Here is a 137,844-nt window from a genome sequence, read left to right on the forward strand (position 1 = left end):
AGCTGGAGATGTCTCTGCCTTGGTCCTTTCACTATTGGCTGCTACTTCCCGGCGGATGTCAGGTGGTGCAATACCGGCTAAGCAGTGTAATTTCTCCAGTGGTGTGGGGCGCAGACACCCTGTGATATTGCGGCATTAAATGACACCATTAAAAAATGCCGGAGAGCAAGGAGGAAATACTACGATCAAAAAGGCTCGATGTCATAATGGACGAAGCGACAGCTCCCCTTCTGGCCGAATTGAGCAACCTCCAGGAAGACCTGCTGAATGGCCTCTCTCTGTCTGTATGGCTTGTATGTCAAAAACAGCATTGAATGTTTGTCGTGTATATGCACATTGTGATCCGCCCCGAGTCCCCTTCAGGGTGAGAAGGGGGGAATATAAATGCTCAAGCAAAACAAAGATGGACTCTACCAGGCCCATAGTCAGGATTTTTATTCGGGGGGGGGGGGGGGGCTGAGTTTGATTCTTGGGGTGGCTGGGTGGGTCAGGATCTACACTAGCAAACTTTTTGTATCATTACCCCCAATACCCCCATGCATATGGGATATATTGAGCATGGTGATCAGATCATGATATGAATAAACATAACAGTTTAAATAATGTACCAGTAAGGCCTTCTCGTGGACCACCTGAGAATTTGAGGGGCAGGGATGAAACCCCTCAAGCCCCCCCCCCCCCCCAAGCTACAGGCCTGAACTCTACCTATTTGGCCAATTATATAAATTTCTGTGGTCTAAACAGTAAATGTCCCAAAGGCCCAGGGATAGAAGACTGTCAAGGAATAGACATGTGAGCGGCTACTTAGAACATCCTTGTAGAACGTTCCTTGTTTCTATATGTTCTATAATGTTTGTACCCAAATTAACTGAATATGGAAAACCACAACAAACCCTGTAGAATAAATTAACACAGAGAGACATATGCTGTTCAAACATCTTTATAATAGTATTCAGATACATAAGTATAACAATCTAACTGGCCAGGCATATAAGCAAGTGAACCCACCATCTAATGTCCTTCCGCACAGCTAATCACGAAGATAACTGGTTTTCTGAAACTTGTTCCATAACATTTGCCAAGCAGTCTTGCCTCATTCTTTAGCCCTTCTCTCACTCCTACAGACCCACTTCCTCCAGACTGACTCTAATATGGATGGCATCCCCCTTTGGACCTCAATTGGCATCTCCACATCTGAAATCTACTGTCTTGTGTCCCCTACTCCTTGTGGGAATGGTAAATCTGGGTGTGGGAGACAGGAAACACCACAAATGGTGGGGTGGAGGAGTCAGGGACATTCACAGAATGGAGATGGGAAAACATTGAACTGAAAAGCCTTTCTGAGACCCAAAGGGAGTATGCAAAATGAATTTCCTTCACTTTCTCTTTTCCCTCCCCCTCTCTTTAACAAATGAGTTGCTTTGTTGTTACTGTAACACACAGGAGCATTTTACGAAGGGAAAAGAGAGCATAAGTTAATATTTTCCTTTGTATATCCTGGATGGACTGTTTACATTTCCTTGGGGTTCCTTGATGTAGCAAATAACAGGCAAGCAACACCGGCAACAACAACAATAACAACAGTAGCTTGACATATACAGAACTGAAATTAATGGCACTTGGTGGCTCACAAAGGAGCAAGAGATGGCCTGGTCACCTCAGAAGTCTGGGCGGTCCTTCTTCAGGGCTTTGTAGTCCGTAGAGACGGCCATGAACTATGGAAGAAAGAGATGCTGATGAATGACCACAACCAGTCCTCCACATTCACTGTGGCTAGGGGCTCAGGATACCCATGAAAGTGGAAAATCTTCAATAAGGAAACACTATGGTTTATCTGAGAAAAAAGCTCTCAAAGAATGTAAAGATCCTCCAGAACTGTGGTTCTCAACCTGTGGGTCCCCAGGTGTTTTGGCCTACAACTCCCAGAAATCCCAGCCAGTTTACCAGCTGTCAGGATTTATGGGAGTTGAAGGCCAAAACATCTGGGGACCCACAGGTTGAGAACCACTGCTCCAAAACAACCCTGGGCCCTTCTACACTGCCATATAAAATCCAGATTATCTCCTTTGAACTGGATTTTATGGTAGTGTAGTTTCATATAATCTACTTCAAAGTAGATAATGTGGTTTCTCTGCTTTGATAATCTAGATTATATGGCAGTGTAGAAGGGGCTTCAGTGGTCACCTTCCACCATAAGTTGACCACAGAATTTCCTTGCAAGACCTAAAAACGTCTAAAAAAGTGCTTCCTCTAGCTATTTTTTAAATTATCCAACACAACACCATGGCAGAAGTTAACTATGGAGTCATGCTCGAGGATCTATAGAGATTCCTAGAGTGAGCATATCAATCAAATCAATGAATAATTAAATCCACAAAGGTCTACAGTTCTTGCTTTTTTTTTTGACCTGGCACAGGTTTTGCCCATAAAGAAGAAATGAGGAACCTGCCAGAGATTGCAGCTTTTCATGATCAGAAGCAGACAGAGTTCTGCGTGTCCCTTCACACAGTCTCCTGCCTTGACATGCTGTGGAGTAGATGCTGTACCATCATCAGTATTAAAGACAAATCACTATCTGGTTAGCCTTTTTATATGACTATAGAGATGCCATGTCGCCCTTTGTCTCAGAGAGCAAAATGTTTTGGGGCAACCATTGTCAATCTGCTGAAATTACTCTGAATTGAGCAATTTTTGTCGTTCTTTCAAACACCATCTATTAAACCCTCCAGATATGTGACCACCCTTTCTTTTCATGTGTTTTAGGGGGGTGCAGGCAGAATTGGGAACCCATGGAAGTCCATGCCTTTGTGAGCTCACACTTCCACCCTCGAGTCTAAAGCATTCTTAGTTTGGATCTGCACTGCCATATCATTTAGATTAACACAGGTAATTCACATTATCTGCTTTGAATTGGATTAGATGAGCCTTCACTGACAAATAATCTAATTCAAATAAGATAATCTGGATTTTTCATGGCAGTGTAGATCCATCCTGATTTGGCAACTCTTCCCTACTTTTCATTGTCTACTTAGCATCCCTCTCCAAATGTGAAAGCAAGGATGAGTGTGAGGAGATGACAGGATGGCCTGTTCTTCCTTCTGGACAATTGGATGGATTTGACCAAGAAGTAGGGGACAAGTAAGTTGGTACCACAAGCAGCAACCATTCTGGCTGTATATGAAGCTTGCAATTGAATCTTGGGTATTTATCTGTTTTCTCTTGTTTTTGAGTGGGAATGGTACAATCCGCTGATGGGGAGATATTGGAAAAATAGATATTTATTTATGCATATATTGTATGTACATTACAAGCACTGAAATGTATAGAAAAATCAGGTGCTCTCTCTGTATTAGAAAGAATGCTGAAGGAGATCTGTGTCCAAGGCACAGTCAGGAGGGGAATGAACATTCAAGGAAGGGGGGAGATAAGCCCGTCCTAGCACCAACAGAGATAAGTAAGAGGTAAGGAGCCTATCCCGCTCCCTCCTGACAGGTCAAAGTAGGCCTCATAATGGATTGGTGTAAGCTGTAAGCTGCTCTTTAGAAATACAGAGACATGCCTCTTGCATGTTGGAAGATAGAATTTGATATTTCTATGATGTTAAAGTGATGCAGTGAATGATGTCAATGTATGTAGAAGCATGTTTCTTTGTTTGCCTGCATTTGTAGAGGTATAAAAGGCACAGCCAACGCCTTTATCAGCACTCTGGTTGCTTTTGGACACAGCTCCACTCCAGGGTCCCAGCTGGAAATAAATGCCGTACTTTTCTTTCTCCAGAAAGGATCTCTCTTGGTATTATCTCTCCTATCATGCTGCTACACCGCAACCCTTCACGTACCTTGTACTGGTCATTGGGACTCAGTTTATTCCATGGTTCAGGATTGTTCTTCCTATCCCAGCTGGAAGTGAGGGAAAAGAACATTATTTCTACCATCCCAATTATATTTTAATTCATGTTTTTTTCTTACATCTTATTATTTTTTCAAAAACCTGTAGCACTTTTCAAGGGAAGCTTTGATTGTGTTTTTCCTGCTGGATGGTCCTTGTGATCCCTTCTAACTCTATGATAGTTCTGAATTTGCAACCTTAATCCCTTGCCTTGATTCAAATGTGGAGACTCTTTCCCCAGCAATGAAGAAACAGCAGTGCCTCCCTTTCCTGCTTCAACCCTATTGGGATCTTTGCAGCTCAGTAGCTGCTGACTGGCTCTTTGGCAAGTATTGCATGTGCTGTGAACATGATGATGGTTGTAAGCCACAAACTGCCAGGTCGTGTTAACAACCCTCTTCTGTCGGCTGTACTAACCTCATAATCAATGCTGGTTTTGCTGTTGTTGGTTTCTTTTTAAAAAAATCAAAATTGGCTTGCAAACTGTAAAAGTATTAACACTGAACAAGAAACAATTTGAAATACTCCAGCAGTACAAGGGATGGGACTAGAAGGATCTCTCAGATCAGTGGCAATTAAAACCTGACCTTTCTGATATCAATGACCAGGTAATTTGGAAGTTTAATCTTATTCATAGGGATGCTTACATATAAATATAGATTTAGGTAGAAACAGCTGCTTCAACTAGTTTTACACTGTAGAATGAATGTAGTTTGTCACCACTTTAATTGCCATGGCTCAGTGTTATGGAACCCTGGGAGTCTTTTGCTGTCTTTGCCAAATTGCTGGAGCCTCCCAAAGTACAACTCTCCCAGGATTTTATAGCATTGAGCCAAACAGTGGTATCAGACCATATTAATTCTACAGTGTAGCTACTGGGCTGTGCGATCAATGAAAAAAAAAGTTTCAAAACTAATTACAAATTAAGGGGCACCAACATTTTATTTCTAAAGTTCCTTTAGTGAAAGTCTTGTTACTATAACAAGAGTAACAGAATTTTGTTACTCTTTCATTATAGCAATTGCGCAAGTGGGGAAACTTCAAGGGGTCCTTTCTCCGTCATTTTACAGCTATTGGGATGAAACAGGTTGCAATGGTAGAACACATTTACCATTGTTAGCCCATGAAGTTTCAGAACATTTTACGTATCCACTGATTTCTGGGGAATTTTCAAAGTTTTTATAAACAACAACTTAAAAAAAACCTGCATGAGCTATCCTCTTAAATTTTCTAACCAACAACACAAGATAACAGGGGATCATTCCTCCCTCAACTTTCAGAAATATTCATACATCTACTGATTCATACATCTACCGGTGGCGCAGTGGGTTAAAGCACTGTGCTGGCAGGACTGAAGACTGACAGATCGCAGGTTCGAATCCGGGGAGAGGCGGATGAGCTCCCTCTATTAGTTCCAGCTCCTCATGCGGGGACATGAGAGAAGCCTCCCACAAGGATGATAAAACATCAAAAATCATCCAGGCGTCCCCTGGGCAACGTCCTTGCAGACGGCCAATTCTCTCACAACAGGAGCAGTTGCTCCTGACAGGACAACATTTTTTTTTACTGATTTTAGGGATTTTAAAAAAGTTTTGACAAAAATGTTTCCTTTAAAGCCACAACAGTTATCTCATTGAATGTCTCTCATATTAATCAATAGAACTTCCATTTAGGGATTTATTTTCAGCTCAGCACAGATATTTACCAGTCACTACTCCTCTTTGCAAATTCAACAATTTATTTGAACTCTGGCTGGCTGCTGCTATGGAAAGAAACATCTCTCCTCTCTCCTGAATGGGGCTTTCTGATGCTGAGCAGAATTCTGGGAAATGTAGTTTAGGGCAAGGCCTTTCAAATTCTCTGGCATAGGGCTCCTTGCCTTCCCGAACTACATTTCCCAGAATTATGTGCTTTCTCAGTCTCTTTCCCAGCAAACCCTGCTTTCTCCCTGCTGCTTCCCTCTACTAATGGTGAGAGGCCACTAATTTAAATAGGAATAGCAGCCTTTCTGGTTTTGCTTTGCTTGCTTGCATTGAAAATGAAACTGACTTTGGGAGGCTTCTGAGGTTTACAAAATTTAAACGAAAAAGTATTGGGTAAGTTTGGATTCCAAGTTTTTTGCATCGGTCACGCCCACACATCAGATATCATGTTGTAAGTATGAATTTAATGAATTTGATCCGACTTACGATGACTAGCAAAATTTTTGCACAGCCCTAGTAGCTAGACCTAGAGAGAACCAGGGAAACGTTACATTTTGTCCTTCTGATTCTCATCAGCACTAGCCAAGTTTAGTCCCATCTACACTGCCACATAATGCAGATTGAAACTGCATTACATGGTCAGAGTATTTATTTCATTTATTTCGGTTGCTTCTACCCCGCCCTTCTCACCCCGGGGGGGGGGGGGGGGGGGACTCAGGGCGGCTTACAAAAGCAAGGCACAATTCGATGCCCGTATCACATACAGCAAAGGACAATAACATCATTTACAACAACAATTCTATCAATAACAGCAATTACCATAAGACAATAATTATAATAGGTAAAAACAACCATAAAACCAATAAAAGCAATAAAAAAATCCATACAAACCTCCTTGACGGTCAGCGTTTCACAGACTCATAGTTTAAATTCCAGTTCCATAATTGTCAGTCCTTTTAGTCCTATTCATCTGGTTTCCATATCTAATTGTCAGGTTGCCCAAAGGCCTGGTCCCACAACCACGTCTTTACCTTCCTCCTGAAGGTGAGGAGGGATGTTGACGCCCTAATTTCCCCCGGGAGTGAGTTCCACAAGTGAGGGGCCACCACCGAGAAGGCCCTGCTCCTCGTCCCTACCAGCCTCACTAGTGATAGCGGTGGGGTCAAGAGCAGGGCCTCCCCGGATGATCTCAAGTTCTGGGGTGGGACGTAGAGGGAGATACGTTCGGACAAATACACTGGACCGGAACCGTAAAGGGTTTTGTAGGTCAAAACCAGCACCTTGAATTGTGCTCGGAATTGAACCGGCAGCCAGTGGAGCTGACACAGCAGGGGGGTGGTATGTTCCCTGTATGTCGCCTCGGTGAGCAGTCTGGCTGCCGCTCGCTGGACCAATTGAAGTTTCCAAACAGTCTCTAAGGGCAACCCCACATAGATTCAGCCTTTCTGTTCTGCCTTTCCTCCAAAAAGGTCTCTCAAAGACAGGCATTTTACATGTATTCTCACAGTTGTGAAGAGGAGAAAGCCGCTGAAAGTGTGTGTCTTATTGAAAGAAAGGCAGAATAGAAAGACAATATACAACGAAGAAGCTAACCCACAATAAGTGAGCTATTGACCAGATTGGCTAGTGCTGATGGGAATCAGAAGAGGAACATCTGTGTCGGGTTATTGGTTCCCTGGAGTCTAGCTCCAGGGAAAGGGGTGAAATGAGGCCATTCCTTCTCCCATAAGAACCTTGTCCCCAATTGAAAGTCACCATCAGTTTCCAGATTTACAGCATAGCAGACAATGAGAAATTGAATTTAATTCACACTGAGAATGTGTATATGTTCTGTGTTCAGCTTCCTCTGATAACTTTGCCTGTGCTTTGGTTGACTATTTCTAATTGTTTCACTAAACACAGTAATACTAGAAAGTTGAAGACTGAAAGGAATCTTCATTAGAAGGACAGAAGTTTTATTTGAGAGAGACAATGCCCTGTTTCCTCCACTGTTAGCTATACCCGCTCTTCTCATGCACACCTTTGGGCTAAGAATATCCCTATATGCTTATATAAAGGAAATAAGGCAGCGGACTATGAAATAAACTATTAGGTCTGCAATCCTGAAAAGCTGTTGTTGCTAGGCACTTCTGAGTTGTCTCTTATCTGTCCACCATCACAGCTGTTATAACATGTACAATGTTATTATTCACCTGTTCCACCATTGAAATCCTGGGTTCATGCTTGGCCTGTTTCCTCCTCTATGACTTTGAGAGACTGCTGCCATGAGAGACTCTGCTGAATGTACATGACTCCCTCACAGATTCTTTGGAACACATAAGCTCCTCATCATGAAAAGGTGACAACCCAGTCATTGGATCATATCTTCTTTCTGTGACGACTGTGTGTTGATCACTGTGCATCAATCTCCACACATAAAACAAATTTGTACATGGGCATCTTTCTAGGACCACTTCACACGGACTGAAATTCGGCAATTGGTTTTTTTGCACTTTTGCCATGGAGCCTACTGACTCCCACCACACACAGTAAAAGTACTTCCAGGGTGGCTCTGTGGTGAAAGTTGACTCCAAGGAAGAAGGATAAGGTGTATAAGGGACACACAAGCCCTTCAAGAGCTTTCTAAATGAGCTCTTCTCCAAACAACACTCAAAGATCATCTACCCTGAAAATGTTGAGGAGCACCCGAATAAACTGAAGATCAATATAATTACAGCCTGTGAATACCAAACAAAGAAGAATAGAATCATAGAGTTGGAAGAAATCACATTAGTCATCTAGTTACCCCCTGACAGATAGCCATCCAGTCGTTGTTTAAAAGCCTCCAAGGATGGAGTTTCCACCACACTGCGAGGCAGAGAATTCCACTATTGAACAGCTCTCACAGTCAGGAAATTCTTCCTAATGCTCACAGGGAATCTCCTTTTCTGTAATTTGAACCCATTGCTTCAGGTCCTAGTTTCTAGGGAAGCCAAAAACAAGACTGCTCCCTCTTCCTTATGTTATCTTTTTAAATATTTAAACATAGCAACCAGGTCTCCTCTCAATATTCTCTGAGGTCAGGCTAAACATGCCTAGCTCTTTAAGATGCTCCTCAAAGGGATTCATGGTCTCCAGAACTTTGAACTTTTGTTTCCTCATCCCAAATCACTAGATCAGACCCCCTCCCTGGGGTCTCAGCTGTACTGTGCCAACACTCTGGACACTCCTTTGTCTACTTGGCTGGCACCCATTGTCCTGCCAGCAACATAACCATTCCAACCCATTATCTCTCACCCAGTTGCATTCCTTTCCACCTGAACCCTTCTTCTGGGCAGATCCATAAACAGACACAAGCCTTCAAATAAGCCAATGACAGCTTATTGCATTTCCCACCATGGCTGAGAAACAATCAGAAATGGCAGCTGATGTTGCATCTTCTGCAATCAGATGACAGATCCTAACCAGCATCCACCAACGCTTATTAGAGACCAGTGTGGCAAAGTTTCTTTGTCTTGAATAGCTGTCAAAGTGCTATAGATGAATCTGTATGTTTGCAATTTTACGTATGTCAGTTTTTGGAGTACAAACTCTGCTGACATCCTCTTTTGGCCAAAGAAGAGTAAAGTGTCTGATATTTGCCTTTATCTCATCAGTTTCTAATTCGATCCTTTGGGCGCTTGACACGCCAGGCTCCGAACCCGCGGTCCTTGCGGTAGCTGAAATCACATAACAAATTTGAGGGAATGATTTCTGAAAATGTTAGATTGGATGAGTCAGTAGAGAATACACTGTCGAGAAGAATTGCACAATAAGTCAGACAGGGGAGCTAAATGAAGCCCAGGAGGAGATTTCTAGCATAGTTGGGAGAATTTACCTACTGCACTGAAAAAGTTAATGAAAACCAAGATGCTGAGTTATTTCTTGCCCAATATACAAGGAAATGGCTTATTTTCTCCTCATAATACAAGAGCACACTTCTTTTTGATAAATTTCCACTCAATCTCTTGTATGATTTTATTAACTTTTTATGGTGGAAATCCCAGATGGAATGCTAAATATCTGCTCAACTTCAAGGCTGCAATAGCACCAGAATAGAAAGATGTTTATGGATGACACTAATGATTTCTTTATCCCAGTTTGCCATCTCTGGGACTGACCAAAATCAGATGCCTAATGGAGAATATGGAAGAAGACACGGGAAAAATAAAGAGTAATTCATCCTCTGTTGGTTCCTCTCTTGCTCTGCCATTCCCATAGATTGTCTGAAATGTAAGATTGATGCTTTCATCTTCCATGAATCTGTTCAGTCCTCTTTTTAAAAATGCAAGTACCATTCTGCTATTGGCGCCTTTTTTTATCCCTTCCTCCGTGTCTTCTCACGACCTCCTTTCTGAACGTTGTGAGTCACCTTTTGAGTCTTAGAAGAAAGGTGGAGGAGGTACATTAAATAGTCCATACTTTTAACTTTTCCTTGTGTGGTACTATGATGATTTCACTTCAGAAATGGGGTTTATTATCCACCTTATCCAGAAATGGGTTTATTATCCAGTCTTTGCAACTCTTTCAGCTAGATTCAAAATAACAAGCCAAACAGAATTGATTGGGACTGAACTGAGGATCTCTGGATAGGGATAGATTGCTCCACTTCAGTTCCAGAAAAGAATGGCACTGCCTAAAGCCCTTCAAAAAGATTCAGACTAAAATGAGAAGGAAAAAGTCAGGCTGTGTTTCCAACATAATCACATAAGCTTTTCATTATATGGCAAATGCCATATAATGCAGAAGACGAAGAAGAGAACCTGGCTTTGCTTACTGATAGCACTGCTGTATTGAGGGAAAAAACCAGTATGAAATGGTCAAAAATGCTAGTAGTCAACAACAACTTTTATGAGCATTAAAAAAACAAACAAACTTTGAAGCTGCCTAGTGCAAAACCTGTTGAGTTATCTTTCCCAAATTGGGCTGTTTAACCCCATTTAGTATATCTCATGTTACTAATGATAATAATAATAATAATATCCTTGATGTAGCTTGGAGAGTTGATGATACATGGTGTGAGAATTGAGTCTATATATCTAGATATGAAAGCAGTGAGGGTTCTAAAGTTTGAGACAATGAAAATTCCTAGATTGCCATGTTTCTGTACTTTGGCTAACAACTGCAATTTGCTCAGTTTGGGCTCCTGGTGTGTGTCCATTTGAATTTGGTTCTGTAGATTGGTGGACTGGCTGTGTGGTTTTTTCACATATTCATCACTAAGGTCTTTGGAGAAAATTCTGTAAAACGTCATGTCGGACAATTGCATCTTTTTGGATACTATAACTCCTGCAACTTTGTTAACATCCTTTATAACAGTGGTTCCCAATCTTGTTTTGACCAGTTGACCAGGAATTACTTTGATGAGGGACCACTCTCCAACAATTCTGGGCACCACAATTCAAGAGAGATATTGACAAGCTGGAATGTGTCCAGAGGAGAGCGACTAAAATGATAAAGGGCCTGGAGAACAAGCCCTATGAGGAGCGGCTTAAGGAGCTGGGCATGTTTAGCCTGAAGAAGAGAAGGCTGAGAGGGGATATGATAGCCATGTATAAATATGTGAGAGGAAGCCACAAGAAGGAGGGAGCAAGCTTGTTTTCTGCTTCCTTGGAGACTAGGACGCGGAACAATGGCTTCAAACTACAGAAGAGGAGATTCCATCTGAACATGAGAACTTCCTGACTGTGAGAGCCATTCAGTAGTGGAACTCTCTGCCCCGGAGTGTGGTGGAGGCTCCTTCTTTGGAAGCTTTTAAACAGAGGCTGGATGGCCATCTGTCAGGGGTGATTTGAATGCAATATTCCTGCTTCTTGGCAGGGGGTTGGACTGGATGGCCCATGAGGTCTCTTCCAACTCTTTAATTCTATGATTAGTACCAAAAGAGTTACGAATCAGTTTTTGGTCAACTTTAGATTCGGTTTGGTTATTTGGGGTACTGATTCAGAAAACTGCATTGGATAGACCTCATCAGCTTTAGTTTCTGATACAGAACATATGCTATCCAGTAATCCCCATCTGCCTGCCCACATGAAACAATATTTAATAAGCCTTGGCACTGTAAGAGGGTTTTGCAAGCCCAATCACTCTCATTGTAATGGTGTAGTAATGGTGAGGCTGTGGACCATATTTTAGTTCTTGCGGACCACTGGTGGTCCACAGACCACAGGCTGGGAACCACTGTTTTATAACCTGAGGTCTGGATATCACTCTTCATGGCTTATGAAGGAGTAGCTTTCTATCCATGAAAGCTCATGCAAAACCAGCAGTTTGCTTTTGCCTCCACCTTCTGGGATAGGTAACACACTGATCCTACTCTCCCCTCTTGCTGAGTTAATTGAATGCAAACTTGTTTTCCAGGTATTAAAATAAGCTGAAAACAAAGTGAAAAATTAGGATAACAGAGAAACTAGGACAAGTGGAATGTCAATTGGTAAACCATATGCATCCCAAATTGGGACAATTGGAGGGAATGATGTATTTGCAAAATGAGGTGTAGGAGAGGGACACCAAAATATTTCTAGATCTCAGTTTCTCATTCACATAGTAGGAACAAGGGTTTTATTTCTTTTTCAGAGGGGGTATTTATATCCACAAGAGTAAATAAGGTTAATACATTTTTAAGGTGCTCAGATATTGTGGAAAATGGCTGTTTTAAGCAGGGTGAGGGATAGACGCAAAGAATGGCATTTTAATGCATATTTACCTGTCAGGCAATGGCCACAGATCGTGGTGAGGTGCCTGGGGGAAATAAACTGCATCTTTCCATTTAAATGAATATCCAGGACAACGGCTGACATGATATGGAGGCCTGACAGCGGATGGAAAGCTGCCTGTCAGCTGCAGGTTTGTCCTTTTGTAATGTGGCTGTGTTATGTTAATTCTTCTGAGGTCAATTCTGCACCAATACTTCATTTAAAATATAAAATGCTGCAAGATCCAACATTGTCCACATCGATGGCTAAGACAGTGATATCTTTGCTTCCTGATGGTTCTGTGTGTTACATACAAAAATATTTAAAATATTGTGCATAAAATTACCTTGAGGAAATGTGTATTCAATATATAGGAAAAAAGATATGAATGTTGTGTTCAGATTTGGATTCCCATATACAAGCATCTCCGTATGTATATGTGAATATTAGGAAATCCAAAAGACTATTGCTCCCAAGCATTTCGGACAGGGAAGACTCAACCCATACAATAATAAAAACCATGCAATGCAGGGCATTACTGTCTGGAGCTACAGTGGGTGTAGTGTTCCCAGCTACAGAAGAATCTGGGGCAGAAAACTATTTTAGAAGGAGATTTTAGGTCCAGAACCTAGACTTTTAAAATATTCAGACATTGCTGTCAGCAGTCATCCCCCCTCCCTTATTTTTCAAGGAGGTAAAATAAAAGTGAGTTTTATTAGTTGTGGGATTTAGTTATTTAAGGACAAAATTTTCTAAGTGCTTTTCTGAGATTAAACAACAACAATGATCACAATAGAGCAGATGTTGTACAAAAGGAAATAGGCATAGTGAGGGAAGATGAAAGACAAGGGATCTGTCCCATGCACTTGTTCCTTTATGCTCATAGTTGGAATCAAACATCCCTCTAGATCAGTGGTTCCCAAGTTGTGGTCCGTGGACAACCAGTGGTCTGCAAGAACAAAAATATGGTCCGCGGCTTTACAACACTGTTGCCTCAGAACCCATTTGGCAACGAGAGTGACTGGTCTCGCAAAACTCTCTTGTAGTGCCGAGGCAATGGGGATGTCGGGAGAAGCTGATTACTACTACCACATCAGCTCTAGATTATTAAATATGGTTTTCTGTGGGCGAGCAGATGGTAACTACTGGATGGTGTATATTCTGTATCAGAAACTAGAGCAGTGTTTCTCAACCTGGGGGTCGGGACCCCTGAGGGGGTCATGAGGGGGTGTCAGATGGGTCTCCAAAGACCATCAGAAAACACAGTGTTTTCTGTTGGTCAATAGGGTTCTGTGTGGGAAGATTGGTTCAATTCTATCGTTGGTGGGGTTCAGAATGCTCTTTGATTGTAGGTGAACTATACATCCCAGCAACTACAACTCCCAAATGTCAAGGTCTATTTTCTCCAAACTCCACCAGTGTTCACATTTGGGCATATTAAGTATTCCTGCCAAGTTTGGTCCAGATCCATCATTGTTTGAGTCCACAGTGCTCTCTGGATGTAGGTGAACTACAACTCCCAAACTCAAGGTCAATGCCCACCAGACCCTTCCAGTATTTTCTGGTCATGGGAGTTCTGTGTGCCAACTTTGGTTCAGTTCAATTGTTGGTGGAGTTCAGAATGCTCTTTGATTGTAGGTGAAATATAAATCCCAGCAACTACAACTCCCAAATGACAAAATCACCCCCAACCCCACCAGTATTCCAATGTGGGCGTATCGGGTATTTGTGCCAAATTTGGTCCAGTGAATGAAAATACATCCTGCATATCAGATATTTACATGACAATTCATAACAATAGCAAAATTACAGTTATGAAGCAGCAATGAAAATAATGTTATGGTTGGGGTTCACCACAACAGGAGGAACTGTATTAAAGGGTTGCAGCATTAAGACGGTTGAGAACCACTGAACAAGAGCTTATGTGGTCCATCCAATGCAATTTCCTGAATCAGCACCCCAAATAACCAAACTGAATCTAACGTTGATCAAAAACTGATTCATAACTTTTTTGGTACTAATGTTGGAGAGTGGTCCCTGGTCAAGTGGTCCCTGGTCAAAAAAGGTTGGGAACCACTACTCTAGATGGTGTTTAACCGAATCTTCCCGCCTTCCTCAACACTGACTTTGCTGGCTATGGCTGGTGGAAGATGCAGCATTAAAAGGGTTACAGGATTCCCATTTCCAACCCTATGCCAAGACCAACACTTTGCCCTCTTCCTGATTTTCTATGTCCCTGAAGTATCCTGCTAACAACTTGATTTCCATTTCTTCTTTTTTGGATTGCAGTGGTGAACCACTCTTTTTTCCCATACACATTTAGTTGTATGCCTGCAATTTGGTCCAAGATGTTCAGCGGAGGGTATTCCCTCATGTGCATTCAACGAATCCTCTTTGGAGAGGATTCGTGCAGAGACTCGTGCAAGTTGTCTGAATAAATCAAGACAGATTTAATCTAATCTAATCTATCTATCATTCAATTTATGGCCTGCCTTTTCTCCCAAGAGTGGGACTCGAGGCAGTTTACAGAACAAAAAGAGATCTGAGTAAAACCACATCTAGCTATAAACATACAAAGCATTAAGATGAGGAGGATTTTAAACTGTCTGTAGAATTAAAACCATGCAAAATGTTAATTTAACAGTGAATATTAAAACCAGTAGAATACTAAAACAGAAGGTCTATTATGTAAAACAATCAAATGACTGCTGGAATAGAAAAGTCTTCTCTTGATTTCGTTATTTATTTACACTATTTCTCTCCTGCTTTTCTCACCTTGTAGGGGTCTCAGAGTGGCGTACATAATGGCAATATTCAATGCCACGTAATCAATAACATAAAATACAATACATCCATGCAATAAGTAATTAAAACACATAAATATAATAAAACTATTAAAACATAATACTCAGTCCTAAGGATGTCATTTGCATGCTTCATTGTGCTGTTTCTATATTTTTCACTACCCAAATGCCTGATTGCAAAGCCAGTTCTTCACTTTTTCCTGAATGCCAGGAGGGAGGGGGACAGTCTGATATCCCTGGGGAGGGAATTTCACAACCAAGGGGCCACCACTGAGAAGGCCTTGTCTCTCGTCTCCACCAGTTGTGCTTGTGATGGCGATGGGACCAAGAGCAGGGCCTGCCCTGCAGATCTTAACTCTCTAACAGGTTTATAGGGAGAGATATGTTCAGGCAGGTAAGTTTGACTGGAGCCATTTAGAGCTCTATAGGCCAAAGCTTCTACTATTTCAGTTTTGTTGACCATGCAATTCTGTTATCATTTTAGTTTTTTGTGTTTATTTTATTGCATTATTGTGCTATTGTTGCATTTTATTTGATGTTATTTTTTGTTTGTATATTTTATTTCACTTTATTGTAATTCCTAGGCTTGGTCTCATGTTAGCTGCCCCGAGTCTCCTTGGGGAGATGGTGGGGTGTAAATAAAGATTATTATTATTATTATTATTATTATTATTATTATTATTATTATTATTTGGAACACAACAAGATGAGTCCACAGCAGAGACTCTGCTGGCTGTTGTATTGAATCACACGTCGGACACTTCCCAAGTGTCTAGGACTGTGTGATATATCGGTGAATAATGCGTGCAGATCCCAGTAAAGTGGCCTTCTGCAGCTGGCAGGTGGTAATTTTGTAAGCGCCAATTGTGTTTAAGTGCAGGCCAAGGTCTTTAGGCATTGCACCCAGTGTGCCGATCACCACTGGGACCACCTTTACTGGTTTGTGCCAGAGTCTTTGCAGTTCGATTTTTAAATCCTCGTATCGTGTCAGCTTTTCCAGTTGTTCCTCTGCAATCCTGCTGTCTCCTGGGATTGCGGCATTGATGATTCATACTTTGTTTTTTTACACGATTGTGAGGTCAGGAGTATTATGCTCCAAAACTCTGTCTGTCTGAATCCGGAAGTCCCAGAGGAGTTTGGCGTGTTCATTCTCTGTAACTTTTTCCGGCTTGTGATCCCACCAGTTGTTGTTGTTGTTGGTATTATTATTATTATTATTATTATTATTAGTAGTAGTAGTAGTAGTAGTAGTATTATTATATGAGAGTTGTGCAGTCATTTTCAACCTTTGGCTTTCTAAAGGCACAAAGGAAAGACCAAGGAATAGAAGATGGGGAAATGAGTTAAATGGCAGCATAAAAAATCATACAACTTGGATGAAGCTCAAAGTGTGGGCAGGAATAGCAGCCTCCCAAGACTTGAATGCCTGAGACAAAGGCCAAGTGGTACCTTTCTCCATTATGACAAAGTGACCGAGGCCTCATTTGCACTGCCATATATAATCCAGATTATCTGCTTTGAACTAGATCATATGGCAGTGTAGACTCATAAAATTCAGCACAAATCAAATAAAATGTTGAGCATGGCATATTAGCCACCAAGGAGAATGTTCTTGCCCCAAATTCCTGAAACACTTCCTAGAGGCCATTGGAGCTATTTCCAGCAAGATTTTAGGTCCACGACAGATTGCTTTTTTTAACAACAGGAAGTGCGTGGAAGTAAACGTCCAGATTTAAGACTGCTTCTATTAGGCTTAAATTAGCTGGTAGGGAAAAGTGGTAAAAAAGGATTCCATGCCTATTAGAAGGCATTCGTAGACTTTGTATTGTCGAAGGCTTTCATGGCCAGAATCACTGGATTGGTGATGGTTTTCCGGGGTGTATGGCCAGGTTCTAGAACCATAGATGCAGGCGAAACGTCAGGAGGAAATGCTTCTAGAACCTGGCCATACAGCCTCAAAAATCTACAACAACTCACTTTTTCTTTTGCATTTTTGACTCCTGCTCCTGGGATCCTGGGGACTAGAAAAATAGTTCTTTGAATTCCAGTGTGCCACATTTTTCCCACCAATGCTTCAGAGCAATTTTGTTATGTCCCCCTAGGCTATTTTACAGCCTGGAGATGCCTTTTTCAAACAGAAATGCAAACTTTTTTTGGTACCTTCCCAATAGCTAGAGCTGATGGAGCCTATGTTTGAAATTTGGGCTCATTTTGAATCGCACTGCTCTTATGTCAAAAGTGACATTTCAAATAAGTCTTTCAAATTCTGAATATGAATCTTTAAATCTCATAATGTTACTACTCAGTTTGTTGGCATTTCTTGGCTGCTTTGATTTTGGCAGGTGTCAAATATGAAACCTCATTGAGCTGTTCACTGTCAGATTCTAACACTACCACATATAGTCTATCAATCGCTAGCAAACATCCCTAAGATTTTATGTCCGCTATAATAAGAAAAAGGCCAACTATCAATCGAAATTAAACAATGGGGTGGGGCCAACGGTGGAATTACTTCTTTCAGTGGAATGGGAATGGTGTGAATTCTCTTCTTCCTACAGTTTCTCGTGCCCTTCTCAAAACCAGTTCTGGAAAGCACAAGGGACCCTCTGAATTGAATTTTCAATTGGTATGGATGGGGGAAGGAGAGAAGGAAGGGGGAAAAAACCTTTCATTGTGCTAGGTGACATTATACATCCTCCAACTGTACCAATTTTCAGGGGACAACCCATATTAATATATTGTCAAAGGCTTTCAACATCACTAGGTTGCTGTGAGTTTTTTAGGCTGTATGGCCATGTTCCAGTAGTATTCTCTCCTGACATTTCACCTGCATCTGTGTCTGGCATTCTCATAGGAGAATAATTTAATAATCTCCAGAGGTTAATCATTATTATATTAATATTTTGTCATCCCACTTTCATCTGCTTTTAAAATGGCCCGGTTTTGCTCTCTTTCTTCCACCTTTCCATCTTTTGCCCAGCTATATTCAGTTGCAAACTAAGTTCAAAATAAGAATAAATAATTTGCATTCACTTTCCCCAGTAGAAAGGAGAGGAAAAAATAGTCTTCCCAGTTGGTTTAGGCAAAATCAAATTGTTGCAGTCTTTCCTCCCTTATGTACATTTTCACATAATAATAATAATAATAATAATAATAATAATAATAATACTTTATGTATACCCCTCCACCATCTCCCCAAGGGACTCGGAGCAGCTTACATGAGGCCAAGCCCAACAACACATCAATAAAAACAAAAAGCAATAAACAAAATCAATAAATACAATACAATTAATATAATTCACATATAAACAATAACCAATAAACAGTAGTATACAAGGATTTAAAAACCTAAATTACCTCTGCCATCTTCACCATAGTAAAGGTAAAGGTTTCAGCTTGACATTGAGTCTAGTTGAGTCCAACTCTTTGGAGTGGTGCTCATCTCAATTGCTAAGTTGAAGAGCCTGCGTTGTCCATAGACACTTCTAAGGTCATGTGGCCGGCATGACTGCATGGAGCATCGTTACCTTCTCGCCTGAGCGGTACTTATTTATCTACTCAAATTTGCATGTTTTTAAACTTCTAGGTTGGAAGAAGCTGAGCCTAACAGCGGGAGTTCACCCCATCCCATGGATTCGAACCACTGATCTTCCAATCAACAAGTTCAACAGTTCAGTGGTTTAACCTGCTGTGCCACCACGGCCTCCATCTTCACCATACTTGGATGCTAATTGGCTGCATATGTCCCAATGTTCACCTGTGAACACTAGTTGACGTTGGACATATGCTAGTATTCTTTGTGCATGTATTTATAATATTTTAAAAATCGTGACCAGAAAGAGATCTTGGTGATATATAGGTGTCACAAAAACAGCATAAAAAGATCAGCCTCCTGAGCTGGAACAAGATGGTCTTCAGAGAAGATGAGAAGAGATTGATTGAACATGGTTGGAGTTGTTGTTATTAACTTTATTTATACCCCGCCTTTCTCCCCATAGGAACTAAAGGTGGCTAACCATCTCACACTAGACAAGTTTTAAAAATGCTGTATAAAAGTTTAAAAAGAGAATTAAATAGTAAGAGTGCAGTAAAAACCAATACAAATGCAAAAATAACATTGTACACTATCTCTCTCAAACCCTCCAGTTTAAATAATCAAATACTAATATGTAAGAAATTGATCTGTCTAGCACAGATATCAAATAGTCTGTGAAAATCATGGGTACATTTGGATATCCAGGGAACGTCTTAGTACTTTTCTTTATAGAGCGGGGGTTAACAGGAGATACTTCCGAGAAAATTAATTACAGTTTCTAGTATTTGTCATTCTCTTCATTTTGTCTGCTTCCCTTTATTCTGTGACTGGTTTGCAGTTGCCTCACACACAGTGCAAGTGAATGAGGACAAGATCTCCATGCGAGAAGCTGAAGGCAAGGAATTAAGCCTTCAAAATTAACAATTTAAAGAACCAGAGAGACACTTGTGAACTCCTGTATCTATGACAACTGGCTTCTGGGGAGACTGCGAGGCACGGTGCCATATTAGATCTCCAACTACTTGTAGCAGTCGATCCAAGCAGGGAACAATGAATTAAGGTGTGGGTATCATGGAGAAGTCCCATTTACTCCCTGACACATGTGGCACATTGACCTTGTTACTAGTTATTCACTTCTTTGTGGATTGCTCTTTGCACATATGTATAGTCTTGTCAGTTTTATGTTTCCAGATCTCACCACCTGACAAGGCCTTTCCATTTATGTATTGTCGAAGGCTTTCATGGCCAGAGTCACTGGGTTGTTGTAGGTTTTTTTTGGGCTGTATGGCCATATTCTAGAGCAGGGGTCCACAAACTATGCCCGGGGGGGACAGATACGGCCCTCCAAGGTCCTTTACCCGGCCCTCGCTCAGGGTCAACCTGAAACGACTTGAAAGCACACAACAACAACAATCCTATCTCATCAGCCAAAAGCAGGCCCACACTTCCCACTGAAATACTAATAAGTTTATATTTGTTAAAATTGTTCTTCATTTCAATTATTGTATTGTTTTTAAGTGTTTTTAACTACAAATAAGATATATGCCGTGTTCATAGGAATTCATTCATGTTTTTTTCCCTTCAAATTATAATCTGGCCCTCCAACAGTTTGAGGGACTGTGACCTGGCCCCCTGTTTAAAACGTTTGAGGACCCCTGTTCTAGAGGTATTATCTCCTGACGTTTCTCATGCATCGATGGCAGGCACCTTCACAACCTCTGAGGATGCTTGTTTGCTATAGATGCAGGTGAAACATCAGGAGAGAATACTTCTAGAACATGGCCATATATCCCAAAAAACCTACAACATCCCAGTGAGGAGGGTTATTGGATTGAGATAACTCAGCCTTGAAAAATGCATACCTTCAACATTTCACGGATGAAAAACAGAACATGTATGCTCATCATGGCAAACATTATTAATGAGGAAGAACACACAAGATGTTTCAGCTATGTATTTGCTATCCCTACAACAGATGACACCAGTGTTGTCAGTTTGTAAACAATCAGATACAGCTTGTAACAGTGGTGAAAATGTTTTACCTCCCATGCTATTAAAAAGTGTACTTTCGCACTTCTACATTAAGCAAGTTGTAGTGGAAATCAGAGAATCTTGTAGTTCCCTATGCCTCTAGAAAACATGATCAGTACTCTGGTTTATATTCCTAACCATGTGCTCTTGGCATTATTATTTTGACAAGTAGGTTATAGGTATATTATGCTCCCCATCTACTTTGCCCCTGCTGATGGGGAGGGGTGAGGGTGCCTGTCTATAATGTCTGTGGTCTTGTGAGGTACATATTATGGCAGATCCTGAGGCAAGAACATCGGTTTCTTGGGCTGGCCCCAGGCTCTGCAACCGCCTGCTTTTTCCTGGAGTGGTTGACTGGGCAAAGTCAGAGGAACTAGGTCAGCGTCTACATACTACTTCTGTACTGATAGAGAAATGTAACATTTATAATACAACATGTCCCTCCATCAGTACCTACTTAGGAACCACAGATCTTTTTCTCTCCCTTAACCATTTACTCCAGTGGTTCTCAACCTTCCTAATGCCGTGACCCCTTAATACAGTTCCTCATGTTGTTGTGACCCCCAACCATAACATTATTTTCATTGCTATTTTATGACTTAAATGTTGCTACTGTTATGAATTGCAATGTAAATATCTGATATGCAGGATGTATTTTCATTCACTGGACCAAATTTAGCACAAATACCCAATACGCCCAAATCTGAATACTGGTGGGATTGAGGGGGATTGATTTTGTCATTTGGGAGTTGTAGTTGCTTGGATTTATAGTTCACCTACAATCAAAGAGCATTCTGAACTCCACCAACAATGGAATTGAACTGAACTTGGCACACAGAACTCCCATGACCAACAGAAAATACTGAAAGGGTTTGGTGGGCACTGACCTTGAGTTTTGGAGTTGTAAATCACTTACATCCACAGGGCACTGTGGCCTCAAACAATGATCGATCTGGACCAAACTTGGCACAAATTCTCAATATGCCCAAATGTGAATACTGGTTTATATGGGGGAAAATGGATCTTGACATTTGGGAGTTGTAGTTGCTGAGATTTATAGTTCACCTACAATCAAAGAGCATTCTGAACCCCACCAATGATAGAATTGAGTAAATAGGTCACAAAGCTACAAAACTCAAAACTCCATAGTATGGGACCATGGCAGTTAATGTGGCACCAGGCATGTAGCCCGGGGGGGGGGGGGGGGGCTTGAGGGGCTTCAGCCCCCCCCCCCCCCCCGAAATTCTCAAGGCCTTATTGGTGCATTATTTAAATGGTTATGTTTATTCATATCATGATCTGATTACCATACTCAATATATCCCATATGCATGGGGGTATTGTGGTAATGATACAAAAGGTTTGCTAGGGTGGACCCTCTTTCACTCAGATTCAGCCCCCCGAATCACACTCAGCCCCCCCCCCCCCCGATTCAAAATCCTGGCTACGGGCCTGTGTGGCGCTAAACTGCTATAATTCTACAGTGTATATAGAGCACCTCTCATCTCTCATTTTTCTGTCTGTATCAGGACATGGATGTCATTGGGCTGCACCTCTCAGTATTCCTCACCCTTCTCTATGATGCCCTTTCTAAATCCTTCCTATTAGTGGATTTAAATTTAAATATTGAACTTTCTAAACTGTGTGTTATGACACATTAATACAGAAGAGTCAAATTCATTTTCACCGAGGGCCACATCAGCCTTATGGATGCCTTCAAAGAGCCGTTTGTAATTGTAAGACTATATAACTGTAACTTTTTTGCTCTGGCATTGAAAGCCTCATGGGCCACATACAATGACGTGACAGGTTGGATTCGACCTGCAGGCCTTGTGTTTGACATTTGTGTGCTAGTGTGTCAGCTGCAGTGTGTAGCTGTGTCACACAGAGATAATGAGAAATGAGAAAAAATGGAAATGAATGTTAGTGTCTTATAAATAATATATATTTAAAAACATATAAATGAAAGGTTTTCATGAGATATGTTGTGTCCCCATATATTTTGTTATTACAATTTATGTATGTGTCCATATCTCTGAAGGGGTTGGTTTAAACTCCTGTTTGTTAGAAAAATTGAATTACTATGCCACAAAATGATGTACCCACATGATATATTAGGAAAGCCCTGCCTTAGAGGATGTTGAGTGGCATTTGAGAACAAAAAAGTGGGTGTTTTTTGCAGTGGATGTTTGGGATGTGGCCCATTATGATTTTCTAGGGGTCTGATGTATCCCCTCCCTCTGAAGTTCTATGTGATCCCGATTTAGGGTTTAGGGTTATTTTTCCCATCTGTATTTTCTCTCACTGAGCTGGGATTGGGAGCTGGCGTTGGTTTGAGGATTTATAACAAAATTACTCAGCATCCTTCTGAACCGTGATCCCCTGGCCTCTTTGTGCAAAGCCAGGTCAACTGAAACTGGCATAAGATGGTATAAGTTTGAATTTCAAATATACTTATAAGAAGCAAATTAAAGAAAAGACCACGTGAACCCAGAAGACATAAACTAGATAACTTGAATCAGTGGCCCAGTGCATGGAATCCTTTAAAACGGCGGTTCTCAACCTGGGGGTCGTGACCCCTCGGGGGGTCGTTTGGCCATTTTCTGGGGGTCGTGAAGCCACATTGGCTGGCCACGCCCCCTCCAAAATGGAAGCTGACCCCCTGAGCCACTGGCACTCCCGTGCGTGAAGCCACTCGCTCGTCCCTCGCCTCCTTCTGCCATCAGAAGGAGGCGAGGGATGGGCGAGTGGCTTCGTGGGTGGCTAGGCTGCATGCGGAGCCATCCACCCGTCCCTCGCCTTCTTCTGATGGCAGAAGGAGCCAAGGGACAGACGAGTGGCTCTGTGGATGCCCCTTGCCTGCATTGTTCTCCCGCCGGCAGGCAGGGGTGCGGAGCAGGCAAGGGCCCTTTGGCACAAGGCCTTGCGCCAGGCGCCCCTTGCCCATATTGCTTTCCCGCCGGCAGGCAGGGGTGCGGAGCAGGCGAGGGCTCTTCGTTGCAGGTGAACTATAAATCTCAGCAACTGCATCTCCCAACTGTCAAGGTCTATTTTCCCCAAACTCCACCAGTGTTCATGTTGGGGCATATTGAATATCCATGCCAAGTTTGGTCCAGATCCATCATTGTTTGAGTCTGCAATGCTCTCTGGATGCAGGTGAACTACAACTCCAAAACTCAAGGTCAGTGCTCACCAAACCCTTCCAGTATTTTTCGTTGGTTGTGGGAGTTCTGTGTGCCAAGTTTGGTCCAATTCCATCATTGGTGGAGTTCAAAATGCTCTTTAATTGTAGGTGAACTATAAATCCCAGCAACTACAACTCCCAAATGACATAATCAATTTTCCCTCCAACCCCACCAGTATTCAAATTTGGGCATATTGGGTAACGTAAGGTAAAAGTTTTCCCCTTACATTACGTCCAGTCATGTCCAACTCTGGGAGTTGTTGCTCAATTTCTAGGCCAAAGAGCTGGTGTTGTCCATAGACAATTCCAAGTCATGTGGCTGACATGGTGGCATGGAGTGCTGTTGTTGGGTATTTGTGCCAAATTTGGTCCAGTGAATGAAAATACATTCTGCATTTCAGATTTTTACATTATGATTTATAACAGTAACACAACTACAATTAGGAAGTAGCAATAATAATAATTTTATGGTTGGGGGTCACCACAACGAGAGGCACTGTATTAAGGGGTTGCTGCATTAGGAAGGTTGAGAACCACTGCTTTAAAATGTGGAGTGGGCTCTAGTTGATTTTTGGTCTTGTTGTGGAAACATTATGCATGTGAGAACATTTTGTGCTTTCTTTCTTTTGCTTGGAGGTGTCATTGAGCAAACGGCCTCTTACGTGTGCAGGAATAGGATGTGGGGAGGTCAAGTCAGGAAAATAGTGCTGGGGATCAAGGCTGGGGAAAGTTCCCACGAGAAACTCTTTCTCACACACCCAGGGGCTTTTTCCTGCTCTGCTAACACTTTGGCCCTAGACAGGAAGCAAGAGACCAAACTTTCCATGTGGGAATCAGGCTCTGATAAATGAAGATGCTGGATTTGGCAGAGAAAAAGAGCTTCAGTATCCTTATCCAGTTCCAATCTACCCCTTGGTCTAATTTCTCTAAAAGCTTCAGCCATTGGCCATTCCAGCTTGGGTGACCTTGAAAGTATCCAAGTGGTAGAAATATAGAAGTTCAAGACCACCTAAACTATCCTAACTCCATCCTATGGAATTCAGGATGTGTAGTTTGTTGGGACCCAGAACTCTCTGACAGAGCAGGATAAATGTGCATTGTTGAAGGCTTTCATGGCTGGAATCATGGGGTTGCTGTGAGTTTTTCAGGATGTAAACGTTCAGGTGAAACGTTCAGGATGTAACGTTTCACCTGCAGCTGTGGCTGGCATCCTCAGATTTTCTGTTTGCAACTAAGCAAGTGGAGTGTATATATGCCTGTGGAATGTCCAGGTTGAATGTTGCAGTTAACAACCTTGAATTAGCATTTGAGTAGCCATGAAATTTGCAAAGTCAATCAGTGAGGGTATCCAAGCAACAAAGGCCAGGCTACCCGTATGCAGATACCCTCACTGATTGACTTTGCAAACTTCATAGCTACTCAAATGCTAATTCAAGGTTGCTAAGTGCAACATTCACACTTCCTTAAACAGACAAGGTTTTTTTTTTCCCTCCCATCCTGGACATTCCACAGACACACTGTCATTTATTATGTTCTGCAGTTGATGGTGGTTGGTGGTGATGGGCCTAGCAGTTGGTGATGGGTTCATGTAAGTCTTAGTTCTAAATGGTTGAGTAATCTGTAAGTAAGAGTTCATGGGTGAAAGCAATTAAGGGTGGAAGTATGTAAGACATAGTTTGCAGCTGGGTGTTTCTGTATATAATGAGCTAGCCTTGGGACTGATCTTCAGGAGAAAAATATTTGTCTTATTTTGGTGGTAAATGCTGCTGGTTTTCCCCCAGGTTTGTGGATTTTCGGTATCCTGACCTGTCTCCTGTACTCTTGGAACCCCGGAACCTTGAATCTGTGGACTGGCTTCTGACTACACTATAGACTCTTGGTCCCTGGATTTGATCACTGAACTCTCAAAATTTGACAGTTTGCCTGGACCTTTTGACTATGGTATTATCGTGAATCTGCAACATTTATATTCTGTGGCTGAATGCTATCTTCTTGTTTTGTTTTGGACTATTAAAACAGCCAGAAAGTAAGTGCTGTTTTAATTAAATTGTTTAGCACAAACTGGGAGTTTGTTTGGTTCATCTCTACCTGAATATAGCAGAGCCCTGGCATCGTGACACACACACACAAACACACTCTACTTGCCTCACTGCCAACAGAATCTCTGAAGATACCAGTCACAGATACAGGTGAAACGTTAAGAGAGAATGCTGCTGGAACATGGCCATGCAGCTTGAAAAACTCACAGCAACCCAAGGATAGATGTCTCACAACACTATATATCCCAGAATTCCATAGCATTGGAAAATGGTAGTTAATGTGACATCAAATTGCTATAATTTTGTGGTGTAGATCTAGCCCATGTGTCTGACAGAAGGTTGTCTGTAATTTGAAGGGCTATTTTTAGGATGATCTTCAGTGTTGGCTATCCCTAACCTTGAGTCCTAAGTTACAATTGGACAAGAACTTTTAATATCTCAGCAGATATAGTCAATAGTCAAGGATTGTGGGAATTATAGTCTAAGATTCAGAATCCTTGTGATTTTCAGGGAATCTTTGCTCTATTTGAAAAAGAAAATCTCATATTTTAGGATGAAAAAAATATTTTAGGCCCCTTTCACACTGCCCCTATATCACAGGATCTGATACCAGATGATAACCTTATCCCAGATTATCTGGCATTGGAGACTCATATAATCCAGTGTATAGCAGATAATCTGGTATCGGATCCTGAGGTATAGGGCAGTGGGGAAGGGGCCTTAGTTTAGACCTTTATTGCAGTTCTTACAATTTGTCACCCTTTGTTATGCTGGCTGTGACTGCTGGGATTTGTAGTCCAGCAAGATCTAGAGGACTATGGATTTCCCCAGATTTGAAGAGATGCCCAGTCCAAGCCTGTTTAAAGATAGCAGCCAAAAGCATGGAAGAATGTTTGTATCGGAGAGAGAAAAAAGATAAAAGTTGTTGTCCTTCAGTACTTAGCACTTAGTGAGCCACTGCAAACAGTCCTCCCTATGGCAAAATGTAGAACAAGGTAGTTGAATAGCGATGTGTATTGTATCTGACATTGATCGATTGTAGTGTATTTTTATTAGATTTTTAATAATGGTGTACACTATTTTATATTGATACCATCCTGAGATAGTTTTATGGTGAAGGATGGGATATATTTTTTTTGACGAATACTTTTATATATAAGGCAATTTATCTATAAATTAAAGCAAGTTTTTCTAAACCTGTCTTTATAAATATAAATTAAGCTACATACATTTTATGCAAAGCAGTATCCCTTTTTTTGGCTCTCTGTTTCAATAGAGCATTAATAGTAAAGGTAAAGGTTTCCCCTTGACATTAAGTCTTGTCGTGGTGCTCATCTTCATTTCTAAGCCGAAGAGCTGGTGTTGTCTGTAAACACCTCCAAAGTCATGTGGTCAGCATGACTGCATGGAGCACCACTACCTTTCTGCCAAAGCGGTACCAATTCAAGGTGCAGGTTCTTACCTACAAAGCCCTGAACGGTTTGGGACCTGCCTACCTGCGTGACTGCATTTCTGTGTACGAACCCACATGATCTCTTTGATCATCTGGAGAGGCCCTACTCTCGCTCCCACCTGCATTGCAGATGTGATTGGTGGGGACGAGAGAGAGGGCCTTTCGGTGGTGGCCCCTCGACTCTGGAACTCACTCCCTAAGGACATTAGGCATGCCCCATCTCTGGCAGTCTTTAGGAGGAGCTTGAAAACGTGGTTGTTCCAGTGTGCCTTCCCAGAATAATGAACCCTTAGCATTATGTCCTCCAAAGCACTTTATACCAATTTAGGACTGCTTGTATGTCTCCATTAATGCCCCATCTTCATTACCTTGTTCATGCCTAGCATTATTTTTTAAACTTCAATTACATTTGGCCCAGCCCAGGCCCGTAGCCAGGATTTTGTTTCGGGGGGAGCTGAGTTCGATTCGGGAGGGGGGGGGGCTGAGTCTGAGTGAAAGAGGGTCTAACCTAGCAAACCTTTTGTATCGTTACCCTAATACCCCCATGCATATGGGATATATTGAGCATGGTGATCAGATCATGATATGAATAAACATAACAGTTTAAATAATGTACCAGTAAGCCCTTCTCACAGACCACCATGATGATTTCGGGGGGGGGGGGGGCTGAAGCCCCCCAAGCCCCCCCCCCCCAGCTACATGCCTGGCCCAGCCATAGATTTTAAATGTGCACTGTACTTTGTTTAATGTGTATGCTATTTGTGTATGAGATTTATTTTAATTGCCTTGTATTGTGTCTGTTATTACTTGTATTTATGTATTGTGGGCTCGGCCTGATGTAAGCCGCACCGAGTCCCATGGGGAGATGGTAGCGGGGTATAAATAAAGTTTATTATTATTATTATTATTATTATTATTATTGATCTACTAACATTTACATGTTTTCCAACTGCTAGGTTGGCAGAAGCTGGGGCTAACGGTGGAAGCTCATCCTTTTCCCCAGATTCCAACCACCAACCTATTGATCATCAAGTTCAGCAGCTCAGTGGTTTAACCCGCTGCACCACTGGGGGCTCCTTGGACCATTAGGCAGCCAATTTAATTTCTAGGCTTTGTAGGAAGCTTCTATAAGAGGGATTCAAATGGCATAATAGTCTTGGAAAAAAAGTAAATCCTGGAAATTCTTTATTCTCAGTGTCTGTTGTTCTGAGATGACTACAGAGCAGTAGAGAAAAACACTTTGTGTAGTACCTATACCCGAGGATGCAGGAGAAACTGGAGGGTCCGTAGTTAGCTTCTGTGCTATTCACAGGACCCTAAAAAGAAAAAGAAAGCTCCGATACTGGTCCTGCTGTTTCTTGTTGGTAGGAGGCTGTTACACATCTCCGGACCTTGGTTCCAGCGCTGTGTTCAGCTCACTCAGAGGCAGAGGGGCTCCTGAGCTGATAATTGCTGTGCTAAGTCCCCTGGGCAGCTGGTGTCAAATTGAATCAATGATCTCTTTAGCAGGAGCAAACAGATATTATAAAAACATTAGCCGCCTTCAAAGGGTGACTCATGGCGTACCTGCCAGAGGCACCCTAGATTGATGCTTGGCAGGCAGGCTTGGGCAACTGAAAGAGGGGGATGAGTAGCCAATCTTTTTGCTCTTCCTTACTCTCTTTAATCCACATTTTATGTTTACAAAAGTGAACATTAACTCTGGAGCAAACATTTCCTGATCACCATCTCTTCCAAGTCCTATTACCCTCCCTGTGGAGTCCTATGATCAGGCCTTGGAACTCCCTGGCCCTGCTTATTGCTTTAGGGACATCTTCATTTGCCTCCTCTAAGTACACAAGGAGGATCTGGAGAGAGTTTCCATAACATCTTCTGGTCCCAGGAGGGTCGAGGGAAAGGGCAACGGAGTAAGCAGCACGCATTTCTACATTTTAGAATGAAAACTGGGAGAGGTGTGGTCAGGTAAATCTGAGTGTAGAAAAAAGTAGTTTAGTTAGAATATATTTTTATGGATTTTAACTGAATTTTAAAAATGTCAAGGATATTTAATTCTGTTCTAATGTTTGTATATTTGTAGATTTTAAATTGTATTGAAATGCTTTTAATATTACCTGCTTTTTCTTCTTGTGGAGAGAAAAAGTGGAGTGTAAATAAACATAATAATAATAATAATAATAATAATAATAATAATAAATGTACAAATTAGGAGATTGTTGTGTACTGGATGAGGACAAACATTAATAATAATAATAATAATAATAATAATAATAATTATTATTATAAGCACACAAATTAGGAGACTGTTGTGGACTGGATGAGGACATACATTAATAGTAATAATAATAATAATAATAATAATAATAATAAATGTACAAATTAGGAGATTGTTGTGTACTGGATGAGGACAAACATTAATAATAATAATAATAATAATAATAATAATTATTATTATTATTATTATAAGCACACAAATTAGGAGACTGTTGTGGACTGGATGAGGACAAACATTATTATTATTATTATTATTATTATTATTATTATTATTAATAAGTCTTTATTTCTATCCCTCCTTGCTCCCTAAATGGGTCCCAAAGTGGTTCACTACATTTTAAAAACCATATAAATCAACCATACATATAACAATAATCTATAAAACCAACTTTACAATAAGGCATAAATAAATATGTTTAAAAACATTTAAGAAATACAGTTATTGCGGGAAAATTAAAACAGCACCAGGTCCAAATCCCAAATCCAAATCAGAGTCCAGAGTTCCAGTCCAAAGTCTATCCATTGTTAGTAATCATAGTTGCTGGGATTTATAGTTCACCTACAATCAAAGAGCATTCACCAATGATGGAATTGAACGGAACATGGCATACAGAACTTGCATGACCGACAGAAAATACTGGAAGGGTTTGGAGGGCATTGACGAGTTTTGGAGTTGTAGTTCACCTACATACAGAGAGCACTGTGGACTCAAACAATGATCGATCTGGACCAAACTTAGCACAAATACCCAACATGCCCTAATGTGAACACTGGTGGAGTTTGGAGAAAATAGACCTTGACATTTGGGAGTTGTAGCTGAAGAATTTATAGCTTGCCTACAATCAAAGAGCATTCTGAACCCTAGCAACGATAGAATTAGACCAAGCTTCCCACACAGAACCCCCTGACCACCAGAAAATACTGTGTTTTCTGATGGTCTTAGGTGACCCCTATGACCAGGGGCGGCTCATCCATTACGCGAAGTAAGCGGTCGCAAAACACTTTTTTTTGCCAGGGGCACAGAGGCGCCTCTGTAAATGCCCCTCGACCGCCACTTAAGGAGCGCCCCCTCAGCTCACAACAGCCCTAGCAGTCCGGGTGGAGCCTCGGCTTTCTTGCCTCGCTGCCGGCCGATCCTCTTCCCAAAGTGGCCGGGCCCTTGAGTCTCGCCTAGCCCCTCTTGTTCCTGCTCCACCCGGCCACCGGGTGTGCGAGCAGAGCCGGTGCTCAATCATTCTCCGCATTCGATCCCTTTCCCATGACCGGCTCCCTTTCCTGATCCCCCAGCGCTCCACCCACCGCCTCTCCTCTCCCCAATCCGCGGATGGGCCAAGGGGTGGAGCCGCCGTGCCTGGCCCACTTCGGGTCCGGAGGCGTGTCTGAAGACCTCAGCATGTGCACCAAAAGTCGCCTCTTCTCCTGACTTTCTCTTCAGCCATTGGGACCAAGAGAGAGAGAGAGAGAGAGAGAGCCCCTCCAGCTGGAGGTATCTCCCACCTCCGCTCCCTCCTTTGTTTTTGCGCCTACCTTCAGGAAAGGTGGGCATCTCCACCTCTGTCTCTCTCAGAGAGCCAAAGCGGGTCAGGCAAGGGAGAAAGTGCGGCAAGTGTAGTTACTGGGATGTATTGTTCACCTACAATCAAAGAGCATTCTGAACTCCACCAATGATGGAATTGAACCAAATATGGCACACAGAACTCCCACGACGAACAGAAAATATATATCAATGATTGGTTGGACGGGGGGCGCCAAAATACTGTTTGCTTACCGTTGACAATTACCTAGGGCCGCCTCTGCCTATGACACCCCCTTGTGACACCCCCAGGGGTCCCGACCCCCAGGTTGAGACGCACTGATTTAAACCAATGCTTATACTCTGTAGATGTATTTAGAGAACAACTGTCATTATCCAATTTCCCATGCTGATGGGAATAATGGAGGCTGCTGTGCAAAGTTAGTTAATGTTGTGATTAAGTCGGTGAATTCTTCAATACTGGATTGGGATCAAAGGATGGATCTGCCACAAACATATCGGACTGACTGTCCCCTGGGAACGTACCTCACATCGGGACTGTAGATGGCCAACCTCAAAAGGTAGAGGGCGGCACTGCCCAGTCCGAGTCCAATGAAGCCAATGAGGGGGATAAGCTGCAGAAAGAGAAAGACAGAGATGAAAAATGCTTAAACAAAATGAATATTTATCAAAGGGACTGGAGAGTGAAAGTGAGGCCTGACACATTGGAAGATTTACAGGGAAAATATGGCACAGCAGTCATGTAGCCTAGCTCAAGTACATAGTGCAGCTGTCAGTATGAGTGACCGAATTAAGAGGGGGAGAAAAACAGCCACGTCTTGGGGAGGAATTGGATCTGGGGGAAAGAAATTGCTTGCTAATCCCTCCCCCCTCCACATCTCATAGGTTATGTATGGGGTGCAGGGAGACAGTGGGTCCTTTTGACATTTCATATTGGAGTTTGGGTGAGTGAGTGGGAAGGTGTAAGGGTGGCAGAAAGCAACATGGCATTTCTCCCTTTGCCTTTCTCCCTTTGCCTGCTGAGCCTATAGAAAAATGGCAATGGGGAGGCATTTTGTCAACAGCACTGTTTAAATGATGTTGCAGTGGGTACTACTCGAGGTAGATTTGGAAGATGAGGTTATGAGCACCTTTCTTTGGTAAATTAAAGCCATTATTTATCTCAAGGCATTTAACTACCTTTCCTGCACCTTCTCCATCCTCCCCAGATGGATTTTTCTCCATCCACTTACCTACTCTTGACCCCTCTTTGTTCACCCTGTGTTCTCCTCCACCCCCATAATTCTATATCTCTGCTTTTGACACTTCTCTGCTTCCTTGGGTGAAACCCTCAATGTAATTTACTCCTTAGCTAGTTTATAGCCAAACTAAGTTGAGTGCGTTGTGATGGTGGATTGAAAGAATGCTATTGCTGAAATGCAGAAATTCTCCTTCCTAGGCCATTCAGTGAGGCTTCCTTCCTGAGAGAAGGCACTCTCTGAATCCCATCACACCATCACCATCTGAATGTGCCCATTGTAAGTATGGAGATGGGCCCTCTCAGAGCTTGGAGAAATGGTTCACTCTTTTGTTTGGACTACAACTTTCAGAATCCACCAGCTATTATAGTCAAGTAGACACCTCCTCTTTAGAGAACTTCCAATGCCAATTTTATTATTTGAGCAAGCTAAATTAGTCATCAGCTGATTTTTAATTTTTTAAAGTGCCATTTATCTATTGTGGCTTCTTTTTTGAATTTAACATTGTCCTGTTACCGAGAACTCTTTTTTTTGGGGGGGGGGGGGAGGAGGAATTAATGATATTAGGTACACAGAGTGGTTTTCTTCATGTGGAAAACATAACATAGCACAATAAACAATAATAAAAACGACCAGCCCTCAACCTTTGCTAGTGTTAGGGGTCCAGGACTCTTGCAAAAGTGGGGGGAAAACATGCAAAAAATGTTATTTTTAGATCCATCAGTGCCATTCTATTCTCCAGGAGACAGGAACAGAATTCAAAACGATGTTAACAGATTAGAGGGAGGGGCTAAAACTAAAACTAACAAAATGAAGTTCAACAGGGACAAATGCTAGATACTCCACTTAGACCAAACAAATGAAATTGAAAGATACAGAATGGGGGATGCCTGGCTCGACAGCAGTATGTGTGAAAAAGATCTGGGAGTCCTTGTGGTCAACAAGTTAAAAATGAGCCAGATGGTACAGAACTCCTGCACAACTTTCACGCTTTGTACCAGGGATAAAGGATAGGTGTTGGCATGGCTGTGAACAAAGAGGGGTGTTTAATCATATGATATGGGAATGTGATCAAGTGCAAGAATATTGGAAAAGGATTGAAGGGGAAATCAATAGAATGTTAAACTTACAAATAGTAATAATTAATAGAAATATACTACATGCACGAATAGCAGGAGTGAAGAATATACAAAAGGAAAAAAATGGTTGACAAATTAATCGCTTGTGCACAAATTGTTTTAGTGAGGGGTTGGAAAGACAAAACAAAATGGACGCTGATTAATTGGTATAACTATATAGTGAATATGTTAAATGTGGAAATAACAAATTGCAAATGGAATAATATAGATAAAATTGAAAAGGTTACAATAACTAAGAGGATGTGGGAACCAGTTCGGAATTATTTAGAGAATGTGTTAGGATGTGGAGCAGAAAAATTAAGACTGAGACTGATATTTCAAATGTAACTTCTGTAGTTTGATGTATAAATGGCATGTACAAGGAGGGGAGGGTGGGAGTGGGAAAAACCAATAAAACAATAAAAAAAAACAAAAATGAGCCAACAATGTCATGCAGCAGCTAAAAAAGCCAATGGGATGATGGCCTGCATAAATAGGAGTCTAGTGTCCCCTTCGGGGTGAGAAGAGTGGCATATAAATGTCGTAAATGAATGAATGGATGAATAAATAGTGTCTAGATCAATGGTTCTCAACCTGGGGTCCCCAGATGTTTTTGGCCTACAACTTCCAGAAATCCCAGCCAGTTTACAAGCTGTTAGGATTTCTGGGAGTTGAAGGCCAAAAACATCTGGGGACCCCAGGCTGAGAACCACTGGTCTAGATCCAGGGAAGTAATGCTTCCCCTCTATTCAGTCTTGGTCAGACTGCACCTGGAATGCTGTGTCCAATTCTGGGCACCACAATTGAAGAGATATATTGACAAGCTGGAATGTGTCCAGAGGAGGGCAACTAAAATGATCAACGGTCTGGAGAACAAGCCCTATGAGGAGCGGCTTAAAGAGCTGGCCATGTTTAGCCTGCAGAAGAGAAGTCTGAGAGGAGACATGATGATGGCCATGCATAACTATGTGAGGGGAAGTCATAGGAAGGAGAGAAGAAGCTTGTTTTCTGCTGCCCTGGAGAGTAGGTTGCGGAACAATGGCTTCAAACTACAGGAAAGGAGATTCCAACTCAACATGAGGAAGAACTTCCTGACTGTGAGAGCTGTTCAGCAGTAAAACTCTCTGCCCCAGAGTGTGGTGGAGGCTCCTTCTTTGGAGGCTTTTAAACAGAGGCTGGCTGGCTGGCCATCTGTCAGGGATGCTTTGAATACAATTTTCCTGCTTCTTGGCAAGGGGTTGGACTGGATAGCCCACAAGGTTTGTCCCAACTTTATGATTCTAGGATTCAAGATCTGCTAGATGTTTGACAGTAGTGTTGCATTGGAGAACCTAGAGATTCCTAAAGTGATCATGTTAATCAAACCGGTGAATAACCATAATTAGAAAAGTTTAATCCACAAATGTGGAAGGCTGACTGTAATGCTAACACCTCTGTGGGGATTGTGAGCCTGGAACTAGATTTTTGGCAGATTACTTGATACAGTTTATGGGGATGCGTTCATGGACATGTGGAATTTTCCCCCTTCTTTATTATTCAAAGTTTTGCATATTCTGCAGTTGTCCTTAGAATTGACTACAGGAATCAAGAATCATCATTCTGGCTATTACAACTTGCATATTTTTGAAAGTTTATGGCCTTATTGTTGCAAAAGTTAGAATGAGAGTATGTTTCCAACATATAATGAAATCAAGATTCTGATACGGAGGACTTCATTTTGAATGATTACCAGTAGTCAAGAGCTACATAATTTTGTCTCTTTTCCAAATATGTAGGCTGAAGAAATGCTTTGTCTGATGTCTTCTGAAACTACTGATAAGCAATTTAATTGTGGGATTCCAAGTTTTAGCATGGGGAATATGGGAACACCCCCCCCCCCCCATCCCACTCTCTACGTCCCTATTCAAAGATAAGCTCAGATGATTGTGAGATATCTGCTGATCTTCTTGATCAGGCTATCTAGATGTTTTTTCTACAGTTCCCTTGTCCCACAATCAGATTTTTCCTTTGCAGGTATGGTCAAAGTCCTAAATTTTAAACTGCTATGAGTCGCCTAAGGGCTGAGAAGAGTGGCATACAAATATAGTAAATAAACAAACAAATAAATAATAGTAAATAAATAATTATGCCAGGACAGACCATTTTGATGAGATTGTGTGTTATTTATTTATTTACTGCTTAGTTATATTGTTGTTGTTCATTCGTTCAGTCGTCTCCGACTCTTCGTGACCTCATGGACCAGCCCACGCCAGAGCTCCCTGTCAGCTGTTACCACCCCCAGCTCCCTCAAGGTCAGTCCAGTCACTTCAAGGATGCCATCCATCCATCTTGACCTTGGTCGGCCCCTCTTCCTTTTGCCTTCCACTTTCCCCAGCATAATTGTCTTCTCTAGGCTTTCCTGTCTCCTCATGATGTGGCCAAAGTACTTCAACTTTGTCTCCAGTATCTTTCCCTCCAGTGAGCAGTCGGGCTTTATTTCCTGGAGGATGGACTGGTTGGATCTTCTCGCAGTCCAAGGCACTCTCAGAACTTTCCTCCAGCACCACAGCTCAAAAGCATCGATCTTCCTTCGCTCAGCCTTCCCTAAGGTCCAGCTCTCACATCCGTAGGTGACTACAGGGAATACCATGGCTTTGACTAGGCGGATCTTTGTTGCCAGTCTGATGTCTCTACTCTTCACTATTTTATCGAGACTGGACATTGCTTTCCTCCCAAGAAGTAAGCGTCTTCTGATTTCCTGGCTACAGTCTGCATCTGCAGTAATCTTTGCACCTAGAAATACAAAGTCTGTCACGGCTTCCACGGTTTCTCCCTCTATTTTCCAGTTGTCAATCATTCTTGTTGCCATAATCTTGGTTTTTTTGACGTTTAGCTGCAACCCGGCTTTTGCGCTTTCTTTTTTCACCTTGATTAGAAGGCTCCTCAGCTCCTCCTCGCTTTCGGCCATCAGAGTGGTGTCATCTGCATATCTGCTTAGTTATATTACCATCCCTCTTTTTCACCAGTGAACTAGGAGGAGCCCCTGGTGACACAGTGGGTTAAACCCCTGTGCCGCCAGGACTGAAGACCGACAGGTCACAGGTTCGAATCTGGGGAGAGCGCAGATGAGCTCCCTCTATCAGCTCCAGCTCCCCATGGGGGGACATGAGAGAAGCCTCCCACAAGGATATTAAAACATCAAAACATCCGGGCGTCTCCTGGGCAACATCCTTGTAGACGTCCAATTCTCTCACACCAGAAGCGACTTGCAGTTTCTCAAGTCACTCCTGACATGACAAAAACAAACAAACAAACAAACAAACCAATGAACTCAAGGGAGAATGCCATTCTTTTGCCTGCTTTATCTGTTCAACAACTGAGTGAGGTACGTAAGTTAGACAGTGCTGACCTGAACCTGGTTTTCTCAATACACTAATCATGTATAGCAGTTTTTACAAGACACTAATAATAATACCATATAACTTTTGATGACTTGGATAAGGGTCCTGTCTGACCCTTGGATGGGATAGCTCTAGTGTTATGGAAGGTTTATGGACATCCCAACTTGGAAAGATTATCTTTTTGGACTACAGCTACTAGGATCCTCCAAACCAAGAGCCATGCTGGGCCATTATGAAACTTACAATAAAAAATTACTTTTTGATGCTGTGACCAAACGTTAGAAGCATCCCCAACTAATTTGATGGTGAGGATACTGTTGGTGCTGTTGTGAGTCTGGAAGGGGATTCAGTTTACTAGGGGACCTTTTCAAATTGTTAAAAATGACATGGAAGAAGAAAGAGAACGGCTTATGAAGTTCACTGTTTCCCAAAGTATCCTCTAGGTAAACAGCTCTTGCAGATTTAGATAGTACAGATAGCCCCAAAATTACGAACAAGATAAGTTCTGTAGGTTTCTTCTGAAGTTGAATTTGAATGTAAGTCAGAATAGGTCCAGTTTAAAAGTGGAACTCCAGCCTATATATCTATATCTATATCTATATCTATATCTATATCTATATCTATTTCCATTCATTGTTTGGATACAACAGAGAAGGTTAGCATCTCTGTTGTGCTTGTTTTATTGCCTGTGCCCCTGTTCAGGAAATTTCATCTCGCTTTCTGTCCCTGTGAGAATTGGATTCTGAAAAAATTGGCTTGTTGTGGAAACAAGGCTTGGTGATAAAGCTTCATTTGAGACACCTTTTCTCCATGATAAACTCTTTCAGGAGTCGATTTCCCTTCCAAAAGGTAGATTTCTCTCACTTCCTGTTGTTTCATTCCTGTTCTTAACTATGAGTGTTTGTAAGTTGGTTTTTGTAACTCATGGACTGCCTTTACTTCCAAAACCTCCAGTGACTCATCCGATGAGATGCTAAAATAGAAGAGCAACAAAAACAAGCAGTTTCTTGTGAATCATACAAGACTGACCAAAGGCATGTTACTGTCTAAAGCAAAGAACAAAATCACACTCCTCCACCCAGGCCCGTAGCCAGGATTTCATTTCGGGGGGGGGGGGGATTTTTGGGGGGGGGGTTTGGGGGGGCTGAGTTTTTTTGGGGGAGGGGGCTGAGTCTGAATGAAAGAGGGTCTAGCCTAGCAAACCTTTTGTATCATTACCCCAATACCCCCATGCATATGGGATATATTGAGTATGGTGATCAGATCATGATATGAATAAACATAACAGTTTAAATAATGCACCAGTAAGCCCTTTTCGCGAACCACCATGAGAATTTCGGGGGAGGGGCTGAAGCCCCTCGAGCCCCCCCCCCCCCCCCGGCTACTTGCCTGCCTCCACCCCATTCTATGTACAAAAGCTGACTATACTGTTAACTGGATCTCTTTAAACATGGCAATGGGAGACAATAGTCCTCTGCATCTGAAAGCAACATGCACATCTCTACTAACCTAGGAAGTATAAAAGGGCTAAATACCCTAAAGGCACCAGCCCTTGGAAGCTAAGCAGGGTCAGTCTTGGTTGGTGCCTGGAAGGGAGATCACCAACCAATATCAGATGCTGTAGGCTATAGTTTGGATGAAAGACTTTGCAAAACCATCTCTAAACAGTCCTTGCCTATAAGTAAACTCTTTGGAAACCCTTGAGGTCTCCATAAACTGATAAACTTGAAGGTAAATGCACACATTGACAGAAGATCTGTGAGACAGAACTCTTTCCTTCAGCTGTCTTGCTGCTGCATTCTAGAGGTTGCTTGCAGACACCATTGCTGCTTACTTGCCTGCTGGCCCTGTAACTGTTCTCTAGCCAGCACATTTCAAACTTGAACATGGCTGTCCATGTCTGTTTAGTAGATTTTGAACTGGAGGTTGTTTCTGACAGTATCTCTTCTTCTCCTCGGCTCCCTCCTACACACACACGCACACACACACAAACATGTATGTGGATGTGCCAGTGCACACATTCAATCAGAACACTCCTGTTTGCTTGGCTCTTGGGCTTGAGCTACCACCAGTCCTATTTAACGAGGCTGCCCTAAGCGCCCGTGGCTTTTGTATCCAATTCAAGGTAATTTCCTTCCCAGCCTGCTCTACGAATCCCAGGAGGCCGAAGGTGCAAAGCCTCAATCCAAACAGATACAGCAGCTGCTTGACCTTTCCCAAATTGCAATGGCCCCTCATGCCCAGGTAGGTGTTTGCAGCATAATGAACCTTCCTGTACCACTACCCTGCCCCCACCGCCTTTGGGCAACCAAATAGTCCGGTACTTATATTCCTAACCTCAAAATCAAAGCAAAATGTTTTAATGTCCTGAAACAAAGAGCAGAAGAGGGGCAAGTGGAGCTCATCTACATAAACATGGGGCTGTTGTCAAGAACAGACTGTTATGGGTGGTGAAATTTGCTGTATGGAATATCACAGGGCTAGAAGCTTGATCATAAAAAATATTTTCCTATTGGGTTCCCCAGTCAGGAAATCGGACTCCTGGAGGCAACAAGATAAAAGAGAGGGACTGAATTATCCCTCTTTGGGCAGAGTCAATGATTTAAAGTTGTCTCCATTGTATTTAACACTGGAACTTAGTATCCACTGGAGTTTGATTCTAGGACCGTGGATACCAAAATTCATGGATGCTCAAATATCACTACATACAATAGAAAACAACAAAATACAACTATGCTTTTGGGATTAAACAAATATTTTCAAGATGTGGATGGTTTAATTCATGGATGCAGAGATGCAGAGATCCAACTATATCCCCCATATTTTGGAGGGGTGAATTCTAGCAAGGCCCATTCTGCAAATCTGTAGGAGATTTGTAGAATGGTTGAAATTGTTCATGATTTCACCAAAAGACATGCCTTCCCACGCCGTGGCAGGGCTTTGAACACAATCTCACTGCCTGAATCTGCAGCCTACTTGTTGTTTCTTTTTGCAGAATAGATGCAGAATTTTATGTAGCACTGATGTTGTTGGGGTTTGTTTTGGAAAGTTGGTTTGGCTCCTTTAAAATAAATTTATATAAACATGGTGACTGAATGAATAATCATAGAATCATAGAATCAAAGAGTTGGAAGAGACCTCATGGGCCATCCAGTCCAACCCCCTGCCAAGAAGCAGGAATATTGCATTCAAATCACCCCTGACAAATGGCCATCCAGCCTCTGTTTAAAAGCTTCCAAAGAAGGAGCCTCCACCACACTCCGGGGCAGAGAGTTCCACTGCTGAACGGCTCTCACAGTCAGGAAGTTCTTCCTAATGTTCAGATGGAATCTCCTCTCTTGTAGTTTGAAGCCATTGTTCCGCGTCCTAGTCTCCAAGGAAGCAGAAAACAAGCTTGCTCCCTCCTCCCTGTGGCTTCCTCTCACATATTTATACATGGCTATCATATCTCCTCTCAGCCTTCTCTTCTTCTAAGTACGGGCAATAATTAAAATCATGACAGGCAATCATGGGAAGCAGGGGACACATGACTTTTTGTTTATTTTGCAAGTTTTGTTAATTATACTGGGGAAAATGAGACTAAATATTGGCCTCACCCTATGACTGAAAGGGATGAAGTTAGTTCTCTGGACTGACTGAAAGAAGTCAGATTGTGTTCTCAGTAGAAAATGGCGACTGATTTAAGGGCAGAAGACACTGAGTGACTAAAGGCCCTTCATAGGTTGTTAAACTGGAATACCATACTGGATAGGGCTGGTGGCAGCAGCAGTAGCTGGTGGCTCCCATGTCAGAATACAGTCCGCATTTTCATCTTAGCTTTAATTGAGCTCTCCAAGGTCCTGAATCTATTTCAAGGATATGGTTCAACACTTTGGATAGCTCCTTTAGAGTTAAGGCTAAGACCTGGAACTTGGTCTACTGCTCCCCAGGCATGGAAGTACCAAGACCCACAACAATCTGACATCAAGACCAACTACAATATTATCTGTTCAATGGATATTAAGGTTAACACCCATCAGAGTCTGGAGGTCTGGTGCTACAGTACAAGCAGCTGACTGTGTGAGACAAATGTACATGCAAAATCCTGTTCCATTCATGCTTCACACAATTGGATATAGATAATTTAAGCACATACACATAAAATTCTGATTGTTGAAGTGGGCTTGACAAAGTAGTGATCTGCAAGATGGCAGGAGAAAGTAGGCAGAAAAAAAGGAAATTTGAGACCTTGGTCAAAAAGTGAATTTTTTTGAGAAGAAGAAGTGACCTAAAGACTTTCCCCAAAAAGAGTGTTGAGAATTTTATACACTTAATTTAAAAAGGTGTTGATACACCTGAACCTTCCAGGCACCTTCAAAACATAAGCTTCGCAGAATTTCTAAATCTGCAGCAAGAATAATTGAAAAAAAAAGATTAAAAGTTACATTATGACTGGAAAGTTCAGGGTTCCACTATAAGAATATGATAAATTTGTTGACAATCAGGAAGATGCTATTAACGAGTTATGTTGTATCTAAATCCCTAACTGAAAATACAGGTTTCAGTTAACTTTGCCATGTGTTTCTTTCTACATTAGTCCTCCACATTTCAGGTTTAACTTTTATGGATCTGATTACTCATGGATTTGATTAATATGTGGTCCTTAGGAATCTCTAGATTCTTCAGTGTGACCCTACAGGAGGGTGAGCATAGAGTTTCACTGGAGGACTTACAGATTCCTAGAGAAGTGTTCTCTTAGATTTTAAAAAAAATTGTGAGCAGGGGAGATCCTGCATTCCTAACCCTAGAAACTATGGCGGGCTGAATGTATTGTTAACTTTTATGAATTATATGAAGACTCATATTCAGAAATATGGGATTTTTCATTACCTTATTCAGTATAAAAGCTTTCTGACCCTCAAATACGTTACTCCCCAGTCCATTTTTTATGTCAGGAGCAACTTGAGAAACTGCATGTAACTTCTGGTGTGAGAGAACTGGCCATTTGCAGGACATTGCTCAGGGGATGAGCAAGAATGTTAACCATCTTAGTGGGAGGCTTCTCTCATGTCCTCACATTGGGAGCTGAAGCTGACAGATGGAGCTCTACCTGCTCTCCCCAGATTCAAACCACGGACCTATTGGTCAGCAGTCCTGCCAGCACAAGGGTTTAACCCATTGCACCACTGGGGGCTCCTTCCCAGTCCAATAAGGGGCATGCTTTCAGGATCTAAAACAAGGCTGCTATAATAAGAGGAACCTGGCAATCCTACTTTGACACAAAGTTTGTTAGATGACCATAGACCAGTTGATGCTAGGTCCAAAATGGGCAAGAGTACCATGTATGCTGCCTTAAGCTCTTTGGACGAAAGGTAGGATATAAATGTAAACGACAATAGTAACATATACTTTAAGAGAGACTTGGGGAAGCAATTTCATATGCAAGGTTCAACAGAACAGAACAGAATAGAAAACATAGAACTACTAACGTATTAAGATGTAGACAAAGAAACAAGAAGATAAGGCAGTGCAAAGCAGCATGAGGTCTGTTAAGAAAAGATAAGGAGAGAGGATAAATATTATACAGGAGACAGAAAAATGTAATCACCATAAGGCCAGGGTGGAAATTGTATAGCTCTCCAAATGTTGGAATGCCAACCCAGCATTATTATTTTTTACCATTGGCTATTTTCATGAAGACAACTGGGACCTGAAGTCTATCAATATATGGAAAGCTGCACAATTCTCTTTCATAAGAATTGAACAGGAATTAGGGGGAAATTGTCTAAAGATGTTCTGGATGTCAACCTCCATGATTCTTTATCACTGATCAGGTTATATGGGGCTTCTTTAGGGTCAAATGCCCTGCATCTAGAGCTGAAATGGAAGAGAGGCAGGAATCCAGTGAAGATATGGAAGGAAAGGGTGACAGAAGTGAGAGGAAAAAGTAAGCTTAGGAGTCATGATTCATTCTCACTATTCCCATCTGAGCTTTGGTCTAGACTCCTGACAATGGAAGATGGAACTAGAGAATCCAGAACACCTCAGATGAGTTGGTCTGGATCAAATGTCTTTGTAACTAGCACCATCTCACTCCCTTGAGCTCATATTGTAGCATCTCAGTCAGCGCAGGATCAGGCACAAACTCCTTTCTCCTGCTGCAATTTTCACTTCCTTTGCTGAATGCCATGTTTCAGGCAGTGAAGGCCTGTTGTGATACTGAAGGTTAGACTTGTTGGGAAATAATGATTTTCTTCTTTGTGCAATGTGCTTGCCATGTGCTGGCTGTCTTCCAGGTAGACCTGGCAGTCACTGTTATCTGAAATGCACCGGGTAATCAAAAATGATGCTACAGTCCCAGGGACTGTTGGCTTCTCTTTGGAGAATCAGAGATTACAGACGTATTTCACCATCTGCTGCTGGGTTATTAATACTGAGAAAACATCTGAGGATGGGCAAGTCACTTGGGATAAACATACAAATTTGGCTGTTACCTTGGAGGAGGTTGCAATGGTTGCCTGGCAGGAAGGTAGATGCCTTGCTCTCTCTGTAGGAACCATACAGAGTATAGAAGAACACAGTACTGGCATGTCTCCCAAGCAGCTTTCTGATATTTCTGGGAACATATGTTTGCTCTATTCAGAGCTTAGAGAAGTTGCATTTTTGACTGCAAGTCCCAGAATGCCCCAGAATGGAGTTGCAGTCCAAAACCATTTTCCAAGTTCTAGTTCTTCAGACTCATTTTTACATGACCTGGAAGTGAGTGGGAATCCTTTCTCTAAAATGGAAAGACAAGCCAACCCTACCAACATGACAAGATAAGCAAGAGGACGAAGGTATAAATGGGAGTAGTCAGATAAATCACCAGAGCAGCATACATGGAGTATACCACCCCCTGTTATGTCAGCTCCAAATGACTGCTGGTCCAGTTCCAAGCACAATTCAAAGTGCTGGTCTTGGCCTATAAAGCCCTATATGGTTCTGGCCCAGCTTACTTGTCCGAACATATCTCCACCTCAGAGGTCTATGATTATCTGGGAAGGCCCTGCTCTCAATCCCGCCTCCTTCACAAGTGCAATTGGTGGGGATGAGAGACAGGGCCTTCTCATTGGTGGCCCCCTCTCTGTGGAACACATTTCCCAGAAAAATTAGATCAGCTCCGTCTATCCTTTCCTTTAGGAGGAAGCTCAAATCATGGTTCTGGGACCAAGCATTTGGGTAGCAGGCCAACAAGTAATCGCAATGATTCATGAGAACTGATAAGAGACAGGCTATGGATTGGAACTATGGATACTGAACTGGACTTGGATGTGATTACATTGCAATTAGAAATGTTTTAAATTGGATATTTTATAACTTATTGTTTTAATTAATATCAAATTTGTGTGATATTGTTTTGTTGTGTGGGTTGGCATCAAATTGCTGCCGTATGTAAGCCCCCTCGGGCTTACATTTTTGAAATAAATAAATGTTTATTTATGTTTGAAATAAATAAATAAATAAATAAATAATATCTTAACCCTTGTTAGTGGCAGATCACATAATGTTTTGCAAGTAAAAACTCATATCTTTGATCCATTGCATTTCCAGGCAGGAAAAGAGGCTTGTTATGTAGCTTCTCAGCTTGATGGACCAGTGGTTTGGTGTGAAATAAGATAATTTCCTATGCTCTTATTCTGCTAAGTTTACCTTCAACACCTGGGTGCCTTCTAGGTGTGTTTGACTACAAACCCCATCTCCTACGATCAGAGTTGGTCAAGTCAGAGGCAGTTGCACTCAGTAGGCTAGAGAGTAGACAGTGTGGTTGTGCATAGATTCGTTTTTCAAAACGGGCTCCAGTTGATTCAGCTCTTTTGGCTCTTTCAATCAGCTGTAATGGCACGGGTGCCACCACCATTTTCTTCAACTGCAACAGATTGTTTGGCTGCCAGCCATGGCTACTTTGGTTTCATTTGGCTACGTGTGGAGCGCGGATTGTCACAGGGGTTTCCCTGTGAGCCCTGCCTGTTGGGCTACTCAGAACACAAGAAAGCCATGACGTGTCTTTTAACTAAGCTGGGCCTCCATTTTTCTGTTGCGAGAAGGCTTCTGAGAGACAAATCTAAACTCTCACTGCAGCTCAATAAATAAATGTGTTTCTACACACTTAAGAAACTGCCACTGATGGTACATGATGCAAGCTTCAAATGCGAGTTAGAGGTATCTTGCTATTTCTAAAGCTGCCATAAAATGAGGAGGTAATTTATAACAATGGCTAATAATACTCCTTCAGGTGGTGTGGCTACCACTGAAATAAGTGTTTAAAAACTCAGTTTCATTGAAAGAGTGTTGAGGGCAAATGATCCCAGAAAAAGTGATTTTTTAAGTCTGATGCCTTAACCCAGGTCTTATTGAAGGATATCAGGGGAGACAATTCAAGAAAATATGTTTTTTTAAGTCTGATGCCTTAACCCAGGTCTTATTGGAGAATATCAGGAGAAACGATCCTAGAAAAAGTGGTTTCTTAAAACCGGTGCCCTAAAAATGACAGAAAGGGGAGCCTCAGAAGTTTCCTCATTGCCGCCAATGGCCTGGATCTTCCTGGAGCAAACAAACAAACAAACAAACAAACAACTTTTGGCTGCCAGACTGAAAAATGGAATTTTGCCCACCCAAATTTGGGAGGCTCCTGAAAAATGGACCGGGGCGGGACACCAAAATCCAGACACTGAAAACACCATTGGGTTTTCAGCCTTATTCTATGAGGTCCTCTAGAGTACAGGGTGTAGGCTGTTAGATGTTTCTGCTGCTATCTTGACAGTTTCTCAAACTTCACAACCACTAAGCTAGGTTGTTGTTTCTACTACTATGTATTACTACTACTACAACCCACACTATTATTATTTCTAGGCTCTGCCTTGTTAACACAGCTTGTTTTTGCTCCAGCAGCGTTGTGGGAGTTGTGAGCCATTTCAGACTCAGCTGGCCATAGATGTGGAGTTAGCATTAATCACAGGCTGAGGCAGTTGGGCATCCTGGGAAGTGCAACCTCACAGCAGCAGGAGAAGCTGTTGCAAGGTGAAAATGCTGATCTACATGGATTATGTGAACAACAGCTGATTGTTGATAATGGATGGCGTGTCAGGAATCTCCTTAGCAGCCTGGGCTCCACCAGTCGCTCTTCCTCTCCCCCTAATATCTTTCAGAAATATGTGGCCTGGTCCTCACGGTTAACCATTTGTGTACCTTCTAATCAGCAGTTTCCAGAAAGAGTCCCTCGTTTTCTGACATATGTCTCACTGTCTCTCCCACAGATTTTGGAGGTAGACATTCGGATTTAAAATAAACATGTTGGTGATGAGGGCAGATGTGTAGTAGAGTTCATTGCCAGCTCCCTTCTCTTCTCTTCATAACTGACTGTTCAATTAGTCAGTCTTGATGAGTATTTGCATTATTGCAGCTCTAAATGAGAGTGATGTAGAATGTGAAAATCTATATAAATAAAAATGTAATGTTCATTTGTGGGATTAACAGAACTCAAAACCCGCTGGACAAATTGATACCAAATTTGACCACAAGACACCTACTAACCTAAGGAGTGACCATCACTCAAAAAAAATGATTTTGTCATTTGGGAGTTGTAGTTGCTGGGATTTATAGTTCACCTACAACCAAAGAGCATTCTGAACTCCATTAATGGTGGAATTGGACCAAACGTGGCACACAGGACTCCTATGACCAACAAAAAACACTAGAAGGGTTTGGTGGACATTGACCTTGAGTTTGGGAGTTGTAGTTCACCTACATCCAGAGAGCACTGTGGACTCAAACAATGATGGATCAGGATCAAAATTGGCACAAATATTCCATATGCCCAAATATGTACACAAGTGGAGTTTGGCAGAAATAGACTTTGACATTTGGGAGTTGTAGTTATTTATTTATTTATTTACAGTTTTTCTATACCGCTTTTCTCACCTCCAGGAGACTCAAAGCAGACATTTGGGAGTTGTAGTTACTGGGATTTATAGTTCACCTACAATCAAGGAGCATGCTGAACTCCACGAACTACAGAATTGGGGCAAACTTCCCACACAGAATCCCCATGACCGACCAACAGAAAATACTTAAGGCTATCTAGTCCATAGATATATATGATTCACAGACACACATATATATGGATATGACAGATAGATAGATAGATAGATAGATAGATAGATAGATAGATAGATAAGAGTCACACGCACACACATAATATGATAGATGTGAAAGAGACCCCTAAACAAGGACAATTATATGTTTTATGTTCCAGAGTAGGCCAACCAGACAATCTCTACATCAACACAAGCATAAAGAAATTACATATATTAGAAACCAACACTTTCCAATTACTTTATTTTCCAGATCACCAGACTGGGCCACAGCAATGTATGGCAGGGGATGGCTAGTTTATATAAATAGAAATGAAATGTTCGTTTGTGGCATTAACATAACTCAAAAACCACTGGATGAATTGACACCAAATTTGGACACAATACACCTATTAAGACAAGGAGTGACCATCACTCATAAAAACACTGAAAAATACAGCAAAAGGGACTTAAAAAGCAAAAAAATAAAATAAAAAATACATCACAATGCATGTGCAAAACCACATACACACACATATACACAAATACACACACACACATATACACACAGAGACTGGGCCACAGCAGTGTGTGACTGGGGACTGCTAGTAGCTTATAGAATCTTAGAACGCTTCATGGGGAACATCTAGAAATGCATAGTTAGAGCATTCCCAAAAGATGTCAATTCAACCTCTTTAATAGATTTCCAAGGAAGTACAGTACCACTCTCCAAAGCAGTCTATTCCATTGGCAAAGAGATATTGCAATAAAGAACCCTTCTCTAATGTTTAAATGGAATCTCTTTGCTTGTAACTTGAATCCATTTGTTCTAATCTCAGCAGAAAATAAGCTTGCTTCCACACAAAGTTCTCAACTGATGATCCTTTGCTTGAAACTGAGGGGGAATATATGATGGGGATGATATTAGAATGGGGTAGGAGGCAATTTGAGGGAAGAATTCTTACACAGATTTGAATGAATGGTGGTCAGGCTTGTTCACCCCCTGCCTTGTTTCCAAATACAAAGAGGTGCTCTTTCCTCGCTGGTGAGTTTAATGTTCCTGGGAGTGTGCTATTAAAATAGCTGTCCAAGGTGCTGAACACATAATGTAGAATGGAACCAGTACTTTGGATAATTCCTTTAAAGCTAATGGTTAAGTTCCAGAGTGGAGTAACTGCCCGTGCCAACACTGTTGACACCTGCTGCTACAGCTACTTGTGGAAAGAGGTGAGTTTAGTATTTTCTTTTATTGATTGATTGATTGATTGATTTACAGTATTTATATTCTGCCCTTCTCACCCCGTAGGGGACTCAGGGCGGATTACAATGTACATATACATGGCAAACATTCAATGCCATAGACACACGACATATATAGACAGACACTCAGAGGCTATCAACTTTCCAGCTTCTGGCCACCAGGGGAGCTGTCGCTCCCTCATTCTTTGCATATTTGCACACTTCCTGGAGATTTTTTATGGCCTCGTAAATCAGTTAATTTAGCCTCCCCACAAAGTGGTACCTAATTTTCCTACTTAACTGTTGTAACTGTCTTTCGGGTTGCAAAGGTCTACAACAAGCTACACAATTTTGGTCGGGAGCTCACTCCGACCCAGGCTGGCTTCAAACTCATGACCTTTCGGTCAGTAGTGATCTTAATGCAGCTGTTTCCCAGCCAGCTGCGCCACAGTCCTGGTGCTTTTGATGTGCTTTCTAAATTATGATTAATTTATTTTTCCATTTATTTACTTATGTGATTTATTTATACTCAGTTTATCCATGCCTGAGTTTGACAGTTGTGTTTGGCTGTTGCCTGTGAGTCCCATTCATGGCAGAAAGGTGGGATATAATTAAGTAAATAAATAAAATTACTAAAGGTTTTCTCAGCAGCTTAGTCTCCTGTTCTTCCAAACCTAGAAGCCATTTTGGATCAGTCTGGGAAAGAATTAAGTGATATCTATGGATGTAGACACCCTATCACCAAGAGGGATTTAAGGACCTTCACAATAGTGCTAATTCAGACTGGGAAACAACTTGAGTATCTTGAATAGCAACTCCTTTTTCACCCAGTGTTTTTCAGATTATCTGATATCAAAGATGGAAGTTTTCCCTCCCCACAACATACCAGGGATTGATATCATATTGACTATAACTGTTTCTTTTTTACATGGAAACTAGAATGGTTCAGGGACTGGCTCTGCTCTAGGGAAAACCAACTTGAGTAGCACTGCTCTAGAACCACACCACCAATGATGGGACATGTCAAGATAATATGTGGAGGGGTACATTTTTCTCATCTGTTTTAGGAAAGTGGGGAACACTACCACTACTGTTCTGAATTCATAGATACTGCATTCACAGATTAAGCCATCCACAGCTTGAAATTTTTTTCCCTGCCCAAATTTTCCAAAGCAAATCTTGATATTTTATATAAGGGACACCATTTTACTTTTTTAAAAATGTGTCAGAAGCAGCTTGAGAAACTCCAAGGTGCTTCTGGTGTGAGAGAATTGGCCATCTGCAGAGACATTGCCCAGGGGACGCCTGGATGTGTTTCCATCCTGTGGGAGGCTTCTCTCAGGTCCCCACGTGGGAAGCTGGAGCTGACAGACAGGAGCTCACCCCATCTCAGGGATTCAAACTGCCAACTTTCAGGTAAGCAGTTCAGCCAGCACAAGGGTTTAACCCATTGTAGCACCGCAGCTCCTACTGGCACCACTTTCCTGTGCCCGTGTATATAATGGGACTTCTATGGATTTTGATATCCAGTGGGTGTCTTGGAACCAAACTCCAGTGAACACCAAGGGCCCACTGTATCCTGCTTCCCAAACCTTTAGAAGAATTTTGTTCCTATCACTTAAAGAAGAGCCTAAATGCCCAATTGAACAGGGATACAATTTTTGGCTCAGCCGAAATCACAAGAAGATCAAACACTTTATTTAATTTGCTGAAGCTTCGCTCCATAAAAGGAAGCTCTTATGGACAATTTGCGACTAATACAACTGTCTCAGAAGCTGATGTAGTGTAGGCTATTGCAGAATAAACAAACACAGTATTGGATAGGTTAAGCAAAATATATGATAATAACATATTGAAGAGTACAGGCTGAGAAGAGTATAATAGCAAGAGTGGGGGAACGGAGTGGGCGCACACTCCGTCAGTAATCTTTGATGTGAGACGAATAGGGGTGTTTGAAGTACAAACCCCTCCAGATGTGTCAGAAGTACATTATTTGTGACTGTGAAATGCTGGAGGGTGAATATTTGGATCATACACCCTATAGAAGATGCACCCACTTAACCTTCTACGGCAGAAGAATGTGACCTCACCAGGGTTGCTGTAAATTGGTGGAGAATGGCAATTCTTTGCTTTAATGGCCATGGGGATGGTGGTGGTGTTAAGATTGTTCCGGTGGTAAAGGATGAAGCCTTGTTAAGCACTCTTGCCTGGACTGATGTGTAGCTACACAATACTATATGTGTTCCCTAAGGTTAACGGGAAAAACAAATTATACCAAATCCAAATCCTGTATAAAGCAAGACCTGAATTCTGCAATAGATAACTTACTCAAAGGAAGCATTCATATCTATATTCCCTTATTTTGCATAATTCGGCCTGATCTGGATAATCATAGAAACAAGCGAAAAAATGATGTGGGGAAACAAGGTCCTGTCATCTTGGATTCATTGTATTGATATATAACTGTTTCTAGTTGCATGTTTGCCGGTTTATCATTGGGTAATACATGTATGTTTGTGTGACTCTTTCTCTCTCCCACTCCCTCTCTCTATCTGTATGTGAGAGGATATGTATCTCCCATTGTGTTAGATTACAATGCCCCTAGTCATCATGGCCAATAGTGAGAGATGAAGATGATTATCATTACCATTATTATATAGCACCATCATGGTACTTTACAAATAAAAACAACAACAACCAGTTATCTGCTCTCAGGTTTACATATTAATCTTGGTTACCAGTTCATCCAGGAGTGATCATATCACACCAACATTAAAATCTTAACTATTGTTATTAAATAAAACATCAATTATTGGTATAAAAATCATTTTACTGACTGTCAATAGGTTTCTGGGCAAGGTACAAAGCTTTGGCTGTTATCTTTAAATCTCACATGGTTTAGGTCCAGGTTATCTATAAGATTGCCTCCTCCCATATAATCCACTCAAGGGCACCGGTATTGTGGTGCAGCTGGCTGGGAATCAGCTGCATTAAGATCACTACTGACTGAAAGGTCATGAGTTCAAAGCCAGTCCGGGTCAGAGTGAACTCCTGACCAAAATTGTGTAGCTTGTTGTTGACCTTTGCAACCTGAAAGACAGTTGCATCTGTCAAGTAGGAAATCTAGGTACCACTTACGTGGGGAGGCAAATTTAACTAATTTACAAGGCCAGAAAAAAAATCTCCAGGAAGTATGCAAAGAATGAGGAAAGTACTTCATCAGTGTCACAAACGGACAGTGAAGCGACAGCTCCACTGGAATGTTAAATAGCCTCTGAGTGACTGTCTGTATATGCTGTGTGTCTATGGCATTGAATGTTTGCCATGTATATGTACATTGTAATCCACCCTGAGTCCCCTGCAGGGTGAGAAGGGTGGAAAATAAATACTGTAAATAAATAAATATGCACAGGTTCTCTAAACCTCACTTGCCTAGTTTCCAACAGACCTCACTGTCTCTGAGGATGCCTGCCATAGATGTGAAATGTCAGGAGAGAATGCTTTAGGAATATGGCCATACAGCCTGGAAAACTCACAGCAACCCAGTGATTCTGGCCATGAAAGCTTTCAACAGCTCTCCAAGGGATGCTTACTCTAGTCATGTTCTGAGTTCTAACTGGATTTATGTCTTTTTAATTGATGTTATGTGTGGTATTTTAATATGTTGTTGTTTCTCAGTTTGATCCATGGGAGAGATGGATGATGATTATAACAACAACACACCCTAATAATATTATGGAGATATCCAATATGTGGTTCCCTGTTCTAACATCTGACAGAGTTATATCTCAAGAAGACTTTCACTCAATACATATACTAAGTTGTAGGGTGCTCAATTCTGAGAGTTATGGTACAGACATGTACCACATAATAATAATAATAATAATAATAATAATAATAATCTTTATTTATACCCCGCTACCATCTCCACAAGGAACTCGGTGCGGCTTACATGAGGCCAAGCCCAAAGTACATTAAACAAAACATCAATAAACACAACATCAATAAACAATCAATAAAATACAAATCATATAAATCACATAAACAAAAAACAATCAATAGTGACATAAACAATTTTTAAAATGGCCAGGCCAAATGTAATAGATTAAAATTGAAAATGTGCTGACGTGAACAAGGTAAAATATGGTTGGTTCTGAGGCTTCCAAATGGATCACATGGCTCATGGTAACATCTGAATGAAACTGGCTCTTGGACTCTGGATTCCTGAACCAGCAAGGGGTTGACTCTCTTCCAACAATTTTGTAATTATATAAAATTCTATAGAATTATGTATCTCTACCTATCTATCTATCTATCTATCTATCTATCTATCTATCTATCTATCTAGGAGGGATGGGGATTTCATACTTCACTATATCCTACTCCTCTCTAGACCCTTTTTTTTATCATGTCAGAAGCAACTTGAGAAACTGCAAATCGCTTCTGGTGTGAGAGAATTGGCAGTCTGCAGAGATGTTGTCCATGGGATGCCCAGATGTGGTACTATCCTGTGGGAGGCTTCTCTCATGTCCCTGCATGAGAAGCTGGAGCTGACAGATGGGAGCTCGCTCCATCATCATGGATTCGAACTTCAGCTCAGCAGTTCAAACAGCACAAGGATTTAACCCATTGCACCACTGCAGATCCAGTAGAATGAATGGGATTTATTTCTGTTGACTCCCACATGTTGAATTGTGAATTCAAGGGTCCACTTGTATGTGTGTATCTGCCTTCAAGTTACTTGATGACTTATGGCAACTGTGAATTTTATGAGGTTTTATTGTGCAAGGAAAATAAAAAGATTTTTTTAAACCAGTTCTTTCTGCTGAAATATAGGCTTTACTCCTGGTATTTGTTGGCAAAATCCCATCCAAGTACTGACCAAGGCTGACTCAGTTTCCAAGATCAGAAGGGTTTTGGTTCCCTTAGGTTATTTAGTCACTTAAGATGGGTCAAATGAACAGGACCCTAGCCACCTTTGACGATGCTGGCAAGGGCTGATAGGAGTTGCAGAACATCTGGATGGCTACATGTATCTCATCTGTGATCTATGTGTAGTAAAGAAAAAAAAACAATCCTGTGGCTGTGGGAAGGAACATTGTCCCTATATATAATGAAAATGTATTTCTCTGTGTGTGCGCGCGGCACACGCTTAGCCAACTCAAATAAGGCCATCTCCCTCTCCCCTTCTTGAGCCTGTGAGAGGGGAAATTGTATTTATATCAAAGCCTCGCGGGCATATATAATTTATCTGGGTTTATTCATATTTGTAAACAAAATCCCTGTCATGAATTTTTGATAGAAGGCAAGACAATGGCTTTGGGAGATGGGATGAAGAGGCGGGTGGGTTGTAGGCTTGCTGTTCTGTCACTGAAATTCTGAAGTGTGTGTGTGTGTTTAGGAGCTGGTAGAAGTCAGATCACAGAGGACACAGGAAAAAGAAAACGCGCACACCTTAAGCTGGCTTTGGAAATTGGGAGGTTTGTAAGCATATGAGGGAGGGCTAAAACCCGCTCCGTGTTGATTTATGCCTGGAGTGTAGAAAAAACCCCTTAGAGGCATCGGATATAGCAAGGTAAATAACAACACATCAAATCTCCTCTCTTGCCAACTATGTGTATGCCAGCCATGGCCATCGAGGGTTAGTGAACAAATTACCCAGCATTAAAAGAAGGCACAGGCTTGCATCTGTGCAGATGGAGAGAACGGCGCCCAAGTTTGGGCCATGAAATGAGTTTGAGAGAAAGAGAATGAAAGAGGGCAAAACAGCAAGGGCCTTTTAAATCCCACTAAATAGGAGAAGATGTGATTGCTCTTTTCCCAAGGGGGAAAGCAGGACGGGAATTCCAGTAGCAACAGAAGGAGGAATGTTGTAGAGTCCAACTAAAAATCTTTCTGGAAACATCCCAGTAAAAACATCCCATTTGAACAACTTAATGCTCATTGAGCTGAGTGGCCTTTTGAAAAACATATTAACATCAAAGGAAGGGAAGGGAAGCATCTCTTGCATATTCCTGTCCTTTCATTCCTTGAGTTTATGGGGTGGGAGAGATGACAGGGGGAGAAGACTGCTACTCTTTGAAAACTGTAGAAAAGTTCCCATTTGGATTACGGTCTTAGCAGGCCCGTAGCCAGGATTTCGTTTCGGGGGGGGGGGCTGATTTTTTTTCAGGGGGGGTTTCGGGGGGGCTGAGTTTCCGGGGGGGGGGGGGCTGAGTCTGAGTGAAAGAAGGGCTAGCCTAGCAAATCTTTTGTATCGTTACCCCAATACCCCCATGCATATGGGATATATTGAGTATGGTGATCAGATCATGATATGAATAAACATAACAGTTTAAATAATGCACCATTAAGGCCTTTTCGCGAACCACCAAACCACCATGAAAATTTCGGGGGGGGGGGGCTGAAGCCCCCCGACCCCCCCCCCCCCCCCCCCCCCCCGGCTACATGCCTGGGTCTTAGAAAAGGAGAATCAAGTGAGAAAAGAGAGTGTTGAGAATTGGGAGTGATCCCTTCTTGGATAAGGTTGTCTTCCCGACATGGATTCCATTTCCTGTCAGCCTCTATTGTATGGTCAAAGACCAGAGATTGTGGAAGATGCAATCTAGGAACATCTGGGAGTAAGAAGTTCCCCAGTTTTCTCACCCAAAAAAACAGGGAAGTGATGAAAGTCAGGATTCAATCCTGGATCAGAGGCACCCCTAGGTAATTTTCAATGGTAAGCAAACAGTATTTTGCCTCCCCCCCCCCCCCCCAACGCAACCAATCATTGATAAATATTTTCTGTTCGTCATGGGGGTTCTGTGTGCCATATTTGGTTCAATTCCATCATTGGTGGAGTTCAGAATGCTCTTTGATTTTAGGTGAACTATACATCCCAGTAACTACAACTCTCATATGTCAAGGTCTATTTTCCCCCAAGAGCGCCTCAAGAGTGCCCCTGGGCAAAATCAACTACACTGCAAATGCTTACTTTGCGTAATGGTATATCTGTGTGGTTTAGGCAATATCACAGCTATTCCTCAGAAGAATATGTACACATCATGTTATATTATAAAGGAGCTGTGGTGGTACAATGGGTTAAATCCTTGTGCTGCTGAACTGCTGACCTAAAGGTTGACTGACATGCTGGACTAAAGGTTGGCAGTTCAAATCTGCAAGATGGGGTGAGCTCCCATCTGTCAGCTCTAGCTCCTGCCAATTTAGCAATTCAAAAACATGCAAGTGTGAATAGATAAATAGGTACCACTTTGGCAGGAAAAGTCAAAGAGCAATATTGTCGGCCACACAACCAGGAGGTGACAACACAGGCTCCTCAGCTTGAAAATAGAGAAAGCACCTCCCAGAAATGAGCCGGAAATGAAAGGAGAAGCCTCTGCCTTTGTTTGTGTTTGTGTGTCTCATTGTATGTGATTGCGAAGGCATTGAATGTTTGTGGAATATAAATAAAATGTATTATTATTATTATTATTATTATTATTATTATTACTGTTTCTCTGCACGGAGTGGCTGTAATCCAACATTTCCTTAATGTAGTATAAATATCTGCATACGGAGATATATAATATGCCAATAATATGCAATACCCATACAGAATACATGTCAATTCCTGGGTCCTATTGTGAAATGTGTGATGAACAATATGCAATCTATGACTGTAAAGCACAGTGCTGTTATATGCACAACATCACTTCCATTAATGTCAGCCAAATATGGTCGACGTCTTGGTAGGAACAAATCTATACAGCTGTTTCCCTTATGCTTGTGTTAGTCCTTTTGGGGGCATTGAAGAAGTGCAGAAGTTCTCAGTGCAGCACCCCAACTCCCACCCTTCTTTCTGAAAAGCCTCTCAAGTCCCCTCTCCAATCATTCCATAATTTGTGGGGAGCAGACAGGATTGCAGAATAGTCTGATTATTTCCCTACAGCTAAAGGTAAAGGTTTCCCTTGACATTAAGTCTAGCCATGTCCGACTCTGGGGGTGGTGCTTATCTCAATTTCTAAGCTGAAGAGTCGGTGTTGTCCATAGACACCTACAAGGTCATGTGGCTAGCATGACTACATGGAGTGCCATTACCTTCCCACAGAAGCAGTATCTATTGATCTACTCACAATTGCATGTTTTCAAACTGTTAGGTTGGCAGAAACTGGGTCTAACAGCAGGAGCTCACCCTGCTTCCCGGATTCGAACCGCCAACCTTTCGGTCAGCAGGTTCAGCAGCTCTGTGGTTTAATTCCTGGGCATAGATTTCATATCTACAGCTAGATATGAAATAATAGCATCATTGCTGAGATCCACCAGGGTTCTCTGGTGGTCTTAGTGCTGCTGTAATAATTTTGTGTATGACTACAGAGGTATAGCCAGACACTGCTGCAATCCTGCTACTGGCTGTGGATCACCAAATGGCTGTGTATGAGTGTCTTCAGATGTTATTTAGTATGTCTGGGTGGTGATGGGGCCTCAGCTATATACATGATGTGGTATATCGCTGAGGCCCCTTCTCCATTCCATATAAAATCCAGATTATCTGTTTTGAACTAGATTATATAGCAGTGAAGATTCATATAACTCAGTTCAAAGCAGGTAATGTAGATTATCTGATATGATAATCTGGACTATGGTATATGGCAGTTTAGAAGGGGTCTCAGTGTTCTCTTCTCCATCCTAAGCATCCAGAATTCCCTAAACTGTATCACATAAGGCATAGTTTACAGACCTTTTAAAAAATCCCATAGACTTGCTATGACATGACAGAAGGAAGACACTAAACAAAATAATCTTTAAATGTGTGCAGACACTTGAGGATAACTTGCCAGGAAAAAAAGGTATGGTGTGGATCTTGAATTCCAGACTCTTCTTGTTTTAGAGTAAGGTATTTATGATACAATGCCTGAAAATTGCAACTTTGGGATCAGTCCAAGAATACAAACATTTACAAGTTGCTGAGCTTGCAGCCACTCATGCTTTTCAGAGATGACACTTAAATTTGGCTTTTGCTTTCTGGTGTTTGCAATACTCTTGAATAATGTGTACAGTTTACCTCTGTTAGCTTTGCATATTTGCCGTTTAAGATTTCTTTCTCTCATACTACCAACATTCAAAAGTATAGTAAGAAAGTCCCCAAAAGGCTCTAGTTCCTTTCCTGCCAAGCGGTTCGAAACAACATAATTCCTAACTATGGCAATTTGGCAAGGGCAGCCTCAGTTAATCCTTGTGCATCCCACCTTTCCTGCTGTTTTTCAAATGTCTCCTTTCCCTCTTTATTTCCCTCTTTGTCTTCAGTTTACAGCAACTGCCGCAAATTGAGTTCAACGTACAGAAGGAATTTGGACTCTACTGACTAAGGGAGAATAAAGGCAGAAGTTTCCCTTCCTTGTAGATTTAGACAAGGGGAAATTGCGGCACTTTTGTGTTTCCTTCATAACTTTTGCTATGTTGACTACACTCAGATGTTGCTTGACCCGATGTGTCCCAGCTTTGAAGTTCAGGGAAAAACTTCTAAAGAGACACCCAGAGAAGAAAAGAGATGGGTGGGGATAGATGAACATAGAGACTACAGGGGCCATCTTGGTCCAACCCTTTCCATGTAGGATTTATTTATTTACTATATTTATACCCCACCCTTCTCACCCTGAAGGGGACTCAGAGCAGCTTACAATAGGCAAGAATTCGATGCCACATAAACAGACATAATAGAATTAAAAGCATCTAAACATTAAGGGTCCACACCTTAGTTACCTCTAGATTGGACTATTGCAATGCTCTCTACATGAGGCTCCCCTTGAAGATGGCCCAGAAATTCCAATTGGTCCAACAGGCGGCAGCCAGATTTTTAACTGGGGCGAATTACAGAGAGCAGTCAACCCTCCTGTTTAAGGAGCTCCACTGGCTACAGTTTATTTTCCGGGCCCAATTCAAGGTGCAGGTCTTGACCTACAAAGCCCTGAACGGTTTGGGACCCACCTACCTGCGTGACCATATCTCCATCTACAAACCCATATGATCTCTTCGATCTTCCGGAGAGGCTCTTCTCTCACTCCCGCCCACATCTCAGGTGCGACTTGCAGGGACGAGAGAGAGGGCCTTCTCTGTGGTGGCCCCCCGGCTCTGGAACTCACTCGCCAGAGATATTAGGCAAGCCCCCATGCTAGCAATCTTCAGGAGGAACCTGAAAACCTGGCTATTCCAATGTGCCTTCAGTGATTGAATGTAAGAAACTCCCTGTCCAAACTTTGCACTAAACCTCTTTAGAAGCACTTTATTTACAGTTCATGCAATTGAATCCTCCCTCATTCTCGGATCCTCATCCTGATGATCTGCATCGTCCTATCTCCCAGAGTTTTTAAAACTTTAGCCTTGAATGTGGCCCTGCCCAGTGAAATCCTCTGTTTTTAATTGCATGTTTTATATTGCCTGTGTCGTTTATTATATTTCTTTGCATTTTATATATTTTATTTTCTGATTATTGTTATGTTTTTGTATTACAATGTATGTACTGCACTGACGGGCTTGGCCTCATGTAAGCCGTACCGAGTCCCCCTGGGGGAAATGGAGCGGGGTATAAATAAAGTTTTATTATTATTTATTATTATTAAAACCACACAATCCAAAATTGTAGTCCAGGAGCCATTCCAGTTGTAATTGTACCTATTCCGTATCCACTTATTGCACTAAATTACTTGATCCCATAGTCACGTTTTTACTTTTTTTAAAAAAGGCCAGGAGGGAGGGTGCTGATCTGATATCACTGGAGAGGGAGTTCCACAGCTGAGGGTCACCACTGAGAAGGTCCTGTCTCTCAACCCCACCAACTGCACCTGCAAAGGAGGTGGAACCGAGAGCAGGGCCTCTCTAGAAGATCTTAACCTCCATGATGGTTCATAGAGGGAGATACATTCAGACAGGTAAGCTGGGCCAGAACTGTTTAGGGCTTTGTAGGCTAAAGCCAGCACTTTGAATTGTGCTCAGTAGCAGACTGGCAGCCAGTGGAGCTGATGTAACATGTGGGTTGTATGCTCCCTGTACACCACTCCAGTGAGGAATCTGGCTGCCACTCATTGGACCACTCGCTTCTGAACAGTCTTCAAAGGCAGCCCTACATAGAGTGTGTTGCAGTAGTCTATTCGGGATGTAACAAGAGCATGGACCACCATGACCAAGTCTGGCTTCTCAAGGTATGGGCACAACTTGCACACAAGTTTTAATTGTGCAAAAGCTCCCCTAGCCATCTCTGAAAACTGGGGTTCCAGGCTCAGGTATGAGTCCAGGATCACTCCCAAGCTGTAAACCTGTGTCTTCTGGAGCAGTGTAACCCTATCCAGCACAGGCTGTAACCCTATACCCTGTTCAGACTTTTGACTGACCAGGATACTTCTGTCTTGGATGAATTTAATTTTAGTTGTTTCACCCTCATCCAGATTGTCACAGCTGCCAAGCACTAGTTCAGAACATGAACAGTCTTCTTAGTAGTAGGTAGAAAAGAAAGATAGAGTTGGACATCATGTGCATACAGAATCAAAGCTGTCTTGACAGATGGCCATCTGCTTAAAAACTTCTGAAGATGTATGCTGTAAAAGACTTATCAATGAGCCAAGTGGGTCCCTCTGATGCTTTTAGGGTCCTCCCACACAGCCATATAACCCAGAATATCAAGGCAGATAATCTATATAAATAAAAATGTAATGTTCGTTTGTGGGATTAACATAATTCAAAAACCACTGGACGAATTGCCACCAAATTTGGACACAAGACACCTACTAACCCAAGGAGTGACTATAACTCAAAAAAATTGATTTTGTCATTTGGGAGTTGTAGTTGCTAGGATTTATAGTTCACATACAATCAAAGAGCATTCTGAACACCAATGATGGAATTGAACCAAACTTGGGCACAGAACTTCCATGACCAACAGAAAATACTGTGTTTTCTGGTGGTCTTTGGCAACCCTTCCGACACCCTCTTGTGACCTCCCCAGGGGTCCCCACCTCCAGGTTGAGAAATGCTGCCTTAAAGCCACCCAGTCCAACTCCCTTCACCAGGGCAAGAAAACATAATCAAAGCCCTCCTGACAAGAGCCATTCAGCCATAGATAGATAGATAGATAGATAGATAGATAGATAGATAGATAGATAGATAGATAGGTGGATGGATGGATGGATGGACGGACGGACGGACGGACGGACGGACGGACAGACAGATAGATAGATAGATAGATAGATGGATAGAGATGATTCACACACACACACACACACACACACACACACACACACATGTATATGACAGATATAGTGTCATAGATTTGAAAGGGACCCCAAAAGAAGGACAATTATATGCTATATGTTTCAGAGTAGGCAAACCAAACAATCTCTACATCAACACTAACAACAATAAATACTGTTTACCCACAAGCATAAAGAAATAACATATATTAGAAACGCTTTCTCGTTATTTTATTTTCCAGATCATCAAACTGGGTCACAGCAATGCGTGGCAGGGGGTGGCTAGCCCACAATATCCACTTTGAATTGGATTATCTGAGTCTACTCTGCCATATAATCCAGTTCAGTGTAGGTTTTATATAGCTGTGTCGAAGGGGCCTTAGACCACACCTTGGAAAAAATATGGTTCTTTGAAGTCTCCCAGCTAGCTGGTGGATTCTGGGGGATGTAGTTAAGAAAGGTAACATTTACACCTTTAAAAAGAAGCAAGGATGAGTTCATTATGGAGTGAGGCAAATGCAGCCAAAGAAAATTTTGCCAAACAAGATACCATAATGTCTCCTGCCCCCCCCCCCCCCCAATTCTGCATTTCCATATAAGAAATCCTCTGAGAAATCAATCTTCCTTTGCGGATTGTATAGGACTATCTTTCCCTTTCATCAATTAAAAAAAGTAATGAACTTGCATAGCAGGCACAAAGCAGGTTGCCTGGAATACTTAGTCCTCTGCTCCATCAGAGAAAAAATTGGCAGCGGCTGCTTTAACCACTGTTTATGTGTGTGTCTATGTGCCTTCAGGCCACCACATGTATTTCAGAGAGTTTCCTTAGGTGAGGAATATTCAGAGATGACTGTCCCTTCCTCTGAAACATAGAAGACAGCCCCTGGGATTCACTGCCACACTCTCACTCCAGTGCTGACCCTGCTCAGCATCAATTAGACCATGAAACAAAATTTGAAAGTGATATTTCCTGTTTAATTATACGGCACTTACTTTGAAAAGAGTTGTTCTACTCCAGAAACTTTGTTTCTGTGGCTGCCACAAAATATGTCAAATCAGTTGAGAGTCTGTGAGGTATTTATTGAAAAACTATGTGCTGCAGGTTGTCCTGCAAAAACAAATTCTGGGCAGCTTGAAAAACTTTCCCCATGTTTTTTTAATGATAGAACCAACTAGGAAATGACATTCATAACCCAGGAACAAAAATTGACTTACAATATGACCTCACTACCTCTGAGGATGCCTGCCTTAGATACAGGCGAAACATCAGGAGAGAATGCTTCTAGAACATGGACATACAGCCCAAAAAACCCTACAACCCAGACTTACATAGTGTTATCAAACCAGATGGGGTGCCTTTTAAAAGCATATTTAGGCCACTCTCCCTCCTTTTGCTCCCTGTAGGGACTTCACCTCACTCCGCACAGAAAGGATGAGTGTTGAAGGATAAGGATGGAATTTGGGGGGGGGGGGGGGGGAATGGGATCTAAACAGATTCCTAACTAGGAGAGTCTGGGAAAGTAGTAGGGCTTCCCCACTTCTTAGTAATCTTGGAGCCCCCAGTAGCACAATGGGTTAAACCCCTGTGCCAGCACGACTGCTGACCAAAAGGTTGGAAATTTGAATCAGGGAGCAGGGTGAGCTCCTGTCTGTCAGCTCCAGCTTCTCATGCGGGGGCATAAGAGAAGCTTCCCACAGGATGGTAAAACATCCGAGCATCCCCTGGGCAACATCCTTGCAAACGGCCAATTCTCTCACACCAGAAGCGACTTGCAGTTTCTCAAGTCTCTCCTGACACACATACACACACAAAACTTCTTAGTAGGGAAGGGAGTGTGGTTGGTTGGCACTTTTCCTCTAGTTATGTGACATCCTCCTCCTTGTCTCCCAAAGCAATGGATCTTCCCTCCATTCCCAAAGAGAGGAGAGGAAAGCTGTGCCTCCTTACTAAGAGAAAGAGCACCTGTTGAGTATCTGAAGCCCTTCAGGAATGAGGACAGAAAGGAGTGGGAGAGAAAAAGGGGAGAAAGGGGTAACTGGGGATTAGTTCTTAGGAAGGGAAGAAAGGAAGCTCCATTTATTGTCAAAGGCTTGCATGGCCGGAATCACTGGATTGTTGTATGTTTTTTGAGCTATGGGCCATGTTCTAGAAGCACTCTCTCCTGACGTTTCGCCTGCATCTATGGCAGGCATCCTCAGAGGTTGTGGGGTCCATTTATTCCCTTCCCTCCCCAGACTCCAAGGAGCATCACCAGTGGCCATGCTGCCAGGCAGAAGAGGCAGAGTGTGAGTGATGCTGGCTGGAAGATTCACAGGGTAGAATGAAGGCAGTTAGTTTGACACCACTGCTGAATGCTATGGAGTCTTGAGAGTTGGAGTTTAGTGAGTCCCGTCCGCTTGGGCAGAGAAGGCGAGACTTTGCCAAACTTCAGCTCTTGATGACTCCATTGAAGCAGGGCAGTTCAAGTAGGGTCCAACTGCATTCATTCCAGATGCCCCCCTAGTCAAGTTTGGAGGAAAGTCTTCCTTAAAGGGAACGCGGATAAGGAGGGAAAGGACTCACTCCGGGGTGCCGCTTGAGTTGCCGGGACAAGAGGGCCCGGAGGGAGGCGCCTCGGGGGGGCTGCGGGGCAGCGCGGGCTCCGTCGGCTCCCATCGGCTCGGCTTGGCTTGGGCGGCGGATGGAAGGACCTCTCACTCCAAGTACCTCCTGCTCGGACAGCTCCCCGCCTCTGGGCCAGAGCAGGAGCAAGAGGAGGAAGAGCAAGAGGAGGAGGAGGAGGAAGAGGAGGAGGAGGCGGAGAACTCCCCATCTCCTGGAGGGAGGACCAGGAAGAGAGGCGCAGCCGGGAGGGCCAAGGACGGAGAACTATTCGGGGCAAAGGGGCAAGAGGCGCACTGGAGTCCAAGGGGAAAAGCAGGTGGCAGTGGCTTGGAAAAGGAAGGAAGGAAGGAAGGAAGGAAGGAAGGAAAGAAGGAAAGAAGGAAAGAAGGAAAGAAGGAAAGAAGGAAAGAAGGAAAGAAGGAAAGAAGGAAGGGGAAGAGGAGTCCTGCCTTGAAACCAGAAAACAGGAAGAGAGAAATCAGACTTAGAATCATAGACTCCTAGAGTTGGAAGAGACCTCATGGGCCATCCAGTCCAACCCCCTGCCAAGAAGCAGGGATATAGCATTCAAAGCACCACTGCAGACACTCTGCTGGCTGTTGAATTGCATCACACACAATGCGGATGACACACAACTCTACTACTCCTTTCCACCTAATTCCAAGGAGGCCTCTCGGGTGCTGGATGAGTGCCTGGCCGCTGTATCGATCTGGATGAGGAGGAACAAGCTGAAGATCAATCCTGACAAGACAGAGGTCCTCCTGGTCGATCATAAACCGGATCGGGGTATAGGGTGGCTACCTGTGTTGGACGGGGTTACACTCCCCCTGAAGCCACAGGTCCGCAGTTTGGGTGTCCTCCTGGATTCTTCGCTCACACTTGAGGCTCAGGTGTCGGCGGTATCCAGGAGGGCCTTTGCACAACTGAGACTTGTGCGCCAGCTGCGACCGTACCTCGCGAAGGCTGATCTGGCCGGGGTGGTCCATGCCTTGGTCACCTCTAGAATGGATTACTGCAATGCGCTCTACGTGGGGCTGCCCTTGAAGACAGCTCGGAAACTTCAATTGGTCCAGTGGGCAGCAGCCAGGATGTTAACCGGGGCTCATTATCAAGAGAGGTCTACCCCTCTGTTTAAGGAGCTCAATTTTCCGAGCCCAATTCAAGGTACAGGTGCTCACCTACAAAGCCCTGAATGGTTTGGGACCACCCTACCTGCGTGACCGCATCTCCATCTACGAACCCACACGCTCGCTCCAGTCATCTGGGGAGGCCCTGCTCGTGATCCCACCCACGTCGCAAGCGTGCTTGGTGGGGACACGGGACAGGGCCTTCTCTGTGGCGGCCCCCCGACTCTGGAATGCCCTTCCCCTACTTTAGCAGTTTTCAGAAAGAACCTGAAAACTTGGCTGTTTCGATGTGCCTTCTCAGATTAGGATTCCCCCATCCCAAGTCCTAGAAGCACTTTAGTATAATCAATATTGCTGCACACCGCACTATTTTAATCCGATGTTCCTCCTGCCACTTCAGCACTTTTAACCCTGTACCCCAGCGCGCCGGCCGGCCCAGTTTTAAAGTGTCTTGTTGCATTGTCACTGTTGTTGTTATTTCGCTTAATTATTTGATTTGCTTTGTTTATGGTGTGTTATGTTTCTACTGTATTGTGTTCTGAGGCTTCGGCCTGTGTAAGCCGCATCGAGTCCTTCGGGAGATGCTAGCGGGGTACAAATAAAGTTAATAATAATAATAATAATAATAATCACATGTCCGACACTTCCCAAGTGTCTAGGACTGTGTGATGTATCGGCAAATAATGCATGCAGATCCCAGTAAGGTGGCCTTCTGCAGCTGGCAGATGGTAATATCGTCAGCGCCGATTGTGTTTAAGTGCAGGCCAAGGTGCCGATCACCACTGAGACCACCTTTACTGGCTTATGCCAAAGACTTTGCAGTTCAATCTTCAAATCCTCATATCGTGTCAGCTTTTCCTGTTGTTTCTCTGCAATCCTGCTGTCACCTGGGATTGCAACATCGATGATCCATACTTTGTTTTTTAACACGGTTGTGAGGTCAGAGGAGTTTGGCATGTTCATTCTCTTTGTAACTTTTTTCTGGGTTGTGATCCCACCAGTTCTTTGTTGCAGGCAGATGGTATTTGTGGCACAAGTTCCAACGAATAATCTGAGCAATGGTGTTGTGTCTCTGCTTGTAGTCTATCTGCGCAATCTTCTTGCAGCAGCTGAGGATATGATCTATTGTTTCAGCTGCTTCCTGGCAGAGCCTACACTTGGGATCTGTCGTCAACTTTTCAATTCTGGCTTTGACGGCATTTGTTCTAATGGCTTGTTCTTGGGTTGCCAGAATCAGGCCCTCCGTCTCCTTTTTCAGAGTTCCATTTGTGAGCCACAGCCATGTTTTTTCTTTGTCAATTTGGCTCTCAATTTTTGCCAGAGAGAGCCTTCTTTTGCCAATGTTCTCTTCTGCTCTGGATTGTGTTTTTATGGTATTCCCTCTTTGTGTTTTGCAGTTGAAGCAGACTTCCCTCAATGTTGGTTCTTGACTGCCTTTCATATAATCTGCCAATGCGTGTTTCTCTTCTTCTACCATTTGTTTCACTTGCAGAAGCCCTCTGCCTCCTGATTTTCTGAGCAGGTAAAGTCAGTCGACATCACTACGCGGGTATAATGCGTAGTGGATTGTCATCAATTTTCTTGTTTTTCTATCCAGATCATCCAGCTCTGCTTGTGTCCAGTTCACAATCCTACCAGTGTATCTAATGACAGGGATGGCCCAGGTGTTGATAGCCTTGATTGTATTATTATTATTATTGACACAAAAGCACAGTATGTCACAGCAAACGAGATCTATATGCTGGATTTCGTATCACAAAATCACAAGTCGAACACTTCCCAAGAGTCTAGGACTGTGTGATGTATTTTTGAATGATGCGCACAGATCCAAGTAAGGTGGCCTTTTGCAGTATACAGGTCATGATTTTGTCAATGTTTATTGTTTAAAAATGCCGGCTGAGATCTTTTGGCACGGCACCCAGTGTGCCGATGAGCACTGGGACCACCTGTACTGGTTTATGCCAGAGCCTTTGCAGTTCGATTTTGAGATAGCGGCTGAGTTTTTCCTGTTGTTTTTCCTCAATGCGACTGTCACCTGGTATGGCGACATCAATAATCCAGATTTTTTTCTTTTCCAAAATCATGATGTCTGGCATGTTGTGTTCCAAAACTTTGTCAGTCTGGATTCAAAAGTCCCACGGTATTTTTGCATGTTCATTTTCCATGACCTTTTCGGGTTTATGATCCCACCAATTTTTTTTGCTGCTGGCAGGTAGAACTTGTGACATAAGTTCCAGTGAATCATTTGGGTCACAGAGTTGTGTCTTTGCTTGTAGTCCGTCTGTGCGATTTTCTAGCAACAGCTGAGCTTGCAACAGCTTGCATCTGTGAATGGTGAGAACATATCTGATACAGGAGGGAGGCTTCTCTCATGTCCCCGCATGAGGAGCTGGACCTGACAGAAGGAGCTCATCCGCGCTTTCCCTGGATTCGAACCTCCGACCTATCGGTCTTCAGTCCTGCTGTCACATTGCGTCACTAGGGGCTCCTGTGACAAGGAGCTTGGGAAGGCAGAATAAAAAAAAATTCAGCCTTAAGCAACGACAGAGTCAGGCCTAATGCCAGATATGCAGCCATGTTAGGCAGAGCATTGGCCATGGTGGCTGGGGCCTCTGGATCTTGATGGCCAGCACTTATCAGGGGATCCAAGTTTGTGAAGACTTCAGAGCCGTCACTGCTGTACTTTCTTATGTGAAGTTTAGTTTTTAAAAGATGCTTGGCAAATGAACAATACTGTGTGGTGTTCAAATGAAAAGAGAGAGGCTGGGCAAGGTACGTGCATGTCCAGAATAAAGACTGCTGTGAATGTTTTCTTTTGGAACTAAAATGCATTCACACCTCTTTCCAACATAATCAAAACTCCTAAATCCCTCTGGGCCGCTGCAGCTGTCCCGTCTGCATTAGGACTGCCAACTGACCAAGAACAAACAGCTTGGCCTACTGCTGCGCCAAATGCAAAAATCACTGTTGTGGAAATGAGCATTATCACGGGCCGATACCTGCAGCTCTAGCTTTGGTTAAGGCACAGGGGAAAGTGCTGGTAATTAATTGGCAACCCTAACAAGCGCAGGGCATATGTTTAGCAGACCAACAGAAGCATCCAACTCCAGAAGAAAAGAAAGCCAGAAACTTTCAGGAGCTGTTTTGTCGAAGGCTTTCATGTCCGGAATCACTGGGTTGTTGTAGGTTTTTCAGGCTGTATGGCCATGTTCTAGAAGCATTCTCTCCTGACGTTTCACCTGCATCTATGGCAGGCATCCTCAGAGGTTGTGAGGTCTGTTGGAAACTAGGAAAATTGGGTTTATATATCTGTGGAAAGTCCAGGGTGGGAGAAAGAACTCTTGTCTTTTGGAGATAGGTGTGAATCTTTCAATTGGCCACATTGATTAGCATTTGATGGCCTGATAGTTTTTAGGTGTGCCCTATTACTGCCTGGGGGAGTAACATGTGGACAAGTCTACAATATGTGGACAAGTCTACATAGGGATCACCAAACCCAGCGCCAAACACAAATCAAGGAACATGAAAGACACTGCAGACTACTTCAACCAGAGGTGTCAGCCATTGCAGAGCACTTGGTGAACCAACCTGGATACAGCATATTATTTGAGAACACAGAAATGCCGGACCACTCTAACAACTACCATGTCAGGCTACACAGAGAAGCCACTGAAATCCACAAGCAATTTCATCAGACAGGAAGAAACCATGAAAATGAACAAAATCTTGCTACTAGTACTAAAAAAACTCTGAAATTATAACAGTAAATAAAAAACAAAACTCAAACACAGGGGAACTCTAGACAAAAAACAAACAGGAACAGTTAATCACCTCTCAACAAAGAATTCCTCCAGGCAATAACAGGGCGAACCTAAAAACTCTCAAGCCGTCAAATGCTAATCAAGTTGGCCAATTGAAACATTCACACCTGCCTCCAACAGACAAAAGTTCTTTCTCCCACCATGGATTTTCCACAGAGATATAAACCCAATTTTCCTAGTTTCCAATAGACCTCACAATCTCCGCGGATGCCTGCCATAGATTTAGGCAAAACGACAGGAGAGAATGCTTCTAGAACATGGCCATACAGCCTGAAAAACTTACAACAATCCCATTTCAGGAGCTGGTTTTTGCCATTATTTTGGAGGTAGAATTCCTTATGAGCAATTCTGAGAAACCCCCAAAAGATGGGAATCCTGTAGAGCAAAAGGAAATTCAGAATTGGATAGAAGCAGCAAATTAGATCCAAAGTTGGACTATAAGACAAAATATGTATAGACGGAGGGAGAGAATTAGGAAACAGGACAGTCCATTTGAGAAGGATGCTTGGCTTGCCATAGATGCAGGCGAAACGTCAGGAGAGAATGTCTCTAGAACATGTCAATATAGCCCGAAAAAACCTTCAACAACCAAGTGATTCCGGCCATGAAAGCCTTCTACAATATATTGATTAGGAAATGTCTGAGAGAGGAGAAAAAAAGTGGCAGGAGACTTGTACAAACAAATCATAATGGTAAAAGAAGAAATAATAGAGGAAATATTTCAAATGTGGAGAATGATATGGAAATTAAGAGGGAAGACATTCAAAGGGAAATAAGTAATATAGTAAAGGAAAAATATAATATACTAAGGGAAGCAAGGAGGAAAATGTTACAAAAATGGTATAGGACCCCTGCACAACATTCAAGTTTTTTACCAGAGGTAAAGAACAGGTATTGGCATGGTTGTAAACAAAGAGGGAATGTAATAGAGTACAGGTGTACTGGAGAATGATTGAAGGAAAAATTAATAGAATGTTAAATCTTCAAATAACAATAGCCAATAGAAATGTATTACATGCAAGATAGGGTTTTTTTTTTGTCATGTCAGGAGCGACTTGAGAAACTGCAAGTCGCTTCTGGTGTGAGAGAATGGACTGTCTGCAAGGACGTTGCCCAGGGGATGCCTGGATGATTTGATGTTTTTATCATCCTTGTGGGAGGCTTCTCTCATGTACCCACATGAGTAGCTGAAGTTGATAGAGGGAGCTCATCTGCCTCTCCCTGGATTTGAACCTGCGACCTGACCTGTCGTTCTTCAGTCCTGCCGGCACAGGGGTTTAACTCACTGCCCCTCCGGGGGCTCCTACTTGCAAGATAGGTAAAGGTTAGGTAAAGGTTTTCCCCTGATGTTAAGTCCAGTTGTGTCTGACTCTGGGGGTTGGTGCTCATCTCCATTTCTAAGCCAAAGAGCCAGCATTGTCCGTAGACACCTCCAAGGTCATGTGGCCAGCATGACTGAATAGAGCATTGTTACCTTCCCGCCAGAGCATGCAAGCATACCAGGAATGTATAATGTGCAAAAGGAAAGAGTGGTTGACAAATTAATAGCATGTGCGCAAATTGTTTTAGTGAGTGGTTGGAAAGATAAAACAAAGTGGATTCTGACAAATTGGTATGATTATATATAAATATGCTAAATGTTGAAATAATTGTAAATGGAACAATATAGACAAAATAGAAAATGTTACAATAATTAAGAGTACGTGAGATCCAGTTAGCAATTACTTAAAGATGTGGAGTGGAAAAATTGAGATTGACTGATATTTCAAACGTATTTTCTGTAGTTTGCTGTATAAATTGTATGTCCAGAGGGAGAGGTGAAGGGTGGAAGTGGGATAAAATATTAAAATGTTTTTTTTAAAAAAAGAGAAACCCCCAATCCTATTAGGCCATATATTTTGGGAAACTTTTAGCCCTTTTATGGTGTAGAGAAGCAGTTTGGTAAGATGTTTGAGCGTTGGATTATGACACTGGAGACCAGGGTTCGATTCTCTGCCCTGCCATGAAAATGCACTGGATGACTATCACAACCCTGTGATAGGTTTGCTTTAGGGTTGTAATGTCAGAAATGACCTGAAGGTACATAATGTTCCTGTGTTGTTTTGCCCCTCCGTTCCCAGCCAAAAGACCCAATTTTGCAGGAGTTGTGATTCCTCCCCTTATGCTTTCTCCGCTTATGCTTGGGTTATGTATTCTCAGCTCAAGGAAGCCTCTAGCATTAGTCTGAACAGGATTATATGGCAGTGTGAACTTGGATAATCCAGTTAAAAGCAGATATTGTGGATTATCCGCCTTGATATTCTGGGTTATATGGCTGTGTGGAAGGGCCCTGGGAAGAAAGGCAGCAACATTGAAGATCCTATGGACTACTCAGGCACAAAGCTGTGTACGAGGGGTATTTTTTAAGTAAGGTCCGTTTGAACATAAGTACACAACGAAAGTTTATTTCAAAAAAGTAAATTTATTTTCAGAAAGTACATACTTCACTCTATTTTTGCCAAGTTTGTTCAAACACTTATCATACCTCTGAACCAATTTTAAAATACCCTCTTCATAAAAACTTGCCGCCTGCTCCGATAACCAAGAGTTCACTGTAATCAAAGAAAGGCGACCGGAGCGGTCCTCATCATGGACGTTGTCACGGCCATCTTTGAATTGTCGTACCCACTTACGCACTTTGCTTTCACTCATAACAGTATCACCGTACACTTCACAAATCTGTCGATGAATTTTCTGTAGTTTGCTGCAGCAGGCAGGTTCCTTGCTGACAAAAACTGTATCACTGAGCGAACCTCACATGCGGCAGGTGAGTTGATAGTCTTAAACATGTTTAAAGCACAGAACAAAACCGTACAGGTTAGCTACAGAGCGGAAACTGAGCACAGTTGTTCCCGAGGGATGCCGGTACACGACGCACGCGCTCGTTGCGGTATGCGCGCGAACTACTAGTGTCTACAACAAAATGGACCTTACTTAAAAAGTACCCCTCGTATATTGTTTATATGCTTATATGTTTTATATTTTAATGCTATGCTGTTTATTTTATTGCAATTTGTATCTTATTTTATTGTATTTTGTTGTTCGGGCTTGGCCTCATGTAAGCCACCCTGAGTCCCCGTTGGGAGAGATGGCGGCGGGGTATAAATAAAGATGATGATTATGATTATTATTATAAAGCTCATCTTTTACCAAAAACACACAGTCCTCCAGATGTGACTGACAGCATTCTTCAATGCTGGTTAATTTGCTGGGATTTGCAGTTTACAAAGGCAACAAGACTCCTAGAGCCCTTCCACACAGCCATATAGTCCAGGATATCAAGGCAGGAAATCCCACAATATTTGCTTTGAACTGGGTTATCTGAATCCACACTCAGATAATGTGGGATTTTCTGCCTCGATATTCTGGGATATAGGGCTGTGTGGAAGAGCCCCTAGTCTTAAAGCTTAGCATGTGGCTTGGTCCTTAGTAGAAACCAAACTGTTCCCACACTTCTTGAAGATCCTATGACTGTATGAGCTTCAAGTTGTAAATGCTGTTTTTTTTTAATGGCTGCCTTGCAATTTATTTTGTGATTTGTGTTTCCTAAGGGGGAGGGGAAAAAGTCACGAAAAGCACTTTCCTCTGTAAACATCTTTCTGATGCACACATTACTTTCCCTGTGAGTAAGATGACGCACCGCTTGGATCCTTGCCTTGACTTCCTAGCGCTGGAGAAGTCTGTTGTGAAGACCATTCCTCATGCCAGCCTTCACACATCTTCCATTTTTATAATCACTTCCGCCTACCCCTCGCAGGGCTGAGCTGGGGTTATTTGCCAAGACCGATGAAATGCACGTCTCCCCACCATATGCCAGCCTGCAATCAATTTATTTTTCATACAAACAAAACGCAGGTATGTTTGCTGCTGGGTCCCTACATTTCACACTAGGCGGGAGTGACATTTATAACTGATGGGGCCATCAACCTGCCTTGCTTATATATGTAATCTGTGATTTGTGCGTGTGTGTGTGTTTTCTGTCTTCTACTTCACTGCGTGGATAGAAATAAACCTTTTCTTAGTTGTAGTTAACAACAGCTTTGTGGTTGCTGATGGAGACTGCAGAATCCAGTAAAGGGAGAATAGTGAAACTCTGGTAGGTTGGTTTTCCAAGCTCAGAAAGGTAGGTCCCTTCTACACTGTCATATAATCCAGATTATCAAAACAGATCATCCACATTATCTGCTCTGGATTCTATGAGTCTACATTGCCATATAATCCAATTCAAAGCAGATAATCTGGAATTTGTATGGCAGTATCGAAGGGTATAGTATAGAGGCACGAATGGAGGGCGAAAGATGAAATGTGCCAAGAGGAAGGCGCATCAAGCCAACCCCGACCGGAACTGCCTTCCCCTTGGAAACCAATGCCCTCACTGCGGGAGAAGATGCAGTTCAAGAATAGGGCTCCACAGTCACCTATGGACCCACCGCACACTGCACTCTGACCCTGGAGGACCATCCTACTCCAACAACGAGGGATTGCCTAAGTATAGAAGGAGCTGCAGAGTGAAGCACCAAGCAACATTGGATTCTCAGGCCCATTATACACAGCTGTATAAAATCCACATTATCTGCTTTGAACTGGATTATATGGAAGTGTAGACTGAGGTAATACAGTTCAAATCAGATAAAGTGGATTTTCTGCTTTGATAACCTGCATTATCTGGCAATATAGAAAGGGCCCCAGGCTGAATCTACAGTGCCATATAATCCAGATTATCAATTCATATAATCCACATTATCTGCTTTGAACTGGATTATATGAGTCGACACTGGCCTCATCTACACTGCCAAATAAAATCCAGATTATCTGCTTTAAACTGGATTATATGGCAGTGTAGATTCATACAATCCAGATCAAAGCAGATAATGTGGACTATCTGCTTTGACAATCTGGATTATTTGGCAGCGTAGAAGGGGCCACTGCCATATAATCTAGTTCAAAGCAGATAAACTGGGTTTCATATGGCAGTGTAGATGGGGCCTTATTTTCTTCCCTTTCCTTGCTTATACAGAAGCTTAATGTGTAATTTTATTTTAGAAATTTAGTGGTCTAAGAGAAAGAAGGAGCAAAGACATACTTATTAACCAGTTTCCTCAGTTTGTATACTGGGAAAAATCTTTCTTGGTACTTGCTGTCTCTCCAGGTGATCCGGATCCTCCTTTTGGGTCTGGCCAGTCTCTGCTTAAGCAGGGCTTCCCAAATTCGTGTTTGACGTCACATTTCTAAGTCAAAGAGCGGGTGTTGTCCGTGAACTGGCATCCCTTTTATCAAATGGCAAGATCAAAGTTTATATATAAAACTTTGATCTTGTCATTTGATAAAAGGGATGCCAGTTTACCACCCCATTGTATATATATAAAATGGGACTTCAGCATCCATGAATTTTTGTTTTCACTGGAAGGGTCCTGGAATCCAACCTTGGTACAGAAATGAGAGTTTCCAGTATGTCTTCATTCAGTTCAGGTTTGGCTAAACACATGAGGGCTATTCAGGTGTTGCTCATTTTGCTTTCATCCCCCTTCATTGTTATTTTTCTCAAATGGAAAGCATCGGAAAGAAAGGTTGCTCTTCATGGGAAGGGTTTCCACATAAACAAAAGCCCTGATTTCCATAGTTCTTGCCTACATGATGTCCATCCATACGAACAGCCATCGCTGCCCTCCAGACAAGTCAATTTTTAAGAGGTGAACACTACGGTGATGTAGTGGAAGGGTTAGGATTGCTCTCATCTATATTTTTTTATAAAGTTGGGCGAATAATGCCCTGGTAGAATTTCTCCTGTCACTGCAAAGCAGTGCCTCCAAGTCCCATTCCTGCAAGGATTCCCAGAAGAATACTGTGGTCTACAGTATCAAAGGCTGCTGAGAGGTCCAAGAGAACCAACAGAGACACACTCTCCCTGTCAAGTTATCTGTGTAGAACATGCACTAAGGAGACCAAGGGTGTCTCAGTTCCATGACCCGGCCTAAAGCCAGACTGTGACAGATCCAGATATTCAGTATCTTCCAAGATTACTTGAAGTTTCTAGGCCACCACACATTCCAAGACTTTGCCCAAAAAGGGGAGATTGGAAACTGGCAGATAGTTGACCAATTGAGTGAGGCCCAGTGATGGTTTATTCAACAGCGGTTTGATCATGGCCTCCTTTAGGCCTGCTGGAATCTTGCCTTCTTGTAAGGTGCATTGACCACCACCTTCACCCACTCTGCCAAACCACCTCTGGCTTGCTTTATCAGCCAGGATGGACAGGGGTCCAGGATGCATGTAGTTGGCCTTGCCTCTCCAAGGATCTTGTCCACATCCTTGGGTTGCACCAATTGAAATAAAGTTATTGTGCAATTTAATGTTCATTGCTTCAGTCATGCAGTGTGTGAACTCATCTCTGAATTTGCCTCTCTGCTTTCTCCAGTTCGTTACATTGGTTGCCCACAGTAGGCATGCTTCTGGTATTGCAAAGTGGGAGGGAGTTACACAGGAACAACTGCCCCCCTCTTTCTCTGGACTTTGGGGTGTTTTTCTTCTCTGTTTTGTTTCATCAACATTTGATCTCTTTTCTTCTTCCCTCCCAACCCGCCTCTTTTTTGATAAATGACATAATACACAAATTACATTTAGCCTTGCAAATTTTCCTGGCAGTAACAGATGTTGCTGTGCATATGGAAAACAGCTATTTGTATCCATTTACTCTTAACAAAAGATTTGTAGATTGACAGAATGTGTGCCTGAAAGGAGGGCTGTTAAACTATTATATGAGCAAGGAACAGAGGCTCGGTTTGGCTTTAAATGGAGCTCTAATTAGTTTTTTTTAATATTCTACATAGCTATCGGATAATATCTCCTAATGGGTATTTACAATGGGATGAGGGAAACGGGGGTAGGAGGCACAGATAAGGTAGCGGTAGCAAGAGCATGTGCTATGCCTGTTCCTGTCACTGGGGTACACCGAGGATCATCTGTTAATATGCACATCACAGGTGGACATGTGCCAACTAGGGACAGAGCCAGGCACTGTGCCAAGAAAGGTCACCATGGTTGATTCGTGCTTAAATTCTGACTGGCAGCTTGTGCTCATCCCCAGGTGTGGATTGCTCTCTCCCCCATTTCTCAACATATATCTTAAAAAACAATGTTTCCTGCCCTCTTCTCTCTAGCCTGGTGCCTTACAGTTGGGTGGAGGTGATCCTCTTCAGAAGCTAGACAAGGTTACCTGGACTGAGTTGGTGCCAATGTAACAAACCAGTGTCTGGGCTGTGCTACCTGTGGCTGTGTGTGCGCTCATATGTATTCATTGCATGTGTATCTATGCACATGTATATATTCTAAACACATAGACAACCAGGCAGATGTTAGTTATGGTGTACACTTGCCTCCCTTTCCCATTGACATTTAGTTTCTCACACAGAACAGGGTTGGGTAACGTAATGGAGCAGGAATATTATTGACCCCATCTTTACTCCCTTGGTGGGCCTCTACTGTTGTGTTCTTTCCAACTTATGGTGACTCTAAGGCAGTGGTTCTCAACCTGGGATCCCCAGATGTTTTTGGCCTTCAATTCCCAGAAATCCTAACAGCTGGTAAACTGGCTGGGATTTCTGTGAGTTGTAGGCCAGAAACATCTGGGGACCCCAGGTTGAGAACCACTGCCTAAGGCAAGCATGGGCAAACTTCGGGCCTCTGGGTGTTTTGGAAGTCCCCCAAAGGGGGACTCAGGGCGGCCTAACAAAAGCATCACACGGTGCTAGCATCATAAAAACAATCACAGTACAATCAAAATATTAAAAATTAAAACAATTAAAACAATTAATTAAGACACATCCATTAAAATCAAAATCCAAAAACCAGTCCGGGTCAATTCATTGCCGTAAGTTGTGTGATCTTCCACTTGCTGCTTGGTCCCATAACCAGGTCTTGATTTTCCTTCTAAAAGACAAGAGGGAGGTGGGCAATCTGTTATCTCTAGAGAGGGCATTCCATAGGCGGGGGCCACTGATGAGAAGGCCCTGTCTCTCGTCCCCATCAACCATGTTTGCATGTGGGGGGGGGGGGATGTTTAAGGAAAAGCTGAGTAAATACCCAGACTACCTGTCCGAATGTATCTCCTGCCACTAATCATCATGAAGTTTAAGACCTTCAGGATAGGCCCTGCTCTCGATTCCACCACTATGGCAAACATGGTTGATGGGGACGAGAGACAGGGCCTTCTCATCAGTGGCCCCCAATTGAGAACCACTGTTCTAAGGCTAAGACCTGGTCAATCTGGTTCAAACTGAACACTGCCCATGGTACTTCCATGCCCAGTTATTCTATCCCCTGAAACTTGGCGCACTTTTATATGCTTGCTGGATTTGGTTGCTGGTAGGCAATGGGATCTGCAATGTACAATATTCCAGGTGTGGTCTAATCAAGGCAAAATAGAGGGGTAACATGACTTCCCTGGAACTAGACACTATACTCCTATTGATTCAGGTCAAAACCCCTTTGGCTTTTTTTGCCACCACATCACATTGTTGGCTCATGTTTAACTTGTTGTCTACGAAGACTCCAAGATCTTTTTCACACATACTGCTCTTGAGCCAGGCGTCCCCCATTCTGTATGTCTTCTTGAATGTCAATTCCCAGCAGCCAAAGCCAACACAGTCACTGGTAATAGATGATGGGAGCTTCAGGATAGATCTAGACTGTCCTATAACCCAGGATCTGATTCCAGATTATATACTTTGAACAGGATTATACGAATCTACACTGCCAGATAATCTGGGATAAACAGCTAATCTGGGCTCTGATTAGGGCAGACCAAGGTCAAGATGGATGGCTGGGATCCTTGAAGTGACTGGCTTGACTTTGAAGGAGTTGGGGGTGGCCATGGCTGACAGGGAGCTCTGGCGTGGGCTGGTCTATGAGGTCACAAAGAGTCTGAAGTGACTGAATGAATAAACAACTGGGATCAGATCCTGGGATATAGTGTAGATCAAACCTCAGTTTAGCACTATCAGGAGGACCACAAGCTATCAAATCCTGCACTGAATGGTACTGACAGTTAAATGTGTGAACTCTCTCCATTGAAAAGGTCATAGATCTCTACTTCATGGGGTTTGATGGGTCATTCACACATGGAAACCATGGATCGCAGTTGTAATCTCTGCATAATAAATATGCATGGGCAAATGTGCTCAGTGACCCTTCAGTCTCAGCCCTTTCCCCATTCCTGCTGTTCCTAAAATCTTCCCTGCTTCCTTACTCTACTCATATTTCACCCCATCTGTATTTACAGCCCCCAGCTTTTCTTCTCCTCCATCTCCCCCCATCCGCACTCAACACCCCCGCATGGGCTATTATGTTGATGCACCTCAAACCTGACCTCATTTCTTCCAGCCAGGCTTTGAAAAGTACAAAGGGGGGGGGGGGCACATCTTGGATGAGCACAGGAAAATATAAACAAAAACTTGAATCCCAGCCAGCAGCACCATGTAGGGGCCTTTGTTGATATAATTAGAGTTTTGAAATAGAATTGATCAAGTGCCACTCCCCAAGACAAATTGCATCCTTTCTTCCCCCGGCGCGACTCTGGATGCTGCAGAGACTGGGGCTTTGCAATCATTGGCGAGCAGAACAATCTTTCCTTTTACTTGAGCAAATATGATGGGCAACAGCAGGAGGGGCAAGGATGAGGTGCATAGATCTTTGCTCTGGCAGGCGCACTTGGCTACTGCAGGGGTTCAACTAGCTCCTTCTTGAGGCTCTTCCTAAATTATGGGTAAACTTGTTTTGTAGGGGTTGGTGGAGGAAATGGTGCCATGTGTGGGAGTGGGGAAAATTCTTATTTCTTTAATTAAAACATTTATATTCCACCCTTCTTACCCCAAAGGGGACTCAGGGCAGAGCACAACATATATACGGCATACATTCAATACCAAAACATAAAATAAACTATTGTATTGTCGAAGGCTTTCATGGCCGGAATCACTGGGTTGTTGTAGGGCTTTTCGGGCTATATGGCCATGGTCTAGAGGCATTCTCTCCTGATGTTTCGCCTGCATCTATGGCAAGCATCCTCAGAGGTAGTGAGGTCTGTTGGAACTAGGAAAAAGGCTTTATATATCTGTGGGCGAAACAAAGGACTCTTGTCTGCTGGAGCTAGGTGTGAATGTTGTGTAGGGAAGCTGATGAGAAAACACAACATACAAACTATCTACAGATCCACTAAGAAAATCCAACAAACGGCAAAGGACAAGAGGGATCCTCTCACTTCTGCAGGAGTCTACTGTATACCATGCAGCTGTGGACAAGTCTACATAGGGACCACCAAACGCAGCATTGCCCAATCAAGAATCAAGGAACATGAAAGGCACTGCAGACTACTTCAACCTGAGAAGTCAGCCATAGCAGAGCACCTGATGAACCAACCTGGACACAGCATTTTATTTGAGAACACAGAAATGCTGGACCACTCTCACAACCACCATGTCAGACTACACAGAGAAGCCATTGAAATCCACAAGCATGTGGACAATTTCAACAGAAAGGAGGAAACCATGAAAATGAACAAATTCTGGCTACCAGTATTAAAAAAAACCCTCTAAAATTACAACAGCACAACAACAGAGAGGAAACAAACAAGGACATCTAATCACCTCTCAGCAAAAGTTTGCTCAAGGCACTGTCAGGCCATTATATGCTAATCAAGGTGGTCAGTTGAAACATTCACACCAAGCTCCAGCAGACAAGAGTCCTTTATCTCACCCTAGTCATTCCACAGATATATAAACCCCTTTTTTCCTAGGTCCAACAGACCTCACTACCTCCGAGGATGCTTGCCATAGATGCAGGCGAACGTCAGGAGAGAATGCTTGTAGACCATGGCCATATAGCCCGAAAAACCCTACAACAACCCAAAATAAACTATTGTCCGTTGTTTGAAATCAGAAGACCTTTCCTTCTTGGAAGGAGAGCAATGACCAATCTCGATAAAATAGTAGAGACATCACACTGGCAACAAAGATCTGCATACTTAAAGTAATGTTATTCCCTGTAGTAATCTATGGATGTGAGAGCTGGACCATAAAGAAGGCTGAGCGAAGGAAGATAGATGCTTTTGAACTGTAATGCTCGAGGAAAATTCTGAGAGTGCCTTGGACTGCGAGAAGATCCAACCAGTCCATACTCTAGGGAATAATGCCCGGCTGCTCACTGGAGGGAAGGATATTAGAGGCAAAGATGAAGTCCTTTGGTGACATCATGAGAAGACAGGAAAGCTTAGAGAAGATAATGACGCTGGGGAAAATGGAAGGAAATTTATATAAATAAAAATGTAATGTTCGTTTGTGGGATTAACATAACTCAAAAACCACTGGACAAATTGACATGAAATTTGGACACAATACACCTATCAGGCCAACAAGTAACCATCACTCATAAAAACACTGAAAAACACAGCAGAAGGTATTTTAAAAGCCCAAAAAGCAAAAAAAAAAATGCTACAGTGCATGTGCAAAATGACTCCCCCGGCAAACAAAACACACAATAGCATACCTCCCTTCACGACTACAGTTCCCAGCATCCCCTAGACCAGGCCCTTTAAGAGAGGAGGATGATCCAAATGCACTGCTTCCAAGCTGCAAGCTTTCTTCTTCTTGGATTTCTTTGAGAGCATCCCAATCCCTGCATATTTCCAATTTCCTATCCCTTTGACTCAGAGGCAGCCCTAGGTAATTTTCAATGGTAAGCAAACAGTATTTTGCCCCCCCCCCCCAACCAATCACTGATATATATTTTCTGTTCGTCGTGGGAGTTCTGTGTGCCATATTTGGTTCAGTTCCATCATTGGTGGAGTTCAAAATGCTCTTTGATTGTAGGTGAACTATACATCCCAGTAACTACAACTCGCATATGTCAAGGTCTATTTCCCCCCCAAGAGCGCATCAAGAGCGCCCCTGGGCAAAATAAACTATACTGCAAATGCTTACTTTGCGTAATGGGTAGAGCCCCTGCCTGGACTGCAACTCCCAGCAACCCTCCAGATAGATTAGATAGAGATAGATAGGTAGGTAGGTAGTTAGACTGATCAGGAGGACTGCTGGGAGTTGCAGTCCAAGAATAGGTAGAGAAGGAAGAAAGGGGAGAAAGAGGACGGGAAAGAAAAGAAAAAGGGGAGGAAGGAAAGAGGAAGAAAAGGAAGGAAGGAGAGAATGAAAGAAAAAAAAAGGAAGGAAGGATAGAAAGAAAGGAGGAGAGAAAGGGGAAGATTGGCCACAGCAACGCGTGGCGGGTACAGCTAGTAAACTATGAACATACACAGACACTAAAATCAGTTATCTCCACTTTAAAATCAATTGTTTAAAACTATCTGAGATGGTATCCACACACTCCTTGTTTGTGTGAAAGAGGACACAAGGCTGCCCAACCTCATGTTGAGTTGATTCATTTCCAGAAAAAAATCAATTTCTTGTCTCACTACTTCATCACACTAGAGAATGAATCCACTTTAAATCCAGTTTCTGCCTCCTGCAGAATTCTGGGGTTTGTAGTTTAGTGAGGCTATTAAAGGCTCCCCTCTAAACTACAAACCCCAGAATTCTGCAGGAGACAGCAACCGGTTTTAAAGTGGATTTATTCTCTATTGTGATAAGGTAATCAGATGTACAATATTGAGCCTTTGCCTTATTCAGCAATCATGGGGAGTGCTCAGCCCTCCAGATGTTTTGGATGACAGCTCCCATGATTCCTCAGCATTGTCCATGCTGACTGGAGCTGGTGCAGGACGAAGTCCAAAACATCTGGAGCATTTCCTCATTCCTGCTCTCAAAGTCAGGATGATGTATGAGTCCATGTCCCAACTGGGTCAATTTTTCATGCATTCCCCCCTTTGTCTGTTCTGCCTATCCTTGCATTAATCTTTTTTTTTTTTTAATCCCAAGCAATATGTATGTAAATTTACATTTCTAAACTTCTTTTCTCTCAAAATGTGCAGTTCCAAACTGAATGTTAATACTTCCTTTATCAAAGCAGGAAATTAGGCGCCAGAATATTGGGACGCCGTGAACGGAAGCAGGTAACTATATTCTTATTTGTGTATCAGGAGAAGGGGATCAGATTTGTTTGTACTAAAGTTCACAAAGGTCACAGGCTTCACATCACTCTATAAGGCTCTAACTCTCTCTGTTCAGCATCTCTTTCTTCCCATTTTTCTTGGGCACATTTGTACTCTGAAAGCTAAACTCCTGATCAGGTTGTTGCCTGGCTGGATAGTAATAGGATTCTGCTGAAAGTATTTCTCAGCAGCGCCATCTGGGGGCCACTGTTGGATTTGCACGGGTTTTGCACTCATGAGGGTTTACTCTTTAACCCAAGAGATTCTCTGAACTTGATGCTATTTTTTATTGGGAAGCATTTGTGAGTGCATTTACACTGTAGAATTATTGCAACTTGACATCACTTTAACTGCCATGGCCCCGTACTATGGAATTCTGAGAGTGGTAATTTAATGAGGCACCCATACTCTTTGGGAGAGAAGGCTGAAGACCCTGAAAGACTACAGCTCCCATGATTCCATGACATCGAAACATAGCAATTAAAGTAGTGTCAAACTGTGTTAATTCTACAGTGTAGATCAGTGGTTCTCAACCTGTGGGTCCTCAGGTGTTTTGGCCTACGGCTCCCAAAAATCCCAGCCAGTTTACCAACTGTTAATATTTCTGGGAGTTGAAGGCCAAAACATCTGGGGACCCACAGGTTGAGAACCACTGGTAGATGGACTCTGATCTGGGGAATGCCTGGCTCAACAGCAGTACATGGGAAAAAGATCTTGGTGTCCTTGTGGACAAGTTAAACATGAGCCAACAATGTCACGTGGCAGCAAAAAAAGCCAATGGGATTTTGGCCTGCATCAATAGGAGTATAGTGTCTAGATCAGTGGTTCTCAACCCGTGGGTCTTCAGATGTTTTGGCCTTCAACTCCCAGAAATCCTAACAGCTGGTAAACTGGCTGAGATTTCTGGGAATTGTAGGCCAAAACACCTGGGGACCCACAGGTTGAGAACCACTGGTATAGATCCAGGGAAAACATGCTACCTCTCTATTCTGCCTTGGTCAGACCACACCTGGAATATGGTTTCCAATTCTGGGAACTGTAATTGAAGGGATATGTTGATAAGCTGGAAGGTGTCCAGAGGAGGGTGACTAAAAGGATCAAGGGTCTGGAGAACAAGCCCTATGAGGGACTGGGCATGTTTAGCCTGCTGAAGAAAAGCCTGAAAGGAGTCATGATGAGGACCATGTATAAACATGTGAGGGGAATTCATAGGGAGCCGGGAGCAGGCTTGCTTTCTGATGCCCTGGAGACTAGGACGTGGAACAATGGCTTCAAACTACAGGAAAGGAAATTCCACCTGAACATAAGGAAGAACTTCCTCATTATGAGAGATGTTCAGCAGTGGAACTTTCTGCCTCAGAGTGTGGTTGAGTTTCCTTCTTTGATGCTTTTAAACAGAGGCCGGATGGCCATCGGTCAAAAGTGCTTTGAATGGGATTTTCCTGCTTCTTGGCAGGGGCTTGAACTGGATGACCCATGAGGTCTCTTCCAACTCTATGAATCTATGATTGCTTAGTCTGCTCCTTGGTTACTATGTAGCTTCTATTCATGCCGGAGAAGAACTTTCTGGTTGATAGGTACACTAAGAAACTCAGAAAATTTATGTTATTGTAAGTCAAGTCCCAACACCAACCAGCATCTTTGCTTGGGAATTCTAGGAGCTGCAACAATAATTCTTTCTGTCTCTGGCTGGAACTGCCTTGCTTCACATGGAGCCCCAATTCTCAAGGCTGTTGCACTCTAGCCTTGAGGTCACCCTTTTTCACCCAGCCCCACACCAGAGTCCAGTAGTATTTAACTACAGCAGTTTATTTAGCATGTACAAAAAGGGAAAAAGGTGATTCCCCAAAAGCAGTAGAAAAGTTGATATAAAATAGCAGGAGTCCATATATACAAAGTTCAATAGTCCATAAAGGAAGGTACATGGAATCCAGGAAATCAAGATCATAAGCATAAATCCATAAGAATGAGAACAGTAGCTTTTTCAAGGCAAAACACTTACAGAAACATAGGCAAACACAGGAGACAAGATTCATGAGTATGAGAAGCTGATCCAGGAACTTGATTCTATGGCAATGTTATCTGCTCTGGAGACTCCAAGAACACTTAATTTAAGCTCAGGCCCTACCAACAAGCCATGAGGTCATCTCTTTAACATCTGGGTTTGAAAGACTTCTCACGGAGTTTCAAAGTCTTCTCGCTGAGACTTTCTGATCGTCTAATTAATCTGCCCTTCACTCCCTCTGTTTGGAGGCCTAATCTGATATCACGGGAAAACTCCCCATCTGTTGAAGGCCAATTGCCAAGAGAAAATGATTCCCAAACATCCTCTATAACTGCTGGCACTTCTCTCTGATCTATGGCCTGCAACTCAGCCTCTGTTTCAGCCTGATCACACACAGATTCAGTGAAAAAACAATCATCCTCCTTATCCTCAGGATTCCCCAACATCCTGCTGCTGAGCCCCAACAAAGGCTTTATTAAGATGGTTAAGATTGTGCGGTAAATGTTGGCATGCTTTTTTTTTTTTTTTTTGCTCTAGCAGTTCAGCTGGAATGCTACTACATGGAAGACCTAAATACCCTACCAGATGCTGATCTTGCAATTAATCAGGGTCAGACCTGGTGAATATATTGATGAGATACTGCAATAGGTGCAGTTCGCTATATTTTAGACGAGGAAGGAACTAGCACAACCACTTTTGAGTATTCCTTGCCTGACAACCCCCCGTGAAATTCATTCACCCCAGTTGAGCCTCAAAGCCCTGCTGGAAGTGACCCTGCATAATCTGGGGCTCTGGGGCTAGAGTGTCCCACAACACTCAAATTTCCTTGTATGATTAGGTCTCTAGTTGACAAGTTCAAGCCTGGTATCTTAAGAGGAAATGGTCCCAACAGGTCATCCATCCATCTCTTGCTCCACCAGCAGAAGAATTATTTATTATTTATGTACTATATTTGTATACCGCCCTTCTCAGCCCACAGGTGACTCAAGGCGACTCAATGAGGGTGGGATGCACAGTAAACTCTATCATTTCTTGGGATGGATTCAGGAAAAGACATCTCCTCACTCTTCCCTTCCCAGGGCCTTTTCTTCTTCATAGCATCACAATATAAAATGTTTGAGTGCATAGTCACCTGTGAAGCATGGGGTTCATTAACCACTGAGGTCAATGGAGCATTTGCTCAGTTGCACCATAGATAATCCAACCTAGCCAAATCTGATTCATGGTATGACCAATGAACCAGGGATCTGCACCTTGCATTATTGGCTGTGTGCTTTAATACCTCTGCTGGGAATTATAGGAAGCTTCTGTGTGTGGTGGCCCTAGCTCAAGGTTGTTCAAAGCAAGCCAGTGCTGTTTATCAACCAAAACAGGCTTCCCCTAACCCAGTGGTTCTCAACCTGAGGTCCCCAGATGTTTTTGGCCGACAACTCCCAGAAATCCCAGCCAGTTTACCAGCTGTTAGGATTTCTGGGAGTTGAAGGCCAAAAACATCTGGGGACCCCAGGTTGAGAACCACTGTCTAACCCAAGTGACTTCAGATGTATTGAATTGCAGCTTCCATTATCCATCCAGCACAGGAATAGGATAGTAGTCAAGCACATCTGGAAAGCACCAGGCTAAGAGGGGAGTGTCTCATTTAGCTGGTTGAAGAGTTCTGGACAACCCAAAGTCTTGCATGCTGGTTTGTGACCCCAGCCTAAGAAAATACTCCCACAATATATATTGGTTTTGGACATGCTCTAAGTAAAGTATGGTCAACATGGCTTCATTTGCTTTTTGTGTACACTACAATTTGTTAAGCCAGCCCATTTGCAGAATGCACAAAAATAAGTTTGCACTCATTACAATCTTTCAAAAGAAAATCTAAGGACTGTGACCTCCCTCCCAAATTAAAACTAATGTCATACTTGATCCTTTGTGGGGGTGGAGGTGAATAGTTCGTAGTTTTTAAGAGCAGTAATTTACCACCCTCTGTTTTTCCATGAATCATCATTCTAAGAAACTCTCCAAACTGGAAAGAGGCAATCCAGGTGCAATGACTCATGGGAGAGATGAAGTAGGCAGCCTCTTTAAAGTTCCTCTTTGTTCTTAGATGCTAAGCAATGTCAGTTGGGGTTAGTGCTTGGACTGGAGACTGCCAATTTGTATCATGTGCTGTAGGTTATGTTTCAGAGGAAAGAACTGGCCAAACTTCCTCTGAGTATTCCTGGCCTAAGAAAACCCTGCAAAAAATCATGGGAACACTCATAACTCTCCATAAACACATAGAGAATTGGCTTAAATACTGTAAAGGTACAATATCCCATCTGATCTTAGAAACTAATCAGGGTTAAGCTTGGTAAGCACTTGGATGTGAACAAGACCAGGTGATATTAGCTATATTTCATTGGAAGGAATGGGCTTGTCTTAAAAAAATGAAATTTATGGAGTTACCATAAGTCAACGGATGATTCAAAGTCATGCACACATGCATGCATGTGCACACATAGGAACATGGGAAACTGCCTAATACTGGGCCCCCTGTATTGTCGAAGGCCCCTTCTACACAGCTGAATAAAATCCCACATTTTCTGCTTTGAACTAGAATATATGGCAGTATGGACTCAGATAACCCAGTTCAAAGCAGATATTGTGGGATTTTCTGCCTTGAAATTCTGGGATAGAGGGCTGTGTGGAAGGGCCCTAGGGTTCAGGCAGAAGTCTTTCCCATCACTATGGGTCCTTCCACACAGCCATATAACCCAGAATATCAAGGCAGATAATCCACAATATCTGCTTTGAACTGGATTAGCTGAGACCACACTGCCATATAATTTAGTTCTATTTGGATTATATATAGCTGTGTGGAAGAGGCCTGTGTGACAACACTAGGTACTAAGCAGTGAGCAGTTTTGGTGCAACTCTATGTTGGCTGTAATGGTTTGATGCAATGAAATGCACAACTCAACCTTAGTTGAAGAAGACAAGGCATGAAATCATGCGGAGAAACAGCAGAGAGCATCCAATGTGGATAGTTGGTCTGGGCTCGCAGATGTCTAAGGGCCCTTCCACAAAGCCATATAACCCAGAATATCAAGGCAGTTAATCCACAATGTCTGCTTTGAACTGGGTTATCCGAGTCCACACTGCCATATAATTCAGTTCAATCTGTATTATGTATAGCTGTGTGGGAGTGGCCTTTGGCTGGATCTGCACTGCGCCTTTGGCTGGATCTGCACTGCCCTATAGCATAGGATCTGATCCCAGATTATCTGCTTTGAACTGGATTATAGGAATCTACACTGCCAGATAATCTGGGATAGTTAGATAATCTGGGATCAGAGCCATCTTAAAATATTTTACTGGGACCAGTATTGTACATCAGCTCCTTGGTTTATTGAGTAACTCTTCCCAACCTACTTTACATGCACCCGCTGCATCGGAAAAAGGGGGTCATTTCTGGTGGCAATCAGAGTACAACATTTCTTTGCAGGGGAGTCAGATCAGGACACCTTATTTATGGAAGTATAGTTTAGAATACATAACTGAGTAGATGATGTAGATTTCTGGTCTGGATTTATTTGGGTTCATCTACACCAGTGGTTCTCAACCTGTGGGTCCCTAGGTGTTTTGGCCTACAACTCCCAGAAATCCCAGCCAGTTTACCAGCTGTTAGGACTTCTGGGAGTTGAAGGCCAAAACATCCAGAGGGCAGAAGTTTGCACATGCCTGATTTACACTGTAGAATTAAAGCAGTTTGGCACTACTTTAGCTACCATAGCTCAATGCTATGGAACCATGGGAGATGTAGTTTTACAAGTTCTTGCACCTTCTCTGCCAAATAATGCTTGTGCCTCACCAAACTACAGCTCCCAGGATTCAACAGCATTGAGCCATGGCAGTTAAAATGGTGTCAAACTACTAAAGCTGGTGCTTTGCTTCTAAAGTGTTTCTAAAGTTCTGGTGTTGAAAATTTCAGAACTCTAACAAAACGTTTAAAATTTCATTATTATTTTTTATTGGCGATTTTTATGACAGAATCAATTAGGAACTGCCATTTATAATGAAATTTTGAAAGCTTTATTAGAGGTCTGAAACTTTAGAAACACTTTAAAAGCGAAGTACCAGCACCCCCTAGTTTTGTAAGTACTTTAGAACCATTTAGAACCATGGATTGCCCATGCCTACAAACTACATTAATTCTACAGTGCAGAATGATGCACCCTTTCTCAGGACATGCCAACAGTTCTCCCAGTTGGTGAACTACTTTTTCCATTATAACAAACCTGATCTATAAACTAATAGGGAAACGTCATTGAAAGCATTGGACAGATGTTTATTCTGATTTCCATCCATCTAATCAATTAGTTTATGAGACCCATTTGTGTTTGACTTGCCTCTTTTTAACCATCTGTATATTTTTCTTGTCCCTGCCCTCCAAAATGGAAAGCATATACTGTATAATCTGCTTGTGCCAAGCATACCCGAATCACTCAATTAGTTATTCTTTCATTGCCATGGTTCGAAATAATTTTCTATACTCTTGGACTGGGGAATTATTTTTTTTCGGAGTGAGTATGAAGTGTAGTTGCTCTTCCATCTGTGCTTGGTAAGGCCTGCTTGCCTCAGAGGTAACATGTTCATCCGTTGCAGTGCATACATTCCCTCCCATAAACATTTTATTCACACCTTTATTGCAACCTTGGAGTCCCCATAATTGCCCACCTTTCGAAGTGAATTGGCTAGTATTTCATCCCAGAACTGATAAGATACAGTTCCCACCCCTTAATAGATACTCTCATTAAATCAACTTCATATAGAAGGCAAAGGCAGGTTTTGGTGCCAAAATTTTGGATTTTGATACGTCTCACAAATGAGAAAAGGGGAAATTGCTAGTGCTGCCATAGAGGGCAAAATGCACCTGATCACTATCATTTTCCAGCCCAGAAATTCAAAAAGTTCAGAAGTGGTGGTGTGGTAAATAGAGTAGGGGGTGGTCAGCCAGGTCTACTGGAACAGACTAAACCAGGCATCCTCAAAGGGCAGTCCCCCAGCTGTTTGGGCCTCCAACTCCCAGAAGCCCTAGCCAGCTTGTTCAGTGGTCAGGAATTCTGGGAGTTGGAGGCCCAAACAGTTGGAGGGCCACTGTTTGAACATGCTTGGAATATTTATTTATTTAAGAAATTTATATCCCTTTGAAAATGTATTGAATTCTAGTAAATGATACTGTATGCTATACTTATTTTGCACAAGTTCCCATTTGGATATAGATCTAGATACATTTCATTATTTTTGAATGTATATTTTTTGACTGTATATCAGATTGTATGTGTCATATATATATATATATATATATATATATATATATATATAGGTCAGCAGGTTTGGAGCCCGGTATTTCTAGCTCCCAAAGGATCAAATGGGACGTGGATGGGATGATGGCAATGAGTGGAGGCTTTATTCTACTTGGCCAAAGAGGACACCAGCAAAGACAGTGCTCCAAAAACACTGGTGGTGCAGTGGATTAAACCGCTGAGCTGCTGTACTTTTTGACCAAAAGGTCACAGGCTCAAATCTGGAGAGCCCCAGCTTCTACCAACCTAGCAGTTTGAAAACATGCAAATGTGAGTAGATAGGTAGGTACTGCCTCAGTGGGAAGGGAACGGCGCTCCATGCAGTCATGGAGCGCTGACCACGTGACCTTGGAGGTGTCTATGGACAACTCTGGCTCTTCGGCTTGGAAATGGAGATGAGCACCAACCTCCAGACACAACTGGACTTAATGTCAGGGGAAAACTGTTACCTTTGGTTTATTGATAGGAATTTGACAGCTATTCAAAACAAAGCCAAGTTGCTGCAATGGTCTCTGATTAGCCCAAAGTGGTACTGGCTAGGATCCACTCCATAATAGGTCAGAAGCGCTATCCTTCTCTGTTGCCGATTGACTCTGGTCATACTGGGAAATTTAATAAACAGTTATTGGATTATTTTGAGAAAAAAAAGAAATTTACATCCCACCTTTCCCCACTCAAGGGCCGAAGGTGGCATACACCCAATAAAACATACAATATACAAGTTAAAACCATAAATATTAGACATGCTGTAAACTCTGATACAGTTCAATAAAATAAATTATATTAACCCAATCGTATAAAACATAGGCCTTCCTAGCCACTTAGTATCCTTGAATTATGATTCCCCCAAAAGCTTCCTTGAACAGGAAGGTTTTAAGGCACTTTCTAAATGTTAGTAAAGAGGATCCAGATCTAATATCACCTGGCAGGGCATTCCAGAGGGAAGGAGCCTGAAAAGGACCTCTCTCTATCTCTCTTCAGATGTTAAGTGTCTCAGATTTTAGAGGATACTAACAATTTCCCATTGGACCCAAGAGATCTCCCCAGGGTGTAAGGAGGAACCCTGTCTCTCAAATAATCTGGACCAATGCCATGAAGGGCTTTAAAGAACAACACGAGCACTGTGAATTCGGCCCAGAAATGAATAGGGAGCCAGTGCAGATGTTGAAGGAGTGGAGTAGTGTGTTCTCTTATGTTTACTCCCAACAACAGCTTAGCTGCTGATCTTTGAACAAACTGGTGTTTCTGAACTGTTTTCAAAGGCAGCCCCACGTAGAGTGTGTTACAGTAGTCCAGGAGGGATGCAATCAGGGCATGTGCTTCTGTGGCCAGGTTAGATTTTTCCAGGAATGATTGAAGTTGGCACACCAGTTTAAGTTGTGCAAAAGTGAACCCAGTAACCATCACCTGTACTTTCAGGTTTAAGGATGAATCCAGAATCACCCCCCCCCCCAACTGCAAATCTGACTTTTAAGGGGGAGTGTGATCCCATCCAGCTCTGGTTGTAACCCTATTCCTGGATCCATCTTATGTGAGACCAGAAGTACTTCCATCTTAATCTGGATTCAATTTCAATTTGTTCACCGTAATCCAGCACATTACTGCTTCAAGGCACCAGTTCTGGCACAGCATGACTTCCTTAGTGATTTATGGTGGAAAGGAGTTGGGCATCATCTGTGTACAGATTATACCAAAATCCAAAACTCCAGATGATCTCTTCCAGCAGTTTTATGTAAATGTTAAAATGTTAAATAACATTGGGAAAAGTGATGAGTCCTGAAGGATCCTCACAGTCTAATTGCCGTAGGATTGAGCAGAACTCACCCAATACCACTTTCTGGCTGCTATCCATGAGAAAGGACTAGAACCACTGCAAAACACAGCCTCTCAGCTTCACACCCATTTGATGCTCCAGAAAGATACCATGGTCGATGGTATCGAAAACCACTGAGAGGACCAGGAGAATCAAATAGGCCATACTCCCCTTTTCTTGTTCTCCACTAGATAGATCATCCACCAAGGTGACCAAAGCTGTTTTTGTTTCATGACCCAGCCTGAAGACAGTTTGAAATGGATCAAGAATATCCGCTGCATCCAAGAATCCCTGAAGTTGTCTGGCCACCAGCTGTTCCAGAATTTTGCTAATAAATGGTCTATAGTTTTCGAGCATGGTCAGATTAAGGGATGTTTTTTTTCAACGTAAGTCACATCACTCTTTCTCTTAGTACCGCAGGGACTTTGCCTTGGTGGAGTGAGGTGTTGATAAGCTCCCTTATCCATAGTATGCACCCCTTGGCTTGTTTAACAAGCCAGGAGGGACATGGGTCCAGAATACAAGTGTCAACCTTTCCTACTATTCAGAAAAGCAGATGATTCCCTTTTTGATAAAAGTTACATTACAATATTTACGTTGATCCAGATTTTTAGGATTGATTTTTTTTGGCAAATATTTCTAGACTTATACACGAAAGTCTACAGTAAACTTCATTGCTAACTCAGAAGAGCAAGATGTAAATTTGCTATAAAAGGTGAATGTGATGTCAGTGACTGAGTTATGTTGCACTTGAGTGTGGTTAACAGTGTGGCACGGCACTGACGGGGTTGGATTAAGACATGCTGAGGATAGAACTATATCAATTTTAGGTGGTCCCGTAGCATGAGCAAACACATTTTAATAGCAATATATTTTTGTATTTCGGGGGCTCTCATCTTCTGAGGGCTGAAGCCTACTCACCATAGTTGTGAATGAACCTGGCAAAGAACAGATGAGATAAAGATATTGGAGATGTTGACACAGAAAAAGGTAAGGTCTAACTAGCGCAGGGTCTGACTAGGCTCAGCTGGAACAACTGCTCTCCATTGGAACTTCACTGGCTCTGGACCCAGTGCCAAAATGGGAAGTGCTAGTTTGCTGCTTCTGATTTCATTGTTTTCAAAATTTTATGCATTGTGATCAGGTTGTTAATCTCACTAGAACTGCAAACATATTAAGGTTGCCAGTTCAATATTGTACAAGGCCCCGAGGTTTCCAGGCCAAAATCCGAAATCTAGGTATATAGCCCACGGTGATGTTATTCAAACAAACATACACAAACACACAGAGAGAACAATATTTTCCTGTTTTGAAATTAAATTATCCTAGCTAAAGCTACTGTTCTCAGATCAAGTGATATGAGAGTATTATTCCTTCTCTGGGAGGTGAGATAAGAAAGGTTTAATCTAGCCTACTTGCTTCAAGTTGGCTGGTGGATACAGAGTCATATGGAGAGTGAGTGCTGACACCATGATGACTGGGAAAGAAGGAAGAAGCTAACTAATTCCATAAATCCTCTGGAGGGTCTTCACAAGTTACAAGAATCAATCGGTTAAGCATTGAAAATAGTCGGAAGCTGCTGCACTACTAGCTCAGCTGAAGATTTGCAACCAGCCCATTCCTCTTGCTTTGAATTGGACCAGAAAGAAAGAAAGAAAGAAAGAAAGAAAGAAAGAAAGAAAGAAAGAACGTATTGTTGAAGGCTTTCATGGCCTGAATCGCTGGGTGGCTGTAGGTTTTTTCGGGCTATATGGCTATGGTCTAGAGGCATTCTCTCCTGACGTTTCGCCTGCATCTATGGCAAGCATCCTCAGAGGTAGTGAGGTCTGTTGGAACAGACCTCACTACCTCTGAGGATGCAGTGCCATAGATGCAGGCAAAATGTCAGGAGAGAATGCCTCTAGACCATGGCCATATAGTCCAAAAAAAACCTACAACAACCCAAAGAAAGAACGAACTGTACCTCTGTTTCTTGCCTGGAAGCAACATGTGAAAACTGGGAAGACTGCAGAATTTAGCTGAGGCTCCAGCAGTTTGCTTTTGCCTAAGACTCCTCCTACACTGCCATATAAAACCCAGATTACCTGGTATGAAATTATTTATAGGGCAGTGTAGACTTAAATAATCCAATTCAAGGCAGATAATGTGGATTATCTGCTTCACTAATCTGGACTATATGGCAAGGTAGAAGGGGCCTCCATCTCCTGGGCTCCATCTCTCCTCTCCCTCTACAGAGTTAACTGAATGCAAATTGCTGTTCTACTTTGAGCTCAGTGTGCACAAAGAGAAGTAACCTGAGGACAAAGGGAGAAAGTGGGAGGAAGAAAGAGAAAATGGGTCATTTAAAAAGCTACTCAAAAATGGGATGACAGAGGATTAATGCAAACTGTTCGTGACACATTCGGACAGTCAGAGGGTGTGCTGGAGTGCTGCACATTTCTACTGGAAGAGACAAAGCACAATACATGAGGACACTGTTGTGATGGGTTTGTGATTTGCTTGCACCGCTGCCATCCACTGGCCTTGGCTGCACAGGATGACCATGGGAAAGATGCAGTGCTGCTTGGCCAGTGTACAGACAGCCGCTCTCTGGTCCCAAGGGATCTGCCTGCCATTATATATTTTTCCCAGGTATGGGTTACTGAGGTCACTTCTTCAAGGGTTTTGAATTGTGCAAGGCTTTCTTTCTCCAATCATTTGTCTTTCTAGTCTTGACATGAAAGGCCTCTGCCAGATGAGTCATCTTTGTCTGAAGATGCAATCATCAAATCTTATAGGGATGAGTTAGCTACCCCCACACCTTATATAACTTTTAACCGTCCTGCTGAAGTCGCAGTCAGATAGTGTTGAAAAGTTAGGTTCTATTCCAGCTGCCCCTAAACTGGCAGTACTTAGAGGTGACCAATTTTAGTTCCCATCATCCTCATCCACATGGCCCTGTTGGATGGAGATGTCATAGGTTTTGTTCCAACTCATTTGAATGACACTAGGATGGAGGAGGCAATTTGACACACACACACTTTCAAGGTGAAGTGGGCATTCTAATCTTCATTTGAGTCAACTTCAGAGACTGCAATTTCATTGTAATAGCCACAGGCTGTAGCAATTTAAAGTAAGTTTTTTTTTACAAAGGACAATAAACATAAATATAAAAAGGGAGCATTCTCTTGAAATCCACATAGCCCATGTCCACATAGCGAATAATAATGTGCAATTTAGACCACTGTTCTTAAATTAGCTTAATGAAACAGAACAAGACAAGAAGGGCATTGTCTGGGTTTAATAGTACAACCCTTATGGTGTTCTTAATAAGCCTTAATCAGTTTACTTCTGAGTAAGCCTCAAATTTATTCCTTAGCATATGGTTCTAGAATTGTAGCCAGTCAGAACTCATTCCAGATTCAGGGCTTGAAATGAGTTAGGATGGGGCAAGTTAAGCTATTTCAGTATCTTAATAATCTTCTTTCAAATTACAGAATTTTTCTGTGGTCATTATTTTTTCGTTAGTATTCAACTGTAACCCTGTTTTTGCTAGGATTTAGGAAGGCCAAGAGTTCAACACACTGTTTCCATCCTAAATATCTCAGTGTCATCTTAGATCTGCTGAATGATAGGTTGATACCCTCAGCCATTGGGACCAAGAGAGAGAGAGAGGTGGAGATGCCCACCTTTCCTGAAGGTAGGCGCAAAAACAAAGGAGGGAGTGGAGGTGGGAGATACCTCCAGCCGGAGGGGCTCTCTCTCTCTCTCTTGGTTCCAATGGCTGAAGAGAAAGTCAGGAGAAGAGGCGACTTTTGGTGCGCACGCTGGGGTCTTCAGACATACCTCCGGATCCGGAGCGGGCCAGGTGTGGCCCACCCGCGGATTGGGGAGAGGAGAGCGCCGGGGGATCAGGAAAGGGAGCCAGTAATGGGGAAGGGATTGAACGCAGAGAACGATTGAGTGCCGGTTCTGCTTGTGCACCCAGTGGCCAGGTGGAGCAGGAACGAGAGGGGCTAGGAAATGGACAGGCTAACGTATACCTTGAAAGATTCAAATGGTCGTCCCCTAAAGAGGACGGACTGGAGCCCATTAAATGGGTTCACAGGAGAAGACAAGAATACGTAGATAGATGAGAGAAGAAACTAAACAAGGAACAAATTAGAGCTAAAAGGGATAGGCTTAGGACTGTAACACAATAAGAAGAAGACAAACCGAAGAACGCGGTGTAAATGGAGTAGGAAGTCACCCCCCCCATACCTTCGTCCCTTTTCTCTCCTTCCCCCCTTCCCCCCCTCGCTTTTCTATCTCCTGTCCCCACCCTTACTTTCCTTTTTCCCCACTTCTTTCCCACTTTTCCCCGCTTTTTAAACTCTAATGTATAGTTAAATCCCCCCTCCCTTTTTTTATAGATACGTTGTAGTTTGTAACACTTTGAAAATGCATTCTAATAAAAAATATTATTTAAAAAAAAGAAAAAAAAGGGCTCAGCCCCTTTGGGAAGAGGATTGCCCAGCAGCGAGGCAAGAAAGCCGAGGCTCCCCCCCAGACTGCTAGGGCTGTTGTGAGCTGAGGGGGCGCTCCTCAAGTGGTGGTCGAGGGGCATTTACAGAGGTGCCTCTGCGCCCCTGGCAAAAAAAATTGTTCAGCGACCGCTTACTTTGTGTAATGGACGAGCCGCCCCTGGCCACCAGGACTACTGACCAACAGGTTGCCAGTTCGAATCTAGAGAGTGGGGTGAACTCCCGTCTCAGCTTTAGCTACCCATGCAGGGACATAGCATCATAGAATCATAGAATCAAAGAGCTGGAAGAGACCTCATGGGCCATCTAGTCTAACCCCCTGCCAAGAAGCAGGAATATTGCATTCAAATCACCCCCAAACGATGGCCACCCAGCCTCTGTTTAAAAGCTTCCAAAGAAGGAGCCTCCACCACACTCCGGGGCAGAGAGTTCCACTGCTGAACGGCTCTCACAGTCAGGAAGTCATTGTTTTGCGTCCTAGTCTCCAGGGAAGCAGAAAACAATCTTGCTCCCTCCTCCCTGTGGCTTCCTCTCACATATTTATACATGGCTATCATATCTCCTCTCAGCCTTCTCTTCTTCAGGCTAAACATGTCCAGCTCCTTAAGCTGCTCCTTAAGACCCTTGATCATTTTAGTCGCCCTCCTCTGGACACATTCCAGCTTGTCATGAGAACAAGAGAGAAGCCTCCCACAGGATGGTAACACATCAAACATCCAGGTGTCTGCTGGCCAGTGTCCTTGCAGACAGCCAGTCTTCTCACACCAGTAGTGACTTGCAGTTTCTCAAGTTGTTCCTGACATTAAAAAAACCCCAAAACCTTAGATTGAACCATAGGTCGAATACATTTAGGAAACACTGTATGAACACCAAGCACAAAGTAGCTGCATGCAGTAACATCCTATGGAAACTTACTGGTAAAAAATAGAGGCAGACCCAAAATTAATAAGAAATCGGACCTGGCCTTGTCTTGCTCAAGTGCTGGGTATGCCTGACCTGTTTGGCACAAGTCTGTCCATGCGAAGCAAGTGAATATAGCACTGAACAAAACAGGCGGAATAATCATAGGATGTCTCAAATCTACACCTGTTGATAAACTCTACAAGCTACTGGCATTGCCCCCTCTGATGTGCAATATGAAGTTGCTGCTAACTGAGTGAAATAGGGTTGAACACTGTGAAAGCCACCCTCTGCATGGCTATCAGCCTTCTTCCAGTAGACTCAAATCAAGGAAAAGTTTCATGAGAACCACCACTCCTCTTAATGTTCCTCTAACAACAGCAGGGGTATCCTTCTGGGCAGCTAAACCAGGAAATCCCAACTGGATGACCCCCCATGAGGTTCTTCCTCCAGGGGCAAACCAAGAATGGGCAACTTGGAAGTCCTTGAACAGACTCAGAATTGGAGTGGGAAGATCAAAAGACAACCTGACTGAATGGCCCTACCTAGCAGAATCCTCCACCTTGTCCAATTGTGGAGGGGAACAAACATCTCCGCATCTGTATGCTTGCCCACAGTGCCCTGCCTCATGCACAGAGGAAGAATTATTTCAAGCTACAGACAATTTGGTCGCTGTTGCCCGGTTTTGGTCTAAAATTATTTAGCCACTTGTCTTTCCTCTATTTTTATCTATGCAATGCTTTTGACACAAAATAATTAAATGTGAGGATTTCGAAGGACAGTTTTGCAGTAACTAGACTAGATCCTGAAGTATAAAAAGATATCACTGAATACTAAGGTTAGGATGGTTCATGGCATTGTATTTCCCAGTTCTATGGATGGTTGTAAAAGCCAAACATATGACGTAACACTTTCCCTACACAGATCTGACTGGCCACTTCATTGCTTTTTTTAAATCTGAATAAGAAACCTCTAAAAGTGTTTCTGTAAGCATATTTAGAGCATAGTGAAAATGAAGGAATTTATTTAATACGTTGCTACTTGGTATGGATTTGTAATTTTTCTTTGTGTTATGTCAGCAATGGCTTTAATATTGCCTTGCTTTATTAGGATGTCAGGTTATTCCACATTCTTTGCAGAGGAGGAGCAGTAAGCAATAACACAAACCAAGAGATCTTATAGGTGAACTCATCTTCTTGGAGCATATTGAGGACAGCTTCTGGGCTACAAAATGGAGTGCAATAAGGTCAGGGTGACAAGTCCGACATAACATTGGTGTCTGGTGGCTCTGATGTCAACATGGCAGTGCATATAACATTCAGTCTGAACCTTAAAGGGGCTATCCCAAGTCTTGAACCCTAACCCCACCTAATAGGATTGGCAGCTTGGATTATTCATAGATAGACAGACAGACAGACAGACAGACAGACAGATAGTTCAATAGGTACTGCTTTGGTAGGAAGGTAACGGCGCTCCATGCAGTCATGCCAGCCACATGACCTTGGAGGTGTCTACAGACCAGGGTGGTCCATGCCTTGGTCACCTCTAGATTGGACTACTGTAATGAGCTCTACGTGGGGCTGCCCTTGAAAACAGCTCGGAAATTTCAACTGGTCCAATGAGCGGTGGCCAGGATGTTAACTGGTGCTCCCTACAGAGAGAGGTCAACCCTCCTGTTCAGGGAGCTCCACTTTATCTTCCGAGCCCAATTCAAGGTGCAGGTGCTTACCTACAAAGCCCTAAATGGTTTGGGACCATCCTACCTGCGTGACCGCATCTCCATTTATGAACCCACGCGTTCTCTTCGCTCATCCGGAGAGGCCTTGCTCGCGATTCCCCCTGTGTCGCAGGCGCGTCTGGTGGGGACGCGAGACAGGGCCTTTTCTGTGGTGGCCCCCCAACTCTGGAACACCCTCCCCAAAGACATTAGACAGGCCCCTACATTGGCAGTCTTTAGGAAGAACTTGAAGACTTGGCTGTTCCGATGTGCCTTTCCAGAATAGGAAAACTCCAACAACCTGTCCCAGAAGCACTTTATTAGACTTTAAGATTGCTTGCACACTGCACTTACCCTAAAATCCGACATACCACCTGTCACATCAGCACTTTTAATCTGTACCCATTACATTTGGCCCAGCCCAGTTTTATTGTGTTTGGTGTATTGTTTTATTGCTCTGTTGTTTTGATATTGCTTTAATTGTTTTGATTTGCTTTGAGTTGTGTATTTGTTATGCTATGTTTTTGAGGCCTTGGCCTTTGTAAGCCACATTGAGTCCTTCGGGAGATGCTAGCGGGGTACAAATAAAGGTAATAATAATAATAATAATAATAATAATAATAATAATAATACAGACAACTCTGGCTCTTCGGCTTAGAAATGGAGATGAACACCAACCCCCATAGTCGGACACCACTGGGCTTAATGTCAGGGGAAAACATTTTCCTTTACCTACTTTACTATAAAGTTCAGACTAAATCCCTGTGTAGATTCAATGTCTCCATGAAATAAGAGCCACTGTTGCCATTTCAGCAGACACTATGCAAACCAACAATGCAGTGGGTTAAAGCTCTGAGCTGCTGAACTAGCTAACCGAAAGAACTCAGGTTTGAATCAAGGGAGCTGTGTGAGTTCCCATTGTTAGCCCCAGATTCTGCCAACCTAGCAGTTCAAAAACATGCAAATGTGAATAGATCAATAGGTAACGCTCTGGTGGGAAGGTAACAGCGCTCTATGCAGTCATGCTGGCCACATGACCTTGGAGGTGTCTATGGACAACGCTGGCTCTTCGGCTTAGAAATGGAGATGAGCAACAACCCCCAGCGTTGGACATAACTGGACTTAATGTCAGGGGAAAACCTTTATCTTGCAATTTCAGCAGACATTATGCAAACCAACAATGCAAAACAAACCATTATCCCATAAGGCAAGATGTGTCCCTAAGTGCTGTCTGTCAGGAGTAAATATTTGAATTTGTTTCTTGCATTTGAAAGGGGCTATTCATTTTCTCCTAAATGTAATGTGAACCTTGTGCAGTTAGATCAATATCTTCTGGTGGTAATAAAGCTACGGCTCGTTCTGTGCAGTCGGACCAATTACATCTCATGGCTGTTCCTGCTTTTCTCTGGCTTCACAAAGATCAGGATCAGTCCCAATGTACTAATCTTCCCTGGGAGTCTGCTGGGCTATCTTCAGTCATCAAATGGGCAAGGGCTCTTTCTAATCTTGTCAGGAACTGCATGGGGCTGAGATTTACTGCCTCTGCAGCTGGAAGGATGTGTGCTTTCAGTCCCTTGAGCTTTGCATTTCTTTACATAAAGTGGCACTCTTTGCTAGCTGCCCGTCTTCTTGGTTATGAGTTATTGGTGGAAACCCATATTCACCCGCAGTTTCCTCTTCCTAACCTAGTGCCCTGCGGAGGTATTTGACCACACATTTTTGGATTGCTAGAGAATTCAGCAGAAACAGCACCAGTTATGCTTATATGAATCTCCAAAAGAAATGTAAGATTTTGGAGGAGGGGTTTAAAAAATGGTGTTGAGGAACAATCTGGAATAAGCCATAATTGTAGAAAAATTGATGCACTTCAGCCAGAATAGCAGAAGTAAGTTGGGAACCTACAAGTTAACTGAGATGTCCCAGCTGAGATATTATGTCTTTGGGGCAGCTCTATGTTTGGCAAAGGCCTCCTTGTCGAAATCCCTTTTTTGGAATTTAACTCCCAGAACCCCTTGCCATCAGTGGTGGCAATGGTCCTGTTTGCAGATTTCTCAGAGTTGTAGTAGTTTTCTTCCCAAGCTCTTCTCACTTTTGCACCAGTGCCGCTCTCATAGATGAGTAACCCTTGGGAGGAGGGGGTGTTAATTGGGCAATAGCAGCAGCAGATATATGCACCATCAAAGGCTGTGGCTGGGTTGCTGTGAGTTTTCCGGGCTGTATGGCCATGTTCCAGAAGCAGTCTCTCCTGATGTTTTGCCCACAGTTATGGCAGGCATCCTCAGGGGTTGTGGCTGCTGGTATGGTCTCCAATGCTGGGTAGCCTTTTACTGAGGAGCCAGACTAAGCTGGGCAGCAGCAGTAATGGAGGTTAATACTGGAAGAAGACCGTCAAAGACAACAGCCATGGCACTATAGCTAACACTTGTTAGCATTTCAGAAAAGAAGGTAACAGCAAAACACTTCTGACTGTCTTTTACCATGAAAGCCCTGTGATGAGACAATTCAAAACAAAATATGTCAAAGTACCTGAAGGTGCAACTCTAGGTCAAAAGACATGCAAAGAGCTTATGGGGTACAGCAGAGGACAATTACAAAAAGTGTTGTGGCTAATGACAAAAGAGGACCCAAGCTGAAAAGAAGTTCAGCTGTGATGTGCTCAGATGTGAGAGGAAAGTTTGAAGGTGCACTATACATATTATAGGAAGAGAGAATGTTAGAAGCATGTATGACAAGAAATTAAATACTGGAAAACAGGAAATGGAATGAATTAATATTGTGATGGCTGGGATGAGTGATCTAAAGTAAACAGGAGTAAGACTTTTTGAGTCAGGTAGTTACACAGTGGTTTATTCAGGAAATGAAAATTTAAGATGTTATGGGATGGCATTAATAAAGAGCAGACGTGTAGCAACAGCTGTCAGGGGATACAATGCTAGTTCTGCCTAAATAATGTCATTAAGACTTTAAGAAAAATCCCATCAATATAGAGTATGTTGCACCTCAGAGTAGAATCACCTTGCTGAAGAACACCAAACTGCACACAGCCAGTAGTCTTTATGGTTTATTAAAAGTAAAAGGTAAAACGTTCTTGAAAGCAAAGGTAATGTTTCAAAAGATCAGGATAACATAGCACTTGAAGCATAATCCAATAGGCATCAGCAAAGCAAGGCCCAAAAGAACATGACAAAGTAATGGAACCATGAACACAAAGACTGCAAGGTAAATCCAACCTAGCTTAGGCAAACTCCTTAGGTTGCTTTGACAAAGATCTGGTCTCAAACCCCCTGTTTAATACCCTTTGCAAAGCATGAAGGTGTTTCTTTGGCCTCTGGCCTCTCTCTTGTTAACTATCCTTTCACTCCTTCGAACATGGAATTCCAACCGGGCAGCCCTGTCTAAAGTTCCCGTATCATCAAGGTCAATCTGCTGTTTTCCTGCTTGCTTATTATCAGGCTGAGAACTAGGCAAAGAGCTATTTTCTCTTTCGGAGTCAATCTGCACCTGGCTGCTATCTTCAGTTTCCACACCTTCATGCCTTGCTGTGGGAAACTGCACTTCTTCTTCACTGTCTCATAGTGGGGACATCTTGAACCAAACTGTGAACCTGAGTCCCATCATCCTCATCAGAAACACTCTCTGATTCCAGCTGTGTCACAACAGAGTAACCATACGCAAAGTTTATACTTCAGCCAAAGAGCCAGATGAAAAATACTGAAAGATTATGTGCCAAAATAATTATCCACCAAAACAGGACATGTTGGTAATCATACATGATTGGAACACAAAAGTGGGAAACAGAACAGAATTCTCCAAACATTTTCAGATAATTTGGCTGTGAATCAGAAAATGAAGCAGGAGAATGACTGACAGGATTTTGTGAGGTCAAGAGTTGGGCCACACTTTTTTCCAGCTACCATGTATAACAGAATTGCTGTGTACATGGACATCATCTGATGGGCAATTTAGAAATCTAATAAAATACTTTACTAGAGGCAGAAGACGGAGAATTTGTACTCTATCCATGAAAAGAAGACCAGAAACAGATTGTGGCACAGAACATGATCTGTGAATATCGAAAAATGGGATAAAGCTAAAGAAGAATTTTGAAATACATCACTGTTCCAAAATACGACCTGAAGAACATACCCGAAGAATTTAAAGACCATGTAAAACTAGATTTGCACTATTAAACCTAATGGATGGGTAAGAAAATGAACTCTGGACTGAAGCCAGAAACATTGTCAAGGACTAATGCAAAAAGGCACAATCTGCAAACAAAAAGAAAGAGGAACCTGGATGACAGAGGGAAATTTTCTTACAGTGAAGGCCAGATGAGAAACAAAAGTAAAAGATGGCCGAAATAGTATCAGAATCCTGAACTCAATTGTTCAGTGCCTTGAGAGCAGATAATTCCTATAATAACTAATACATTAAGCAAATTGTGGACATTATGAAAATTGATAGATTTGATTGTTCAGATAATGAAAATCTATGGATCATTCCTAAAGAAATAGGTGTGTCATAACATTTGATTGTCCTGATACATAGCATATCCTCAGGACACAAAGGCATCATCAGGACAAAATATGGAGACACAGAATGGCTTAAAATTGGCAAGGGGACAGATAGTGTTACATTCTATCATCCCATGGATATGATATTCTAATGCCACTCTGTATTGGAGGTCTTCTTCTTAGGATGCAGGATCCCCATGAAAGAGGTAAACTTATGAATTTAAAATGCTATTTTTTAACATGGCAGAATACCATTCTATGAGTTTCTAGGTCCTCCAATGCAACTCTATGGTCAGCTTCCACTGGACATTGTACTTGGTATCACAGAAGAAAACCTAGACATTCCTACAAGAACATATCAATCTAATCTGGGAATAATCAAATCTGCAAAAGTTCGAGTAAAAAACTTAAGTTGTGAAGGGCCAGCTATACAGTCACCCTCCTAACCTTGATTTTCCTTAATCTTTGATATCACAGAGGCCTGCCCTGTGATGCCACAAGGACCTGTTTTCGGGTCTCAGATGTGAAACTCTCAGGGAACAAGAGGTTGCCGTATTGGTAATCTTACACCAACCAACCAAATATGTCATTGTCCAATATTAGGCCTCTGCAGGTGGTCTCCTTAAACCAACAATCACTCAAGGTAAGCTAAGAAAGTCAAAAAGGTATGAAGAGTTGAATGATATGTTAGAAGCCGCGAGTTGGGGTGAGCTCCTGACTGTCAGTCCTAGCTTCTGCCAATTTTGAAAGCATGCAATGCAAGTAGATAAATAGGTACCCCCTCGACAGGAAGGCACCCCATGCAGACCTGTTGGCAAAACCATCAGAGATGTCTATGGACAGCAGGCTCCTCAGCATGGAAAATGGAACAAGAGCACCTCCCATGGCCAGAATTGAGCATTGCCTCCAGATACCTTATTTGTGTATTGTATGTTCATTGTGTAAAAGCCACTGAATGTTTGCCTTATATGTGTTCTGTAGTCCACTCTGAGTCCCTTTGTGGAGATAAAGTGAAATATAAATAAAGAGTATTATTATTATTATTATTATTATTATTATTATTATTATTATTAACATGAGTCCAGTGAGTTGAAAAAAGATCAACACATATTTCATATAAATTAAAAAATATATTTTAAAAAATGTAAGTTACTATTAGGGTTGTGAATCAAAGATGTTTATGGAGCAAATAATTTTTATTATTTAAGTCATTCGTATATTTAAATTTAGATATTTTAAATAAACTGGTGTGCTATTTCAATCTCAGCATACTTAAACCACCTCATACTTCCTTGAATATCTTGAAATGGCATCTGTATTCAATATAGGTCGACACCTTTCTGAAATATTGAAGGAAGTGCGAGATAAGGTAATAACAAAAATCTACCACTCAGTATTAAAAAGAAAGGCCATCTTTAATATTAGCTTTCTCGTTCCCAGTGACAGTAACCCAGCAGAGAAAACCCAAACAACACCACCTCCAAATTATAATCTCCAGAGGCATGATCTTGACCTGAATCTCACCTGATTAAAATCCATCCTGCCCTGATTAATTAAATCTGTAGTCGATTAATGTCTCTGTGAAACCGGTGTTCTCACTCTATAGTACCCATGCTGGCAATTAGGCTTGGAGGATGCAAAGCAGGAGAATGTTCAAATCCCTTTAAACCAGGAGTCCTCAAACTATGACCTGCGGGCTGCATATGGTCTGCCAAGGTCATTTCCCTGCTCCACATCCTAAACTTTAGATTCACTCCTACTAACACTGCTATTTGCACCCGCTTTTTTTCCTTTACTGTCTCAATTTCTCCCTGAAACAGAGGGAATCCTATCCACTCCATTCTTGCTACCTCCAAACACAGAGGGAGGGAGGAGGAAAGAAAGAAAGAAAGAAAGAAAGAAAGAAAGAAAGAAAGAGAGGTTGAAAAAAAAGAATGAGAAAGAGGGAAGGAGGAAAGGAAGAAAGAAATGTAGGTAGGCAACAGAGAGGGAAGGAATATATGAAGAAGTGAAAGAATCATAGAATCCTAGAGTTGGAAGAGACCTCATGGGCCATCCAGTCCAACCCCCTGCCAAGAAGCAGGAAAATTGCATTCAAAGCATCCCTGACAGATGGCCATCCAACCTCTGTTTAAAAGCTTCCAAAGAAGGAGCCTCCACCACAGTCCGGGGCGGAGAGTTCCACTGCTGAACGGCTTTCACAGTCAGGATGTTCAGATGGAAACTCCTTTCTTGTAGTTTGAAGCCATTGTTCCGTGTCCTAGTCTCCAAAGAAGCAGATAACAAGCTTGCTCCCTCCTCCCTTTGGCTTCCTCTCACATATTTATACATGGCTATCATATCTCCTCTCAGCCTTCTCTTCCTCAGGCTAAACATGCCCAGCTCTTTAAGCCACTCTTCATAGGGCTTGTTCTCCAGACCCTTGATCATTTTAGTTGCCCAAAAGTACGTAGGAAAAAGAGAGGCTAGGAAAAAGAGAGGGAAAGAATTCAGACAGGGTTGGTGTAGTGGTTTGAATCTCGGACTGTGACTCTGAAGCCACTGGGTGACTTTAGTTCCCAGCCTCAGATGAAGACAAAGGCAACCTTATCAAAGTGTTGTCCAAAAAAAGCACAACACTTTAATAAGGTTGCCTTAGGGTCACCTTGAAATGACTTGAAGGCACACAACAACAACAACAACAACAACAACAACAACAACAAAAACTGTACACCTCCCCTCCCCCAACAGTCTGAGGGATCATGAACTGGCCCTCTGTTTAAAATGTTTGAGGACCCCTGCTTCAAACTTATCAGTGCAGCCGATAATACAAAGGCTGCATTTTCTCCTGCCCCTACCCAGATGTTCATGGCCTCCTGTTTCCCTTCCTGCTTAAATACCATCACTGGACCTCTGATGGATTGCAGTAGAGAAGATAGTGCATGGTTCATTTTGTCTCCTTTAAAGTAGCAATTATTATTAATAATAATAAAAGTTTATTTATACCCCGCTACCATCTCCCCAAGGGACTCAATGCGGCTTACATGAGGCTGAGCCCACAATACATCAATAAAAGCAATAACAACAACAATACAAAGCAGTCAAAATAAATCTCATATACATAATAAACAAAAACATTGACAATAGCACTTTTAAAAACCTATGGCTGGGCCAAATGTAATTTAAAATTTAAAAAATAATGCTGGGCATGAACAAGGTAGGAGAAGTACAAGCAATCCTAAGTCAATATAAAGTGCATTTAGAGGACATATTGCTGAGAATTTCATTATTCTGGGAAGGCATACTGGAACAACCATATTTTCAAGCTCCTCCTAAAGACTGCCAGAGTTGGGGCATGCCTAATGTCCCTGGGAAGTGAGTTCCAAAGTCGAGGGGCCACCACCGAGAAGGCCCTCTCCCTGACATTTTAAGGGAGGCAAATGTATTCACTGCGTGTTCCTTTGTGTCCCTTCTGTTTTGTTTAATTTAGCATTTGTTACTCTTGGGCAAAGTTGGGATCTTTTCTCTCAGAAAAGGCCTCCGTTTTGGTTCAGACTTGTAAAATGTAATCTTTGACAATAACGGATATTATTTACTTGTTATGCCAAGAAAGTAACTAGACACTTACATGCTTGCATTGCTATGAAATTTAACTTTATTATGCCCTGGAACCCACAATTACGTTGCCATGGGGAGCCCTCGGTGGCGCACAGGGTTAAATCTCTGAGCTGTTGAATTGCTAACTGAAAGATTGGCAGTTTGAATCTGGAGAGCGGGGTGAGCTCCCGCTGTTAGCCACAGCTTCTGCCAACTTAGCAGTTCAAAAACATGGAAATGTTAGTACATCAATAGGTGTCAGGAGCCGGTTTCCAGGCCTTTGGTTTTGGCGCTAAAAACCAGGATCCTGACATACAACTCTGATAAGAACTGTGCAGCTGGTGACCTCGGGGAGAGCAGTTGACATTTGGCGGGAATGTTGCGCGGGATTCTTGGCTGGCGGGAAAGGGGATTTCGAATGTGGGGGAGTGTATATAAGGGTTGTCCGGCGGCTGCTAGTCAATCCTGGCTTTCTTTGTGTCCGAACGTCCAGCAGTAAAAGTTTCTGATTGATTACGGATTGGAGTCCTGTGTCATTACTGGGAACGGCTGTTGTGAGTTGACAAATAGGTACCACTTTGGTGGGATGGTAACGGCACTCCATGCAGTCATGCTTGCCACATGAGCTTGGAGGCATCTACAGACAGCTCTGGCTCTTCATCTTAGAAATGGAGATGAGCACCACCACCCCGAGTCAGACATGACTAGACTTAATGTCAGGGGAAAACCTTTACCTTTTCCTTATGTTGCCATGTTTTTCTGTTCAACTTCTACTCCTTCCAAAAATATATTTTAAAAATAGAAGAATGGCCACATATCATAGAATCACAGAATAACAGAGTTGGGAGAGACCACATGGGCCATCTAGTCCAACCCCCTGCCATGCAGGAAAAGCACAATCAAACTCCCCATGATAGATGGCCACCCAGCCCCTGTTGGAAAGCTTCCAAGGAAGGAGCTTCGGAACCTTTTAAACAGAGGCTGAATGACAATCTGTTTAATCACCCTAGAAAAGTTTCTGAAGTAATAAGTAAATGTTATTTGTTACATGGGGAGAAGGAAAATGGTGAATAGTTTTACATTGCTTCATGAAACACTCCCCTTACGTCCTCCCTGTACAAGTGGTTATGCAGCAGATTGAATACACATAAACCCAGGACACTGGCTCATAGCTTATGTCATGACAGAGAGTTGTACTATTTATATTTTCTTACATGAGCACACAAAGAGGCAAGATTTAGGTGAATATACACTTTCTTTGGTCCTCTTCCTGGGTGAGTGGCTATCCAAGAGGAATCCAGAACAGACAGAGAAGCTGTTCCTATCACAATCCCTTTAGGCACATCGCTGGAACACCTCAGCAAGCGAGAGTCCAAAAGTGGCAGGCTCAAACCCAGAACCTCAACCAATGGCTGATACCAAATGAGAGACTCCCCCCTGGGCACACAGAAGACTGGGCGACTTGGAAGGCGCTGAACAGACTGTGCTCTGGCACCACGAGATGCAGAGCCAACCTCAAGAAATGGGGCCACAAAGTGGAATCCATGACATGCGAGTGTGGAGAAGAGCAAACTACAGACCACCTGCTGCAATGCACCCTGAGCCCTGCCACATGCACAATGGAGGACTTTCTTGCAGCAACACGAGAAGCACTCCAAGTGGCCAGCGACTGGTCAAAGGACATTTAATCAACTACCTAACTCGCAAATTTTGTATTTTGGCTGTTTGTTTGTTTTGTTCTGTTAGAAATGTAATACAATTGACTGGTTGCCCTGACACGACAAATAAATGTGCACATTTTGGGCTCTAATATTGTTGCTACTATGATTCCTTTTCCACAATTTTTTTTTGTTTACTGCACTGTCCTTGAACTGCTAACTTGTTCTCTGGTTACTGATCCTCAGTGTCGAAAATGGCACCATCCACATCCGAGAGGTATTAGTAGCAGAGTGGAAGAGAGAAAGGCCAGGTTTAAAAAAAATATTTTGAAAAGAGCCTATAGAAAAGCATAAACATAAAGAGGCATTTCCTCCCCTCCTGGCACTGAGAGCTGCATTTGGTGGGCATAGAATGCTGACTTGGGCATGAGAAGCTGTTCAGGAGAAGGAGGGATGGAGAGGCATATCCTTGAAGAGGACACAGCTGGCATCCTGAATACAGCTACATTTTGTTGCAGGTCCCGATTTTAATTTTCAAAAAATAGGGGAAAGAAAGGGAGGCAGGAGGATGAAAGCAATCCTTGTTGGCAGAGTGGGATGCCGAACAGGTTTGGAATGGAATGCCTATTCCCGCAAGAATGCACCTCCTGGGGCGGAAAGGCAACACAATATTCCTTGCAACCTGGAAGCCTTGTTGTCCTAAGACAATAAGCTCATATGGGGATGGGGAGAGCGATTCAGAAAGAGAGAGAGCGAGAAAAAGAGAGAGAAAAAGGACTGAGCAGGAGGGAGAGATGAATAGAAAAGATGGACACTGTTCAGACACAAAGAGAATATCTGCTGAAAAGCCTGTTTGGAGTCCCCTAGCTTCTCTGCTTCCATTTTACACAGAACACTTTGAATCATGGCGACTGAGGAAGAAAAAAAAGCAGATTGCCAGACGTGAAAAATGGCAGGGGTTGACACTAGGAAAAAGGCAAAACAAAGGGAAGAGCCAAATAAAAAGAAAAGAGGGGCATCTTTGGAAACTTCTGGGTGCCCTTGGAACCACAGCTCAAGGTCACCCGTGGTGTCTGCATGTGGCAGGACTTGGAGCAGAGCCCAGCTCTTCCTGACTCATGGCCCAGTGCCCAAACAACCGGCCCTCTCGTAACAAGGCAGCAGATCACACATGACAGATGTTAGCTGTGTGGCTTGATGTACTCTCAGAAGATGCTCAGATGCTGGTGGGAGTGAAGGCGGTGGTGAGAAAAAGAAAGAAAACCCAAATAGTTCACTTCACAGCGCTGGAATCCCTTGGCACCCACAAAAGTAGCTTTATTTCCTGTAGCTAACCCACAACCTCAGGCAGCTGTGCCCTCCATTGTTAATTATTATAATTAAGATCTAGTTTAATTTAGCCCCGTCATTTCCTCCTCTTTGTTAATTACAGGCAGGGAGCCGAGCGCATTTCTTCTGTTCCTTGGGAGGAGAAATGCTTTCAAGAGCAACTTTTACAGTTCAACTTTGAAATGGCTGAGTAGAAAATACGCAAATGCACACACGCACTCTCACTCTCTCACACACACCCCATTTCTCCCCTCCTTCCGGCTCCCTTCTTCCTAAATATGAAATGCAATAAATAACAGGCCAAATGGAATCTGTTTGAATTTCCTATTCTTTTATGGATTCCCTTCTCGGCTCCGCGTTACCTTTGAGATCTGATGGCTCAGCAGTTTGAAAAAAAAGGCGAGAGACAAGTTGAGAATCTTTCCCTAGAGATGAAAGAATTACTGTGCCTGACCTCAGCAACATGCACGCACACGCACACACATATATACACACACAAATAAAAATACAGCGCAGCCAGAAGAAAATAGATTTGAGACGAGGTGTCATTTTGATATTGAACCAATGAGCCGAAAAACAAAACTCCCCCTCAATAATAACTCTGATCAATGGGAATTCAAGTATATGTCATTTGGCAAGGGCCATTTGATTTTACTCCTGTCATCAATAGTATTCATTGCTGTGGGACTCTTTCTTTCTAAAGTGTCCTTTTGATAAAAACAATGGCAGGGATAAAATTCCATAACGTTATCATGAGATGAAAAGAAGGGACCATGGTTTTTATGTCTAAATAAGCCAGTCCTTAGGTGCTGTCATGGTATGGCATCGGGAAGCAGAACCTCAAGCTTTGGGGTTGAATCTGGATCTCTTGGACATTTTATTTGGCCCGCTGGACTTCTCCAAAAGGCAACACCTCTCCTCTATTTGGTAGTTTCCCAACCTTGGGGGGGGGGGGTTGTATTCCCCCCTGAATGTTCAAAATGCCTTTCTCTCTCTCTACTGTTCCAACAGTTGTTCTTTCCATCCAATTTTTATCAGGTTGTCAAAAAGATACAAACCCTCTCCATTAAAATAAAATAAAAACTGAAATAAAACAACTAAAACAATACTAAACCATCAAAATACCTCTTTAAAAACTTCCTTACTATGTGTATATATAAGTGCCTTCAAGTAACATGATTTGTGGCGGAACGACCTGTGATGGAAGCATACCATTGAACTATACCGGAGGTCCTAGGAAATGCCTAGAACAATGTTTCTCTCCAGGTGTTTTGGACTTCAGCTTCCAAAAATCCCAGACAGTTTACCAGCTATTAACAATTGGAATTGAAGTCCAAAACATCTGGAGGAGCACAGTTTGAGAAACTCTGGTCTAGAGGGAACACTTTCGGGGGGGGGGGGCAGGTATAGGAAAGTACTGATACAACTGATATGGGGGAGGTATCATCCTGTATTTGAAAGATATCAAGATCTATATACTGTAAATTAATGGTTGTCACTAACCCCCAACAGGTAAAAATAACATGGATTAGACATGGAAGAAAATCCTATATTTGGCCCAACCTCCCAAAATACAGGACAATCAAAATCAGTCACAGGTTCCTTGCCATTTAGGCAGACTTTCCAGATGCAAATACATGGTATCTGAGTAAGCATGTTACTAGTCTTTCATAACTGCACATGCGAAGAAGGAAAAGGGGTGCCTTTAGGAAAAGGACTGTCATGCCTCAGACCAGGAATTTTCCTCATTGCAGTATTCTGCAACTTTTTCTTCACGTAGCTAGTTGGACTACTTTGCAAATCCATCCCAGTTGTATAGTCACAGAATACATATCATTGCTCTTAAAAAAGAAATTAAAGGGACTAAAATCATGGAGGGTCTCCTTCCAAGACATTTATAACCTTATGTTAATAGAGCCAAGGCATCTTTGTGATAATGCTGAAACTAGAAACTGGGTGATTGTAGAAACGTTTTGGGACCTGCATAACTTCATGATCACATCTTCCTCTATGAACCTGCATGGGCTCAAAGATCTTCTGGGGAGTCCCTTCTCTTGCCCCCACCTCTATCACAAGTGCGGTTGGTGGGGACAAAGGAGAGGGCCTTCTCGGTGGTGACCCCTCATCTCTGGAGATTAGACTGGTGCCTACCTTCTCCACTTTTCGTAAAGACCTGAAAACGTGAACGTTCCACAGTGCCTTTGACTAAATAGTTCACTAAATAATTTATCTTCCCCGCAGGCATGTAGCCAGGGGGGGGGGGCTCGGGGGGCTTCAGCCCCCCCCCCGAAATTCTCATGGTGGTTCGCGAAAAGGCCTTACTGGTGCATTATTTAAACTGTTATGTTTATTAATATCATGATTTGATCACCATTCTCAATATATCCCATATGTATGGGGGTATTGGGGTAATGATACAAAAGGTTTGCTAGGCTAGACCCTCTTTCACTCAGACTCAGCCCCCCCCCCAAAACTCAGCCCCCCCCCCGAAACCCCCCCTGAATTTTTTTTAGCCCCCCCCGAAATGAAATCCTGGCTACGGGCCTGCTTCCCCGCCCCGCAACCATAACCCAATATATGCCCCCTGCACTTTACCTCTGTTCCTTGCCCTATAGATATAGTGCTTTAATCGACATTGCTCTTCTAGCCCAAACTATCTTCTGGCTCTTACACTTTTTCCATCTGCCCTGTCCTTGCAACCACAACTTTATTGCATAAGCCCCTGCCCACACGAATCTAGTATTCGATTACCATGTCAGTCTATGGGTTGATTGATGATGTTATTTTATGGTGTTTTTATGTTGTTTTATGAATTTTACTGTGCTATGTTTTAATTCTATGTTTGATCAGGCTTTTCCCCATGTAAGACACCCCGAGTCCCTTCTTGGAGATGGTGGTGGGATACAAAAATAAAGCTGTTGTTGTTGTTGTTGTTGTTGTTGTTGTGGGAATCTATCCAATATGTTCAGAGGGCCTAAATGATGACTGAGCCTAGGTTGCTGTATCAAGGTCTTCAGTATTTTTTGTCCTCAAACTGAGATTGATGCTGAGCTGCTATGCATCAACCAACATGTTTTAATTCATGTATTTCTGAGACCGTGCTGGCATCTTGGTTATAGAAAGCCATCCCCAGAAAGATCCTCATGGCATTTATTTCATGCTGACAAAAAACCATTTAAAATGACTTCTCAACCTCATGATCTTGGTAGTTTTAAACTATCAAACAAACAAGACCACAATTCCATGCTCTATGTTTGTGTTTCTAAGGCTCAAGGAGGTCCGGGTGGGGCTAAACCCCACAAAAGCCCTTGGGACCTTGCGTGACCTGTAAGCTTCACGATTCCCAGCTATGCTCTATGACATAAGCACACATGAGTGTGCTCACTTAATATTGTTATTTCTGGCCCACTTAGCTTAATGTTTTCCTGTTTAATGGGATCTGTGGGAAGTATTCCTGGAAGAGCATGTACTGCCTCCCCACTCCATGTGCATTAATAAGAATGATACGAAGCCACTTCAGTCCTGAAGTTTCATTCTCCTACATGTTGATTATAGAAATTTGAGGACTCTTACCGTATAGTTCAAAGATCTGAGGATTGTTTAATTGGTGTGTAAAATGGGGTAGGCTCATTTATAAAATCATAGAAGGGACCTCTAAGGGCCATCCAATCCAATCCTATTTTGCTATGCAGGAACACACGATTAAAAGACTCCTAACAGATGGCCATCCAGTTCCTGTTTAAAAACCTCCTGGGAGCAGGAAGATCTAAAAATGATTATTTTAAAAATGTAAGTGCAGATGTGCCTAGTAATTTCAAAGAAAAAATGCAGTTTAACACCACTTTATCTGCTACAGTTCAATACTATAGAATGGGAGTTGTAATTTTTCAAGATCTTTAGCCTTCTTTGCCAATGAATGCTGGTGCCTCACCAAACTGGTGCCTCCCATGATTCCATAGAACTGAGCCATGAAAGTTAAAGAGATAGCAAAATGACATTTCTACAATGTAGATGCATAGTTAACACAATAGTAGGAGCAATTCACAGCTCTGTGTGGGGAAAAAAGCAGATTTAAACAACATATTGTCGAAGGCTTTCAGGGCCGGAATCACTGGGTTGTTGAAGGTTTTTTCGGGCTATATGGCCATGTTCTAGAGGCATTCTCTCCTGACATTTCGCCTGCATCTATGGCAAGCATCCTCAGACCTCACTACCTCTGAGGATACTTGCCATAGATTCAGGCGAAACGTCAGGACAGAATGCCTCTAGAACATGGCCATATAGCCTGAAAAAATCTACAATAACCCAGATTTAAGCAACTCTTGGCAGCTCTAGCTAAGAGAAACCCATGAAAAGAATGCTGCTTGGGATCTTAAAGAGCTACAGATGTGGTCCAGATATGGCCTTGGGGAGGTGTCAAAGGGCTCCTGCAGGAGAATTAGCAAAAGACCTATGATATTTTAAAGTAAACAAAGCTTAGCTGCTATTGCCCAAAGTATGTTCTGTCTCTTAAGTTACCCAACTGTACCGCAGTGTAGAGAGCTGCTGCTTTCAGAACAATATGAAACTTAATAAAGCAATGGTTGGAACCAGTGCTGATGCAACTCCATATGCTGATAGGAATAATAGCTATGACCAGCAGGAATGATTGATCATAACTATTATTCTATAGGGTAATATTGTCTCTTTTGACATGGTAGTACCCCTGCTGTTGCTGCTGGTGTTATTGTTGTAGTCTCATTGATGTAGATATCACCTTCTCCAAATCTGTAGCCCTACTACTCTTTTCTACAATCCTGACTGAATTGTGGTAGATGGCATCCAATGAGACACACAACAGAAAATGAAACCACACAGGTTGCATTTTGGCTCAAGAGATCAAGTCTGGCATTAAAGTATATACCTAAGGCAGGGGTTCCCAAACTAAGGCCTGTGGGTCAGATGTGGCCCTCCAAGGTCATTTACCTGCCCCCACCCTAAACTTTAGACATTCACTGGATTGTTGTAGGTTTTTTCAGGCTATTTGACCATGTTCTAGAGGCATTATTTCCTGACAATTCGCAAGCATCTATGGCAAGCATCCTCAGAGGTAGTGACCTTACTACCTCTGAGGATGTTTGCCATAGATGCAGGTGAAACATCAGGAGAGAATGCCTCTAGAACATGGCCATATAGCCCGAAAAACCTACAACAACCCAGTGATTCCAGCCATGAAAGCCTTCGACAATACATTTAGACATTCACTTCAACCCACTAGAGAAGAAATCCACTTAAAATCCAGTTTCTGCCTACTGTAGAATTCTGGGGTTTATAGTTTAGTGAGTCTGTTAAAGACTCCTCCCTAAACTACAAACCCCAACATTCTGCAAGAGGCAGAAACTGGATTTTAAGTGGATTTTTTTCTCTAGTGTGATGAGGATCACCCTAAGTCTAAATTTGAACTAAGCTAAGGACTTGAAGGCACACTACCACAACAATCCTAATTAATTTGACTATCTCATCAGCCAAAAGCAGGCCCACACTTCCCATTGACATACTGGTAAGTTTATGTTGGTTAAAATTGTTTGTAATTTTAAATATTGTATTATTCTTTCATAGGTTTTTTTGCACTATAAATAAGATATGTGTAGTGTGAACAGGAATTCATATATATATATTCAAACTATAGTCCCCCCCCCCCCCCCCAGCAATCTGAAGGACCATGAACTGGCCCTCTGCTTAAAAAGTCTGAAGACTGCTGACATAAAGGAAGTTGTCCTGAACAGGAGACCTCACACCTTTCCAATATTTTACAAATGAAAACTGGGGGCTGGTGTTGTCCGTAGACACCTCCAAGGTCATGTGGCCAACATGACTGCATGGAGTGACATTACCTTCCCGCTGAAGCGGTACCTATTGATCTACTCACATTTGCATGTTTTCGAACTGCTAGGTTGGCAGAACCTGGGTCTAACAGTGGGAGCTCACCCCATCCATGGATTTGAACCACCGACCTTCCGATCAGCAAGTTCTGCAGCTTAGTGGTTTAACCTGCTGAGACACCATGGCCCTGTGTATCTTGTTGTATGTGCTTTAGTATTGTTTTATCTCTTTTTAAATGACGTTGTACCCCGCCTAGATCCTGAATAGGATCCTGAATAGGGGCTGCTAAAAAAATGCCCCAAGGGCATGGCTAGACAGAAGACAGCTAATTGACCCCCTCCATTAATTGATTGCATCCACTGCTAATTTTCTTCCTTTCTTTTAACTCTGTTTGCCTCTGGTGCACTAAGAAATTTATTACCCAGCTCTCCCTGTGGCTCTAGACAAGGTACAACATCATTAAAACAAGAGATAAAACACTATTAAAACACATGCAACAAGATGCACAGAGTTAAAATGAAAGTTAAAATTCACTAAGGAAAGACACATTAAAATTTGCAATTTAAAACTGGCTGGGAATGCTTGCTGGAAGAGATGGGTCTTCAGTTGCTTCTTAAATTCCAACAGCTGATTTAGCTGTTGAATGTCTTCCAGCAGGTCATTCCTCAGTCTTGAGGCAGCTGATGAAAAGGTCCTCTGGATGACAGTTGCCAGTTGAGTTCAGAAAGGATTGACTGGATGCCACCCAGGGGACCTAAGTGTTTGGGGTGGATTGTACAGGTCAAGGCGATCCTGTAGGTAATCTGGACCCAAACCATGTGGGGCTTTAAAGATCAAAAACAACACTTTGGAAATTGGTAATCAGTGGACTGATTTTAATATATGAGTGATATTTTCCTGTAAGTTGTCCAGCTGCCATTTTTAAACTAATTGAAGTTTTCAAGCTTGGTACAGAGGTAGCCGAATTCATTGCCAAAGTCCAACCTTGAGGTTACCAGTACATGCACTACCATCTTTAGTGCATGTATATTCTATAAAGGGGCACAACTGGCAAATCAGCTGAAGTAAGCACTTCTGGGCTGACTTTTAGAAAGACGGATCCAGGAGCCCTAGTCCCAAGCTGCAATCATAGTCTTTCACAGGGAGTGGAAGCAGAGGCGGCCCTAGGTAATTTTCAACAGTAAGCAAACAGTATTTTGGTGCCCCCCCCCCCCAACCAATCATTGATATATATTTTCTGTTCGTCATGGGAGTTCTGTGTGCCATATTTGGTTCAATCCCATCATTGGTGGAGTTCAGAATGCTCTTTGATTGTAGGTGAACTATACATCCCAGTAACTGCAACTTGCATATGTCAAGGTCTATTTTCCCCCAAGAGCGCCCCTGGGCAAAATCAACTATACTGCGAATGCTTACTTTGTGTAATGGGTTGAGCCACCTCTGAGTGGAAGTCCATTCAAGACTGGTTGACACACCTCCACCGCCAGATTAGGACCCTTTTGGAAAGCACCTCTGACTTATCCGGATTCAGTTTCAGTTTGTTTTTCCTCATCCAGCCCATTACCTCCTCCAGGCATTAATTCAGAGAAGACACTCTACCTTTAGCTAAATCTGTGCTTGAAAGCATGGAGAAATATATTTGGTGTCATCAGCATACTGATAGCACCCCGCCCCATGCCTCTTAGAGGTTTCATGTAAGTGTTAAAAGGGATTAGGGATAGAATGGCACCTTGTGGGATGCCACATAACAGTTCCTTTTTTTGAGGATCACCTATCCCCAAGCACCGCCATCTGGAACCTGCCTGAGAGGTAAGAGAGATCAGAACAACTACAGCGGAGGAAGCAGAAAACAAAACCCTGCAAAGCAGTTTGAGGCCAGGTTCCAAGGTAAATGTAGTTGGTTGTTGTATGTATGCATCGTGTAACATATTTATTTCCACCGGCCTAAAGCTCTTTCTGATCTCTAATGCCAGTCCAACAGATAGTGAGAGGTTCTCCTCCCTTTAATTACAATGGTGGATTTGCATGAATGAGTCCAGATGCACCTTACATCAATACATTATTTTGTTATTGAGGGGCCACCTTTCTCTGTGCCTCCAAGTCACCTACTGTATTAACTTATGGTAACCCCATGAATTTCATAGGGTTTTATTAGGTAAGTTCATAACTTCTCAGGCATCAACTAGTTGGGTTGTTGTAGGTTTTTTCAGGCTATATGGCCATGTTCTAGAGGCATTCTCTTCTGACGTTTCACCTGCATCTATGGCAAGAATCCTCAGAGGTTGTGAGGTCTGTTGGAACTAGGAAAATTGGGTTTATATATCTGTGGAATGACCAGGGTGGGACAAAGAACTCTTGTCTGTTGGAGCTAGGTGTAAATGTAGTCATCTGCCAGGGCTCAAACCAGTTCCAAGTATGGTAATCTGATCACCTGCAAAGTGAAACCAGTTCCTTCCAAACTGACATTGTAATGCAGTTTGAAACCAGTTTGGAAGGAACGGGTTTCAAACTGCTTTACAGTGTCAGTGTTGCAGCATCCATGAACATGTCTGGCAGAGCAACACTAAAGTGCAGTCAAAATAGCAGAAGTTATTAAGGAAGAAGAACACACAAGCTAGGAGAGGTGACAGCAGTTTGCTTTTGCTTGAGCCTGCAGAGAAGGGCATTCTGTAGAGTTCACTGCATGCAAACTACTTTTGCGATTGGAACTCAGTTTAGAGCAATTGAAGCCAAGGACAAAAAGGAAAATTGAAAGGAGTAGAAGCAAAACTGGGGAATCTTAAAAGCAGCTAGAGACGTAGGGTGACAGGGGATTAATCAAGACTACCCTGCCAAATTGGCGCATGTGAGACCTTTGCTGCATCTAGCAATAGCCTATCATTTGCAAATGGCTCAGAGTGATAGAGGGGCTGTTTTCTTAAACATGGCCACTCATTGAAAAAATGATCAAGAAATATCTAGTCTTTTCCTCTCCCCCAGCTCTGATACCCCCCCCCCAATCCTCCACTACCAAATGCCATAGTGAATGTGATATTTTTTTTAAAAAAACACAGACAGAGAACTGTGTTGCTTTTCCTCTCCGCTCGCCTGATCCATACACGGCCGAGGGATGTTATTACTGCCACCAGCCGCAGGCTAATAAATAAAAAAGAGGTGTCAAGGTAAAATATACACTTCCCTGGGAAATGCTTCTAGAGGTGGGGGTGGGTGGGAGAGGGAAATGACAGAGAAAATAATGGCATGAAACAGGTCTATGGACTCCCCCCGCCTGCACGCACACACACACACACACACACACACACACACACACACGGGTGATGGAGAGCTGTTGGGGCCAAGGCGATGTGAGCTGACTTCTTGATATTCCTGTCACTTGCTAGAGAAAGGTCTTTGCTTGTGTTCCTAGTTTGGAGAGAAAGATGGGGTTCAGTCATCCCAATATTCTCTTACTTAGTGCTGCTGTTTACGCAGGCACAGGGAATGGGGCAAGGACAGACACCCCAATTTTTCTCATCTTCTTTGAATAACAACAGCAATAATGTTTGGGACTTACCAGGCTTGAAGGCGCCACGCTGAGAGGAATAGCTGGCATATAAAAAGTGATATAATATATGAGAAATTCATAATCATAATAATCAGGGCTAGAAAACTACTTCCAATTCCTCGGCGGTGGCATCAATTTTTAAAGAAACCAACCTTCGACATTTTATGTGCCATGCAAGGCCGAATAAATATTTCAAATTCCAACACACCTGAGAAATTTCCAAGCCTGGAAATAATGTTTTCGTGTGGCAACAAAACCTATAGAAGAGATACCACAGGTAATGATGAGCTTCTTTAGGATGCTTTCTTTGGTCAGGAGTAAATATATATTATATGTTGTAATGGGGCATTAGAGCGCCATGTTGTTTTGGGGCAACAATCCATCTCGTTTGCGGTTTTCTCTTTAAAATGTCAGATGCTACTGAATAGGGTGAACATTATGACAATTCCCATTTTCCATTCTTTGCACCAAAAATATGGATAAATGTAAGAGAGAGTGAAGCAAGAAGGGAAGGTGGGGGAGAGGGAAAGGATTGGATGTTTCTTAGCTCAAGAGAAAACCAAAGATACTCAGCAAAGGGAACCCTGAGAACCAGAATGCCCAAAGGTTTGATTGAACCCAGGGGCAGCTACCACTTGTCTGATTTTACCATAAAGACCTTTCTGTAGCCAACTGCACTGGGTTTGGGGTACTATACATAATAATGAGAGTTGTCCAGGACAATGGACAACTAGAAGGATTAATGATCTTCCAGAACATCCCACGCTATCCTGGCCCAACCCTTTGTCCATACAATGATTTTTCTTCAGAGTTATGAGCAGGGAGTCAAGGCTATGCAATAGTGGCAACCTTCATAGCCTTTGAAAAATGGTGACTGGAAGTTGCATTACTTGCTATAGAATGCCTAGTTGTTGCATGTAGGGAGGTTTTGAAATTTGGGGTGGCAATTGACCCCGCTTTTCCAAGTAGTTGCTCAGTAACAATAACAATATTTTTTATTGATTAGTCCTTAGGCAATATCACAATACAAAACTAAACAACAAGGCTTAATCAGACTTGATTGCACTCTAAGTAGTAAGTTAAAATAAGACACATGTAATAATACAGTAAATAAATGTGATAAAACTGAGTATATATATCATATTTCCTTATCACTCCTACAGTTTACCTCGATCAGTCCCACACATGTGGTTCTCATTCTTACTTGTCAGCATGATATGGGAGATGCTTTCAGGGACCGTAAAGGGGTAGCTGGAATAGTTCTCGTAGAAGCAGTAATATCATCAGCAGCAGCAGCATCAGCACCAGCTTTTCACTCCCTATAAGAAAGATTAACCTGGAACAAAATAAATAAATAAATAAATCTTTTAAAATTGTTATATTGGCTGAGAGTCTCTGGGAGTTCTAGTCAAGATGAAGTAGCATTTACCAGTCTTCTGACATTGGCTTGACTGTCTGCACCAGTGACCCTACAAGTGTTTTGGACTTGAGCTCCCAGAATCCCTGGCCATTGGCTAAGCTGGCTAGGACTTCTGGGTGCTGGAGGTCCAATATCTGGAGGGCCACGAATTTGCCAACAATGGTCTACACCAGGGGTCCACAAACTTTTTAAACAGAGGGCAAGGTCACAGTCCCTCAAACAGTTGGAGGGCCAGATTATAATCTGAAAAAAACCAAAACATGAATTCCTGTGCATACTGCACATATCTTATTTGTAGTGCAAAAATAACTTTAAAATAATACAATAATTAAAATGAAGAACAATTTTAGCAAACATAAACTTATTAGTATTTCAATAGGAAGTGTGGGCCTGCTTTTGGCTGATGAGATAAGATTGTTGTTGATATTGTTGTGCGCTTTCAAGTAGTTTCAGACTTAGGTTGACCCTGAGTGAGGGCCAGGTAAATGACCTTGGAGGGTCACATCTGGCCCTTGGGCCTTAGTTTGAGGACCCCTGGTCTACACCATGGGAGTGACTTGGATGCCCTGTGCTTGACCTGAACTACTTGCAGTAAAACCTTTGGCTCTTTGTGCGGCAGTCAAGGGCTCTTTCTCCATGGCTCTGATCACAAGAGAGACTAAGCAGTGTGAGTAGGGTGTTGGAGAAGAATGTGAAATATGGGGATTTTACTTCACAGCAAACTATGAAACTCATTGAGAGATCTTGGATCAATTGCTCACTCTCAGCCTGAGCATTGCACTCCAACCGTCCTGACTTGCCAGGGACAATTCAGACTGTTTCACTGTCACCCCTCTGTTCAGCTGCTTTTATAATGTCCCAATTTTTCTTCCCCCCATCTCCCTTTGTTCATAGTTTACATCAATTGCTGTAAACTGAGTTCAAAGTGCAAGGGTACATAGTTTGCATTAACTTTGCTTAACATAGAATGGAGGAGAGGAGAAAGCAGAATTTTTCCCAAAAGGCTCAGGCAAAAAGCAAACTTCTGATGCTCTTCCCTGTTTGTTTGTTTTTCTTCATAAATACCTTTTGCCATCTTGACCACACCTATCATATGTGTGCTGAAAATGAATACTTATACCAGATACAGCTATAGATTATTTCTCTTACTTAGCATAGTCTAATGAGAGGGGTGTAGCTGGAAGGGGAGAAAATTCACTTTCAGTCCAAAATCCATTTCTTGTGAGAGGAGGGGGGAGTAGATGGCCACTGGAGCACCCTTCCCCTTATCATATTACTATTATTATTCTCATAGTTCCTGCAGGACCCTTCCCATTAGTTTGTTGTTGTTGTTGTTGTTGTTGTTGTTGTTGTTATATTCATTTTTTGGGAGAGGAGGGGGGACTAGATGGCCACTGGAGCTCCCTTCTCCTTCCCATTATCATATTACTATTATTATTCTCATAGTCCCTGCAGGACCCTTCCCCTTCCCATTAGATGATGATGATGATTATTATTATTATTATTTTCATTTCTTGGGAGAGGAGAGGGCACTAGATGGCCTCTGGAGCCCCCTTCTCCTTCCCATTATCATATTACTATTATTATTCTCATAGTAACGTAATAATATTATTATTAATAATAATATTAATAATTACTCATATAATATTAATATAATATTAATAGTTATTCATATAATATTAATAGTTACTCATTGCAGTAACTTAAAACTTTAGCTGGACATTTTGAAGTACAGTTTAGATATGCAAAGGAAAAGTGGCATTCAAAAGGATCTGAACACAGTAATAATCAAAATAAAATAATTACGATTGCAATACTTCTTTTGTACCCTCTATCACAAGACTTACTGCTAACATCAATACAGATTAAAACGATTCAAAAGAATAGAAATAATGATGCAAAGAGACTAAAACACATTCAAGATATAAGGTAAAACAGGCAAAACATATTAGAGTGGTTTACCATGTGCACAAATCACTTAAACATCACAAAGTCTCGAGTTTTGGCTCTAAAATCTCTTGACCTGGCAACCCAACAGCCACTGAGTTACTCAATGGTCCAGAAAAGGCTACTTCCACTAAGAATGTATTCACACTGTACAGTTACAGCAGATTGGTGCTAATTTGAATGCTATGGCTCCAATCTATGGAATCCTGAACTTGGAATTTTCAAATGCATTCTTGAATGACAGATAGCTAGCAGAAGATTCTTTACACCCTTGTTCAAGCTACAGATCCCAGGATGCATCAAATCATTATAACAACATAACGTGGATCAGACTGACTTTCATGGTTTTTGCCTTCCAGTGCCAGCAGGACTGAAGACCGACAGGTTGCAGGTTCGAATCCGGGGAGAGGCGGATGAGCTCACTCTATCAGCTCCAGCTCCTCATATGGGGACATGAGAGAAGCCTCTCACAAGGATGATAAAAACATCAAATCATCCGGGTGTCCCCTGGGCAACATCCTTGCAGACGGCCAATTCTCTCACACCAGAAGCGACTTGCAGTTTCTCAAGTCACTCCTGACATGACAAAAAACCAAAACTTCCTTTATAAGTAACCTTTCCCTTGCAAAGCCTTCTAAACATCACTACTAGCCTAAGTCTTTTGGCCAATTCTAACCTCATCACCAACATCGGCTGCTGAGCCAAGGAGGGCTGGTATATTCCCAATCTCTCTCTCTCTCGGCGGAGCCACTTCCGAGTGGCATGTTTTACAGCCTTTCCAAAAATATTATTCAAGATGAAGGAGAATCATGGCTCGTGCAGGCGCCAGGCCTTCGCTGGGAATATATCATCCCGAATTGGGACTCCTCTCTCTGCACCGTGATGAAGTGCTTCATTAATGGGAGATGCGGCAGCTCAGATGCCGGCTGATTCAACAGCTTCTCCGACACCTGACATCTCCACACATCCATTTGTTCCGAAAACCTTCCCCACGACCTGACAGGAGCCCCCACCTGCCTCTCATCCCTGAGAGGTTATTAAACTGGATTCTCTTATAGCACAGTGATTTCCTATTAGGAGACAAGAGAGAGTGCGCGCGAGCAAAGCACAACATGAAGTCAACTCCCTTGTTCCTTCCCTTGACTACCATGGTGAAACCTCATGCACAATGGCTTCAAGATGGGCTAGGAGTTGATAGGTGGCAATGGGTACTAATGGGCAACAAATGTCAGCTGAAAGAGGGGCTTCTGGATTATATCAATAGTCACATCGACTTGTCACTTGAGAGAGGCCCTGCTGCATGGCAAGCACTGTTTAACCCATATATTGTTAAAGTCAGCACAAAGTCCTACAGTACTCCAACCTTCAAAGGGAGTTTTGCTCTAAAAAGCAACCAATTTGTAGACCTCCAATTCTTGCTGAATTGTAACCTCCACCGGTCCCAGACAGTAGTGAGGATTGATAGGAATTGTAGTCAAACAATACCTGGAGGGTCACAAGCTGCCCAGGCCCCCTGAGAGATTGCCCTCAGTTTCCTGTAGAGAGTATTTCATATATCACTTTCCTCAGTATGAATAAATTCAATATATTTTAATTTTATGTCTATATTTTAATATATATGTTCTAAAGACTTTATGTATTTTAACTATGCTGTATTGCTCTTTGAGTTTTGAGGAGAGGTAGATAAGAAATTATTATTATTATTATTATTATTATTATTATTATTATTATATAGTAATATCAATAATAATCCTGATATTGGCACACTACTGTGTTTATTTTTCAGAAAGAGAACCTGGGGAAAATTGTATTTAAGAAAGACATAGGTGGTTGGGAACTGTTAAGAGAAACAGAAGACTCTGCGGCTGCCAGAAACTTAATGTTGAAATTGTCTTTGCCAAATACATCGCTTTACTGCAGTCTCATATGTGTAGCTGTTTAGGGGTGGTAGTAAGTCCCAGATGAGGCTTCCACATTGACTTTTCACTCACTTTCCATGTGGAAAATTGCACAGGAAAAGAGATTCCACCTAAATATTAGAGAGAGAAAATCCTGGGGGTTAGAGTGTCATTGGAATATGCTGCCTTGAATCTCCTTCTCTGGAGGTTTTTAAGGAGAGTTTTGACAGCCATCTGCCGAGAGTTCTTTGATTGCGTGTTCCCACACAGCAAAAGAGGTTGGACTGTGGTGCCCTTGGGGGTCTCTTCCAACTCTGTGATTCAATAATACAATTTCCTCGCCATCCCACTTAGCTTGTACACAAAATATTTCTGTATGAACACACACCAAGCTAAATCCTGAGCATTCATAGACACATGGATTAGTACTATGACTTGGGTCTGCGATTATGACTTTTCTGCCCTACAACTTCCAAAATCCTGACTTTCCCAAGTCCTGGCATGAAAGAGAGAATGTTGAAAAGATAATAGTCTCTTCTCTCCTCTTTTGCAGCCATTTGTGTAAGTCTCACAAACTCTCCTGGCAAAAGCCTATGGTGTGTGTTGACAAAGATCTTCTGAACAATGTAGAGGGGAGAAGGTGAGAAGCTTTTCTTCTTGGATATTATTTTATCTTTGGCAGCCTCAGGTGGTGCAATGGGTTAAACCCTTGTGCTGGCTGAACTGAAGACTGACAGGTTGGAGGTTCGAATCCAGGGAGAGCATGGATAAGCTCCCTCTGTCAGCTTCAGCTCCCCATGCAGGGACATGAGAGAAGCCTCCCACAAGGATGGTAAAACATCAAAACATCCAGGCGTTCCCTGGGCAATGTCCTTGCAGATGGCCAATTCCCTTACACCAGAAGCGTGTTGCAGTTTCTCAAGTAGCTTCTCACACAAACACACACACACACACACAAGAAATCTTATCTTTGGATCATAGATTGCCACTGTTGATTCTTGGGAACACAATGGGTATTTTTCAAAGTACCTTTCAGAGAGACTGTGGGCTCTATCACATTAAATGATTATAACATTATTATTCCACTGTGACTGCCATGATAACATCCTGTGAAATCCTGGGATTTACAGTTTGAGTAAGGGCATTTAGAACTCTCACTCTAAGAGCCCTGGATCTCATTAAACTACAAAACCAAGAATTCCACAAAATGTCAGAGCAGTTAAAGCGGAATAATAGTGCTGTAATAATGTAGCATGAGAGGACCATACATACATTTCAATGAGGCAAGAATAGATAACCACTCTATTTGGGAATGAAATCTTTGCTTCCCCCAGCTAATGGGAATGAGCAGAGATGTAGTATAGGGCCCCTTCCACAATGCTGAACAAAATCCCACATTATCTGCTTTGAACTGGAATATATGGCAGTGTGGACTCAGATAACCCAATTCAAAGCAGATATTTTAGCATTCTCTGACTGGATATTCTGGGTTATATGGCTGCGTGGAAGTGCCCTAAGTTGCAAGGTAAAGTACCCATGCAGACTGTAGCATGGTCCACTTCACACATTGCACAGATCCATTGAACATGAGCTTGTGGATAGTCAGGGCTCTACTTGGTGTATGCACTGTATTCATCTTCTACCCATAAAAGTGACAATGGCTACAAACATGGAAATTAATCCCATATTGTATCACAAACTCCTGAGTCATAAACATACACAAAATCAGATAACCTGCAGTAGATATAAAAAGTCAATGCCAGTCCTGGAAATTCACAAGGAATAGATCAGGGACAGAGGATGCATTGTATGAATATTTTAAAACATCCTTTTAAGTAACTACAAGAACAACTTCTGCAAAATCTGAAGGTTTGGGTGTAGTCTGGATGACCCCTGAGAAGATGAAGAAGGGCATTTGGCTCTTCTCAGCCTTCCTTAGATTTACAAAGTTCTTTAGTTGACACTTCTGGGGCAGATAAGTAAAAGAATAGCATATTTCATTGACACCATGTAATTTCATAATGGAGAGGTATTCACCCCCCAAAAAGCTAGGAGGAAATGGGAGTAGAAGTGATTAGTCTAAATAAATACAGTAAATAGAAGATTTCTGCCTCTTTCATCTCCATTCTTTCTCTGTTCCTTCGTCTGCATCTTTATCTGAGCCATTTCCTCCGAGGAAGGCAAAAAGGAGGATAAGAAAGTGTCAGCACCAACATGGCAGGAAAAGCCTTAAGGAGGAGATGGTGTGCTCTTCCCCATATACAGAATGAGGCAGCTGCTTCAGGTGGGGTGCCAGCACAACAGAAATTTTATTTATTTGATTTCTGATTGTCTTATTACTTTCTTTGTTTCACTGCCAGAGGAGTGGAGATGATGTTGAAGAATATCCAGCTTTAGCCATCAAAATCATTTGGCTTGGGGTCCTTTGCATCTTGATTTGGTTATGCTGGCATGTGTTGTGTGTATTGCCATTAGCTGTTCTGCCAAAGATTTTGATTTTCAGTTTGCTGAAGCAGGGTTACATCTGCTGCCATTATTTCTTACCTCACACAATAACTGTGCAATGGAAGTAAAAGCACAGACTTCAATAGTGATTCTTTGTGTCAGAACACTCACGACCTGCAAGGCAACATTTGTCTCTGTTGAAGGGCTTCTTTCCCATCTTGATGTACAACTACTTGAAATGAGAAAGACAGTCCTGGCTGAGGAAGGAGAGAAGAGTTTAGGAGAAGAATGAGACTGGAAAGGGTTGTGGGTTTTTTTTTTTTGAGGGGGTGAGGGAATTGAAAATAAGGGATATTGTTTCGTATACTTCTCCCTCCCTCCCTCCTTCCCCCCTGCCTTGTCTTTCTCACTCTTTTAACTTGCTCCTGCAGTTGTGACTTTACTGTCAGACATGCACAACTAATCGTTCCCTCCTTGGAATGAAAATGATGAGAGAGAAAGGAAGAAATGTAGAAACTCTGAAGTGTGGGTATGTCTTGTGATGGAGGTGGATGGTGGATGGAGGGGTGGATAAAAGGCAACTTAGGATATTTTGAAATATAAAAAAGAAAACAGATCATTGCTACCAGTTGCATTATGACATTTTCTGGCTGATATATGCAGCAGTGGCTTGTGACTTCCAAATCTAAAGGTAAAGGTAAAGTTTTCCCCTTGCCATTAAGTCTAGCCAAGTCCGACTGTGGGAAGTGGTACTCATCTCCATTTCTAAGCTGAAGAGCCTCCTAGATCATGTGGCCTGCACAACTTCATGGAGCGCCATTACCTTCCCACTGAAGCAGTATCTATTGATCAATTCACATTTACATGCTTTTGAACTGCTAGGTTCAAGGAGCTCCATTGGCTGCCATTCATTTTCCGGTCCCAATTCAAGGTGCAGGTGCTTACCTACAAAGCCCTAAACGGTTTGGGACCCACCTACCTGCATGAATGCATTTCTGTTTAAGAACCCACACAATCCCTTCGATCATCCGGAGAGGCCTTGCTGATGATCCCACCTGCAACACAAGCGTGATTGGTGAGGACGAGGGACAGGGCCTTCTCGGTGGTGGCCCCCCAACTCTGGAACTCTCTCCCCAAGGACATCAGGCATGCCCCAACCTTGGCAATTTTTAGGAGGAGTTTGAGAACGTGGTTGTTCCAGTGTTCCTTCCCAGAATAAGGAAACTCCAGGCAATATGCCCCTCAATGAACTTTACTAGAGATCCAGGATGTCTGCATGCCCCATCCCCCTCAAATTACCTATCCTTTCTTGCCTTGTCATGCCCAGCACTTTTTAAATTTTTTTAACTACTACCCTTGGCCCTGCCACAGATTTTAATGCGTCGTGACGTTTGTTAATGTTTATTGCTTGTTTTATGAGTTCATTTATTTTGCTTTGTTGTTGTTGTTGTTTTGTTGATGTATTTGGGGTTGGCCTCTTGTAAGCTGCACGGAGTCCTCTGGGAGATGGTAGCGGGGTATAAATAAAGGATTATTATTATTATTATAGGTTGGCAGAAGCTGGGGCTAACAGTGGGGGCTCACCTCATTCCATGAATTTGAACTGCTGACCTTCTGGTCAGCAAGTTCTGCAGCTTTGCAGTTTAACCCACTGCGCCACCATGGCCCCAACTTCCATATCTACTGGGCAGCAAATGCTCTACTTATTGCGGAGATGGGTACCTTGGATAGTTCCTTTAATCTAAAACCCAGTGTGAATTCAAAGCCCAGCTAACATGGGAGCCACCAGTCGCCACTGATTTAATGTAGATTTCTGTGTGAGCACATAATTTGTATTGATTTCTAAAAAAGAGAGACACCAAATCTCATGTCTACCTAGGAGCCCTGTCCTTCAGATGACACTGGAAATATTGCCTCTGGTCTCAGATGTATGGAGAGAGAAGTGGGCTACTAGAGAAAAGAAGGTTTCTATTTTCAATGGTTCTCCATCTAGCCCAAGCTTCATTTTAAAATAGTTGTATCCAAGAGAAGGGAGGGACCTGGCAATTTCTCATCCACAGTGAACACTTGGACATCAAACCCACACGATGACTTTCCTCATAATGGTGTTGCATGAAGTATCTAATTCACTGATAATGTCTATTCCTAAATATGTATCTATATTTACAAATTAACATGTATACATTTAATGCAAATCATGTCATTTTTGTCACTCAGATATTTTGCCAATATACAGGTACAGGCATGGAGATCGTATAACATATTCTGAAGACCATAATGTGATGATACCCAACATGTAGCTATAAGATAGCTTAAGAGTTTTGCCCCTCGCTCCCACAGATAGGAATTCTGTTCTCCAAATTAAAATGTCTTCTATTCTCCATATTTCTAAGGTAAAGGCAAAGGCTTCCACCTGACATTAAGTCTAGTTGTGTCTGACTCTGTGGGGTGGTGCTCATCTCCATTTCTAAGCCAAATAGTTGGTGTTGTCAGTAGACATCTCCAAGATCATGTGGCCAAGGTGGAACCCATTGATCTACTCACATTTTCATGTTTTTGAACTGCTACGTTGGCAAAAGCTGGGCCTATCAGCAGGAGCTCACCCTGCTCCCTGGATTCAAACCACCAACCTTTCAGTCAGCAAGTTCAGCAGCTCAGTGGTTTAAGTTACGTTATGTTAAATTAAAATTAGAAATACAGTTTTTGCATCCAAAGAAAGAGGATGGGCAAAGTGACTGTGCTTTTCCAGCATGGCAGGGATGGGATTAGATGGCCCACATAATCTCTTCCAAGTCTAGGGTTCTGTAGTTCTATGACCAAAGGAATGCAAATATGGCCAGTGTAAGAGTTCTAGGTATGAGTAAATTGATAATACTGCTTTATTCTTCTTTGATGAAACTTCACCTGGAATATTGTGTCCAATTCTGGGTGCCATAATTCAGAAAAGATATTGACAAGCTGGAATATTATCAGAGAAAGGTGACCAGAATGACTAAAGATCTGGAAACCATGCCCAAGAGAAGCGACTTATGGAACTGCTATATTTAATCTGGAGAAGAGAACGTTAAGAAGTGGCATGGTATCTATGTTTAAATATTGGAATGGACGTCACACTGAGAAGAGGGGGTAAGCTTATTTTCTGCTGCTGTGGAGACTAGGAAATTTATTTATTTATTTATTTATTTCAAACATTTTTACCCTGCCCTTCTCAACCCCTGGGGGGACTCAGGGCGGCTTACAATTGGCAATAATTCAATGCTGCAACATAAAATACAGAATAACAAACATAACAATTAAACATGAACATTAATAAATAAAGATTAAAACAGCATACTTACACTCTGATTAGCTATTGCCCGTCTGGTGGCTGTTTAGCTAGCCATCTACTAATGATTACTCCTCTTAACTTATCCAAATCCTTTTCCATGCCATAGCCAACATTATCGGTTGTCCTTTAACCTGATTGCCCGAAGGCCTGGTCCCACAGCCACATTTTGACCTTTTTTCTAAAGGTGAGGAGGGATGACGATGACCTAATTTCCCCGAGGAGCAAATTCCACAGGCAGGGGGCCACCACTGAGAAGGCCCTGTCCCTCGTCCCTGCCAAGCGTGTTTGAGACAAAGGCAGGGCCGAGAGCAGGGCCTCCCCAGACGATCTTAAACTCCGAGGTGGGACGTAGAAGGAAATACGTTTGGACAGGTACGCTGGACCGGAGCCGTATGGAGCAATGGATTCAAACTACAGGAAAAAAGATTCCAGATGGTCAGAGCTGTTCTACAATGGAATAGGTTGCTGCCTCACAGTGTGGTAGACTCTCCTTCTATGGAGGTTTGTAAACAGAGTCTGGATGGTCATCTGTCAGGAGTGCTTTGATTGTGTATTCCTGTATGGCAGGGGTTTGGGTGGAATTGTCTTTATAGTCTCTTCCAACTCCACGAGCTTCTATGATTTAAAGTGCTGAATTCATATGCTCTAAATAGATTCAGCACCATGAATAGCTAACCCTTGCCTATAGTGTGCTTGGGATAGATGCTGCTCCCAGGCAGTCTCTTCAACAGTGAACATCTTTTAAGTGTTGCAGTTCCCATTATTGGCTTCCCACATTGGACTGCAGTGCCAGAATACTTGAATACAGGCTGTGGGTCCTAGGAGTTTATGTATGACAGTGCCTGGGAACCCAATGTTTGGGAATGACTGCTTGTGAACAAAAAACCCTCTGGGTGGATATTGGTCTTTATGGCTATGGAGGTATAGCTGCAGTCATTTCTCTTCCAAACCGTGTGCTCATATCCTTACAAATGGCATAAATGAGCAAATACGAACCTTTCCCCAATCCCATTATTTTATACAACTATAACCAGGTCCCTGTATGAAAAAATGTTCACAAAGGACTGTCAGAAAACCAGCCATCTCCACAGCTTTCTGATCTTTCTGACCTAGATGCATCAGACCCCATGAAAACCAACTGAGCTTGTTTTAAACTCCATAAACAACGTTCTGGCACTTCAGAGTTTCTGTCGATATATTTCAAACTGTGTGCTAGCGGTTCTTTTTCATGACAATTTATTTCTCCCCCTTCCGTGTAACGAATCTCTGATTGTCTCCTCTGTTATTTAGTTCTGTTTTCTCCAGAATGAGATCCCTGCACTGTAAATCTTGGAGGCATGTTTCCTGTCTCACAATAATAAAAAATTCATATGAACTAATACAAACAAACAATGAAGCAGCAGGCAATAATTAAACAGTGAATTAACAGGATTTATTTCCGCTGATGACTTGGGCTGATGGATGAGGCTGGGGAAATGTAGTTTCCTACTCTCCAGTGCAATACTTTTAGCACCTGATATGTGGGGTGGGAGCACATGAGCCACTTTGGCCAGAGACCACCATCATCCCACCACTCCTGTGCAAACCTCAACTTTGCATTCACCACCTTTGAGGCATCTGGTAAGCCTTAGTTTGCTCTTTCTGTGCAATGAGTGCATCAGAGAAATTCAGACTCTGGGAGCGCTCTGCTGTTACAAATAATATGGCTCAAGCATTCCTACCCACCTGAAATGGCACATGGTTTTACCACCATTATCTTGACATGATCTGGAATGTTTTATACCCTTGATTTTGACATGACTTTCAATACCCCAGTTTGCTCTTTGGAGCCAGTGGCTTGAGGAAAAAGATGTCAGCTCAAAGGACTTTTATGCTCCTACTAATACAACTTTACCAACCTAAGGTAAGGGAGTACCCTTCAGTTTGGCCACATTGCAATTATAATGCCTTGCTTCCATGTCTGTAAGTCATTGGGAGGTAGGAAAACAGGGGAGAAAATAGGTCTAGCTGCCTCTACCACCTTCTATGGATTCCTTGGTTTTATCTTACCTTCCAGCCCCTGAATAAGCACCAATGTCCCTGTGAGATCCCCTCTTTATTTTGCTAGCCATCCTGCAGAGTTGCTCCTTCCTTGTGGCTCTGGGCCTCTCTGGTTGGCTATTGCACACCACCTCAAGATACTGATTCTTGAATCCATGTCTAGGTTTTGCAGCCAAGTGTAAAAAACTCAGAGGGAAGATGTATTGCTCTAAATATTTACCGTCAAAGTAAGGATGGCTGAATCAATCTATTTCCCTAACCCTGCCACTTTTGTGTGACGTTCAATTGTCATTCATGACCCTGTTTTGTCCCTGTCCAGCATCGATCTGCAATTAATGCCTATCTCCACCCAAACTGTATTTGCTCTCAAAGCATACTTAAGCCTATCTTGATACCTTTTAAATCCTTAAAGTTTAAGGCTTACACAGAACAGGACCATTTAGGAAGCATGAAACCCAACACATATTTATGTTCTAATTTGCACGATAGTAGCCCGGTGGCACAGTGGGTTAAAGCACTGAGCTGCTGAGCTTGTTGATCGAAAGGTCGCAGGTTCGATTCCGGGGAGCGGTGTGAGCTTCTGCTGTCAGCCCTAGCTTCTGCCAACCTAGCAGTTCGAAAACATGCAAATGTGAGTAGATCAATAGGTACCGCTCCAGCGGGAAGGTAACGGTGCTCCATGCAGTCATGCCGGCCGCATGACCTTGGAGGTGTCTACGGACAACGCTGGCTCTTCGGCTTAGAAATGGAGATGAGCACCACACCCCAGAGTCAGACATGACTGGACTTAATGTCAGGGGACTACCTTTACCTTTACCTTTTTAGCCTTTATTTTAGAAATTTGATTTAAAAAATAACATAGTTAATTCTACCCTCAGATCCTTAAAATGCCACCCCCACTTTCCAGCAGATCTTCAGGAACTCCATTCGAGGGTGATGGGAGTTGTAGTCCAACCCACTGAAAGAACTATGGCTTGGGGGAAGGTTTTTTTAATCATATAAGAAGCAACTTGAGAAACTACAAGTCATTTCTGGTGTGAGATAATTGGCTGTCGTTCCCCAGGGGATGCCCAGATATGTTACCAACCTGTGGGAGGCTTCTTTTATGTCCTGCATGGGAAACTGGAGCTGACAGATGGAAGCTCACCCCATCTTCGAACCACCAGTCTTCAGGTCAGAAGTTCAGTCAGCACAAGGGTTTAACCCAATTGCACCACCGCATCTCCATGGGGGAAGGATGATCTAGTAGCCTATTGTGCATGACTTTAGGAGACATAATGACTAGACCCAATTCTAATATAGCACCCTCAGTGCTCTGCATTGTTGAGAATGAGTGTTGAGATGTGAGGAGACTAAGGCTGCAAAGATCTATAACTTTGGGCATCTTCATGATTTGGAACCCAACACAGAGCATTCCAGATCAGGGCTTGTGAAAGTGACATTTTTCAACTACAGCTCCCAGAATCCCCAGTGTCTATGATGGCTGAGGGATTCTGAACTGTGTAATCAAAGAGTGGGGAATTTCCCCAAGCTGCATTCCAACTCACATAGAAAACTAACCCTCTATCCTCTGAGATAGGACCATAGGACTATGTGCTATAGGGCACATAGTGCTGGAGGGAGACAGAACTACCTAGTTTGCCCCATTCTTCTCTTCTCATGCCCTGCAAAATTCCTGAAAAAGCACTAGCATCCCCCACCCCACTCTCACAAAGGAAGGAAACTAGCTTGCCTGCAATACTTACTTTGCCTGTCCAGCTTGTATTCAGAGCTCTAACTGCCCTGACTCTGGCAATAAGGAACGAGAGTGTCTCTGATGATCCTCAGTAATGAGGGACTCGATTCCCTGTCTCATCCGGAAGATGGAGATGTGGCATTCCTCCTGTGCACCTGCCTCTAGTTGTTTTTTCCACTGCAGTCAAGGAGCTCATAAAGCCGCCCTCCCTGGCTCCTATTTCACATCAAGTATTGGCTATTATATAGTGCTAATATTTCTTTGATTCTCCCCCCCCTTCCCCCTTTTCTTTCTCGCTTCCTCCTGTCCGTATTATGGTAGTTTTGATGAGTCCGTCCTTGCTAGGCGATTGCGCTTCATTCCTGAGCTGCCAGTGGCTCTCAGAGAGAGAAATGAGCTTGTGTTGGAGGCAGATTCATTTGGCCAAGCTTCCCAAAGGACTCTGAAAAGAGAGAAAGCAGTGTGGGGTGAAGTGGCGGGGGAACAGAAATAGAGGTTGTGAGACGCAGAAGAGATATGGCCCTTAGTGACTAGGTGACCCCGAGTGGAATTTGTTTTCCACTCCATGAAGTACTGAGAGAGGATTCAGACAAGATGATGAAGCACCCAGAAAGGATGTGTGTCCATACTCCTCAACATTTCACAAATGAAAAATGAGACACATCTCAAGCAACATCAGAGCATGATCAAAAACGGTAAAAGCTATTGATGTGGAAGAGTCTGCAGCAGCTTGCTCTTGCCTGAATCTACCGAGAAGGGCAAGACTCTGCCTCTCCTTTCCTTCCCTCTCCTTTCGTCTTCTCTCAGATTAGTTAACAGAGTGCAAACTACATTTGCAATTTGAACTTGGTTTGCAGCACTTGACTTAAATTTAGGACAAAAGTGGGAGGAGGAGAAAGAAACTGGGAGATTTTAAAAGCAGCTAAAAGAGTGAGATGACATAGGATTAATTAGGCTTATCCTTGTCATATCAGAGCAGTTGGAATGTATGTTCATCTCTTTACATCTGCCAGCAACAAGAACCTAGAACAGGAAAATGTAAACTGAGCTGCACATGAAGTCCAGGAGCAAGCTTGTTTTCTGCTGCCCTGGAGACTAGGACACAGAACAATGAGTTCAAATTACAGGAACAGAAATCCCACCTGAACATTAGGAAGACCTTCCTAACTGTGAGAGCTGTTCAGCAGTGGAACTCTCTGCCTCAGACTGTGTGGAAGCTGCTTCTTTGAAGGCTTTTAAACAGAAGCTGGATGGCCATCTGTCGGGGATGCTTTGAATATGATTTTCCTGCTTCTTGGCAGGGGGTTGGACTGGATAGCCCATGAGGTCTCTTCCAACTCTATGACTCTAGAAGTGGCAAACTCACAACAGATTACAGCTCTTTTTTTTTTTGTCGTGTCAGGAGTGACTCCTGGTGTGAGAAAATTGGCCGTCTGCAAGGACGTTGCCCAGGGGACGCCTGGATGATTTGATGTTTTTATCATCCTTGTAGGAGGCTTCTCTCATGTCGTCGCATGAGGAGCTGGAGCTGATAGAGGGAGCTCATCCGCCTCTCCCCGGATTCGAACCTATGACCTGTCGGTCTTCAGTCCTGCCGGCACAGGGGTTTAACCCACTGCGCCACCAGGGGCTCCTGACTTCTGGCTATGCTTGCTGGAGCCACATCTGACAGCCTACCTATTCCTCACATCTGGTGTAATTGCTTTAATTTAGATCAACCAAAACCTCATATGGAATGAGGCTCATTATACCCTAACATATAATCCAGATTTTCAAATGAGATAATCCACATTATTTGTTTTGAAATGGGTTATAAGTCTACACTGCCATTTAATCTACTTCAAAGCGCTAATCTAGATTTTATATGGCAGTGTAGATGGGGCACAGTAAGCTTTCCATTTCCTCTCAAACCCTTCTTCCGAGGCACATTGACTCAATGGTTGACAGGTAAATCTCATTGATTCAATGGGTCTACCTACATCAGATTTACCAATAGGATTTAGACTGCTAAGTATGTTTATAGGTTTGGTATCTGTACAGTGGACATTTGATAACTGCTGAGATTTGGTTCCAGGACCTCTGCGAATACCAGAACCTATGGATGCTCATCCATTATATACAATAGCATGGTAGAGTGCTGTCTCTTATATAAAATGGCAAAATCAAGATTTGCTTTTTGAGGCTGTGTGTTAGGGATATTTTCAAGATGTGGATATTTGAATCCATGGATGCTGAATCTGATTGTGGTTTGACATTGTCTTAAAGCAGAATACCAAAAATGTGATCCAAACTTAATTAGATTAAATAGATGCTACTCAAATGTGTGGTCCATGGGCCCGTGCCAGACAGTTTGATTCTCCATACTATGTTAAGAGTTGAACCAGGGCAGCAATGCCTCCCGTTCTCTTGTCCCGATCCTGGAAAAAGGCACCACTGAAAGAATTTCTCAAGGTATAAGAAAGCTCCCACTTTACCTGCTTTTTGGTTCTACTGATGCAGAAAGTGACACCTGGTAGAGTTTAGTGATTAAACTCAGCTCACTCAAGTCTTGACTGGTTAATTCCGCCAGTCTGACATCCTGTGTTCATTAGCTCCATAAGTGATATTCATTAGTGCAATTTGTTTAATTAATTTACAATTCAATATAGATGTGAGTGATTGGTTTTATATTAGCCATCACTTCCGTTGCATAGTCATTAGTTTGACTACTCTAAGATTCAATATTTATCTATTCAATACATCCACTTTTCCATATTAATTTTTTGACTAGCTTGGCACATCATGGTCATTTAGCTTTGATCATTGGAATGTTGTTGTTTTTATGTTATATTCTGCAGAAATGCACACAGACACTTAATTTGCCCCCTCTTGAAGTCACTAGGATTTAAACAACAAAGAGGCTTGTAGCATCTTTGGCTTGTTTGGGAAAAGATTCTATGGAGTGGAGCCCATTTCATCAGAGGCAGGTGGCTTGCAATCCACAAAAGCTTTTGCCAAACAAAACCTGCTCATCAGTTGTTCTCAACCTGTGGGTCCTCAGATGTTTTGGCCTTCAAAGCCAAGAAATCCTAACATATGCTAAACTGGCTGGGATTTTGGGGAGTTGTAGCCCTAAACACCTGGGGACCCACAGGTTGAGAACCACTGCTGTTCATCTTGAAAGTGCCAACAAATTTCTTTGTTGTTTGGGTGCAACGTGCCAGCATCTCCCATTTTCCATGTTTTCACTCTTTCCAGAACCACCCCTCCTCCCATTTTAAGCACCAGGTTGACTGAACCTTGTAAGACAGGGGGTGGCAAAAGATGTGCCATAGGCTGGTTGTGTAGCTTACAACTTTTCCAGAGCCCAATCTGTTCATTTTTCTGCTCTTCACTGAGTGTATGCTTCTCTTGATGTTTCCAAGAGTTATAGGGCCTATGGCATGAACTGTTTGTTTTCTAAGCAAGAAATGGACTTCAGGGCACTTCTGTTGTTATCTCTTTGTTTTGTCTTGTCCTAGAATTAGGGGTAGTCCACATAGTCCATGGAATCTCTTAAGAGCAGGCATGAGGCTTTCAGGCCCATCTTAGCTGTAATAATAATAATAATAATAATAATAATAATAATAATAATAATAATAGCAAATTGAGAGCTAAATTGATAAAGAAAAAACATGGCTGTGGCTCACAAATGGAATTTTGAAAAAGGAGACGGAGGGCCTGATTCTGGCAGCCCAAGAACAAGCCATTAGAACCAATGCCATCAAAGCCAGAATTGAAAAGTCGACGACAGATCCCAAATGTAGACTCTGCAAGGAAGCAGATGAAACAATCGATCACATCTTCAGCTGCTGCAAAAAGATCGTGCAGACAGACTACAAGCAGAGGCATAACACCATTGCTCAGATGATTAATTGAAACATGCCACAAATACCATCTGGCTTCAAACTACAAGAAAGGAGATTCCACCTGAACATGAGGAGGAACTTCCTCACTATGAGAGCTGTTCACCAGTGGAACTCTCTGTCCCAGAGTGTGGCAGAGGCTCCTGCTTTGGAGCCTTTTAGGCAGAGGCTGGACAGCCATCTGTCGGGGGTGCTTTGAATGCAATTTTCCTGCTTCTTGGCAGAAGATCGCACTGGATGGCCCACGAAGTCTCTTCTAACTCTATGATTCTATTACCTCTGCTTCCCAGGCCTCTTCTAAACTGCCATATAATCCAGGTTATTAAAATTGATAATCCACATTATCTGTTTTGAACTAGATTATATTAATCTACACTGCTATATAATCAAGTTCAAATCAGATAATCTGCATTTTATATGGCAGCATAGAAGGGGCTTCAGTCCTAGCCCAACATTCAAACAATTTCACTTTCTAACACTCCTTTCCAATATCCCCCTTTGTGTTTCACTACTAATGAACACCTTTCTTTCTTTTTTTTTTGAAAGCATCTGGCTCTGGTGCTGCTTTATTTTAATTATTGACTGTTAGCCCTGTTTGTTTTTCTGCCTGCTGCTGCTTTTAATAGGCTAACATATTTTATTAGTTATTTTAAAAATAATTGTTAGGCTTTTGTAATCTGCTTCAAGCAATTCCCCCTTTGAAGAGGAAAAAAGCAAAGTTAGTTTTTGAAAAATAAAATTAAATAAAACAATACACGTTCTTTTCTTTTTAAAAAAAACTAAAAGCAAGGCTGGATGTGGACTGTATTTTCCCAACTTGCATAACTTTGGTGACCAAAGGTGGGGCCTGCTATTTTGTACCGGGTGTAATGTCACTCCAACCTTAGTTCAACAAAGTAGTTTTTTTTTCTGGACTACAACTCCAAAACCCCTTTGTGATGGTGGTTGGAGATTCTGGAAGTTATAATAAAGAAAATAAATGTTTCTGAGTTCTGATCCAAACTACTGTTAAAGTCTTGTTTCTCCAGCATTATGTACCAACATATCCTTGGAGATAAAACATGAACACTCCACCTTCCTTCAACACTCTGGAAGGGAAGAAAGGCGTGACATTAATTTTTTAAAATGTTTCACAGTCTATCCTTTGCTATGTGGTGGATCCAAAAGTCTCCTGCCTTCCTGGCTGGAATGATGGACATACCCATAAGTGAACTGAATGCCAAAGCAGCTGTCAGTCTTTTTCCTCCACATGCTTCAGCTGGGCTGTCTTT

General features: G+C 42.5%; 1 protein-coding gene across 1 annotated transcript; it reads right to left on the reverse strand.

Annotated features, from left to right (window-relative positions):
* Positions 1-924: 924 nt before the first annotated feature.
* On the reverse strand, positions 925-63,218 carry NDUFA4L2 (NDUFA4 mitochondrial complex associated like 2). Its single transcript, XM_060760875.2, has 4 exons — positions 62,999-63,218; positions 31,680-31,768; positions 3,839-3,899; positions 925-1,715 (listed from the first exon to the last, which is right to left on the reverse strand). Exons 1-4 carry the CDS (start codon positions 63,089-63,091, stop codon positions 1,659-1,661), a joined length of 300 nt encoding a protein of 99 aa, XP_060616858.1. The 5' UTR covers positions 63,092-63,218; the 3' UTR covers positions 925-1,658.
* Positions 63,219-137,844: the final 74,626 nt, after the last annotated feature.

The sequence above is a fragment of the Anolis sagrei genome, chromosome 2 (genome assembly GCF_037176765.1).
Source record: "Anolis sagrei isolate rAnoSag1 chromosome 2, rAnoSag1.mat, whole genome shotgun sequence".
NCBI classification, from domain to species: Eukaryota; Metazoa; Chordata; class Lepidosauria; order Squamata; family Dactyloidae; genus Anolis; species Anolis sagrei.

What these genes read in the sequence shown, in the direction of transcription:
- NDUFA4L2 (XM_060760875.2), bottom strand. Translation starts at nt 63,091, where the DNA reads ATGGGAGCCGACGGAGCCCGCGCTGCCCCGCAGCCCCCCCGAGGCGCC. An exon ending in ATCTACAGTCCCGATGTGAG is followed by an intron (nt 3,900 to 31,679) that starts GTACGTTCCCAG and finishes CCTCACTTCCAG; the next exon opens with CTGGGATAGGAAGAACAATC. An exon ending in GTCCCAATGACCAGTACAAG is followed by an intron (nt 1,716 to 3,838) that starts GTACGTGAAGGG and finishes TTTCTTCCATAG; the next exon opens with TTCATGGCCGTCTCTACGGA.